Below are 144,179 nucleotides of genomic sequence, written 5' to 3' on the forward strand. Positions count from 1 at the left end.
CATCCTGGTCACAGTTTCAAGTGTTCACACAGGTCAAAGTAGTGGCAGGAAAAGAGTCCATTTCCCTAGGTTTCCAATTTTTAGCAAATGAAAGCCTCCCAGAAGATTTTCTCCCAAGTCCCTTTTCTAGAACTGAGCCTAGTCCCAGATGCTGCTTGAGTCATTCACCTGAAGGGAAATTGGAACCATGTGATTGATATGGACCAATTAATATGTGTGGCATGTTTTTTTAAAATTAAACTTAGTTCTAGGTATTTTGCTTTTGTTTCCATAAATAGTGTATTTCTCTGTTCATATCTGCCAGCATTTTGTTTTATATGAAGGTACTGATTTTTGTGCATTTTTATATCCTACTATATCTTACTGAATTGACTAATTTTCATATTGGCTTTCTGACATAATTCTGTTGGGTTTTACATGTTTGCAATGATGCCTGAAAATAGTAAACATTTTACTGCTTCCTTTCAGTTAGTTCACTTCTAATTTCTTTCACCTGATTTCAGTGCCTCATACCTTCATAAGGATGTTAAATAGGGTGGCCATTCTTGTTTCATTTCCTCACTCCGCTGAAGGTCTGAACTATTCCTCATTAGATATATCATACAATGAGGAAGAATCCTATGTCTACTTTGTTGAGAATTGTAAGTCAAAAATGCATGCTGAAATTTATGAAATGCCTTTTGAGCATCTCTGAAGAATGAGCATAGACCATCCCTCTTTAGACATATTATGATGAGTTATTTTAATAAACTTCCTAATAGTCATCCTTACATTTTCTATATAAACCCCTGCTTGGGCATCATATGTTACTCAATGTTCTGTTGAACTTTGGTTACCAATATATCACTTACAATTTATGTTCAATATTATAAATTAAATTGATCTCTATTTTCCTTTTTTGTGTGTGTAATGATCAGCTTCTGGTACAAATTTTTATTCAATTCATAAAAATAATTTGGAAGATAGATGTCCTTTTAATACTCTGGAACTGTTTGAACAGCATAGGAATTCTCTTTTCTTTAAAACTGATAAACTTCCTTTTTAAAACAAATTGTACTTGATGCCCCTTTTCAGGTGACAGTATCTCTATTTTTCTTTAACGAAATTTTTCTATTTAGAGTTGCTAATAATTTGTAGTAAGTTTTGATAAGTTATGTTTTTCAAGAAAAGTATTTAAAGATAGTCTCTTAGAGATCAGCATATTGGTCTCTAATGATTTTATCTTTGCTGTCTTTGTAACTACAGCTTCTTTCTTTTTCTTTCTTCCTCCCTTTCTTTTTTTTTTTTCTTTCTTTCTTTCTCTCTTTCTTTCTTTCTTGGCCGTGTTAGGTCTTCATTGCTGCACGTGGGCTTTCTCTAGTTGTGGTGAGTGGGGGCTACTCTTTGTTGCAGTACTTGGGCTTCTCACTGTGGTGGCTTCTCTTGTTGCAGAACACAGGCTCTAGGCTCATGGGCTTCAGTAGTTGTGGCACACAGGCTTAGTTGCTCTGCAGCATGTGGGATCCTCCCAGACCAGGGATTGAATCCACGTTCCCTGCATTGGCAGGTGGATTATTAACCACTGTGCCACCAGGGAAATCCCTCCTTTATTATTCTTAATTTTGTATTTGTATTTTATTTTTCACAAATTACAATATTGGTTAATATTTTTTAGGTGTATTTATTTGCTGTTTCTTTACTCTTGCATTTATTAGTTTTACTGTTTTCTTTTTCCTAATTATTTTTTTCCCTTTTTCATTATTTAGCCTTTCTGCTTCCACTGATCCACTTTTTTTTTCCCCTAGCCTTATAGCAGGATGCTAACTTTATAGCAACAGTCCTTACACTGCACAGTTTTGATATAAATGAATTTCAGTTACCACAGTTTACTTAAATAACACCGATTGCCCCAAAACACAGTTCAAATGTCATTGATGGTGAATCAATGTATGAACTACAAACTTCACTGCTGGCTCCTTAGTTCACAAGTGACTGCACAAGTAACACACACATACTGTGATCAGTGACCTAATCATGTCACTTATTTTAAAATTTGTTGGCAACTGGTCACGGCACATGTTATTCAGTTTATTCACAAACAGAAAGCATGTAGTTACCTCCTTGTCTTCCAGTGATAAATTTACATGATAAAAATCAATAGTCAAAAGAGGGATTTGGCCAACAAAATGAAAGTACAGCAAAACAAGAAAAAGTAATAGCCCTGGAAGTGGAATTTGAATCAAACATAAATGGAAGAATTGAAGTAATAGTTGACTAAGGGAATGTTGACACTGTCGTTATGGAAAGACTATGCAACCAGAGGAACTTAGTGAAGGCCAACTTAAATAAACATAGAAAATGGTTGTGATGAAAAGGACAAAGAAGTTCCAAAGAAAGAGACATTGGCAAAACACTTCATATTAAACAAATTCTCAGAGATATTTCATGGCATTAAAAATGCAAGGGATAAAATGTTGGAAGCTAATCCAAACTTAGAAAGAAACATGACAATTCACCAAAGCATAAGAAGGACACTCACTCTGTATCAAAAGTTACATGATAAGAAGGCAAGCACCATTCAACTACTCTTGATAAGTTTTTAAAAAAGAAAGGACACTTTAATACTCGTTTTAATATTTAAAATTACAACGTCCTTAACATTGTTTTCACTTGCCTTTATATTTATGATAGATGGTAAGTTTTTAATGTTTTGATATAAAATTTTAAAGATCATGGAACAATCATGATTTTTCCCATTGATTATTAAGACTGCTTTGCCTAGTCACTTTTAAGAGTTCATGCTACCTGAAGGATTGCCTGCAGTTATACTTTCTAACTTATTAATGTAAGCTTTTAAATCTATCATTTTTCCTTTGAGCCATGCTTCACTTTATTCCCACAAGTTCTGTAAACATTCTGAATTTTCATTAATATGAGAGAGATGTTGGGAAAAGCAGATTTCTTCATTTCCTATTAGAAACCTGGAAATTATTGTTATTGAAAGGCAAAACAGCCGGTCAAACTCTCCTTCCATCAAAGATGCAGACCAAATGCAGACCAAGGACCCAGCTTTACGGAACTTGGTGGAACAAACACAGGAGGTTGGGATGGGTTTGTGACCTCCAAAGACTTTAATAATATCAAAAAAAAAAAAAAAAAAAAAAAGAGTAAAACTTTAGTCCAAGACAATTCATGTGAAAGCAGAGAAAATGGTTTGTTTTGTTTTTTTCAGGTTGTGAAAACGTTTAAGAAAGGTGCTGTCTTTCCACCCACATCTCAATCCCTGAGTCATAAAGGACTGGCAAGGCAGAATTTTCTGAGAAAAGGGCCATGGCAAGTTTAAGACTCTGCTTTAAATTATAATAAAGTTTGGTTTGGGAACTGGGGAAAGCAAATCCTTTAGGTGCTACCCTCCCTAAACACCATCTAGCTGTTAACTTCATCCTCAAGTCATTGCAATGATTACTCATTGAGATTTGCCATGGAAGCAAAGGAGATATTTGCTGTCTCTCCCTGATTCTACGCTGTGGTTTTGTTGTGCCACAGAATAGAGAACATAAGGGATGCCAATAAGATGAGGGCTGGAAAAAGGGCAGAGCAACTAGGCCTGTTTAGAAACCCAGATGCAGTAATTTCCCGAAAGCCACCATAATGCTTCTGAATTCAGAAAAGGAGAAAGAGGGCCAGTGCAGCTCTGGAAAAAGAAACTTTCTATTTTCATCTCACATGGGTCCCTGAGGTCTACAGGGCAAGGGAAACCCTCCAGGGAGCAGGGCCAGAGGGAGCTAGACAACATCAAGCCCTTACTGCATTGTTCCAGCAGGTGGACACTGCTAGCTCTTCAGTGCAGGACTAGTCATAGACAAGTGGCTGTGTTTTTGTTGTTTCTCCTTATTTTGTTTTCTAAAAAGGTTGTAAAAAATTGTTCCCTTTTCTTCACTCTTTAAACAGTCACTGATAGAGAGAGAGAGAGAGGGAAAGAGAGGAGGTCCTTACCCTCGTTTCCTTTCCAGTTTAGTGAGGCAGACATATACACACAAGGTCATTTCAGTCGATTATGAATAACAGAGATAATCAGGCGCCTAAGGCAGATTTTGTATTGTCTGTAATTTACTCTAAAATACTTCTATGCAGATAGTGTGATGTAAATTTCACGTGCGTCAATGTTAAGCTATCTGTTTGTTAATATGTGAAGTGTAGTAAGTTGAGTCATGTCCTGCAAAAGAATACGTCCAGGTCTTAACCCCTGGCACCTGTGAATGTAACCCTTGTTTGGGAATAAGGTGTAGCTAAAAATCTTGAGGTGAGATCATTCTGGATTTAGGGTATCCTTATAAGAGAAGGGAGAGGGGCAAAGTAGAGGACCATATGAAAACTGAGGCAGGCAGAGATTTGAGTGATGCAGCTACAAGCCAAGGAACATAAAAGATAGCAAGCTGCCACCAGAAGTCAGCTAAGAGACATAGGATAGATTCTCCTTCAGTGCCTCCACAAGGAATCAACCCTACTGACACTGTAATTTTGGACTTCTTGGCATCCAAAATCAGTGAAAGAATATATTCTGTTTTTGGTAACTTATTGCAGCAGCCCTAGGAAACTAATAAGTGGACTTTCCTAATGAGGAATTCACTCTCCAGAAGAGGTTAGTCATCATTTGACCCACTACAAGTTCTTTACCTCTTCATCTCCATTCACACTAGAGGGTTGATAATTAGCGGAAGTAATGTGAGAAATTGTTTCACTGATAAAAACAATAATGATCAAGATATGTGTTTCTAGCAGACACACATACATGAATTGAGTGGGATACCCTAGCAACCCCATTATCCTGTGGCTGGAGAATTGGCATCCGTGTTAAAGGAATCAGTCTAGCAGCTAAGGAAGATTCAGTTATCTGATCGCAACTGGATTATCAGTGGAATTCTGCCATCTGATTTTTATTTCATCTGTCTACTTTATATGTAAGGTGTTGCTGGAATCCTTAAACAGGGGTTCTTAGCTTTTATTGTATTATGGATTTCTTTGAAAGTCTAGTTGATCCTATATACATCTTAAAATAAACTTGTAAATACATACAATAAAATATGAATCTTAATAAAACAATGGCAGATTGAAGTTTTTAAAATATTGTTTGATATAGTAATATTTGTGCTTCTTTGTGCTTCAAATAGCAAGATCAAAATTATAATATTCTTAGGTTGGGCTGAACATAAACAATATTTTAAGATATCTATAACCATGGTTAAGTGCTAGGACTATAGCTACAGTATTCATCGCAACCAAGTCACCAGCATAACTAATATGACTGGTCTATTTGCTATATTGAGAACTGAAAGAAAAGCTAATCTTCAGTTAATGGTTAGTGACAATATTTTCCTTATCTAAGATTACTTTGTCAATTGGATGGAGAGTGGATTTTAGAAAGAAAATACTAGGAGCAGTGAGTCTAGTTAGGGACAGTAACCTAGGTGAGAGATGAGAGGGGCTTGGACAAAAATGGTGGCAGTGGAGATGACAAAAGTAGTCAGATAATAATAAAATATTTAGGAAACTAAATCTCCATATGTTGTCCAAAGATTGAAACGGAGGTTGAACAGAGGTACTATCAAGGAAAAAAATACCACATTTCTGGCTTGGACAACCTATAACCATGGGGCCACACTGGAGTTTGAAAAACAGGTCTGTCAGGATAGATTGGAAACACTTTGGAGAGAATTTTTTTGAGGTGGTTGACCACCATCAGAGTGGTGATATTAAGTAAGCGGTTACTGGTGTGCAGTTCCTGGAGAGCCCTGGACTGCAGATATAATTTGTGAGTCATCTGCTGTAGGTATTCACAGAAAGGGTATTTAGGTTGCCTAGAGAAAGAGTTTAGTGTTACAGTGTCCAATATGGTGACCACTAGCCAGATGTGGTTACTGAACACTTGAAATGTTGCATGAGACATGCTGTAAGTATAAAATACACATTGGATTTCAGTCCTAATTTTTAAAAATGTAAATTATTATAATTTAACCTCTTACAAATTGATATTTTAGATAAACTGGACTAAACTATATATTTGATTAAAATTAATTTCACTTTTTTTTAATGTTATGTGGCTACTGAAATGTTTAACGTGACATGTGATCAATATTTGTGGCTTGCATTGTATTTCTCTCAGACAGCTTTGAAATTAAAAACTTATGATCTGCTGGAATACTCTTAAGAGAATGAAAAAACACACCACAGGCTGGGACAAAATATTTTCACATCATGCATCTGAAAAAAGGACTTGTGTCCAAAGATATATAAAAAAGAATGCTTGGGAACTAAACAATAAGAAAATAACCCAATTGAAGAATGGGCAAAATATCTAGACAGACTTCACCAAAAAATTTTACAGGTGGCAAGTAAGCATATCAAAAGATGCTCAATATCATGTTATTAGGGAAATGCAAATTAAAACAATGAGGTACTTAACATTGATTAGAATGGCTAAAATCCAAAATATTGTACAACATTACCAAATGCTGAGGAGGGTATGGAGCAACAGGAACACTCATTCATTGCTGGAAGGAATGTAGAATGGCACAGACACTTTGGAAGATAGTTTGACAGTTTTTTATAAGGCTAAATATTCTGAACATATGACCCAGCAACTGTGCTCCTGGTAATACTTACAAAACTGATTTGAAAGCTTATGTCCACACAAAAACCTGCATATAACTATTTTTAACAACTTCACTCATAATGGTTAAAAAGTGTAAGCAACTAAGATCCCTTCATTAGATGAATGGACAAACTGGTTTATACATACAATGGAATACTGGTCAGCCATTAAAAGCAACGAACTGTTAATTCACACAACAAAATGGGTGAAGCTAAATACACGCTGTTAAGAGAAAGAATCAGCCTGGAAAACCTTCATGCTTTTCAAGTCAAGAGTTGACAAGGATTTGGGAACTATACAGACATTTGCTGTTTCACAAGATCTTATGAGGGCAACTGGGACCCCTGATTGGAGATGATGCCTCTCCTCCCAGACAATGTAGCACATATGCCACATCTGTTAACTCTTTGGATGATTCCCAGTTAAGATATTCAGAGGTCCTTGTACAGGCTGTTTCTGTGCACAGAAATGTGGGGTCCTTTTTTTCTATGGAGTTTCAGTACACAAATTCTACCAAATGATACTAAAGCATTTTTTAACTGTAAGGAAGACACATGAGCACTAAACCTTTTTATTTTTTTTATTGAACAATTTATGGTACAAAAACAACTATTTAAATGAAGGAGTTTTGAAATGACATTTAAATAATTTTTTTAAAAGCTCTTTATTGGAATATAATTGCTTTACACTTTTGTAGCAGCTTTTCAGGTACACCAAAGTGAATCAGCTGTATTTATACATATATCCCCATATGCCCTCCCTCCCGCGACTCCCTCCCACCCTCCCTGTCCTGGCCCTCTAAGGCATCACCCATCATCAAGTAGATCTCCCTCTGTTATACAGCAACTTACCACTAGCTATCTATTTTACAGTTGGTAGTGTATCTATGTCTATGCTACTCTCCCACTTCGTCCCAGCTTCCCCTTCGCCCCCCGCCCCCCCAACCCCATGTCCTCCAGTCCATTCTCTGCATCTGCATCCTTATTCTTGCCCTGTCACTGGGTTCATCAGTACCATTTTTTTTTTTTTTTAGATTCCGTATATTTGAGTTAGCATACAGTATTTATTTTTCTCTTTCTGACTTACTTTATTCTGTATGACAGACTCTAGGTCTATCCACCTCACTGCATATAGCTCCATTTCATCCCTTTTTATGGCTGAGTAATATTCCATTGTATATATGTGCCACATCTTTATCCATTCATCTGTTGATGGGCATTTAGGTTGCTTCCATGTCCTGGCTATTGTAAACACTGCTGCAATGAACAGTATGTAAATCTTGTTTTAAAAGGGAAGAATGAAAAATATCAGTTAACAAATTGAGGATTTCAGATAAACCACAGGTTGGTGGGAAGTAGTAACAATTTGATCTTTTTAATGTCATCAATTTCAATGTCATTTATCATTTTTTAATGCATGACTGCTAATAAAAATCCAGACGATCGTGACATAGTAAATCTTGCACTCAAAGTCCCCTAACTTGATAAACACCCTATGACCCAATTTGGAACATCTTAATATTATAGTCCAGTAATAGAGGACACAAACACCAATTTTTGGATTCTCTCATGAAACAAAACACGTGATTCTATTATAACTAGAAAGAAAAAGTCATACCAGAAAAAAGTAATTCAGTTAACATTACTCGTTTGCCTGTCGATTGTGGTTAGCCAAACTGTTTGACTCCAGATGAATTACTTGATATGGCAAGCCCTCCATCCTCCAATGTCGACCTGTTCTGAAACAGCCCAGTTTAGAGACCCCCAATAATGCACAGGTGACATCACCAGACCAAGGAACCCCGGGACTCGAATCTCAGCAGCTGCAGAGCATCTAACCTGATTCATACTAATTTTACACATCACAGAAAACACAAAGAAGCAAAACAGCACTAATGCTCTCCTGTAATGTTGCCTACGATCTTACTCTTTACACAGCTTCAGGCCCCTGTCACCTGACACAAATGCTTAAGAGGTCTGAGGCTTATCTTAAAACCATTAATAGCTGCCTACGACTGGCAAGTTACCTGCGTGTTTCTCACCCTTACTAAAAAGAAAGCAAAGTGCACTTGAAAAACAGTTACTAAACAGTAACGCCTCACTCTAATGATAAAGCCTGCCCCCGTACACTGACCAACCAAGCAAAAAGCGTACAGCCCTTTAAAAAATTAAACGGCTCTTAAAAGAGCCTTGACGTTTGCAAAAGTTATCCGAGAGCTAAAACTTTTATACTTGGAGCTGGTGTACTTGGTGACAGCCTTAGTGCCCTCGGACACGGCGTGCTTGGCCAGCTCCGCCAGCAGCAGCAGGCGCACGGTGGTCTGGATCTTTCTGGCAGTGAGAGTCGAGCACTTGTTGTAATGCGCCGAGAGCGACCCCTCGCCCGCAATGCGCTCGAAGATATCAGTAACAAAACAACTCATAACGCTCATTCTTTTCGAGGAAATACCGGTATCTGGATGAACTTGCTTCAGCACCTCGTAGATATAAACAGAATAGCTCTCTTCACGACATCGTTTGTGCTTTCTCCCCTCTTTCTTCTGGATTTTAATCCCAACTTCCTTGAAGTCTTTTCTTCGAAACGGTAGTGCCTTTTGAAGTCAGCTCTGGTATTGTTACTGAGCAGTCCCAATGACAACTAAACAACTAGCACTTAACCCAACTGAACCTTGGTATTTATAGGTGCAGCGCTCAGATGACTTGTTGGGCAGCTCACAGCTGATTGGATAATGGGTAGTGGCGTGTATGTAAATGAGGTGGTTCCAGTACGACTTTCTGATTGGAGAGTATGAGCCAATCAAATAGCAAAGTACAACCAACCGTGAGATTATAAATAGACCCTGTGGCTATCCTAACGGTTTTTTTTTCCCGTTATGATACGTCTACATTTTTATAGTTGTGTCTGGACGTGGGAAGCACAGTGGCAAGGCACGTGCTAAGGCCAAATCCCGTTTGTCCAGAGCAGGCCTGCAGTTCCCTGTGGGCAGAGTCCACCACCTGCTCCAAAAAGGCAACCATGCAGAACGCACTGAGGCCGGTGTAACTGGCGGTGCTGGAGTACCTGACGGCCGAGATCCTGGAGCCGGTCGGCCCGCGACAAGCCGTGACAACAAGAAAAGACGCATCATCCCGCGCCTCCTGCAATTAGCCATCCGTAATGATGAGGAGCTTAATACGCTGTTGGGAGGTGTGACCATCCGGTAGGGCAGCGTCCTGCCCAGCATCCAGGCGGTGCTGCTACTCAAGAAGACCAAGAGCCACCACCACAAGGTCCAGTGCAAGTAACAGCTCACAAATTGTAAAACCAAGGGAGTGACCTAAACGTTTGAAGGAGAGGGAAAAGCCCCAAACTGACACCCAAAGGCTCTTTTCAGAGCCATTCACAATTTCTGAGAAAGAGCTTAGGTTTAACAAAAAGATTACAAAGCAGTGACTGATACACTAGCCAACAGAAAAGAACTGCCCACAACTCCTAACACTAACAGGACTCTGGACTCTGAAAAGAATCTAGTTCTGGTGACTGAGACCACTGAAACAGTTAACTTTAATGTATAACAATTTTGGCAACAAAACTTGTGATCTTGGGTGTCAATTTCTTTTTACACTTCAGAGTAGATAAAGCAAGCTTCCTAGCAGACTCCTGGCCGGGTGGAGGATTGGGGGGTGGGTGGAGATGCCATTCTCCTTGGGGAAAGGAGCAAACTTAGGACTGTTGAGACAACACAATTCCTAAGAAAAAGAATTAAGACATAATCTTATTTTAGTGAGGATACAGTTAGACTAAATGAACGGATTAGAAGCGAAAATAGACTTATGAACTTGCAGCTTTTGGCTTAAGCCTTATGTTTGGAGAGAATGCCTACAGAATGTCAGCCAAGCAGTTAGCAAATCAGCATGTATCACGACTGCTTGTTTGTTCTCTTAAGTGCTTTCTAGCAAGGGATTTCCAAGAGTTCTTGGATGGTTCTGTATCCTGAAATCTGTAACCACAGACATATTAAGCCAAAAGATAAGACATAAATATCTGACAGCTAATTATGTGAAAAACAGCAAATAGGTTGATTCCTTAGTGTGTAGGATAGATCTCAAACATGACTAGTACCATTTTGATGGTAGAATACTAGTATCAATATTAGAGTCAGTAATGTGATGAGGCAGCTTTCTATCACCAATTATTTAGGAATAGTAGGCACTGAATTCAACCAGATATAACCACTGAAAATGAAGCAAAATATTTTGTTGATCCTTTAGCACTGCATGAGTAAACACCCACAAAGACAAACTGACAAACAGGAAAGCAGCCAAATACAAAATTCTTATAGGAAAATGAAAGCATCAAAAATTTCCAAACACAACACAAATCAAAAATCTACATGTTTATAACTAAAAAATTCCTTAAACATTTGCAAAGTTAAAAATTATTTGAACACAGTTTTGTCTATAAAAGTATACCCAAGCTTATACATAGAATTGAAGTGTTTTAAAATTACAAGAACATAGTTTTAAAAAGCCTATGTTAACACATTTTAAAATACTGATGAAATGTTTAAGAGTTTCTGAAACAATATAAATTGCTTAAATTGAATCTAGAAAGCAGTGAGGACTAAGATAAATGGGAAAAAAAAGTCATCAATGAACTACCATCCTCAAAGATCAGGCTTCCAAGAGTGTATCCTCTTAGACATTTAAGGAAAAAATAAATCTATGGCTAAGGAAATGGTTCCAGATTATTAAAAACAAGTCTCATTTATATTTTTGAAGAAATACGATAAAATCTAATGAAGAAAGCATGCTACTAAGTGCAGTGCTGCCGGGATCAACTCGGCGACTCGAGGTGAGTGACGGGTGCCGCAAGCTTGAGAAGACACAGGCACAGACTGAAGAGAAAGATGGGACCGGGGGGCTCAAGACCTCTAGGATCAAGAGCCCTGCTGACTCATCCCAGGTTGCTTTTATTGAATTCGTGGGCTAACATTCTCAGGTTACACTCATAAACAATCAAAGGCCTCACATGACTGAGGCAATTATCTTTGTTTACTTCCTGGGTCCGAGTTGAGCAGGTGTGGATTTGAGCTGGGGGTGGAGAGCAAAACAGCCCTGGGGGCAGGAGACCTCTCTCAGATATTAGGGGTCTGTGCCCCACCCGTGTTGGCCCCTCTGCGACTGTGCCTGTCTTAGGTTGTTCCTCCCTTGAGGAATCTTACCCGTCTCTGGCTAACCAGTCATCCTCCAGGGCCAAACACAGTGATATAAGGAAGGTTCTATGCACCACCCCTGTTGGCCCCTCTGCCGCTGTGCCTGTCTTAGGTTGTTCCTCCTCTGAGGAATCTTACCCGTCTTTGGCTAACCAGCCATCCCTCAGGGCCAAACAGGGTGATATTAGTCTCCACGCCCCGCACCCTCAGCTCCTCCACTGCTCAAGCAGGACATTCTGAATCCCATCGCTCGGCCCGCATACTTTAACATTTTCAATGTTTCAAAAAGGTTCCAGAATGTCTTCCCACACAGTGCAATATAAGTTTTATATAATCCACAAATCTCCATTAAATGAGAATAACCAACTTTGGCAGCCCATTAAAAATTATCAATGACAAATGGGGATCTAAGAATGTGAGGTTGTTTCAATGTCTAGTAAGAGCAAACAATTCACTTTATAAAGTTAAAGGGAAAAATAAAGTCATATTAAACTCAGGAGATGCTTAACATTTGCTAGTATGATAAGTTGGATAATTTTTGTTTCTTAGGGGAATACTAGTAGTTACTGTTAGCAGACTTTTTCTTATCACTATATTTTAATATTATTCTGGACTACGTTAGACAAATCATTTAGAGATATTAAAAGGATTCTGCTGAACCAGAAGAAGGAAAACGAGATGCAAGTAACACCTGCAGGGTAATGCTTCACAATTAACTGGGAAATAATTATACTGGAAATCAACAGTTCTCTTCAGAGCCATCTTTCAAAGAAGGAGCTGTGACCAAGTTCCAAAAAAAACACAGCATTTCAATAAGTCATTTATATTCAATGCAATATTAATTATAGCTACCTCAAAATGCTTGTGTGGAAATTAGAACATTCTTTAACACCATACACAAAAATAAACTCAAAATGGATTAAAGACTTAAATGTAGGGCCAGGTACTATAATACTCTTAGAGGAAAACATACACAGAACACTTTGACATAAATAGCAGCAATATCTTTTTCAATCCATCTCCTAGGGTAATGGAAATAAAAACAAAAATAAACAAATGGAACCTAATTAAACTCAAAAGCTTTTGCACAGCAAAGGAAACTGTAAATAAAACAAAAAGATAACCCACAGAATGGGAGAAAATATTTGCAAACAATGATACCAACAGGGATTAAGCTACAAAATTTACACACAGCTCAATATTAAAAAATAACAAACAACCCAATCAAAAAATGCACAGAAGACCTAAATAGGCATTTCTCCAAAGAAGACATACAGATGGCCAAGAGCAAAAGATGCTCAACATGGTGATGCAAAGCAAAATTACAAGATATCACCTTACACCAGTCAGAATGGCCATCATCAAAAGGTCTACAATTAATGTTGGAGAGAGTGTGGAGAAAAGGGAACCCTCCTACTCTGCTGGTGGGAATGTAAACTGGCATAGCCACTATGGAGAACAGTATGGAGATTCCTTAAAAAACCAAAAATATGATCCAGCAATCCCACTCCTGGGCATATACCTGAAGAAAACCATGGTTCGAAAGGATACATGCACCCCAGTATTCACTGCAGCACTCTTCACAATAGCCAAGACAGGGAAGCAGCCTAAATGTCTATCAACAGATGAATGCATAAAGAAGATGTGGTACATATACACAATGGAATATTACTCAGCCATTAAAAAGAATGAAATGATGCCAAGCTTTCTACCCAGTAGAAATAAAAGTGACACCCTCTTGTCTTTTTATCTTGAATTTTACTTACATAGTCCAACTCAATTCATCAGTGTGTTAGTCAACCAATAATACATGACCACTATATACTAGTGGCATCCAAATATCATGATGCTGGAAATAAAAGCTAAGCTTGCTGCATTCACTGAAATATAACAATGATATTGGATCACAGATAGTTTCCCCTTTAAAAAAACCTGGCAGCAAAATTTAGGATTCCCCAAATGAATCTTGTTACCACAGAGAAATACTGATATAAATCCTATGTGATATAACATTTTATTCCTAATACCTTTCTTCTGATTCTCCTTAATCCCAACCATTCAGATTCTGCTTGGATTCTAGTTAGTATCTGTGCTCATTCTGGGTAATCCAGGATCTCAGATCATCTCAAGGGCCCCAGTAGGGCCTAAATCCAAAAACAAGTGTTCTTACAAGAGACAGAGGGAAAAAAAAAAAGAGAGAGAGAGGAGAAGACACACAGAAGAGAAAATTGCATGGAAGACAAAGGCGGAGATTGAAGAGATGCAGCTACAATTCAAGGAACACAAAAGATTCCTAGAAGCCACCAGAAACTAGGAGGGAAGCATGGGACAAACTCTCTCTCAGAGCATCCAGAAGGAACAAACTCTGCCAGCACCCAATTTTGGACTTCATCCGGCCAATACTGTATGAAAACAAATATCTGTTGTTTTAAACCACCCAGTTTGTACAAATTTGTTATGGTGACCATAAGAAATACACTCTGTTAAGAGGATGAAAAGACAAGTAACAGGTTCAGAGAAAATAGCTGCAAAATACATTTTTGATAAAGGGCTAATATCTAGAATATATAATGAACTTCTAAAATTCAACAGCTAAAAAATATCAATCAACTTAGAAAATGGACAAAAATCATGAAGGCACATTTTACCAAAAAGGATACACAGACAGCAAATAAGCACATGAAAAGGTGTTCAATACCATATTATCATTAGGGAATTGCAAATTAAAACCACAATGAGATACCACTATTATCTCACGCCTATTAGAATGACCAAAATCCAAAACACAAATGCTAAGCAGGAGATGAAGCAACAAGGAACACCCATTCATTGCTGTTTGTAATGCAAAATGTTATGGCCACTTTGGAAGACACAATTTCTTACAACAGTAAGCACCTGCTATTTGATACGGCAATCATCCTCTTAGGTATTTATCCAAATGAGTTTATATATACATTCACACACACACACACACAAAATGTTTATAGAAGCTTTATTCACAATTGACAAAAATTAGAAACAACCAAGATGTTGTTCAATAGGTGAATGGATAAATAAACTGTTACATCCATACAATGGAGTATTATTCAGTGATAAAAAGAAAGAAACTATCGAGCCACAAAAAGGCACGGAAGAATGTTAAATGCATACTGCTAACTGAAAGAAGCCAGTCTGAAAAGACTACATACTATGAGTCCAGCTAATGGCATCATGGAAGAGGTAAAACAATAGAGAGAGTAAAAAGGTCAGTGGCTGCCAGGGTTTGGTGGTGGGAGGGGGCAGGGATGAACAAGTGGAGCACACAGGATTTTTAGGGCAGGGAAACCAGTCTGTATGATACTATAAGATAGATACACGACATTATGCATTTATCAAAACCCAAAGAATTGTACAACACAAAGAGTGAATCCTAGCATGAACTATGAACTTTAATTAATAATAAGATATCAATAATTGGTCATTAATTGTAACAAATCTACCAGAGTAATATAGAAGGAGAGGAGGTATATGAGAAATCTCTGTACTTTCTGCCCAATTTTTCTGCTTTAAACATAAAACTGCTTTAAAAAATAAAGTCTATTAAGAAAAAAAAGCCAACCCCCAAAGACTACCTACTATAAATTCAATTTATGTAACATTCTTGAAATGACATATATTAGTGGCCCAAGAATTGAGGAGGGGGTAGCAGAGAAGTATCTGTGGCTATAAAAAGGCAACATGAGGGATCCTTGTGGTGATGGAAATATTCTATATCCTAATTATATCAATGCCAATATGTTGGTTGTGATATTGTACTAAGTTTTGCAAGATGTTACCTTTGGGGGAAAATGAGTAAAGGGTACATGGTATCTCTCTGTATTATTTCTTACAACTGCATGTGAACCTATAATGATCTCAAAATAAAAATGTTTAATTAAAAAAATCTGTAGAATGCAGTTAAAGCCATGCTTAGAGGGAAATTTAGCACTAAATGTTTATATCAGAGAAGGTAAAAGTTCTCAAATCATTAATCTAAGTTTCAGTGTTAAGACATGGAAAAAGAAGAACAAAATAAGTTCAATTAAGTATAAAGAAAATAAAAATAACAGGAGAACTCAGTGGGATTACAACAGAAAAACAGAAAAATCATTGAAACAAAAATGTCTTAAAAAGAGCAATACAATTGAAAGAGCTGTATTAAGATTGATAATAAAAAAGAGAGAAGACACAAATTACCAATCTCAAAAATAGGTGATAAAATAACAGACTATTAAAATGATAATAAGGGAATACTACAAGCAATACTACAATAAACTAGCAGAATTTGTCCAAGATAAATTATAGAAATGGAACATACTTATATCTTAAAGAAACTGAAATAGTAATTAAAACCCTTCAGCAAATGAAACCTCCAGATGCAGATGGTTTCACTGAAGAATTCTATCAAATGTTTAAAGAAGAAATAACACTGATTTCCCACAATCTCTTTCAGAAAATAAAAGATAAAACACTTCCAAACTCATTTTACGAGTCCAAAATTAATCTAATACTAAAATCAGACAAAAACAGTAGAAATAAAAAAAAACTACAGACCAATATTCCTTATGAACATTGATACAATATTAGCAAATCAAGTCTAGCAATGTAGATCAAAGAATGGAAGACTGGTTCAATATTCAAAATCAATCAATGTAACCCACCATATTAAACAGTATAAACAAGAAAAACGACATGATCACATCAACGAATGCAGAAAAAACATTTGACAAAATTCATTACCCTTATCTGATTAAAAGCTCTCAACAGACTAGAACTTTCTGTGCCTAATGAAGGACATCGACAGATATCCTACACGTAACATCATACTAATGAAGAGAGACTCAATGCTTCCCCATAAAGCCAGGAACAAGGCAAAGATATCTATTTTCAGCATTAAATTTAACTTCACACTGAAGTCCTCCATTGTACAATCAGGCAAGAAGAAGAAATTAAAGGCATATGTATCTGAAAGGAGGAAATAAAATCCCTTCTGTTTGAAGATGACCTGATGGTCTCTGTAGAAGAAAACAAGGAATCTACAAACAAACCAAAACAAAACACCCCCCAAACCTCCTAAAACTAATAGCTACCAGGTAAAGAAATAGAATATCTAAAATAATTTTGAAAAAGAAGGATAAAGTGGGAGGAATCACTCTCCCCAATTTCAAGATTAATTGTGTATTACAGTAGTCAAGACTGTATAATAATGGGAAGGGGACAGATAAATGTATCAGTGGATCAAAACAGAGAACCTACAAATTGTCCCACACAAGTATGGCCAATTGATTTTTGACAAAGATGAAAAAGAAATGTAATTGAGGAAGAACAGTTTTTTCAACAAATGATGATGGAGCAATAGGCAAAAATAAGAACCTCCACCTAAGGTTCAAACCATTTACAAAAGGTAACTCAAAATGGATGGTAGGTTTAAATGTAAAATATAAAACTATGAACCTTTTAGAAAAAAAAGATATAAAAATATTTGCGATCTAGATAGGCAAAAATGAAACCAAAATGATCCAGAAAAGAAAAAAAATTGGTAAATCTCATCAAAAGTAGAAACTTTTGTGAAAGTCCCTGTGAAAAAGAAAAAAAAAAGCTATAGACATAAAGGAAATATATGCAAACCATATACATATGACAAAAGGCTTATCTTTAGAGTATATAAAGAGCTTTCCAAGCTCAATAGTTAAAAAAATAGAACAAAAACGACCCAAACCCAAATTATCCTATTAAAAAATGGGCAAAAGGCACAAAGAGACATTACATGGAAGAGAACATACAGCTGGCAAACTCTCCACATTCTCATCTCTCATACATTGCTAGTGAGAAAATAAAATCGTGCAATCACTTTGGAAAGTATTTCGGTAGTTTCTTAAAAAACTAAACATATGCTTACCATGTGATTCAGCACTTTCACTACTGATCATCCATCCCAGGGAAATGAAAATTTACGTTGACAAAAAAAAAAAACCTGTGTGAATGTTCACAGCAGGATTTTGTTTATTTGGTTTTGATTTGTTTATTTTGTAGTGGTCAAAGCTTGGGAAAAACCGAAAATGTCCTTTAATAGGTGAATGTTAAATATACTGTTGTTTATCCATACCATGGAATACTATTCAACGATAAAAAGGAACGAGCTACTGACACATGCAACAACTTGAATGGCGCTCTGCGGAATTACGCTGAGTGAAAATATAGTCAATCTCAAAAGATCATACTGAACGATTTCATTTATATAACATTCCAAAATAAAATCATAGAGTATAAATTAGCACTCACTTCCAGCTGGTGTCCTAGACGGTCAGTAAACAGGAAACATTCCTTTGACGAAAGAACTTCAAACGGCTCTGAATAAAGCCTTTGGCTTCTAGCAAAACAGCCCAATAGCCTTGCAGTCCTCTGGGCAGTACTAGAGGCACAGGATTCTACAACTTCCGGTGTTCACCACACTCGTGACCTCACTATCACAGCCGGACTTTGAAGCAAACTTGCTTTAGGATCTCAGCAAACACAACTCAACATTTACAGCCCTTGCTTCTCAATCGCCTTTCTTAGAGACTCAGAAAAATCCCTGGGAGAATCAGTCACTGGAATCGACTTGCCCAGTAAGAAAGACTGATGACTTACATGGACGCTGTGGGAGGGAATTATTTATAGTCCACGTATTCAAATAAAGTTTTGCAACAACCAGGTATGATTGGAGGAACGATTATAGTAGAATATATGTAAAAGTAGAACGGCCAATTTGACTGTCTGATTGGATAAATGCCTGCCTGACATCAGCCAATCAGAACACTAACCAAACCCTATACCCTAGTTAAGTAGCTAAAATAGCCCCGGTTACTTCCCTCAGTTGTGAGTTAACTCTTGTTTTTCTGCTTTCTCTAGTTTGAAGGTGGGGAGCAGGTAGGCAAAGGTCTATTGTGTCTTCTCCCTGGCTGACAAATTAGCGAATCTGTTGGGAGCGATGGTGAGTGCACGGGCTGGCAAACAACATGGCAGCTGCAAGTCAGGCATCATCCTGCCTGACTCTGCGCAGCTATCGCTGAGGGCGGGCGTTCAGTCCTTTATTGAGGAGAATCGAGGACCACCATCACAGAGGCAAGTGTAAGGGAAGTCTCCAGTTAGCAAAGCCCAGTGAGTAATACGCATTTCTGGGGAAAGGAAACAAACAACAAACTAAACACTACAGGCTACTCACACAATTTCCGAGAAACAGCTGTGGCCAGATTCCAAAGAACAATATATAATCTTTCAGTAAATCAGTCGAGTTAAATTTTTTATCTTGACACCCTCCTTGTAAATTCTGTTTGTAACAACTCTGTAAAAATTAGTTTTCCTTGAAATTGATTGTCATTAGAATTAGAATTTTAATCCTGTCCTATCCAAACCTTTACCATTTCTTAAAAATCATGTTCTGGGTGCTCACTAAATTGATTTAAAGGCAGGGTACGACACTGCAGTTTGAAAAATGCTGGGATAATTACACGGGCTTATTGCCGATAGAACTTCTCTTCTGGGCCACAGTGGTTGGCGCAAAAGTGGGGAAGTGGCCTCAGCTGAACCAATGAAAGAGCTTTCTGAGATTTTCAAGTTTGAACATAATTTTTCGGTCTTTTATGAGGGTGTGAATGAGACTAGAGACTGGAGGGGCTGAGGAAGTTCCTCCTGCCTCTTGGAAAAGATTGAAAAGAGTGAAGGGGAACAGTAAAAATGAGTTTGGAAGTTTGGGGTGAGGAACGGAAAGATACATTTATATCCAGTCTCAGCAGGTGTGCTTCCAAACGCTCTTAAAATGTGAGGTATCCCAGTCTACTTAGCACTAATGATCCCCCTCCACTTTTGTCTCTCTCTTTTTAAAATGCTGTTTCAGTTTGACTTCTGTTACTTTCAAGAGACTGTGTCTGACAAATCCAAGCCCAAACTAACTCAACACAATTAAAATTCCACATTTACTAGAATATTGGACAAATAAGTGCATTCCACCCTTATTTCTGCCCTTTTTCTGTAGCAACTATGCTGATATCTTTGCCTTTAATATTTATCTTTCATTGAAAGGGAAGTGAAAATCAGAGTGAGAGAGAGAGGAGCCTGATGGCGTTGAACCCACTCAAAAGCTTTCAAGTAAATGGTTGAAGTGGAAAGTAATCAAGTAGAGTCTGAAGGGATGCCTGACATTCCTAGAGAGAACAGTGGGTATTAGAAAAAGGAGAAAAAAAGAAAGAAAACAAACTCCTCTCGCTTTTCTTTCGAAGCTAAGATTAGAATTCCAAGGCGGTTGAACTAAAAGAAGGAAAATTTAAGGGAAACTATTTTATTTTCTAATAGGTGGAGAGTAAGAGGACAGACCTGATAGCCAGAGTCAAGGGCAGGAATCCTGATTCCATCCCATACAAGCAAGTTACTTAACCTCTCTGTGACATAAGGATTGTGACAGTATTTTGTAGATTTGCTGTGAGCTTTAAAAGTATAAATGCATGCAACGTGCTTCAAACATTGACTAACACATAGCAAGTGTTGTATGAGTGTTCTCATAAGGAGCACCGGAAAGGGAGCAAATGGGAGCCCAGGAATCAGATAGTAAAGGGCACATTCTATTTGTTGGCAACAGGCTAACAGAACTTTCTTGAAGAAAATCCAAGAGAACCAGTGAAAAGCAAGATAATTCAGTAAAGTGGCAAGATAGGAAACTAAGACAAAAGTCAATAGCATTAATTATAAACTATAACAGTTTAGAAGATATAAAAAAGGAAAAAAATCAAATTTTCAAAAGAAGCAAAATATGTGAAATGTCTAAGAGTAAGCTTAATACGAAATGCAAATCCTATATAAGGGAAACTTTAAATATTCCTAAAAGAATCAAAAGGAGATTTAAATAGACAAGAAGGCATCCTATACTTGTGGACAGGATGATATAACATCCTAAAGATGTCAAATTCAGCATAATCCTATTTATTTAACAAAATGAAAAGAAAGTTCACAGTGGAGAAAAAGGCAAATGACTTACATACATGAAAAGATATTCATTTATAATCAAAATAAAGGGTAAATCAAAACTACACTGGAATATCAGTTCTTGCCTATCAGTCAAAAATCCTACAACCCACCCAGCTGACAATGCTAAGGAGAAATGGGCACACGTGTACACTGCTGGTGGGAGTACAAAATGATATAATACATGCGGTGGGAAACTTTAGTAATATCTAACAAAGTAACATATGCCTTAACCTTGGACCCAGGAATTCCACTTCTAAGAATCTATTCTGAAAGTGTTATTCTATATATATGAATTAACAAAAATGTACAAAGTTGTTCGGGTAGCATTATTTGTAATATTTTACAAAATGGAAATAATGTTAATGTCCATCCATAGGGGAAGGTTGAATAATCTCCAGGACAGACTCACACTGGAGCCCCTGGGGAGCCGTGAAAATGAATGTGAATCATCTTCAGGTGCTGGGAGAGAAGGAGCTCCATGATATATTGTGAGGTGAAGAAAGAAACGCAGAAGAAAATGCATATTGAGTGCGACTTTCGGGTAAAGGACAAAAATTTTGAACCATGTTCATATTTCACAGGTTCAAGAAATAAAATTACATCAAAAGGAAAATAAGCACACTCTGAAAACAGACTGCCATGAATGAAGCTGACTGTGTATCATATTGGTGACATGAACACACAAAGAATGGGTTATTTCCAGTGACTTCTGGACACAGTTCTCTGACGATACATTCTTATTGGGATGTCTCCTATTTCTGTCAGAAATTAAAAGTAATAATAAAATAAATTTAAAAAGTTTTAAATCCCAGGCTTTTTAAACTAATCCCAGGTTTTGTAAACGAACAGAAAAATGAAGCAACTTCTGTGGCGTTCTATGAGCTAGCATTACTTTAAAACCAAACCTAGACAAAGATAGCACAGGAAAAGTCAAAGCTAATCTCAGGTATTCGAGTAGATGCAAAAGTCCTAAACAGAATAATATAAAATCCAAGCAAGGAGTTTATTAAGAAAAAATACCTTGTGAAGCTAGATGGTTGAACCTTGGAGTACCAGTACTTAAGGACTTAAAATTTCTTCCACCCACTCATTAAACAAGGGCTACAGAGCATGCACATGTGAATGATAACTGCTCTTGGCCCTGGGGAATTGGTGAAAAACCAGACAATGTTTCAAGAGCTTATGGATGTGGAAATAAATAAATGAACCAGATAATTTTAGAAAAATCATAAGTGCTTAAAATAAAACTACTGCTATAGTAGATAATACGTACAAAGTGTATGAGAACTACTGGGCTGAGGATCTGGTTCAAACAGGAAAAAAATGTGAGAGAGGTTTTCTAAGGAGAAGGTTTATGTGAGCCAGACCTGGAAGAAGGAGTCATTAAATGCCATATAGAAGAAAGGGCAAGACCCATTGAAGAGCATCATCAAAGGCACTGACATGTGGCCAGAATGGCCTCTTTGAGTAATAAAGAGTCCAATATGACTAGAGAACACAGGCACGAAGTGGGAAGATTTGACTGGATGGCAGCTTGGGGGTGGTTGACACAGACTTTTGTGTGGGATGCTAAAGAGATTGGAACTGCTAATCAAAAGGGTAAGTGTTCAAAGCTTCTGAGTATGAAAGTGAAGTGGGGAGGTGTGTGAGTTATTGAGGGACTGTTGGCACCAAAGTGGATGGATTGTAATGGGGAGATAGGGGAGTATCAGGAAACACACCTGAGTTGGCTTGAGCTGGATACTTGAGATTCTCTTAAGCATTGAACTCTGTCCCTAATTCCTACAAGGTGTCACTCGTGGAGCCAGTGTTGAAATGGATTAGGCTCCAGAGAGAGCAAACCTGCTTGCAAGGGTCAACCATTAAATTTGGGGGAATTTTGCAAGCTGCTTGTTATTAAAACAACATTATTAAAAATTAAATCATATAAAACTACAATTAAAAAAAGTAAATTTAGAACAGGTAAATATACACATCACTTTCTAATTATTTGCCAGTGTTTACTATTAACTATGCTCTTGAAGTTATTTTCGTCACTTCTATCTGAATGACAGAAATGCCATTTAATGGCTAGCTATTGTGCTTCTCTTCCCAGTTCTGGTCTCAGAGATTCGCTAATAGCTGGAAATCAGCCTGGTGGGATTTTTTACACCGTGGAAACCAACAAGTGCTATAAGGCAGAACTTTACTTCTTGTTTTGTTGATTATCTAGATTTAAGATTTTGTTGATTATCTAGATTTAAGAACATCTTGGAGAAAATGTGGATTAAACTTAAAAGTGTGATATATCTGTAGCTGTTACACTGTGAATAGCCAAATATTAAGGAAATACTTCCTCAGTATTCAGAAATTATAATATTATCTGATTCAGCAAAGGAGTTGCTCATGTCATTGACATCTGAGCAATGTTCTGACAGTTTTTTCTTACTTGTTGAAACTAAAAAAAAAAAGAAAAGAAGCAACATTTATGTCAGGACTATATTCATTGGTCAGTGTGAGTGACTTCTGTGGTGAGATGGATAGTAATGAAGCAGTTCTTTGCAGTCTGGTTTTATGACACTATTGTTGGCAATAAAATTATAAAAGTAGATAGTAGATTTTGTAAGAAATAGCAATCCTTTTGAAATTATAGGTCTAATCTGAAAATCAGGATACATTTTAGCTTAAAATTTATTTCTAAAACTGTATAAAAATAGTTAACAATTTTTCTTACATTAACCCTTGAGCAGTATCAAGAGCTTTATTAACGTGTGTGTGTGTGTGTGTATATATATGTTTTGTGTATTTGTTTTTCTCTTAGAGCCAGTTATTAAACATTTACCAGCACATCACTATCTATAACCCTCACTCCATACATTTGAGAGAGGCCCCTACAAGAAACAAATGTGCACAGGACAATGAGAGGCAAAGGAATACTTTTAACATTCACTTGTTCTTTGGCTTCAAATCCTGACTTGTTTCCTGAGGGGAGGGAGGCTAGATCATGGGGAGAACTCTTTTTTCCTGCACTAAAGAAAATAGGGAGGAAATAAAACTTGCTCATTATTCCCATTCGAAAGTTGAAAGCTTCTTCTCACGCTCCCAATCCTCCTGTCTCAGACTTATAGAATAACGATCATCAAAATAACAAAAACAGATGATCTGGCCTCTTTCCAGAAAATCTGGTAAAGTACTAAGGGCCAAAACCCATAGGCACTATGGAGGCATTAGTTTGTCTCTCTTGAGCTCCTCCTCTATTTGAAAAATTGCCTCTGCCATATTCCATCCAGTTTACAAATCCTCAGAGGCTTTCTAGAAACAGTGCCATTGCACGAGACTGCTTCAGAAGTGGTAAAAGACATGCATGGGAATAAATTCACATGTTTAACTTAAAGACAGAGAAGATCACTCATGAGAAGATTTTGCAACCTTAATAATTAGAATTAACTGTCAATTACCTGGTGAGCTTGAATGTTTACCACATCTGCAAATAATAAATTCAACAAAAAAATAAATCATGTCTTATCCAATGAACTCTGTGATTCAGAGCCACAAGCATATAAACAAGAAAAACATAGTTAATTACAGCTATTATTTTGGAAACTTAGTTGCTCTGAAAATACTTTGGTTTCTGATGATCCTTAATTAGCTTATCTGCAGCTGGAGTCCTTGACCGACTGCCTCATAGTGTTCCTCCCCAGAATCCAAGGATGATTCAATACTGGGACATTCATAAAGGTGATTCACCAGATTAGTAAATCAATACTGATAAAGCATTATATCCATAACAATGGTTACTAAAAATGCATTTGAAAATACTTGCTATAGTTACTTTACAGTTAAAAAGTTTTGGTAAACTGAAGATAATGGGATAAATTCTAAAAATTTTTGAATGGATACATCCCCAAAGAAAACCCAACATCGAATGTCCAGTAGTGAAATGATAGTTTTACTGTCATTAGAGACAGGAACCTTCCCCTCAAAGTCCCTATCATCACCATATGTCTTATTGTGAAATATTAGACAAAGATAGTAAGCACAGAATTTAACCATGGTCAACTCTATGCCAATTTCATACTTTGGATGACTTCATTGCAGACCTGGTGTGGTGGCCAGCTTCTAAGATGGCACTCCATTACCCCTACCTCCTGATATTGGTGCCTTCATGCAGCCCCTTCCTACATTGTACAAGGGTTAATCTACCGGACTCAGAAGATACAATACAGCAGAAGTTAGAGTATGTCACTAGGAGATTAGGTTATAATAGATAATGCAGTTTCTTTCAGTCACAAAGTAGAAAAGAGACTCAAGGGAGTAGTTGCTTGATTCCCAGCAATAGACTGCCAATAAAAAGAGATACTTTATCAGAACTTTTCTTTTAAAAATTCACAGTACCCTTGGGGCTTCCTAGGTGGTGCAGTGGTTAAGAATCCGCCTGCCAATGCAGAGGTCACGGGTTCGATCCCAGCTTCAGGAAGATCCCACATGCCGCAGAGCAACTAAGCCTGTGTGCCAAAAAAAAATCACAGTACCCTAAAAAGAATCTTTGATTTGAATGACAGGGGACTGCCAAAGCTATTCACCAAGAAGATCACCGACAGAGGAACCCTTAATGCCCGTGGCTGCAGAGAGGATGCAGGTATGGAAGTAGATCTGCCTACCTGCAGGAGGTGCTAAGATAGAGCAGCCGACCCAGCAGGATCTGGCAGCAGCAGATTTGAGTCTTGGTGAGGGCGTTCATGGAGCTATTTAGGGCATTGGAGTAAAATACAATTGCTTACGCATTGTACCAGTCTTCGAAAAAGAAGAATAAATACATAGTTCATAGTGGATGGGTGGCTAAATCTTATTTTAGGGCTTATATTTCAATGATGTAAGGAGCTAGGCTCAAATACCAATGGGATTAGAAGCAGCAGCAGAAGGTGTGTAAACTTGCAGCTTTCAGCTCAACAGTCAGATGAGAGAGTATGCCCACAGGATGTTGGCAGGTAGCACCACACCTCCAAGGCTGTGTAAATTCTTCACACTTCTTCTAGTTAGGAATATCCTCCTAAGAAACTTAGGATATATTAATATCAGGACATCTATAATATGGGATTTATAATACCAAGCCAAAAGATTCTAAAAACTGTTAAATGCCTTCTTTCCAATTCACCAGCAGTATGGAGAACCTAGAGCTGGTCCTCATCCTCATTGTATTCATTTTTCTTCTCCATAAAAATTAATTTTGCTTTGGCCTATGCCTCTTGAGACAGTGGACAAGTGAATTATATGAACATTTTGCTCTGGGTAAATTTTAGAATATAACAGCTTGGTCTTGTAATTTTGATATATTGGTCGTCAGTTTTCAAGTTTGAGAGAATCTTATATTTAAATGGTTTTAAATTTATGTACATAAAATCTACTTTCTTCCATTGAGAGAGCAAATGTAAAAGATTCATGATTTGAAGAGAAGCCTAACTATGGAAAAAGCAAAGCCCTACAGCAAAGCCCATCACTAAGAACTGTAGTAAAATCACAGGTAACTGCAGCGTGATCATGATTTATCACACTAGTTCCTAAAACTAAAGTGCAGGTAAAGTCAGATTTATAGAACACATGCCACGTAACTGATAATGAAATTGTCTTTTTTGCTTTTTTAAAAGAATCCATTTTATTAAAAACTTGAAATCCTTTTTACTTAAAATAAATATAATTTACTTATGTCTGTGACAATCTCATTTGAGAGGGAGGTGGCAAGGGAGTTGAGTAGTAGGGGCGTGACTGATATATTATTACTCCTCCTCAAAAAAAAAAAAAAAAAAAAAACCCAGCAGGCACAAAGACTTCTCAATTCTTCTGTTAGAACTAATATTTTATACAAATGTATTTTTATAGATTTTATGTTTGTTTTACTTCAACAAATTGTTTCTAAAAGTATTTGCTCATTTTTTCACACCAGTGCTACAGTTCCTCAGAATACCCTTCTCAGCTTTACAAGTCATTTTATCATCTTAAGTTGTACATAAATAAACCATTTCTTTACTTCATTGCCTTCCAATACAATTTCCTGAAGCCCATTATTCAGTGAAGGGATGCTATATTTCTTTAATACCAGTCATTTTAATATTGACTTGATAGCAGGTAGTCTATTTTTTTTTTCCAGCAAACAAAACTGTATATATACAGATAACATACAAAATTTACATAGAAATTTTAAATAGATCGCTAAAATTATATATAACCTGAAAATGTTATTATCAATAATATCCCCTTCCCAACCCTGTCATTCATTTTTTATGTAATTTTATTATCTTTTTCAACTATTTATTGCTAAATTTTTCAAATATAAATTTGAAAGAATAGTATGATGAACACCCACATTGACACATTATGGCATTCTACTTCAATTTCAGTATGCCTCTTCTAAGAGAGGATATTCTCAGTATCATTCTCATTATCTAGAAAAATTAACAATTCCCTAACACCCAGTCTATTTTCAAATTTCCCCAATTTTCTGAAAATTTTTTACAGCTGGTTTTAGTTTTTGTTTTCAAATTAAATGTAATATTTATGCTGTTGGGGCCCAGGGCAGGCTGCCCCAAAATATGCCTCAATGGCATATTATTTTTTTTTAATTGAGGTATAGTTGATTTACAATATTGTATTAGTTTCAGGTATACAACATAGTCATTCAGTATTTTTATAGATTATACTCCATTTAAAGTTATCATAAAATATTGGCTATATTCCCTATGCTGTACAAATATCCTTGTAGCTTATTTATTTTAAACATAGTAGTTTGTATCTATTAATCCTCTAAAGCTCCTCCCCCCCCTTCCTTCTCCTCACTGGTAACCACTCGTTTGTTCTCTATATCTGTGGGTCTATTTCTTTTTTACATGAAAAGATGCTCAACATCACTCCTTATCAGGGAAATGCAAATCAAAACCACAATGAGATATCACCTCACACCTGTCAGAATGGCTGTCATCAAAAAGACCACAAATTACAAATGATGTGGAGAAAAGGGACCCTTAGTATACTGTTGGCGGGAATGTAAAATTGGTACAACCACTATGGAAAACAGCGTGTGCATTATTTTGAATTAAAATTACTTGAGAAACAGCTAGTGGGAAGAAAAATGATTAAAAAACCCACTCTGATCCCGTACTTTCCCCCTGAAACAGGAAAATAAATCTTTCATGTGAAGATACCCTGTACCAGGAGGGTAGAATATATCACCAGAGTTAGGGAATTCAAGGCTAAGAAAGCTGTATAAACAAATTTTGTTACTTCATTAGTCAGCTACCCCAAGCACAAGCCCCTTTGTTTTGTTAAATCTTCACAAATAACTGTTTCTTTGTCTAAAAATGATATACAAACAGCCTGCTTTGATCACTTGGGGGTTCTGTTTCTATGAGACCTCCAATGAGTAAGAATTAAAGTGGTGCTTTTTTCTCCTGTTAATCTGTCTTGTGTCAATTTAATTATTAGACCAGCCAGAAGAACTTGAGAGGCGTAGGGGGAAATTTTCTCTTCCCTGACAGTGCTAAAAACAAACAAAAAAAAAACCCAAATCCCCAAAAAACTATGTTAAATTCAAAATTTGCTAAAAGGCCAAAAGTAAAACTTATTTTACATTTAAAAAGTGCTTAGTAGAACAAGATTAATAGGATTCTTAACATATGGACCAAGTATATCTCATCCTAAAGCCCAATATCATGTTTGATGGTAAAATATCATTATCATTCCCCAGAGAGTCAGGAATGTGACAAGAAATCTTTTGTGCCACCATCATTATTTGATGATGTTTTGTGATATATTCAGGAATATTAGTCAAGGAATTTTCCAAGAAGTTGATTTATTGCATCGAGTGTAGAGAAACATCTAAAGAAAGAAATGAAAACAGACATCCAAATACATTACTGTACTGTACATTACTGAAAAAAAAGCTTTTTAACTATCAGGCTATGAGGTAAAACAATGTAATTCATATACCTACTAATTATCACACACAATCAAAAGCTACAGACAAACAACAAAAATGTGCAGTGATGTTGTGAAGAAAAGTCTAGAGCTTTCTAAAAGGATTAACATAAGATTAGAAGTAATGACATAATTTGATAGCTAAGAACAATCAAACTTATGATAGTCAATTTTTCCTTGAAGTAATAAGCACATGTGCCCTACCTGTGTGTGTGTGTGTGTGTGTGTGTGTGTGTGTGTGTGTGTGTGTGTGTGTGTGAGCTGCAGGTTTCTTTTTCTCAAAAAGAGGGAAGGAAATTCTGGGAAATATAGAGAGAAAATTTAATCCCAGAGAAATTACACAAAAATACACTTCATTTCTATTTACGTACAAAATATAAGAGTATGATGAAATATAATGAAAACAACATGCTCAGAATTATTCAGAGTGACCTATTTCCTATGTTAAATAGTAGAAGTCAACTCTGGGAGAACATTAAATAGCACACAAGGACATAGTGTGATCCCAATGGTTCAATATTCAGTAAATATACAAAAAGATAAGTCTACAGTTGTGCCACTAGATCCAATCAGGAGAGAGAAACCACACAGTTATTTTGAAAAGGGAAACTTGAGTATAAAGAATGAATTCAGGGAACTGGAGTAAGGACTTGGGACTGGCTAATAAGCAGTAAAAATAACTAAATAGTAGAGGACTAGCAGAGATGAGGGACAGTTACTACCTGTAGGGCCAAAGGGGAGCACCAAGGACTGAGATCCAGACCTTTGGGAGAGGGCATGTGTGTACTCACTGGAGGGCAGAGGAGTGCTGTGGTTTTGTGTTACTTGGTGGAAATCCAACCTCAGCAACAGGTGAAGGCAGCTGAAGAGATAAGGTTTGCTGAGAGGAAGGGCATGTAAGGAAAGGAGACTGCATCGGATCAGAGTTCTGGGTATACCAACATTAGAGGTTAAGGGAAAGTTGGTGATTCAGCAAAAAGGATTCAGAAAGAGCAACCAATAGGGCATGAGAAAAATCATACCTGAGTGGCACGTGATAATCAAGGGAAACAAGAAGGAGTGAGTGATGAAAGCTGTCAAGTATTGACAGATAAGGCCTGAGAAGTGACCACTGGATTGGCTGGTATGGAGGTCGGCAATGGCTTTGCCAAGTGCTGTCTTGTTTTGCTAGTGGGCTTAAAAGAGAATATAACTTTATATGGAGAATAATCTATAAAAATATCGAATTACTATGTTGTATACCTGAAATTAATATAATATTGTAAGTCAACTGTAGTTCAATTGAGAGAGAGAGAGAGAGAAAGGGAGAGAGAGATTGAGAAATTGGAGGTGAGGAAATAGACAAACATGCCTGAGTCTTATGAAATGTTTTCCTACAAAAGGGAGCAGAATTACAGGGTAATTAACTTTCACAGAAAACTCAGTTGCCTTTGTGCAAATAGGTATAATCAGAAAATCACAAAAATCATTCAAGTTCATCAAAATGTATTGTCTGCACTCTGTGGAGAGCCCAATTCTATTAAACAGGAGGATGATGGAGACAGAACCAGAAAAGGGACAAGATATACCCCATCCCCATGAAGATTATACTAACCCTGAGAGACCTCATAAGGTAGCAGTGTTTAAACAAGGAGCATGGGCTGCCAGGTTCCTACAGGAAGAGGAATCAATTCTGAATGGGAGATCGGGGAAGATGGCATTGGCCTCATCTGGGCTTGAAGCATGAGGAAGATTTAATGAGCTTGATCTACTTGTCAGTGAAACAATGAAAGCACAGTTAAAAATTAAACCACTAAGCCAATAAATGTCTCCTCTTTCGTAACATACATGCTAAAGGTTTTGGGTAATCATTTATCTCCTGGAGACTAAGAAATTTAGAGAAGTTTAGAGAAATTTATTTGAATGGAATGAGGATCCTGCACTCCACCTCTCTCAGGTTAGCCTTCAATCTTTTGCTCTTTAATATTCTGCTTTTGAGATGATGGGATTGGGTTTTTCCCATAGAGAGCAGCTTAATTTGCTGTTTTGGGGTAGAGATTGTGAGGGTGGGAAAGAGACTTCTTCTTTCCTGAGATAATTCTGAAAAGTGAGAGAGGATGTCATCTTTCCCTAAAAGAAATCAGAGCCCCAGAACTCCAGGGAATAAAACTCTGGGAATAAAATTATCCAAAAGATGCCTACAGAGACCTGGAGGCAAACCAATTTTAAATTATACTTTTCAGGGTTAATATCACCCGTTTATTGGCATTAGACTAGATGACCTACAGCTTAAGTTTCCTAAACTGGGCTTGTTTTTGTGGGGTGCATTAATTAAAACAAAAATTGATCACATCTGTGGTGAAATAATAAGTGTAAATTCTGGCAGAGGGAGATTTTCGTTGGGGCTAAAAGATCAAATAATCAAAACAGACTAGACCTTTGCAATTAATTTATGTAGGAGGAAAAGTAAAACAAAATGAAATCCCACATGGCTTTGGGAAGTAGGTAAAGAGTGAAGAGTTTGCGGCAGAGAACTTTTATTTGGGGTCTATGAATAAGAGTCACAAACTCTTCTTATATGGAGGAAATGCTCAGTGCTGAGACCAGACGGAGAGAACATTTGAGTTATTAGTAGCTCTGCACGGTACCTTAAGGACAAGTCTTATTCTACAGTGAACTAATCAATGGCAGAAGAGCAGGATATACTTAATGCAAAGGTAATAGACACAGAAATAGTCTTGGCCAGAGAAACTGACAGGAAATTGATATAAGAATGATTGGCTCATTTTCTTTGCCGGTTCTTCTTCATTTACCTGGTCTCTAAATAAATAGATAAGGCTGATGACTTTCAAATTTATATTTCTACCTGGGCCCTCTGTCCCAAGCTACCAACTCACAGACACAATGCCTACTTGGCAATCTTCCCTTCTGGGTGTAACAGGCATCTCAAACCCAACATGTCCAAAATTAAACTCTTGTTTTTCTTCTGGAAACCTGTTCCCCTCTTGCTCATTTCCCCATCTCCATTGAGCACACTACCATTCACTCATTTGCTCAAGCCATAAATCTAGAAGTCTCCAAAAATCGCCCTTCCCCCTTTTCTCATCCCCTTTTCCACCTCATTAGCAATTCTTCTTGACTCTAGCTCCAAAACAGATTCTCAGTCTGGTCTTTTGCACCACGACAGCCTAGCCCAGACACCTTCAACCCTTGAATAGGTGGCTAAGACAGACTCTTATCGAGCCTCTTGGTTCCTAGTCTTGTTCCTTGTAGACCATGCACCCCACATCAGCCAAGGCAAATCCAATCCCCTTTCCCACCCCTTAGGACCCTACATGGTGTGTCCCCGACCACCACTTTGATCTCATCTCCCACCATTAACCTCCTTACTCACTCTGCACTGGCCACGTAGGACAGACTTGCTGGTTCCTTTGTCTAGAATGCTCTTGCTCAGGGCTGCCTCCTTATCATTCCCATTTCAGCTCAGATATAACTTTATCACACAACCAGGTAAAGTAGTTAGATTTGGCAAAGTAGTTGTCCCCGTCTCAAGATGCTAGTTACTAAGTTGTTGTCACTGCTACTGTCATTTTCTTCATAGCAAATGTCATTCTTACTTCTTTCTTTTCATTTTGTCCTCCTCCTGGAGACTTTGCTGGAGTTAACAAGGCAGTGGAAGTTGGGACAAAGCTGATAAATGGTACGGGATGCAGGTGTGGACAATATGCTGGCATTATTGCTGGTTGCCAGAAAAACTAGCAAGTGCTTCTGTAATAATTGTAGAGGGGAAATTTGATAAGAACTAAGTCCTTCAGTCATAACTGCAAGAGAAAGAGCTAACAAATACATGGAATGTTCTACAAATAAGTAGAACATTCCACTTATTGGTTCAACAGATATTTACTGAATCAATGAATGAACTAGTGGTCAGTGAACTCAGGCGCTGGTACACTAGAAGAGTCGTTATAGGTACAACCCTTGGGGACAAATGTTACTCTCAAAGCTACGTCTTCAATTCTGTGACTGCTATAAACCTGTCAAAATAATTGCCCTAAGGTGTAGACAGTCATGATAAGCAAATTACTTTTATAGCAGGATATTCAGTCCCTTCCTGTGACAGGTTTCTTCTCAGTTACCAGGGCCACTCTATTTCGCCAATGAGCAATAATTTGGATTTCAATTCAACTTTCAGTTTGTTTCTGAATTTCAGTGCGGACTGGAGGGCTCCTTGGTCTCTAGCATCTGTGCTTCTGAATGATGAGGCAATTGTTCTATTAGTTAACCACTACCAACTGTAGCTGTGACATGCACAGACATTATGCAATGTTTCCACTTACATTTAAAAACAATATCATCAAAGAATCAGATACATACTTGCTTTTATATTAATAAAGGTAGTACTCCACAGAGAGAAATTAGAAATTGTACTTTACCAGCAACTCCTGCCCTGCCCTCACTTCCCTTTACATGTGCTCGGCTCCATAACTCTTCTGATCAGTTTCAGAGAGTGACAAGTCCATTGGTTATTTTCAGCCTCCAAATAATCTCCTGTTATAATGAATAGCTCCATTCTGATGAAAAGCATAAAACTCCAAATTTTATCTAAAAGTAGAATTCTCCCCATCTCCAGCTTGGGTCTGTTCGGGGAGGAGGTGGTGGATGATTTGCTTTAGCTTCTTATTCTCTTTCTCCATCAGCTCCTCCCCTCGCCCCTCTTGCTAGCTGAGGCTTCTGATCCTTCTAGGGCTGCTGGTTAGGGAGATTCAGGGTGGTCAGTAAGAGACAGGAAGTGAGGGTTTTGACTGGGACTCGTGATCTGGCATTGGGGCTCTCTGGGCTTGGGTGGATGTTCAGTGCTGATCTTCTGGAGAGTTCCCCACTGGGGCCACCCATCGGTCTCTCCCATGCTACAGGTGATGTGTGTCCACTGCTCAGCCCTTACTGCTCCTCCCTCAGCTGTTGAGCATCCTGCAGTTCACCCCACCTTTTTTGGGGTCATGTGGCCTCTCAAGGCAGTTTTCTTGGGCAGGATTTTAAAAGGCTGTAAACTGGACCTCTCCTGAGTGATCCATATCTGGTTCAGAAGGACCTGCAGGTCTCTGTCCAGGCATCTTTGCACCTGCTGCTGTGGGAGGTCTCACGACCTCTCAGGGTGCGGTGGGCCCCTTCTCTGCTCTCCAGCCTCAGGCCAAGAGTCACTGGCCCATGGGTTTAGATTCTGAGAGCTGTGTCACTCATCAGTCCCCTTCTCTTACACACACACACACAATATGCACACACACAATCTCCAGGGGACATAGTCAAGCTCTGGACGACCCCCTTGCAGGCAGCAGCTATTGTTTGACCTGAAGTGAGGGGCGGCACCCACCTTCCCTCTTTCATGAAGCCAGGATGAATAAGGGACGGAGTGTACCAGCCACTTCCTCTAAAGAAACCCTGTCAGCTTCTTCATCCCTTGAAGTGGGCTCAGCAGCCTCCTTCTTCGCAAGTCTCTCCCATCACTTTGGGATGAAGGCAATATGGATTGTTTTCCTCTCAGAATAGGATACGTCCAGTCAAATTGGAGTCGAAAGAGTGCTATTTAAACATCCATTTACACTTACACACGTTATCACACATGTACACTAGTGCATACAATTTCTGAAGGTGTCAGGATGAAAGAGTCTACACGTTGTGACCCCAGTTTTTGTGACTTTTTGTTGTTGCAGTTTTAAATGTATTTTTAAATCACAGTAACATTCACAAGTACATTATTTTTGTAACACATTTAAACACCATACATAGAATTAAATCCTCCCCCCGTGGCCATCCCTCCCCAAGGGAATGGTCCTCTGCATTCCCTTATATACACATGACCAGTGTGACCAGGTCCATGCATCTTAATTTTAAAACCAGAGCTCAGGACAATGTAGATGAGAGCTGTCACTGTCTCAGTGTTGCAATTTTTTTTTAATAATTTTATTTATTATTTTTGGGGGGGTACACCAAGTGCAATTTTTTAATATAATTTTCTATTCACTTATAAATACATAAATTACATAATAGAATATTATGCATATGTTATGTTTTACTAATTATCTTATACTTGCTATTGTACAACTTACTTTTTTCACCTAATATGTCTTTTAAATCTTTAGATGTTTTTTCATAGACATCCAATTAATTCTTTTTGACTGCTGTATAGTATTCTAAAATTTACATGTACTTTACTTATTTAAATATTAATGATCATTCTTTGTTCCTGATTTTTTACTTTTACAAAAATTGCTACAAGGAGTGTCTTGGGACATACTCTTTGTGCAGACACTGTGAAGCAGCAATATCAGGTGGAAGGAATGTAGTTTGACCACCATAAACAATAGCTTATTACTCACTTTTGCCTAGACTTGGAGGTAGAAGTCTTTTAAATATTTATGAAAGTTCAAGGGTAAGAAATAGTATGATATTGTTCTTCTGATATCCATGGCCTTCCTTTATAGTAAGGCAGAGTGCATTCTCCCCTGTTTGTTCTTCATCTATATTTATTTATTGTTCTGATAGTTACCTGCCCTTTACCCATTTTCCTATATTTTGTCTTTTTTTATTATCTTGAAGAAATAAAAAAAAAACAAAAACACTGATCCCTTATCTGATACCATACTGAAATTGATTTCTCCCCTTCTGTCGATGACCTTTAATGGCAGCTATTATTATAAATAAGGCTTGTGCTTTTTGTATCCTGCAGTATCCTTATGATATATCTAGGTGTAAATTTCATTTCATTTCTTTAGCTTGAGACTCACTGTGATTCCTGAATTTGAGAAGTCTTGTGTCATCTATTCTGAAAGAGTCCTAGTCATTATTTCTTAAAGTATTGCCAGTCCTCAATTCTCTGTATTTTCTCCTCCTAGAAGTCTTATTCAACATACGTTAGACCTTTTCACTCCATTTTCCAGGTCTCTTAACTTTGCTGTCATACTTCATTATCTCACTCAGCCTTATTTGATATAATTTACTTAGCTCTACCTTCTATTTCACTAATTCTTTCATTAGCTATGTCTAGTTACCTAGTTTCCAATTTCAATGCCTAAATTTGTCTTTTGTATTTCAAGCAGTATCTTTCTTAAATCTGCCTGTTCTTTTTGGTGTCTTCTTATGTTTTAGAGTTTTTTATTTCTTCAGTTATTTTAACCATGCTTTTATAATGTGTCTATCAGTGCATTCTGTTTTTTTGGAAGTTCTCAGCAGTTTAATCCTGCTACATGTTGAGTCTGAGGACTTGCTTTGGCTGATCACTTCTTTCAGTGTTTATAATTTCGGATCTTGAAGTCCTATTAAGTGGAGCTTCAGCTTCAGTGGTTTTGTGTGATCTGTGTTGAGCATATCACCCTAGGCCCAGTTTTTACTTCAGTTCTAAGATGAGGAAGAGTTCTCAGATAACGAAGACAGTGTGAATTCCAGCCTCCAACTCCACATAACATAGATATGAATTTTTATAATTTTCAGAAGAGGCTCAGGACAATGTAGATGAGAGTTTTCACTGCCTCACTTGTTGCAAGAGGCAGAGCCTCTAACTCAGTTTTGAACCCCTTTGAGGCTTCTGGCTCTATGTTAAGCTCTCTGTTATAACTGCCTTCTTGGCATGAGTCTAAGGCTTTATCCTTCATTCCCACGGGGACCTGGGTTGCAAGCCCCTGCATCACTGAAATTGATGCCTCATCCCCAGGCCCAAGATCTTTGATGAGTAAGCTCATACCTATAACTTTTCATTACATCCGTGGGGATATCTCTTACTATCTTTGGATCTATGTATTTAAAAAGATGTTTGCTAGATTTTATGTAGTATATCTAGATTTTATTTAGTAGGTCCAGTTTTTCAGGTAATTTAATCCATTGGAATCTTCCACATGAAATTCCAAAGAGGATTGTCAGGTTTTAACATCCAGTTGATACTGATATCAGTTGAGAGACATGGGAACACAGAACTGGAAAGAATATTACCATCGGTTAAGGCAGGGGTCCCCAACCCCTGGGGTCTAATGCCTGATGATCTGAGGTGGAACTGATACAATAATAATAGAAATAAAGTGTACAATAAATGTCATGTGCTTGAATCATTCTGAAAGCATCCGCCCCTCCCCTCCAGTTCTTGGAAAAGCTGTCTTCCACGAAAACGGTCCCTGGTGCCAAAAAGGTTGGGGACCACTGCGTTAAGGCAATCCAGACCAGATCCCTCATTTTAGAGAAGAGATGTGACATTCCCAAGGCCACACATTTGGATAGTGATAGAATCTTGACAACAAATCAGGTCTCCTGAACCCTAATCTAGCACTTTTCCCACCAAACATTTTCTCCTAATTCTTAGAAGAATTGGGGCTATTCCATGTATAATATCGTACACCTCTCTCTGTATTTGCTTTTTCATTCTTTTATTTCAGTAGGTAAACACCAGTGTCCGGGAGAAGAGAACCAAAATGTCTACTATGGTTGAAGCCGAAGCCACAGTGGGAGGTATTGTCAATGATGGTACTTTAAACACGGCTCAAGTGCAAACCTCCAAAAAAGGTAAAATCGTGTACTGGGGTGTGGATAAAGCTGGGATCTATATCACTTTTTGGTGATATACAGCATCTTCTTGCTACTACCAATTGTGAAGAATTATATAGCTATAAAGCATTTTTACTGAGAATTACTTCATTTCTTGCAAAAAACCCTGAAGGCATGTAGGACAGGTAGGTATCAAGATATTAGATAAAGAAAAAAATTCAGGGCAGATGCTAAGTAGAAAATATGGAAACCAATCTTGGCTTTTCGGATTCTAAGTCCAGGGAGCATCCCATTCAATCTTTCTGCTCATATTAGATCCAGACCTGCCTCAAGGAGAACAGGCTTTTTCTTTACACTATATCACAGAAGTCACATTTCCTCCTCCTTCTCAGTTATGTTACAACTTAGTGCCTTTCAGTAATATGTCAGAAGGGAAATGGTTGAACACCTTCTTTTATTCTGAACTTAATGACATAACTATTTTATTCATTAATTCTCTTAAGGATATAGGCTTTTCATAAGACAATGCCTTTAAAAAGTAAAACATTAACCAAGATGGGATGCTTTGCAAGACTCAACATTTTAGCCAGTATGTCTGCTGGGAAGTGAACATGCCTTAAGAAAAAGAGGATTCTCATAATCTTATCCATCAAAGAAGAAATCAGGAGACATGCATTCTAATACTCACCCTACAATAAACTACCATTTGGCATGGAATGAATACTGTTCCATTGCCTCAGCTACCTCATCTGTAAAGTAGAAGAGTTTGTATCTCTAAGATCCCATCCATTTCTAAATATTTAGATGCCTGCTGGACTATATACCACTGGATAAATTCTCCTATCCTAACTTTTTCTCTCTAACAATCAGTAATACAGAGAACTTATAAACACTTTCCATGGCACAATATAGCATATTGGGTAAGAACACAGATTAAGATGCCAGACTGCCTGTGTTTGCAATCCTGATTTTGTAATTTATGAGCTGTGTGACCTTAGGCAAGTTACTTAAGCTTTCTGTGTCTCAGTTTCTTTATTAGTAAGAATGAGATGATGACAATAGTATTTATCTCACAGGATTTCCATGAGGATTAAATTAGTTATGATATGTGAACCATTTAGAACAATGCCTGGCACATAATAAGCACTACATAAACTACATAGACTTAGCTATCATTATCACCTCTCACACAGTTTCCCCCCACAGCCCACTTTTCAGCAGTCATTGAAACTCTCCGTGATAATTTGTCTAAAAGTGGGACTCAATATGGTGGTTCTAGTTTTTTCCATAGTCTTCTAGGGCATCCACCCCACCATGCTGCTTAGTCCCCAGGTGACCAACCCTTGACCCTATCCTGTTATCACAAATGGCATTATGCCAATAATATTAACATTTTTTTTGGCTAAATCTCATCCTACCTGATAACGCAGAACCTCAACTACTCCTCAAAGTCCCACCTGATTATTTTGTTGAGTTTCCAAGTATTTCCCATAAGTGCTTATGAATAAACCTTGCTGGCTGCTTCATCAGTTAGTGTCCAACATCAATTTTCCTCTCATCTCTCTCTCTCTAGCCCATACTTGTGGGGCATGGCTGGGTGCTCTGTACCACACCCTCAGGACCCTGCTGGGGCTTTCTCCCAGTACTGGACCTCCGAAGACTACTGATATCTTTACTGGGCATGACTGTACTTCTAAGACACTCACAGAGTCAAATCCAGGTGTTCCATGGCATGGGGGAATGCCCCTCCCCCATTATATGTCACATCTGGCCACACGGCCACAGAATAGAGTTGCTTATGTTCCTGTATCCCTAGAGACTCTGAGTGAAAAAAGCTGGACCTTCAGGTTCTGCCAGGAGGTCAGTGGTTCCTCTCTAACAGGCTCAGTTAAGGGTTCATGGGGCAGGGTGGGGACAGACATTATCTTGACTTTCCTATCCCTTTTCTCCCAGAGGCCCATGACCTTCTGTCTGGGTTCAATCAGATGAATGCAAGTCTCTCCAGATACTTTCAGAAAAAACAAGGTTTAATATAGGGGATGGAAACAGTCCACAGACTTTACGATGCTGGGGAAATGAAAGTCAAGTTAGTCACTTTCAGGAAATCCTGAAGTGTAGGATGGATTGGGGCACTGCTAGCAATCCTTTGCAGCACATAGTGAGTGATTTTCAGGAGGAGTCACACAAGTCACAGGCAAAAACCCCATGTCTACCACCACTGACCCTCATACCCCTGCCCGTAGCGGCCTCTGCGGCACAGCGGCTTCTCGTTGTGGCCAGCCTTCCAAACCTTGCCTGAGTGCCCACACTATTGGAACCCTGCTTCCGTGTAGGTTGAGGATTATCGCTTCTAGGTATTTGTTCATCTATTACTGTGAAGACCTTAAAAGGGCAGGGATGGCAGTGAGAATTAATGAACAATATTAGGCACCACTTCCTTGCTCCCTACCAAAGGCCACACAGAGGTAAATATACCCCAGCCTATGTTAAGAATGTCACCTAAAGATGAGTCTGTAATAATATTCCTTTCTGAAAGTCACAGAAACCAATAAAACATGCACAACACTTGAGAAAGTATCTCTATTTAGGTTAAAACTTGGGAATTATTCCTATCACACACTACAAACTCTAAGGCTCATTGAGAGATTTAATACAATTTGGATGCACTGAGAGGATGCCAAGAGCAGACAAAACTCTCATCCTTGGAGCGTGGCCCAGTGTTCCAGGAAGAAAGGGGAGGGCACTGTGAAACCCCAGCTCATGCTCCCCAGTTTAGAGCGGCAGTGTCTCAAGGCTGGTGGACCACAGGCAAAGTGATGCCACCACAGGCAACGTGAGGTCTACAGTGCTAAGATATGGTGGGCGAAGCGTCTCTGTGTCCACATCTTGATGTTTCCTCCTTGACAGCTCACCAGTCTTTCTAAAGATCTGCAGCTTAGCATCTTGGGCCCAGTGCAGCAGAGCAGAGGAAAACATACATGACTGCAGAAATTAACTTAGAAATTTGGGTGGCTTTTCCTGGAAGAATAGCTAGTTTCCCTTGAATTGGTGAAGGAGTTCCAAGATGCCATCCTCCCACAGGCTGCCTCTTGCTCACACACATACACTCTGTTATCAGCACATGACAACAGGACTCCAACCAGCCAAGGTGGCCCACAGAAGGGTTACAACACATGGGAACAAAGTCACACATGATTGGCTTGTAGAGTTCAAGACTGGGGGTGTGGGTAAGAACCACAAGGGACCCACGTAAATACTTCAGCGCAAAAAAAAAAAAAAAAAAAAAAAGAAACAGGAAACAAATACATTATATAAGAGAGATCCAAACTATACTACAAGGCCATAGTGATCAAGACAGTATGGTACTGGCACAAAAACAGAAAGGAAGATCAATGGAATAGAATAGAGAACTCAGAGGTAAGCCCAAACACATATGGGCACCTTATCTTTGACAAAGCAGGCAAGAATATACAATGGAAAGAAGACAGCCTCTTCAATAAGTGGTGCTGGGAAAACTGGACAGCTACATGTAAAAGAATGAAATTAGAACACTTCCTAACACCGAAGACAAAAATAAACTCAAAATGGATTAAAGACCTACATGTAAGGCCAGACACTATAAAACTGCTAGAGGAAAACATAGAACACTCTATGACATCCATCAAAGCAAGATCCTTTTTGACCCACCTCCTAGAATCATGGAAATAAAATCAAGAATAATCAAATGGGACCTCATGAAACTTAAAAGCTTTTGCACAGCGAAAGAAACCATAAACAAGACTAGAAGGCAACCCTCAGAATGGGAAAAAATAGTTGCCTACGAAACAATGGACAAAGGATTAACCTCCAAAATATACAAGCAGCTCATGAAGCTTAATACCAAAAAAGCAAATAACCCAATCCACAAATGGGCAGAAGACCTAAATAGACATTTCTCCAAAGAAGACATACAGATGGCCAACAAACACATGAAAAGATGCTCAACATCACTAATCGTCAGAGAAATGCAAGTCAAAGCCACAATGAGGTATCACCTCACACTGATCAGAATGGCCATCATCACAAAATCTGGAAACAACAAATGTTGGAGTGGGTGTGGAGAAAAGGGAACTCTCCTGCACTGTTGGTGGGACTGTAAGTTGGTACAGCCACTAGGGAAAACAGTTTGGAGGTTCCTTAAAAAACTAAAAATGGAACTACCATATGATCCAGTAATCCCACTTCTGGGCATATACCCAAAGAAAACCATAATCCGAAAAGAAACATGTACCATAATGTTTATTGCAGCACTATTTACAATAGCCAGGACATGGAAGCAACCTAAATGCCCATCAACAAATGAATGGATAAAGAAGATGTGGCATATATATACAATGGAATACTACTCAGCTATAAAAAGGAACGAGATGGAGCTATATGTCATGAGGTGGATAGACCTAGAGTCTGTCATACAGAGTGAAGTAAGTCAGAAAGAGAAAGACAAATATTGTATGCTAACTCATATATACGGAATCTAAAAATGGTACTGATGAACTCAGTGACAAGACAAGAAAAAGGATGCAGATGCAGAGAATGGACTGGGGAACTCGAGGTTTGGGGGGGCGGGGGGTGAAGGGAAAGCTGAGACGAAGTGAGAGAGTAGCATAGACATATATATACTACCAACTGTAAAATAGATAGCCAGTGGGAAATTGCTGTATAACAAAGGGAGTTCAACTCGAGGATGGATGATGCCTTAGATGAGTGGGACGGGAAGGGTGGGGGGGAGTCGAGGGAGGGAGGGAATACGGGGATATGTGTATAAAAACAGCTGATTGAACTTGGTGTACCCCCCAAAAAATAAACAGTAAAAAAAAAAAAAAAAAAGAGAGATCATTGCATAATGAGGGCACACCTATCAGGCACTGTTCTAAGCACTTTATATGGATTAAGTCATTGAATCCTCACAATAATCCTTCCAGGAAGGTGCTGCCAGCATCATCTCCATTTTTCAGGAGCAAGAACTCAAGCATAGAGGAATTCAGTGACTCATTTAAGTCATCCAGGCACAAACAGGTGTCATCTGGATTCAAACCAGAATGGTCTGATTATCAACCATTATATTACAGTTGCTGTGCTTATTTTATCTGGGGAAATTGAAGAGTATTTTCATTTTGAATTTCTCCCAGTTCTCAAGAATAATTTTAATAAAAGCTTAGAGTGTATGAAGTAAATCAACAGGAAAATATGAAAGAAGATGAGAAAGGAAACTAAAGAGGAAAAAAATGTCACTTCAGAATTAAAACGGAATTAGTAGTAGCAAGGAAAGAAATTATTACTATAGAAAATCAAATCAGCGATGTAGAGCTAAGGCTTAAATAAGTCATGGAAAAGGCAGAGGGGGAGTAAGGCAGTGGACCAAAAGATAGTGGGTGTGAAGGGAAGAAAACAAAGACTGTACAAAAATAAATAAAAGCAACTTAATTAAGCATCCAGTTTACTGAGTTTACAACTTCAAGAAAAGTATGTGGAAAAACAAAGTAGACAACTTAAGTGTAGAAAAAATGTAAACTTGAAAATTATGAAGGGAATTGAAATGGAAAATATATATGAGCTGATTCCTTAATAAAGAAGATTCCATTCACAGCAAAAAAACACACAATTCACTATTCAGATTGATCAGACAAAGGGATTAAATACAAGCAATCATGGGGGAAAGGGAGAAGGAAGCATTTAAAACATATAAAGTGCTAATTATGGGGGGGGCAGTACAGGATTTTCTATGAAACTGTAATTTATAAGTTTGAGTTAAGAAAAATTGTACACGTCAAAAAAAAAAAAAACATGTAATAAGGTGAGAAAGTTGTCCAAAAGTTATCCCTTTTGAGAAAATAAATTGTGTCCTGGTAGATTCACTAGAAAAATTCTATGAGATTTTTAAGGAGCAGAAAATGCTTATGTTTCCTATGCAGAAGAAATGCAAATAACTTATGTGGATACCCACCTTAAGAAGGTGAAATATAGCTTCTCACTCCTTAAGTGTGCACTGAGCATGTGACTTCTTTCAGAGAACAGCATGGGAAGGAAGGAAAAAAGAATAACTTCACAGTTAAGGAACCTAGCAAATACTACCGCAAGCCAGGTGATCAAGGTTAATAGCAGCAGTGATAGATCATGTTGACAGCATGTATCCTTGATATGATGTGATGAGAATGGCAGTTTATCTCTATGATCATCCTCTCAAAAACACATTACCTCAGTCTAATCATGAGAAAAACATCAGACAAATCCCAGTTGAAGGACATTCAACAAAATATCTGACTGATACTCTTCAAAATTGTCAGTCATCAAAAACAAGGAAAGTCTGAGAAATTGTCACAACCAAAAGGATCCCAAGGAGATGTGATGATTAAATATACAACAGTAGCCTGAGTGGTATTCTGGAACAGGAAAAATTATATTGGGTGAACATTAAGAAGTCTGAATGGTGAATTGGCTTTAGCTAATAACAATACATTAATGTAGGTTCATTAATTGTGATAAATGTGCCATACTAAATAAGATGTTAATAATAGGGGGAGTTGGGTGTGAGGTCCACAGGAACTCAATAATCCTGTAAGTCTAAAACTGTCCTAAAACAAAAAATGTATTAAGAAAAAAGAAAGTGACTAGGTACCCAACATTCTTCAAATCTCAGATTGAGATAGCTTAAAATTTCCTTTCTTTACAAAGCTAGTGTGGCAAAAAAAAAAAAAAAAAAAAAATCACACACACATATTCACCAGCTACAAACTAAGTTCAATTATATATATATGCTAATGTAAAATTCTAGCTAAAATATTAGCAAAATAAATCATGTTTTCATTAAAACAGCCTATTAAGAAGAGATCATTCCAAGAATATAAGGCTAGTTGAATATTATTAATAATAACTATAATTAACTTTTATAAACTTATTCAGATCTCATCATAGCACCTTGAGGCTCTATTATTAGCCCCATTTTACTGGTGAAGTACTGAAGCCACAGAGAATTTAGTCACTTTGCCCAAGAACACACAGCTGTAAAGAGAGCACATCCAGGAGTCTGGTTCTATGATTAAAACACATTTGATCAAACTTATTATATTCCTACAAAAATAAAAAATAAAAATAGGATAGCTTAATATAATAAAAGTACAGTTTTACCAACACCTAACAACATACCTAATGATGTACAGTGGGAAGCGTTCCTTGTAGATTCAGATACGGCAGGAGTGCCCACTCTCACCATTCCTATTTACCATCGTTTAGAAACTGCCAGTGAATAAAATTACCCAAGAGAATAAAGTAAATGTTACAAACAGCAAAAACAATCACTTATTTTTCCCATTATTTGTACATACGTGTGTATGTGTTTGGTTTTCTTGTCTAAACCCAACAGGGAAAAACAAGAGAAAATGATAGGGAAAAGGACTCACGGAACCAAAAAAAGTATTTAAAAAAAAGTTGTGTGTGACTTAACTGAAGATAATCATAAAATTCCACCTTGGGACAGAGAAAAAGAGTTGAATACTTGGGAAGCCATCCCTGTTCTTGGCTGAGAGAAGGCAATACTATAAATATGGCAATCCTTCTTAATTTAATCCACCATATCAATATGATATTGATCAAAATTCTAGGGTAAATTTTGTGGATGGGGGAGGGGAGTCTCACTAAATGCTTCCAGAGTTAAGCCAAAGGCAGGGATCCGTTGATTCCTGGAACTTGACAAGAGTATTGCTACACCGCAGGGAACAGTGCTGGCCACTCCAACTGTGTTTGCTGCCTTGCAGGAGCCAGGAAATGGGACACCCATGTGCCTTGAGGACAGTGATCACACATTTTACTTCTGGGATTTCTCTCCACAGAAAATCAATCAGTCCTGCCAGCTGCTGTGAAATGAATGCATCTGGACTCAACCCCAGGGATAACTCCAAAATTCCAAAGGATCACTGGCAAATTTTGTGCAAGCCTAGATTATAGTATCAAGATGATGTTTAAATACTTCTATAGTCTAACCTAACCTACATTTCAAATCTCGTCTCCTCCCAGCCCCCAAACATATTAATCTGCCATGTTCCCAGTTATATATGGTACTGAAAGCCATCCCAACTGCCCAAGCTGGGTACTTGGGGATCATTTCCAACAACTTCTCTCTCAAACTATCCATATCCAATCATTCACAGCTTCCAGTGAGTTCTTTCTTTAAATCCACTTCCTTCCATTCTCTCTCTCATCAGCTCATCCCAAGACCCTGACTAGAAAAGTCTTTCTTAAGGCTTGTTCTGGCCAATTCCGTACATTCCTTAAATGGTTTTGAGGGAGTCATCCACCTCCTGCACTCCCAGGGGTACAGGTGTTCACCAGACACCTACCGAGTGTGACTGTTTTCTCTGTATTTCTGCTTCACAGACAGACTACAATCCTCTCCCACTTCTATACTTAGGAAGGGTTGGAGAAAAGCACCCTGACTGTAAGACTTTCTGAACCCTCTTGTCTCAGGCTTTTGTTCAGTCCGACATGGGTTGGCCCTTATCGTGCATCTCTGCAATTTTTCGATTTCCACCCAACAAATGAACATGAGCATTGCCATGCCAGCTATGGTGAGCAACACAGCTCTGCCCAGCCCAGCCAATGCCTCCACAGAGAGGCCACCCACTGACTCCCAGCACAACTGGAATGAAACTCTGAGTGAATTTAAGGCAATGGTAAGTTTAATGAGACTCTGGATCCTTTCTTCAACTCAAATGTTTGGACCTAAAGAGTTATATATAGTAAGTCCCCTACAAATGAACAAGTTCCATTCTAAGAGCATGTTTGTAAGTCCAATTTGTTCCTAAGTCCAACAAAGTTAACCTAGGTACCCAACTAACACAATTGGCTATTGTGTTTGTACTGTACTTTATAAACCTAGTACTGTACTGTAATAGGTTTATAATACTTTTCACACAGATAATACATAAAAAACAAAATAAGAAAATGTTTTTAATCTTACAGTACAGTACCTTGAAAAGAGCAGTAGTGCAGTACAATAGCTGGCATACAGGGGCTGACATCGAGTGAACAGGCAAGAAGAGTTACTGACTGGAGGAGGGAGAGGAGGTGGGAGGTGGTAGAACTGAAGGATTGTCAGTAATGGGAGATGGAGGGCAGGCTGCAGTTTCACTCACACCTGACATAGATGGCACAGGTTCTGGTTCCTTGCTGGATTCAATTCTATCTACCCTCTTGAAAAAATGATCCAGTGATGTCTGGGTAGTAGCTCTTTTTTTCTCATCATAGAGCACACGGTAGCACTGGACTGCATTCTGAATAGCTGCTGCAACCTTCCTGTACAATTCTATGTTCAGGTCCTGTGCCTCAAAAACTAACAGTGCCTCCTTAAATAAAGAAAATCCCTTTGCCACTTCCTGCACCATAAATCTCTTCGGTTCTTCAGTTACTTCTTCTTCCTCTTGTTTCTCTTCGTCCTTTCTCTGGGCCTCCAATCCCATCAGGTCTTCATTAGTTAGCTCCTTGTGTTGCACAGCAAGGAGTACAGTGAAGTCGTCCTCTTGCACATTTAGCTCCAGCTTCTTGCTCAGGGTCACTAAGTTGCTGAAGACCTCTTTGTACTCCTCATCCACCTTCTCAAATCCACCAAAATTGTGAACAAACTGTGGGCAAAAGTTCTTCCAAACCCCATTCATGATGATGGCCATAACCTCATGCCAAGCAATGTTTTTTATGGCCTTGTAAATGTTATTGTCCTTCCAAAATTTTCGCAAGGTTGTCACTCATCTTTACTGCTTAATGAAAAGTGTGACATAAATAATATTTTTTGAAAGTCGCTATAACTTCCTGGTCCATAGGTTGGATGAGTGACTAGTATTCAGTGGCAGATGCACTACTTTGACACTGGAATGAAAGTCACCCATAAATGGGGAGTGGCCCGGAGCACTGTCGAGCAGCAAAAGAATGTTGAATGGGATGTCCTAATCCAAGCAATGTTTCTCTACTGTGGGATAAAGTGGTGGAAAAACCAGTCCTGGAAAATGGCCTGTGTTACCCAGGCTTTGGGGTTACTCTTCCACACAACAGGAATAGAGCCCTTGGCTATGTTTTTAAGGGCTCCTGGGTTCTCTCAATGATAAACTAAGAGAGGCTTCAGCTTCATATTGCCAGAAGCACTAGCACCAAACAACAGTTAGCCTATCCTTTGCTGCTTTATAGCCTGGCATCAACTTTTCCTCCCTACTGAGGTAACTTCACTGTGACATCCTTTTCCAGTACAGTCCCATCTCATCCACATTAAAAACCTGCTCTGGTAAATATGTGCCTTCATCAATAATTTCTGGAAGCATTTCAGGAAATTTCCGGGCAGCTACCATATCTGCACTTGCTGCCTCTCCAGTTACTTTTACGTTGTGAAGTTTGGCTCTAGCCTCGAAACAATGAAACCAGCCATGTCTGGCATTAGAAGATGTGCCTTCATTCTTCATCATGTTTCTTCTTCAAGTCTTCATGAAGGCTTTTTGCTTTCTCTTGACTCAGCATTTAGCTGAGTGAGACTCCATGCTGATGCTGCTCCTGCATCCACACACACAAGTTTATCCACCTCCTCCATCACTTTTCCATGCTTCTTAATATTATCGTTGATATCGTCGGCACAGCAAACTTCACACATTCCATGATCTTGTCCTTGTTCTTTAGAATCATGCTGATGGTTGAAAGATTCATGTTATAAGAATGAGCGATGTTTACCTTCTTTTCACCTTACTCCACTCTCTCAATTATTTTCAATTTTGTTTCCACTGTTACCACTTGGTGCTTCTTAGCATCACCACTGCTTTTGCGCTTGCTTCCAGACATCCTGGGCTTGAAATAAAGATACTATACTATTGTATTCTATACACTACTGTACAGTAAAGTACGCAAAAGCAGACCCACTTGTAGAGGATGCACGCATGTGACAATGTACGCCAGACACATGAACTAACTTACATAATTGGACATGCGAACGCACTTCGCACCTTTGAAAGTTCACAACTTGAAGGTTCATATGTAGGGGACTTACTGTATTGAGCATCTACTATGTTAAAGGAACTATATTACACAAGAACATAATATGTATCTGAGACTTTATCCTGACTTAGTGTCTATAAGTGTAACTAGGGACTAAATTTAGAACGAAGGAAATAGATTTTTACCATTTAGTGAATGTAAATTCTTCCCCTACAATGAGGAAAATCATCACAAAATAAGTTTCACAGATTTGTCTACTTTCTCTTTCTTTGTTTGCATATTTTTTGTATTACCTTGCCTATGATGCTTTCTTCTTTATAGGTTTTCTTTCTTTACAGGCTCTCATATTTTAATTGGTCAGTTAATTGTGTAGCTGGGGAAACTGTGTAAGGGGAAAGAGTATATTGGGCATATATTTAGGTTTTCTTGTTAAAACTAGTAGATTGCAGGAAATGGAGAGAGGTAAAAGGAACGAGAACTGCCAGTATTTTCTTGTATCTCAAGTCCTCACGATAAAAACTGTCAACTCTCTAGCCAAAGGTAAACAGTGAGTTTCTCTTTGTCATCTAGGCTGCTATGTATAACTGGAGTCCTGAAATCCAGGGAATCATCCTCAGCTCAGTCAACTATGGCTCTTTCTTGGCTCCAATCCCCAGTAGCTATCTGGCTGAAATGTTTGGAACCAAGTACTTGTCTGGTGCTGGTATGTTTATTACCTCAGTCCTGACCCTCTTCACTCCACTAGCAGCTGATACTGGAGTGATTTTTCTCATTGCCCTACGGATCATCCAAGGCATAATCCAGGTACCAAGATGTTTTCTAAATACAAATAGAATATAGATTCCAAAATGACCTCTGATAGCCAAGAATCAACTTTTTTTCAGGTTATGTTATTAACAGGTCAGTATTCAATCTGGCCCAGATGGGCTCCACCACTGGAAAGGAGTCATCTCATTGCCATTGCTGCATCAGGTAATTGAGACTCTGCTGCTTTATGTGCACTGTCCAGGAGTACTCTGCCATGGCCTATCAACAGAAGCCAAACCTTACACCCTAACTACTCTGTCTTCTTACTCTAAAGCACTACCCTATAATATCTTTCTTGATCATAACTAAATGCTTCCTGAGCACCAAACATTCTTACAAAGGCTTTTAATTTCCTTTTAGCCTCAGAACAATCTTGCAACTCAGTAATATATAATTACTTCCATTTCACACATAAGGGAATTTGAGACACAAAGAGACTAATATTTTGTCCAAAATCACACAGCTACTGAGGGTAGGAGCAGAATCTGAATGTGGGTAGCCGGGGTTACAACTTAGCTTTGTGATCAAGTCAATCTGTAGGAAGCATACAGAATCCCAAGCCTGACTTTCTCACCCAGAACATCCTCACATCTTCTGTTTAGGATCAGTGCTAGGCTCCTTCATCATCCTCCTTGTTGGTGGTCAGCTCTGCCAGACTGTAGGATGGCCTTATGTCTTCTATATTTTTGGTGAGTTTGTGTTTTTCAAATCTCAGAATCTTTTTTTTATGACAGAGACTGCTGGGCATGATTTCTGCAATGCAAGTCATTTATGGTTAACCAAACCCAAGTAGATACAGATATTTATATAACTAAAGTTGATAATGTTCAGAACTAATCATGTCATGAATCTTGGAAATGATATTTAAATTTCAATATCCTGAGTGTACAGCTTGAATAACCGGATGACTTTAAAGGTATCGTAACATTCCTTCCTGCTTCTAAATTGAACCCACAAGAGATCTCAGAGGGAGTTCTTTCATATGATGCTGAAAAGGTAATCTTGGTGGGATTATATTTTTAGTTATGCTATTTATTTAATACATTCTTTTAAATTTCTCCTATTGTTACTACAACCAGAAAATTGTGGTAATGTGACCTAATCATAGGTAAAATACTGATTGGAGTAGAGAATCAACCAGTAGAGGCTGCAGGACAGAGCAGATCATGTGAGGCTCAGGATTGGACATAATATACAAAGAGATGCTGTGGAAGTTTCCAAAGATCAGAGTGTTCCAGAGGCAATATACTACTGCTTCACAATTTTGCTTTTACCCAGCCCTGGGTGGGATCTTCCCAGATGCGTTCAGCTAACATTTGTGTTTTTTTAATTTCTGAAACATTCTCTGGAATCCCATCTACAAACTGCCTGGTTTCAGTGGGACCAGTAAGTCCCACTGGTGTTTTCATTAGGAGATAATACTCTTAGATCCAGGATTCTTATGACATCAAGCCAATACATCTGCTAGAAAAAAAAAAGTGTATGAAGATTGATTACTGTAGCATATCAACCTTCAAAGGCTCCGTCATAGAAACTTCAAAAGGACAGGTTACAAAAGTTTCAAGGAATGAAAGAGGCTTACTGAGTTCCTGATTTTGAGAAAACGTAAGCAATGTATGCAAAATAAGAACTCAAAATATTTGTTGAATCAGTGTTAACATCCTCCATCCTCAATGTGCAACAGTGCTAATTTTCATATCTCTCACTCCACAGTTGCTTTTAAGTTCCCTGATGACAAAATTGTATCTTTGTATTCTTATATTCTCAAAATCTAGCAAAACACCTGGGGTATGGTGGCTGCTCTATGTTTGTGAAGGACTGTATAAACAACAAGCTAACAAGTGAAGAGAACTCAAGACTTTCTTAAGATTCTAAAATAGGAATTTTAAGATGAATCATATTTCCACTCAATACTAATAATGTTGAGTTGTCCCACATTGTAATAATGTATATATCAGAGAAAATTTCTTTGCTGAGGATTAATTTCATTCCATATCCAGAAATTATCTGGGCAATCAGCTGTACATATGTACTGCTGCTAACCATTAAGTGTTAGAAATAGATAAGAAAAGATTTAATGCAGACATAAACTTTGCAGAAGCATGACTAGCAGGAGGGATGCTGACTGGTACTTCAACAGTGAGGGCATTTTCAAGCACATGAGGCAAACACACTACTAACTTAATCACGATGTACAGCCTTATTATTGGTGCATTTCAAAAGCTCCCCAAACTCAGTGATTTTAAACAACAAGTATTTACTCTCTTAGTTTAGTGGGATAGCTAGGCAGCTCTGCTGTCTCTCATCTGCCTTGGACAATGGTTGAGCTGGAGCATGTTCTTCCTATGTCAGTGGCTAACACTTGAGAGGACAAGTGAAAAAACGCAGTGCTTCTTAAAGCCTAGGCTCTGAACTGCCCCATGCCGTTGGCAAAAGCAAGTTACATGTCCAAGACCAAAGTCAAGTGGAAGTACCCTCCACCTATGATAGGGCTATGCAAGGGATAGATGCAGGAAGGAGTGGAGTATGGGGGCCATTTCGTTAACCATAGGAATCATCTCAGGGCAGAATCAAACTGATAGAACTCCAATCTTGTGCTAAGTAGATCCTATTTATTTATTTATTTTTAGGCGGAATTGGTTGTGTCTGTTCTTTCCTCTGGTTTGCTCTCATTTATGATGATCCCATGAATCATCCGTTTATCAGCACTAGTGAGAAGGAATACATCGTCTGTTCACTGGCTCAAGAGGTGCATTGGGGAACTCCTCTGCCATTTTTAAAAATTTTTTTAATTAGTTATCTATTTTATACATATTAGTGTATATATGTCAACCTCAATCTCCCAATTCATCCCATCTCCATCCCAGCTTCCCCCCTTGATGTCCATACGTTTGTTCTCTACATCTGTGTCTCTATTTCTGCCTTGCAAACTGGTTCATCTGTACCATTTTTCTAGATTCCACATATCTGCCATTTCCCTATGTCTGTCGGGATGTCTCAGTGTTCAGTAGAGCAAAGCTCTGGTCTTCCAGATGGAGGGGATATTGATGTATACTTTCTTCCAGGATTCTCCACCAGGCTGGACTCCTCCCATTAAGGCTATGATCAAATCTCTACCACTTTGGAGCATTCTCATCTTTCATTTCAGTGATTCCTGGCTTTACTTTGTTATGATGTCATACTTACCAACATATATCAGCTCTGTACTTCAAGCTAACATCAGAGATGTAAGTACAGAGAAGACTCATTCTCTTCTTCTGTTGCTTCATATATAATCCTTTCTCTCTTCTGCAGTCATGGGCTTAGGCCAAGGATCTTCACGTAGGAAATGCAACCTGATTCACTTGAATTCTGATTCAACTCAATATGTCCTACTGCTTATTGGGGGCAGAGTGGTATGGCTCTAGGTCAACTTGCCATTCATAGAATATCATATTTTTTAAGGGATTTATGTAGAAATTTTATGTTCAACCCAATTAACATTTGCAAGCGACATTCTGCTGGCAGCATAAATAATAAAGCATTAATGAAACGAAGTCTGCCTTCAAGAAAGCTTTGACAGAGAAGCATAAACAACATATGCTGAAAATAAGACATTAATAGGACATAAATCCCAAATAGGATTTATACCAAAAACTTGTGGATAATGTCTTTTTAGAAAAACATTTTATTCAAGTATAACCTATATAAAGAAAAGTGCACATATATATACAGCTCTCTGACTTTTCATAAAAGGAACGAACAGATGCTCATTTTGTGAAAGGCTGAGAGGAGCCTGTCAATTCCTGCCAGATGAATGTCTCAAAATTGGTGAAGAGTGTATCATCTGCTACCTTGTTAGTGATAGTTCACTAGGTCATTGAATTAGTGTTTCATTCTTGTCCTTTGTACTCAAAAAGCAGTTCTCTCCTGTTGACTGGGCTCATCTGGTGAAAACATGCTAAGTGGTCAACAGCAAACTGATGTTCTTAGCAGAGGTCAGAGTCTGAGAAGCATGCATGTAAGCAGGCTGGAGGTACTGATATCAGAAGGCCAAGGATAGAGTAGCTATGGGTCTTCCCAAAGAAGTGGGGGTGGGCAGCAGCAGGCAATGAAACCAAAATCCTAGGCCAGGAAATCAGGGAACAGCAGGTCTGGATAAGCAGGATGCCAGTGCTGAAAGTTAGACACCCTGAGGCCATTTGTTGGAAGTGACTGGTCCCTGGAGTGAGGTAGGGTAGGCTCTTTACCCTCAGAGGCCAAGGCTGAGAAAGAGGAGGGTGAGGGAATGATTAAAAGGACAAGTCGAGAACAGACAGTGGAGTTTTCCCAGCTTGAGAAGTCAAGAGATCTGGACTGCCATTGTTCTCAGGGTATTTTTCTCAGTAACTTACATAACCTTGATGACCTTGGTTTACTCATCTGTAAAATAAACATCTTGGACCAGTTGACAGTGAGATGCTTTTCATTGTTTGGATTACATACAACAAAGGATGGTCTCCTTTCCTTGCATTTTCTTTAATAGCATTTTAATTTTGGAGTTGAATTGATAATAACAGGGATCAACATTTAAATATATATAAAAAAGTAAAGAGTGAAAAATCTTACTCTCTGTCCCTAATCTGCCCTGTTTTCTCAGCCTTTATTATGTTATGTTCCAATTTTGATGGGAGTTTTTTTTTTTTTTTTTTTTTTATCATGAATGGATGTTAAGTTTTGTCAGATGTTTTTTCTGGATCTATTCAGATGATTATGTGATTTTTATCCTTTCTTTTGTTAATATGAGTTCTCACATTGATTGACTTGTGAATATTGAACCATCCTTGCATTCCTGGAATAAATGTCACTTGATCATTGGGTATGATCCTTTTTATACATTATCAAATTTGGTTTGCTAATATTTTGTTGAGGATATTTGCTTCTATATTCTTCAGAGATATTGGCCTATAATTTTCTTTTTTTGTAGTGTCTTTGTATACTGCTTTTGGTATAGGGTAATGGTGGCCTCATAGAATGAATTTGGGAGTATTCCCCCCTCTTCCATTTTATTGAATAGTTTGAGAAAAATAAGTCTGAGCTCTTTATACATTTGGTAGAAACCCCTCTGTGGAGCCATCTGGTCTTGGACTTTTGTTATTGGGAGTTTTTTTTTTTTTTTTAATTACAAATTCAATTTCACTCCTAGTGATTGGTCTGTGCAGATTGTCCATTCCTCTTTCAGTCATGTATGTTTCTAGAACTTTATCTATTTCTTCTAGGTTATCCAAATTGTTAGCATATAACTGTTCATAGTATTCTCTTATGAGTTTTTTTTGTATCTCTGTGGTATTGGGTGGTATTTTTCCTCTTGCATTTCTTATTTTATTTGGGTCCTCTCTCTTTTCTTCTTGATGACCTTGGCTAAAGGTTTATCAAAGTTTGTTGATCCTTTCAAAAAACTAAGTCTTGGTTTCACTGATCTTCTCTATAGCTATTTATTCATTTATTTTTGCTCTATATTTTATTTCCTCTCTGATTTTTATTATTTCCTTCCTTCTGCTGACTTCGGGCTATTTTTGTTCTCTTTCAAATATCAGATTTTGAGATATTTCTTGTTTCTCGAGGAAGGCCTCTATTGCCATAAACTTTGCTCTTAAACTGTTTATGCTACATCCCATAGCTTTTGGAGTATTGTGTTTCTATTGCCATTTGTCTTAAGGTATTTTCTAATTTCCTCTTTGATTTCTTAATTGACCCATTGTTTTTTTCTTTAAGTAGCATGTTCTTTAATCTCCACATGTTTGTGTTTTTCCCATTTTTCTTCCTGTAATTGACTTCTAGTTTCATACCATTGTGGTTGGAAAAAATGCTAGATATAATTTCTATCCTCTTACATTTGTTGAAACTTGTTTTGTAGCCTGGCATGTGATCCATTCTGGAGAACATTCCATGTGCACTTGAAAAGAATGTGTATTCTGCTGTTTTTTGATGGAGTATCCTGTAAGTCCAACTGATCTATTGTGTTATTTAAGACCATTGTTTCCTTGTTGATTTTCTGTCTGAATTATCTGTCCATTGGTGTAACTGAGGTATTAAAGTCTTCTAGTATTACTGTATTATTGTCAATTTCTCCCTTTATGTTTGTTAATATTTGCTTTATATATTTAGGTGCTCTTATATTAGGTCCATATATGTTAGAGAGTGTTATATCTTCTTATATTAATCCCTTTATCATTATATAATACCCTTTTCTTTCTGTTATAAACTTTGTTTTAAAGTCCATTTTGTCTGGTATGAGTATTGCTACCCCCACTTTTTTGTCATTTCCATTTGCATGAAATACCTTTTTTCATCCCCTCTCCTTCAATCTGTATGTGTCATTAGCTCTGAAGTGAGTCTTTGTAGGCAGCATACAGGTCGGTCTTGTTTTTTAATCCAATTAGCCACCCTATGTCTTTTGATTTGAGCATTTATTCCATTGACATTTAAAGTGATTATTGGTAGGTATGTATTTATTGCCATTTTGTTACTTGCTTCCTCATTGTTTTTGTAGTTCTTTTCTGTTTATTTTTTAGCTTATTCTTTTGTGGTTTAATGATTTTTTTAGTGGTATCCTTGTGTTCCTTTCTCTCATGTTTTTTTATATCTATTGTAGGTGTCTAATTTGTGCTTACTATGAGGTTCATAGCTTGGTATGGGTTGCGGTGTGGGCTGTGGTAGTCCTGGCACCAGTCAGAGTCCTGGACAGCTCCTGCTCTGCTGCCTTCATAGGCGCCAGCAATGTTCAGATGCTGTGCTAAGTCCAACCTACCTCTTTCCCTCACAACTGCGTACTCCTCTCTGCCAAGGCAGCCCTCTCCCCATGTGTAGCTGCACTGGGAGCAAGAGAAGCTGGAGCAGGTGCTCTGCTCAGGCTGGGCTGTGTGTTAGGCAGTGGTAGGAAACCAGCCACTATCCCTGTCAGTTTCAATATGCTTCTTCTGCCTTTTTTCAGGAGTAAGCAAGTGTGTGCATGCTTTTCATGAGCAGAGTCTAGGTTTTTTACAGTCCTGCTATCAGTCCCACAGTTTTTCAAATCAGCTAAGGGGACTTGTCCTCCTGGTGTCAAGGGCATAGCACTCAGTATGTGGTTCTCACCACTCACTCCCCAGGGAGGATCTCTGAGCCTGTGTAATTCCCCCTCTTCTTCTGTGTTACCCTCCCAGGGGTGCAGGTCCTGATCTGAGTGCTTCTTTCCCTTCCTACCCACTTCTGTATGGAACTTTCTTACAGCCTTGGTTGTATTAGAGTCTTTCTGTCAGTCTCCAGTTTGTTTTCAGTGAGAATTGCTTCACATGGAGGTGTATTTTTGATGGTTCATGGGGGGAGGTGAGCTCCGTGTCCTCCTACTCCACCATCTTGATCTCCCTCCTCTATAAAATTTTACATTTATTGTCAAATTGCCCTCCATTGGGCATTGATAATATTTGGAAGTGCCTGATTTCCCCCAGCATCACCACAGATCATGTCAAAAAACTGTTGCACTTTTGCCAGTTTGATAAGATGGTATCTCACAGTAGTTTTACTATTATGACGTTGGGTACCTTTTAATATGTTTAGGAACCACTTATTTTTCTTTTTCTGTAAATTGTCCATTCATATCCTTTGGCTATTTTTCTACTGGCTTTTGTTCTTTTTAATATCTACGAGTTTCCACATAATCCTTATATATGAAGATAGCATTAATCCATATTTTTTAACTGAAATATATGCATGTTTTTCCTCAGGCACTAAAATTATATTGGCTCATTCCAGTGACTGAAAATCCTATTAAAGGTGATGTGTATATATAAGAAAAGCTATAGATGTAGACAGTCCACCCAGGGATCAATCTGTGTCATGGTGGGTGTAGTGAAGCATGCACCTCACCTCAACTCTGGTTCTCAGAGTGGGATGCTTTCAGCCCTGCCGTTGGTTTCTATCTGTATCTGCATTGTCCCTGGAGGTCTATTGGCAGATTTTCTCCTCTCCAGAAAAATCCTCAGACTCAATACCATCAGGAAACTCTTCACTGCCATAGGTAAGAACTAAGGTGAATACAGGGGTGGATGTGGGATGCTCAGGCCAGCATCCTATTCACTCTGTTTGTTCTCCTGTCCCAGGGGTTCTCTTGCCATGTGTGTTCTTCACGTCCCTTTTCTGGGTCAGATCCAGCTTCAGTGCCACCGTGGCCCTCTTGATACTGTTTGCTGCTGCCAAAAGCCTCACCCAATCAGGAGCCTTTGTTAACTTCATGGATATTGCTCCTCGGTAGGGACACCTGTGCTTGATCATCCCTAAACCTGCTCTGACACATGGGTAAAATGTGACACATGCAACAGGTCACAGGAAATTTCAGCACGAGCCCTACATCAGAATAATTCCTGGAAGGGCCCCAAGCTAGCCAACCACTATGAAGTTAGTTTTTTCAGATGAAAACAGGAGTCGTCAGTGGCCACACTCACCGTTCAACTGCGGGAGACTCACACCAATCTCTTTCTGTTGGGGAATGCAGCAGTTACACAGGGCTGGATCACTGAAAGGACTCGTAAACTTCAGAGGGTATGATCATGTAAGGCTTTAATAAAGGTAGAGGAAGCAGGACAGCGGAGAAACATTCACCTCTGATACAGGTAAATATCAGAGATGACTGAGACTTCCAAGTGTAGCTCCCAGGGACCATCCATGGACCATTCACAGTCAACAGGACACACTTCATCTTCAGATAGTAAACCACCAAATTACATGGGAGATACCTTGGTCTCAGGGAAGCCAATGTCTTATCCAGTGAGAGGTCTTTTATACCTAAAAACAAGGCTGAAAGATCAGGCTCCATAGCAGAAGCCAAGAGAATATGTAAACCAGCTGCCAACCATCAACCTGTACATTTTGTATAAGGAATGTTGACAAGTTAGTGCAGGTTACCCCTTGAAAATCCCACATCCTGGCACTGGATTATACTCATCGCTAGTCAGAATATTTCATTCAGGTTTGACTAAGAGTCAGCACAACTCCAGGAATCCTCAGCGATAAGCTCAAATTTGCAACAGATCAGCTGAGATTAACCCTTTGCTTACACAGGAATATTGTTTTCTCACACCTTCTCTCTCCCAGGTACAGCGTCTTACTCAGGGGACTATCACAAATCTTTTGTTATATAGCGGGAGCCATCTCTCCCACAGTTTCCGGATTTTTCATCAGTCAGGTAAGGTCAAATGTTCTGACGATTAGGATATTCATAAGAGTCACCTCAAAGGGCCATCCAGCCTCTCATTCTCATGCCAGGCTCAGCTTGTGCAGAGAAATCACCACATGTTCAGGGTATGGAGTGAAGGAGAATGCTCCATTGTATGAGTTTATGCTTTATGAGTTCTTAGAATGAGTGTCTCACGCTAATCATCACATTTTCTAGCAATAACCATGGCATTTCTTGTAAAGCATAGAATGGCCAACCATTCTGATTGGCCGGGTTTGAGTGGTTTCCTGGGATGTGGGACTTTCAATGCTAAAACCTTGAAAGTTCCAGGCAATCCAGAAAGACTTGGTCACCCTATGTAGGAACCCAACAAATATTTATAGAACAAACGGGCAAGATGTTGAGTGGATGAGTGGATGACAGCGTGAAGGAGCAATCTGCACCTTACATGTCTGTTCATCAGTGGCTAGCACAGAAATTCCTCTGCCCAGTATTGCTTACATAGTGTGTTTACATTCATACAGACTTCCATCCTGGGAGACGCATTTAAAGTTGTCAGAATAAACAAATTCATCTGATGACAATTTCATAAGACTCGGACTGATATAGACTTTATGTGAAGAAACACGTATATGGCATTCACATGACTATCATTCTTTAAGTTTCCTTTGGTTTCCACTAGTAAGCCAGGAAAATGAATGGAGAATAACAAAGAAAGGGTATTCTTTTTGACATCAGGTCCTTTCTCTTTTTGAATCGTCAGTTCTCTTCCAGCCACAAACACACTGTCAGAAAATGTCTGTTTAAAACAGAAATTCTCAAACTGCCTTGTTTCCCTTGTTACTCACTCACTCACTCACTCATTCATCTCTTCATTCCTTCGACAAGTACGCAATGAACGTTAGCATGTACCATGCACTAAGTGAATAAAACAAACAAGAGTCCCTGCCCTTGTGAAGTTGATATTGTAGGAAAGAATCTGATAGAAAACTAATGAACTAAACAAAAACATGGTACATTGAATGGTGGTAAGTGCTAAGAGGAGAGTAAAGCAGGAGAGGAGAATAGGGCACATAAGGGTGGGATTTCAGTTTTAAGTAGGGTGGCCAAGGAAGGGCGCATTGAAAAAGTCACTTTAAGTAAGGATGGGAAGCAAGCACATGGGCGAGACAAATGACTGCCTGAGGGGAGGAACACTCCAGCAGAGGGGAAGGCCAGGGCACCAGAAATGTACCTGCATATTCTAGGAATAACTAGGAACATATAATACAGGGCAGAGTTGGGGGTGGGGGCAGTAGGACGTGGTGTCAGAGCCTTTCTGAACCAGGAGGGACAAGAACTAGGAGACTGTTAATAACTTGTAGTTTCCTGCCCCCAGGATTCAGAGTTTGGTTGGAGAAATGTCTTCTTGCTTTCAGCTGCTGTGAACATAGCAGGCCTGGTTTTCTACCTCATCTTTGGCCGAGCAGAGGTGCAGGACTGGGCTAAAAGCAGACAATCACCCACTTCTGAGCAAACTGAGTGACGCCTTAGACGCCGGCAGGCCCTTAGCTGTTCACCATTTGCTCTCATGGACGTTCCCCTTTCATGCCTGCTTGACTGATTAGCCTTTCAACTTGAATTGACTTTATTTCCAGTATCTTCTCAGAGACCTTGGCTATGTTATACTGAAAGTTCTGCCTGGAGATTTTACAGGGGATGGGGAGGGGAAGGTCAGTTATTTAACTCTGAGCTCTCTGAAAGCATAGGTGTGTTTGAATTTCTATGTGTTCTCCACTCTTTCCACTGTTATTGTGACATAAAAAATACATATTATATTTGGTCTCTACCCCCAGTTTCTGGCATGGAGCTCCTAAAACTCTTGTAATTTCCTGAGTGATAGGGATGATAGGAGCATCTTTTATTATAATATTTGCTCTTAGTTCCTGGCTTCTGATAGAAGAGCTTCTAAAACCCTTGGTATCTTTGGAGTGATGAAGCTGTCTTTTTAGAATACTAATGAGATGACCTGGGGCTGGGGGCTAGATAGCTTCAGGATGGGGGCTGGTTGCCAAAAAGACCAAGGCTTGATTAGAAGGTTGGAACCTTCAGCTGTACCATCCCATGTCCGGGGAAGGGAGAAGAGCTGGAGATTTAGTTATTCATCAGTGGCCAGTGAATTAATCAATTATGCCTATACAATAAAAACACTGTAAAAACCCTAAACAGTGGGGTTCTGAGAACTTCTGGGTTGGTGAACACATGGAGGTTCTGGGAGAGTGGTACACCCAGAGAAGGCATGGAAGCCCTGCACCCCTTCCCACAGAGCTTGCCTTACGCATCTTTTCTACTTGACTATTCCTGAATTGCATCCTTTAATATATAAACCATTAATAGTAGGTAAACAATTTTCTTGAGTTCTGTGAGTCTAGCAAACTAATATATCTGAAGAGGGACTGTGGGAACCCCTAGTTTTGAAACTTAAGCAAACAGAAGTGTGGGTACCTTGGGCACCCACTACTTTGATTGGTGTCTGGGTAGTTGCAGTCAGAATTGAATTAAATTGTAGGACACCCAGTTGGTGTCTACAGAGAACTGGAGAACTGCTTGGTGTGGAAATCCCACACATTTGGTGTCGGAAGTGCTGTGAGTAGACAAATTTCCTTTAGTTATTCTGGTAAAAGCATCAGCGGCCGGAGGACAATTTCTCACCAAAACAAACCAGAAGAAGCCAGAACCATGGGAGTAAAACTGAGAATCACAATAGGAATTCTATCCAAATATCTAGAAGATGAATCCTGAGAGCTATCATCAAAAGAAAACCACAAACAATGGAAGCCACAGTGTATACAATCCAAAGTCCTGGGCCAGGAAGACAGAACAGGCGAAGTCACTCTCACATAAAGTGAGGAAGGATACAGGGCCATTCTGAGACTTGGCATGGACAGGATGCCCAGATGAAAAATGCCAAGGAGGAATGGACAATAAAGAGTGAACCCATTGTTAACAAGAGGAAGAAACGTGCCTGCAACTAATAGGGGTGGGGTAGTAGACTTCAACTATTTCAGACAACTTGCCTTCTGTGGACACTAGCTTTGGAATCAGAACCTCCTCTGTAATACTGTGGTGCTGGGACACTCTCCATTGTCAGCTCTTTTACAGCTACCTTCTTTCTGGCCATCTTGACCTCTGCCTCACATCTGGCTTGCAGGCCCATGCAGATTCTTTGCATCTCGGTGAACATACTGTCCAGTTTCTCCGCTATCCTTTCAAACATTTGTTCATGCTGCCACTCCTAGCTCAGATGCCCTTCCTCTTCTCCTCATTTGGAATCCTATCTGCCTTCGGTGGGTCTCATTCAATATTCACCTTGTTAACATGTCTTCCAAAAGTGCATATAATTCCTATGCTGGCTTGACCCCATTCCAAATGTCTGGAGAGTGTGTATGGTGTATCTGCTTTCATTAATCCCCCATATTGGCAGCACGGCCACTAAGTAAATATTAATGAACATACAGGGCTTGGCAGAGACCAAAGCCAGACATAGCTTCAGGGAGTTCAACATCTCAGGAGGGTGGATGACTTTGAATCAAAGTACTACACAAATGAATATGTAATGACTGTGTAATGAAATTATGAGAAGTATACCAGGCTATGAGTGTGAATGATAAGGGCATATGCACGTGTCTGAGGGTGAGGAAGAGCCTCCATGACAAAGCTTCAGTGAAGCTGGGATCTACAGAACAATAGTTAAGTGATACAGGAGGTGGATGGAGAGAACGTTCTCATAATATAGTACAGAATAAGCAAAGGTTTGGTGGCAGGAGGGAGCAGGGAAGGCCCACTGAGTGGTTTTATTTTATCTTGCCTCCTACTTGGAAGGGGTAAGAGAAAGGTCTAAAGTGTTCATCACCTAGTGGCAGGGCAAGAATAAAGACGCAGACATAGTGGAGGAAGGGGAAGCTGGGACAGAGTGACAGAGTAGCATTGACATATATATACTACCAAAGGTAAAATGGATGGCTAGTGGGAAGCTGCTGCATAGCACAGAGAGATCAACTCAATGCTTGGTGATGACCTAGAGGGGTGGGATAGGGAGGGTGGGAGGCAGGCTCAAGAGGGAGGGGATATGGGGATATATGTATAAATATAGCTGATTCACTTTGTTGTATAGCAGAAACTAACACGACATTGTAAAGCAATTAAACTCCAATAAAGATCTAGAAAAAATAATTAAAAAAAATAAAATGTTCATCAGACAAGAGGACCACAATTTGGCCAGACACCCTGCAGGTAGCCAGGCAGGGTGATCACCTCTCACAGAGTAACTCCAATCCCTCACATTGTTCCTCAACTGCTTCATTTAAGATGGTTCCCTCTACCTATTCTGATTGTAAACTCCTAAGGTTCAGAAAGCCAGACATACATTATTTTGTAATATCTTTAACACAGAACAGCATCTTGTACACAGTAAGTGCTAATAAATCGATGGTGCATGGGTGTGTGAGCATGTGTATAAATGCTTGTTGAATCACTGTACAAATCAACTATGAAATGGCTTTGGGGTGGTGTGGGAAACCAGTTAGGGAAGAAATGGTGGGGAGGAAAAAGGACCCTATTTTGATCCAATTTTTCTTTAATTCCCTTTGTATTACAGAACATAGAATCACCTACACCCATGGACTCCTTTCCTTATCTCATGTGATATTAAGATATTGAGAGACTGGGTCTGCTCCATTCCATAGCAGTGGCACAGCCAACCTCAGATTCTTATCAGTGAGGCTAAGGTGTTTGCCGTCAGGGCACAGAGTCTCTTGCTTATTTCTGAGCCAACCATGTGTGCCTTTATTCACCTCTTTTCCTTCTCTGGGTCCTTTTGTTTCTTCCTAATCTGTCACTTTTAGTTGCTTCTGAAGACAAGTGATTCCTCCCTGGGCCTGACTTATAGTCCTAGCCCCAAATGGGCTGTCCTTAAAGTACAGCAATCTCAGATTGTCCACTGGCCCACACACCGAGGACGTGGAGGAGTGAGAGTTGCAAATTATGGAAAGACTCTTTCACAAAGTCTTAGAATAAAATTTTATCTTCTCATGCTTGTTTCTAGTTTATTTAACAATCATTTATAAGGCAACTAATGCAGAGTGGAAGACAAATAAACCTGAATTTAAAGTTCAGACGTGTTACATGTCACAAACAATACATGGACAAAAGAGATGCCCACAGGATGTATGTGGTGGCAGGGGATGGCAGTAGGGACTGGCCGCCTAGGAATCTCCATGCCATCTTCTTCCTTGGGCTGGTGACTGCCCTTCAGTCCCAGCTCATGGGGTGGTCCCTCTTCCCCTCAATAAGGAGTTCAGTCCCAGGCTCTTCTAGTGCTCTGTTTTACATTAAGTTTTGTAGAGAAAGAATAAAGTGCTCACAAATGTCACGGGTGAGTCCTGATACCCAGTGGATATAAGAAAACTTTAAAACAGTTCAAAGGAGTAGTCTGGCTTAGTATATTTTTTCAAGTTGTTTTCTTTGTCCGAGTTATGTTATCCAAGGCATTTGTTATACTTCTCTCCTCTTGACATCAAAATGGTGGGATTTTATCCTCCTTCCTCTTCCCTACTCTCAAAAGTCTCTGTGTAAGAGGTCTGAACAATTCTAACAACTTTCTAGGTCCAGGCACATGGTATGAAACCATCCACCATTTGCTCTATACCTATGCTGTATCCTGAAAACAAAAACACTGCACACTCATGGGGCTTGGGACTTGGATAGTTTGATACTGCTGCTCTTCCTAATAAAAATACATTTTATCCACAGCATTCACAAGACACACTTCTTGTACTTGATCAAATTTTCTATTAGGAGCCCAGCTGATTTCTCTGTGGAAATTGACAAGCTGATTCCAAAATTAATACAGAATTGCAAAGGACCCAGAATAGCCAAAACAGTCTTGAAAAAGAAAAACAAACTTGGAGGACTCACACTTCAAAGCTCTCTACAAAGCAACAGTAATCATGACACAGTTGTACTAGCATAAGGATAGATATATAGACCAGTGGAATAGAATTAAGGGTCCAGAAATAAACCAATGTCTCTATGGTCAACTGATTTTTGACAAGGATACCAAGACCATTCAATGGGGAAAGAATAGTCTTTTAAACAAATTGTCCTGGGACAACTTGATAGCTACATTCTAAAGAGTGAATTTGGACCCTTACCTCACACCATTTATAAAAATTAACTCAAAATAGATCAAATATGTAAATGTAAGAGTTAATAAAATTCTTAGAGGAGAATATAGGGGTAAATCTTCATAACCTGAATTGGCAATGATTTCTTAGATATAACACCAAAACCATAAGCAGCAAAAGAAAAAATAGGTAAAGTAGACTTCATAAATATTAAAACCTTTTGTGTGGCAAGGGACACTATCAAGATAGTGAAAAGACAACCTCAGAATAGGAGAAATTATTTGCAAATCTCATGTCTGATAAAGGTCTAGTATCCAGAATATATAAACTCAACAACAAAAAGACAACTCAATTAAAAAATGGGCAAAAGACTTGAATAAACATTTTTTTTCAAAGAAGTTATAAAAATGACCTATATGCAATGAAAAGATGCTCACCATCATTAATCATTAGGGAAATGCAAATCAAAACCACTTCAAACTCAATGAGATAGTTATAATAAAAAAACAGAACAGGAAACAACAAATGCAAGGATTCATAGAATTGGAACCCTCATACATTGCTGGTAGAAATGTAAAATGGTACTGCTGCTATGGAAAACAGGTGGCAAAGGCAAGCATGACAGCACACCATGAACGAAATGCTGAGAGCTCTGTGTAATGTACTTCCTGATTCATTTAGTTGCTAAAGCCAAAATCTAGGTCCCATCTTGATTCTTCTCTCACCTGCACAGTTCATAAGCTCACTGCCATGTCTGCCCAGCTGTACCTCCAGAGTCTGCATCTAACTGCTTTTCACCATTTTTTCTGCCTCCATCCTAGTCCACACCACGAGCATCTTTGACATGAACTTCTGAAACAGCCTCAACCTGATTTCCCTGCCTCTACTCTTGTTTCCCTAGAGATCTTTTTCTAGAAGGTAGTCAGAGGATCTCTATAAAGCAATAATCAGGCAAGTCACCCCCTCCTCAAAAGCATGTAATCGATTCAATTTTAAACAGAATTAAATTCAAACCAAGCTCTTACCATGATCTGCAAGCACTGCAGGATCTGGCCCTTAACTAGCTCCAGATCTCATTTCCTGTCACACACTAGATTCCAGCCACAATGCCCTGTGTTCTCCCTCTTAGGCAGACTCAGTTCATTCCCATCTCTGGGTCCTTCCCTTGGTTATTTTTGATGCTTGGAGCATTCTTTCCCCTGATTGTCATGAGGCTCTCCTTCTCATCACTGAAGTCTCAACACAAATGCCACCGCCTGTATCTGCAGCTAAAGCAGCTCTCCTGGACACTATCTATCATGTTACCCTCTTTCATGTTCTTTATGGGCTATTAATTAGTACCTAGAATTGTCTTAGCTTTTAAAACATAGATATCATTCATCTTTTCTCCCTATACACCCCGCACACACACCCACTACACACAACAAAACATAAAGCTCTTTTATGGATAGAAGTCCTGAACATATAGCTCATTTCTCAGCACTTATAAAAATACTTTAAAAATATCTTTTATCTGGTTGAATATTAGAAAGCAGGGGTTCTTAATCTGGGATCTGTGAACTTTATAGAAAAAAATTACGTCTTTATATCCCCAACCTCTGGCTGAAATTTAACATTTCTATCTATTATGAATGTAGACAACGAACCACAGTAATCTTAGCAGTGCTGATGCCTGACACCATATCGCAGATATCTTCTTATGTCATTACAGTTATTACCAATATCTCAAAATACACTGTTTTGCTCAACACTATTTTGCAATTACAGTAGTTCTATTAGACCTGTAGCTAGTTCTCATTATTTAATGAATTAGTAAAGGAGTATACATACGATCATACACATGCTTTTTAAATATCTTGATAACTATTTCAACATAATCATTCTCCTTTGGAGTTCTGGGCATTATCTTCTGAATTGAAATCCATCACCAAAAAGTTGAGAAGCCTTTCTCTAATGGAACTTCCACATGCAGAATGTAGTTCCTTTACACAACTATTATATCTGGAAACCACTGTAATAAATTCAAAGAAGCAAAATCAGAAAATTACAAAAACTAGAGAACTACATCATGCCAGAAACAACAAGGACTATTTGCTAAATTCAAAACGATGAGGACCAAATTAAAAAGCGACATTGGGAATCAACTAGCAGATGCCTACTAGACTCAAAAGTTTGGTGCATTCCTCTGGAAGTAAGAGAGGGTAATGCTCAGGGCCAGGGCCTGCTAGATCCTTCCACCAGGAGGAAGTGCATCTGGGAATCAGGTGGACCCTTGCAATTCTGGCATCCCAGGCCCTTCGGCAATGGCTTCTGGGCTGGGAGAAACATGTGGCTGTGACTCAGCCCTTTCTTATTTTCCCCCAGTTTCTTAAATCAAGATGGGAAGTTGGGATTGATCAACTTTGCAACAATGTGTCAGTTTGACTAATTGGGAAAAATACCTCTGATTCTGCAAACACAATGCTGGTGCTGACAGCCCTGAAGATGCAGATGACTGAAGAAACAACCATCAGCACTTCCAAACAAAAAGCAAGGCTAAGGAAAATGTCTCCGGAACTACCCCATTACCGGGGCTGGCGTTCCCTGAGCTGTCATCTTGCCTAGGGTCTGAAAAGCGGATTTAAACTCCCAGCTCTCCAGCTGCAGCCTGATAGGAAGATGGAAACTGTGACCAGGTAAACAGGAGAACTGAGGAGATTCTACCCACACCATGTTTGGGGAATTACAAGCTCAGAGAGAATTGGTCTTAGCCAGAGAAAAGTAGTATATGTTAGATATTTTGGAAGTGAAAAGAAGGCAGAAAAAGAATGTGGCATGGTAATAGAAAATGAACACATTTTCAAAGAAGATTTAATTAGTGTGTAAGCACAACACAAACTTACAATATTCTATAAACCTTCCAAATTACCAGAGGCAAGCAAAGGGGCAGGAGGAGAAGGAGGACCTTTTTTAAGGGAATATAAAATAAAATGACAGAAAATGAAGTATATTTGTTATTATAATGAATGCAATTGGATTAAGCTCAGCTAACACAGGAGACAGCTCTCAGAGTGGGTGAAATTATTGAACCCAACTATATACCATTTGTAAGAAACACATACTAAATGAAATGACTCAGAAAGGTGGAATTTAAAGGCTATGAAAAAGTATTCCTTGGGAATCTAAAACAAGCACATACACACAAAGTTTGAGGTTGCAATATGAATATCAGAAAGTCAAGAGTAAAAATCATAAAATGGAAAAGGCTGATAACTTTACAAAATCAAAATTAAATTTTCAATTAAGATATACTTGTCAGGAACTTCCCTGGTGGCATAGTGGTTAAGAATCCACCTGTCATTCCAGGGGTCAGGGGTTCAAGCCCTGGTCTGGAAAGATCCCACGTGCCGCGGAGCAACTAAGCCCGTGTGCCACAACTACTGAGCCTGTGCTCTAGAGCCCACGTGCCACAACTATTGAAGCCTACATGCCTAGAGCCTGTGCTCCACAACAAGAGAAGCCACCGCAATGAGAAGCCTGTGCACTGCAATGAAGAGTAGCCCCCACTTGCTGCAACTAGAGAAAGCCCTCCTGCAGCAACGAAGACCCAATGCAGCCAAAAACATTAAAAAAAAAAAAAAGATATACTTGTCAAAATCTTTTTGAAATTGTAATATAACATCAGAATATTCAATAATGACTGCTCGGACAAACAGAAATGAATAGAAATAACAATAATGCAAAACTTTAGTATAACTTTTAGTATTTAATAGGTCAAATATATAGAAACGAGTAAGATTTATAGGGTCTGAATAAAGTAGTGTGATTGCTTCCATAGCTGTGCCCAACTCTGTACCTTGGAAATAGAAGATAAACGTTTGCTAATGCCTGTGGAATATTTCCTAGTGCTGTTATGTGCTTATTCATAATAATGGCCTCAGTAATTTCTATATTAAAATATTTATATGAGCTCCCATATTTTTCAATTGCTAGTTATATTCCATTCACTTACAAAATTTATTAACTGTGACTCCATGGATAGACATGTTTAATTCCAGATCCAAATTTTTGCCATTTCTAATCAGCAGTCTTGGGCATAAATGCATCTTGGTGGATTTTTGTGTGTGCACCATTGTGGAAATTCTTGGTGCAATACTGAGTCAAGTTAATTTCTGATTGATAATATCAGATTTCCCTCCAACCATCATTTGGATCATTTCTTTCAATAAATTTGCTAACTATCAGTAGTTATTGCTGTTTAACATGGAAAAATTATTTCGGTGTTAATAGGTTATCAGGAAACTTAATGCATGCATTTATTGTTTATGTAGCTTTCCAGTCAACCCACTTACATTTTCTAGGTAAACAATCATATCATCAACTCATAATGGTAATTTTACCCTTTTCCTATGTGGATTCCTTTTCTTTCCATTTCTCTCAACTCCTCTCTCTTAAGTGAAAACCTTGGCGACCAGCCAAGATGTGAGAGTAGAAAAATCCTGAGCTTACCTCCTCTCATGAGCATATCAAAATCACTACTTGCAGAGCAATCATCTATGAAAAAGATTGAAACCTACCAGAAAAAGATCTACAACTAAAGGCAGAAAGAAGAACCACAGAGAGATGGGTAGGAGGGGCAGACTCACGATATAATCAAGCCTCATATCCTCAGGTGGGCGATCCACAAATTGGAGAATAATTGCAGTGCAGAGGTTTCCCAAAGGGAGTTCTGAACCTCACATTGGGCTCCTACACCAGGAAGATGAACCCTGCAGCATTTGGCTTTGAAGGTCTGTGGGGCTTAATTTCAGGAGTCCCAATAGATTTCAGGAAATAGAGACTTTATTCTTAAAAGATGCACACAAAATCTCACAAACACCAGGACCCAGGGCAAAAGCAGTAATTTGATTTGAGCCTGGGCTAGACTTACCTGCTGGTCTTAGAGAGTCTCCTGAAGACGTGGGGGTGACTGCGGCTCACCCTGGGGACACAATATTGGTGGCATACATATTTGGGGGCTACTGGTGCTGGCGGGTGCCACTGTGCGGGATCCTCCCTCTGACTCATTAGCACCAAGACCTGGCCCCACCCAACAGTCTGGAATGCTGTGATGCCTAAGGCCACACAACTAACTGGGTGGGGACACAACCATTCCCATCAGCAGATAAGCTGCCTAAAGACTTCCTAAGTCCACAGGTGCCTCTAGACATGCATCTATACATGGCCCTGCCCACCAGCAGACCAAGACCCAGCTCCGCCCACCAGTTAGCAAGCACTGACCCTGCCCTCCAGGAAGCCCATATTAGCTTCTTGACCAGCCTCACCCACTAAGGGGCAGACACCGGATGCAAGAAAACCACAATCCCATAGCCTGTGCACTATGCAGCCCACTTATAGCAGGCCAGACTCTACCCTGGGACCAGCTGGGTCTTGGCCCTGCCCACTAGCAGGACAACACAAGCTTTGGGACACCAAGAAACCCATAGGCAACTGTGTCAGGAACCGGCACCCCCTCCACCAGCAATCTGACACCAGCTCTGGGATCCCTGGGCCCTGCAGCCAGACTCCAGGACATGGCTCTGCGCACCAGAAATCCAGAACTAACCCTAGGACCTGGCTTTACCCACCAATGGTGGGGGCAATAGCACTAGAGTCTTCTGGACCCTGACTCCACCCACCAGTGAACCAGCACTAGCCACAGGGCACCCTGGGGTTCTGCAGTCAGCTGCCTTGTGGCCAGGCCCCACTAGCCAGCATCCAACAGCATCCACAGAAGGCAAGACCTGGCAACCAACCAAGCCTACCAGACCACCCACATAGTCAGCCCACCACAAAAGAAAGACCCACACAGCCCTCTTAGGGGGAATCCCTAAAGCTTATAGCTTGGGTGACAAGAGAGGAGTGTGCTGCAAGGATGCACAGGAGCCTCCTACAGAAGGCCACTTCTCCAAGATCAAGAAACGTAACTAACCTACCAGAGACATAAAAATACCAAGAGCAACTCAGACAAATTGAGGTGGCAGAGGAATATGTCCCAGATGAAGGAACAAAATAAATCCCCAGAAGAACTAAGTGAAATGGAGATAAGCAGTCTACCTGAGAAAGAGTTCAGAGTAATGATCATAGAGATGATGAAAGACCTTGGGAAGAGAATGGATGCACAGAATGAGAAATTAGAAGTTTTCGACAAAGAGTTGGAAAATAAAAAGAACAACCAAACAGAGATGAAGAATAACTGAAATGAAAAATTCACTAGAAGGAATCAATAGCAGGCTAAATGATACAGAGGAACAGATCAATGAGCTGGAGGACAGAGTAGTGGAAATCACTGCCGTTGAGCAGAAAAAATGAAAAAAGAATGGAAAGAAATGAGGACAGTTTAAGTGAAAACCTCACTGTTTATTGCCCAGATAAAATGCCAACCTATGTGCTGACCTACCAAGTCTGTGTCCATAAACGCTACTTTCTCTTGGCTACCATGGGTAAACTCTGGGTTTGTATCCAAGGCCAACCGCTGCACTGTGCTTGGATTTCATCCCCTCTGGACTTTTTTTTTTAACCAGGAATCATACACACCATTTTTTAATATGTACATAATTTGTGTAACCAAAGTTTACCTGAGTGCAAATACTTTCTTTGCCTATAAAATTGTTGTTAGCGGTAGCAGTAGCACTTTCTGGCCAAGAAAGAGAGATCTCTCCAGACTACTAAAGCCTGGTGCATCACTCCCCTTCTTTCTCTGTGGATGTATACATCTGCATAGTGGTCTGTGCTGCTTCAGCAGCTTCTCTCTCTGTCTCTTTCTCTCTGTCATGATGGTTTCTTCGGGGGAAGGAAGAGGGGACCTGGGTGAAGACCTGGGATGATTTGGAGTGGATGAAGCCATTAGGCTGTGCTGTGCAGAAGCACAGTGTTCAAGAAGAGCTCTACTGCAAGTGCCCACCAGGGCACATCTGTGTCTTCTGTGCCATGTTCTCTAAGTTCCCTATGGACAGGGCCTCAGCTGCTGCTTCAGCCTGGGTCTCGGATAGTATGTATGAGTCCTGGTAATTCAAGAAGTTGAATTCTGCATGTGCGATTTTTCTCCAACACTGTGAAACCTCACTATTGGATTATACCATCAGCTTATATACCATTACATCTAATCCTAAAACAACAAACATATAAAAACTCCCTGCTGTACCATGCCATTTCTCTGTTCTCCTTTATAGGGCCGCCTATTCGTGCTGTCTCCATTTCCTCAGCCACAGCAATCAGAAGAGAAAAAGAAATAAAAGGTATCCAAATTGGAAGGGAAGAGGTAAAACTGTCATCATTTGCAGATGACATGATATTCTATATAGAGAACCCTAAAGTCTCTACCCAGTGAACACACTGTTAATCATAACCTAGGACATGAAAAACATACTATCACCAGGATCCCAGCAGTTTTCCACATGGTCTATCCAAATCACAACCTCTCCTTCCCCTTAAAAGTAATGACTATCCTGACATTTAGTGTAATATCTTCTATGCATGTCTTTGTAGATTTATTACCCACATATATATCACTATAGACATTAATTTTGCCAGTTTTAAAAAATTTTTATATGTCTTTTAAGTCTTTTTGAGTTGAGACTCCCCCTCCATTCTTTTTTCCTTATAATTCATTTGTTAAAGACAATTATAAGACAGTTTGGATTTGCTGATAATACCCTCAGGATTTAGTTCAACGTATTCTCTATTCTCTGTATTTATTACAAAACTGTAGCTGTATCCAGAGGCTTGATCACATTCAGTTTAATTTTTTCAGCAAGAACTTGGTGATGGTGTGTCGTTTCACCAGGATGTACACAATGTCTCAATGTCTCTCTTTGTGGTAACAGTCACTGATGCTCAACCCTAGATCCCTTAATACACTGGGGTTTGCAAAATGGGGATATTCTACATCTATCAATTCTTGTATGTGTATTAGTTGAACTAATTCTACAAAGAGACATTTCTCCTGCTGTATATTTACCACTAACAGAGTTTAGAGAAAAAAGGCAAAATATCAGATTCTCCTTTGAACTTTAACGGACCCTTTGTCTCCATCATTCATTTGAAAACCATTCAAGTTAGGATCACCTTTAAAGTACCTCTTGCCAAACCTTATATTAATAAATTCTCAGACCTTATATAATTTGACCCTTTGATAGCATTTGCAGCAGGTACTCATTCCCACCTTTTTCACTTTCCTTCTGAGACACAACATTCTCCAACTATTCTTCTTACTTCACTGAAGGCCCTTCTCAGTTTCCCTTGCATTCATCCCCCTCTCTTCCTCACTTTTAAATGTTAGAGAGGCCCCAGGCTCCCCAGTTTATATCTCTAGCCCCAATCTCTCTCAAGAATTCGAAAGCAGTACACACTCTGGGCTGCATGCCAGCTCATTAGGATGTCAAAAAGCTTCAGACTTTACGTAGTCCCCTTTTCTCCCCCAGACCTGCACCCCTTATTTTTTCTCATTTCAGTCAGCAATACCACAGTTTGCTCACGGGCCATATTTAGCTCCTCTCTCTCCTACAGCCCCAGTTTTAAAATCTCCCCTTAATTGGATCACTTCTTACCTTCAGAGATATGTGGTTTGTCTTTCTTTAGCCCAGTCTTGAACTTCTGCTTTAGCAAATATAAGGTAGAAGATTAGGCTTATCACATTAATGGCTATCATCAGGAAGAAGATTTTAAACCAGGGAGATTCTTCATCCTGAGGAATAAAGGGCAAAAAATTCTAAATTATTGTTGTGTTTTGTAACATTTAAAATGTAATATTAAAATTAATAAAAAGCTTGGTAAATGTGGTTACAACAACAAAAATTAATATAGGCTCAATGCAGGTCACTTAAACATGGCACAACATTCATAAGGAACAAAAAAAGTCATAATTTCACTCTACAAACATAGTCACTATTTGTCTTTTTATGTTTTATGTCTATGTATATATAATTTTTCATGCATAAAAAGGAAATTTATGTATATAGTGCTAAAGCCAAGAATACCTATGGTTTTTTCATTTAGAAATATCTCATAAACATGTTTGCATATCAGGAAATAACAATTACTGACTAGTAATCCAGTTTAGATTTATAAAATTTATAAAAGCATCCCTTATTTCTTTAAAGTTGTTTTTCACTTTAAAAAAAAAAAAAATTTATTTTTATTGGCTGCGTTGGGTCTTCGTTGCTGTGCATGGACTTTCTGTAGTTGTGGAGAGCAGGGGCTATTCTTTGCTGCCGTGCATAGGCTTCTCATTGTGGTGGCTTCTCTTGCTGCAGAGCACGGGCTCTAGGCGCACAGGCTTCAGTAGCTGCAGAGTGTGGGCTCATTAGTTGTGGCTTGCAGGTTCTAAAGCGCAGACTCAGTAGTTGTGGCATGTGGGCTTAGTTGCTCTGTGGCGTGTGGGATTTTCCCGGACCAGGGATCAAACCCGTATTCCCTGCATTGGCAGGCAGATTCTTAACCACTGTGCTACCAGGGAAGCCCCTGTTTTTCACTTTTTGTTGCTATAAATTTGAATGTATTGATGGTTACTTACATACACAGCAATGCTTTTGAATAAGATTTATCAAATACCCTTTCCTTATTTATAAAAATGGTTGACAAATTTTCTCTTTCAGCCTATTAATAGGATCAGTTTCATTAATAGATTTTATTAATAGAGCCACTTTCACGTTCATAGAAAAGAGCCTAATTAATCATGGTGTCATATATATTTTAATATGCTCGTGGATTCTATGCACCAGCAAATTTCTTTTTGGTATCTATATTCAAAGATAACATTAAATTTCAGTTCTGTTTCAGATTTGTTTTACCACTTTGTCCTCTACTTTTTCATCCGTTGAGGTTAAATTTTATGTAGTTAAATGTAAAATGTATTGTGATTGAGTTTTAGTTTCTGGTGCCATGCTTTTGAAGTATGTACTGCCTAAAGTTTAAGTAATTATTAACTCCTATTTTACTTTAATATCGTTATTGTTTCCTTTCTTCATTTACATTTTTTAATCATCCAGAATTAACTTGGGGGTAAATATGAGAACAGAGTGTATTTTTCAAATGGCTTCACCACTAAGTTTTTAAAAAATCAATCCATTCCTTCCGGTTTGAAATGAAACTTTATTATGCAGAATACATTTTTTTTCAGAACTTGACCAAATCATCATGTTTCATTTAAAATATAATTGAGTGGACATTGAAAAAAATAAAACAACATGTTTCCTGCCATACTAGACAAAAAATATATTTGATTATAGTGTTTTCTGTAATTAAAACATGCCAAATTTGACAGGTAACAGGCAAACAGAAAGTGAAGAAAAAAAAGATGTGATTAGAAATTTATTGATAAATAATAAAGCTTGTGATAATTTTAAGTTAATAGAATTTATTGTGGTTTGGGGTTGAAGTCCAACCTAGAAACTTGATGTGCCTCGCCCTTCTAATATTTTCACTGATATTGCTCAATAAGTGTGCAGTTTTCTTCATATGGACTTTGTACAATTTTCAAAATACCCATAGGTATTTTGCAATATTGGTTGATACTGTGCTTCAGATTTTTCCACAGTATGCTATTTGATTTCTGCACCCATCCCACCCCCCAGGAAGACAATCACATTCTCTTTACATAATATACTTTTCCTCTGCACTTACACTGTATATATCTATAATTTCGTTTTCTTCACAACTGTGTTTTTGCTAGCATTTTCAGTATGCTAAATAATAGGACAGCAAACACTTTTTATTTTTCCTGATTTAAAAGTATATGAGAATAAAAATACTAATAGCTGTTATGCATGGAACACATAAACATCTGATACTCACATGTATGATCTGATTTGGTAATTACCTTAATCCCATGAGGTTTCTGTCATTTTAGCAATTTACAGCTGAAGACACTGAGACTTAGATTAAGAAATGTTTCCAGGTCACATATCTTTTAAGTAGCTAAGGCTTGAATAAGATAGTTTTGCTGGAGAAATATATACTGTAAACTTCTAAGTAACTGATTCTCATTGTTTCTAGCATTTTTTGCTTTAAAAACCCCCTTTTTTCGGGACAATATAATAATATCATCTTCCTTTGGTTAATGTTTACTTCATTTTTCATGCTATCCTTACAAATTTCAGTGTTTCTATGGCTTTATTTTAGGTATGAATAGCTTTTGTTTTTAATCTAGTCTTACAAACTTTGTCCTTTAATTGCAGAGTTTAGTCTATCTATATTTATTGTGATCTTTGGTATATTTGGATTTATTTTCACCATCTCTCTTTGTGCTTTCAGTTTGTTTTTCTACCTATATTCCAACCCTCCAACCCCCATACCATTTCTTACCTTCTTTCATGTTGAGGGGGTTTTGCTTCCTTTTTTTTTTTTATTCCATGGTTCCCCTCTTTCCTGGTTTGAAAGTTCCATACTTTATGTCTTGAAATTTTAACCCACATATCAAAAAAAAATTTAATACTAATCTTTATATTTTAAAAATTAGAGGTCCAGGAGAAGGGGAAACAGGGCGTTCCTGTTCGATGGGTACAGAGCTTCAATCATGCAAGAAGACAAAGTTCTAAAGATCTATTATACAACAATGTGCATATAGTTAACAATAGTAACTACACAATATTGTAATGTCCACTTAAAAATTAAGAGGATAAATTTATGTTACGTGGTTCTTACTTTAACACACATACACACACACACAATTTAAAAAAGAGAGCTGGAGAAGAATCCTGTAGTCTATGAATAAATACTGGTGTATCTTAATTTACCTGCTTATTTTGTTGGCTTTACATTGACAACTTCTGGTCTATATTGCTTTTTCTCTTGTTTTTTGCCTTCTTTTAAAGAAAGTTTTTTATTTCATTTTTCTATTACTTTGAAATTTATATACATTTTTCTTTATTTTAAAAATTATTACCCTAGAAATTACAACATGTATCCTTGGCGCACCAAACTCTATTAATACTTTTATCCTCTGGCAAGACAACATGAAGTCTCTGGGATAATTTATTCCGTTTATCCTCTCCTGACTAATGTACTTTTGTTATTGTCTACTTCACTCATTCTATATACGTAATTTTTTAAAACACCACAAGGCACTTTTATTGTTTTGTACGATAAAACAAATAATAAGTGGATTTGCTCACACCACTTTTATTGTTCTTCATTCCTTTTTGTATCTCCAACTTTCTTATGCTTAAAAACATTCTTTAAATGCCCATTAGTGAATTGAACTCCTTCAGTTTTTGTTTGCTTGAATTATCTCCACCAAAAAAAAAATACCTTCACTGAGTTTACACATTTAAATTGGCAGTTATTTTCATTTCCTATACTGAAGATATCATTCTACTGTCTTCTGGGCTTCCTTTTTTGTGGATGAAGAGTCAGAGATCAGTATAATTGTTTTTCATTTGAAGGCAAACTTTCTTATATCTCTTGCTGCTTGTATAACTTTCTTTCTGTCTTTGCTCTTCCATTATTTCTCTATGAGGTGTTCAACTGTAGATTTCTTTTTGCTTATCCTACTTGTCATTATTGAGATTCTTAAAGATGTGAATTACTATTTCTGAAAAACTAGAAAACAATAATTTTCTCTTCAAATTTAACTTCTGCCCTATTCTGTTTTCTGAAACTCCAGTTAAATGTATGTTTGGCCTTCTCACTGAGTCCAAATATTTTGTATTTTCTATAATTTTTTTCTTAGTGTGATTCATTCTGGATAGATCCTCCTGACCAGTCAAGTTAGAGTAGGTTATACTACAGTAACTAATGACACCCCTCACCAAATCTTAGTGGCTTTTAATGGTAGAAATTTGGTTTTTGTTGAAACTGAAAGTCCATAGCAAGGTGGCCAGAGGTTATGTTGCACACCTCTTCATTCCTGGATCCTGGCCAATGGAGTTTCAGTTGCCATTCTGATTGTTGCCAGTTGCTGTGTCGGAGCGAGAGAGTGGCTTCTCTTCAGAATGAACGCATATCACTTTCTCTCATGTGTCACTGGCTAAAATAAGTTATATAAATATAGCTAACTTCAAGGAAGTGGGGAAATGTCCAAGAAGAGAACCAGAAAAATTATTGTAGCTGCAGTAATTACTTTCCAGCTTGCCTTCTGGTCCACAAACATTGGAGTCACTCACCTTCCTCTATGCTGAACAAACTAACCAAGAAAGACCACTCCAAAGCACCCCAGCCCCAGTCCCTACCTTCAGCTGCTTCAGAGCCTGACTGAAGCACATTCAAACATTCATCAGGATGTAGCTCTCAAAATATCTGCATAGAAGGGTGTCAGCATTACTAAGGATCAATGGCTGCTGTTTGTCTCCCAATTCTCCTTTTCTGAAAGGAAGTATTCATTGCAGCTACTGGGTTGCTGTGCTACCATTGTATATAGCATCATGGAGCATGTAACCCCTGATATAGAGGGACAGTATGCATTATCTCCCAGTAAAGGGGTGACACATTCCGCACTTTGAACTTTTTTTTCCACTTTGAACTTGATGCCATAACTAGGTGGGACTTGGGGTGTAAAATTGTTGTACGCGTACGTTTATATACTATTTTTCAGCCTTTTAAATTGTCTTTATTAAGAGAATTAGTTCAAATTACTCACTCTCCCATTAATGGAAGCAGAAGCCAGAACAACTAATTGACATATAACAAGAAAGAAATTGTATCATCTGTAAGTTTGGTGGGAATTGGCTTGATTCGACCAAGTTTAGTATGACAAAAACTCATAACTCACCTCTTACTGACATCTCCTCTGCAATTTTTTTTATGCATTACCTTCTTTTTCTATACAGTTAATATGAGAAAAATACCCACGTCTGGGTGTTCCTTACCTGACTAAGGATCATTCCAGTCACAGTGGAAGCAACTAGTCCTCCTGTTAGTCCAATTACATTTGTAAATCCTCTAAGAAATCCATAATATCTATACAAAAATAAATGACAATACACACATGTAAAGTAATACAGATGCTGCAGGAAAAATCTAATGAAATGAGATTTAAGAGAGATAACTATTGACCTCCTAAATTTCCCATTCCCACTATTCAAATTCCATTAAAATGTCTGAAAAACTATATGGATACAAGTAACTTTCTGGTTGCACTATAGAATCAGAAGTAGTAAAGAACACTACTTCAGCAGTAAAGAATATTAATATATTGAGAAAATGAGACCATATTATAGTGAAAGCCAGCAGAGTCAGGAAATCTATAAATAGAATTAAGAAATTCCAAAGGTGATGTGTGTTGGTAATAGGAACTGATTTGGGATTAATACAAAATTGAAGGCTCTGTTCACCGGGCCTGTTCTCACTGTCCTAGAATTACTGGTCCTAATGACTGCTCCCATTATTCAGGCAAGGAAACCAGAAACTTGTTTATAAGCAACTGTGATTGGCCAATCTTGAGTGCCAAAACCAACCTCAGCAGAAAGTGAGCTACAAAAGCAGGCAAGCCACAGACCATAATAGGTAAAGCGGGGGTCAAACCCATCAGCCATAAAGAACAAGGAAGTGCCTTTTGGAGAACAGAGTCTGTGTCTAATCAAGAAATTAGTTCACTCCAGGACAGGGAGTCAATGCCTTTCCTGCCCAACAGATTTCACCATTAATAGTTCTGTGCTTTCAATTCTTCTCTTTTACGAGAGTGAGGGCTTTGGGTTTGTTTCGTTCTGTCTTTTGTTTGTTTTATTTCCTTGGGTCTATTCCATTCTTACTCTGCCTTTACATGTTGAATATGGGAGGGAGTGTACAGTTTATAAGTTTATGTGTCCTTGGTCAGAGAAGCATCACATCTGGACCTAGAGTCCCTGGACTGTGGAGCTGTATGCAGTCACATGGTGGAAATTTGAGTTGTCTCTTTTTGGGGGGGAGCTGGAGAGTGTCTTTTAATGTGTGAAGAAGAACGTTTATGGTTATGAGCATCCACAAGTGCAGATTGGGGCAGAAACCATCGATTGTCTCCAGTATTCATTTTTCCTTTCATTTTAGTAATAGAACCCCTGGGTTTTCCGTGGGAATAGGGCCACTTATGCCTTTGGGAGCCCTTGTTACTGCCTTCATAAGCCCCTTCCACCACAAAAAATATTTAAAATTTTACTTTATGACTCTGTGTGTCTATGTGTTGAGGAACTTTTCAGATTTATTGGTATGAACTTGTTTATAATATTCTGTTATTTTCTTTATTATGTGCTAAGACATTACAATGGACCCTTTTTTATTGCTTATATTGATAATTTTCCCCTTTCTCTTGATCAATCTTACTTGTTTCATTAATTTTATTAATTTTCAAAGAAGCAACTTTTGATATTGTTGGCTTTACATATTTTTTTTGCCCTAATCGTCATAACTTCTTTCCTTCTACTTTCTTTGGGTTTAATTTGTTGCTTTTTTTCCCCCCACCCACTTGAGATACAAACATGATTATTGATATTAAGACTTGTCTTTCAATATATATGTTTAAAGCTATACATTTCTCTCTGGGCATGATTTTAAATGCATCCCACATGCTTTGATATGTCATATTTCATTGTAATTTAAAGTATTTTTTAATTTCAAATGTGATTTCTTCTTTGACCTAAACATTAATTTCAAAGCAATGGGAGTTATCTTTTGCTTTTGATAGCAACCTTAATTTCACTGTGATTACAGACGTATTCTGAATGATTTTAGTCATTTAAAATTAACTGCAGTTTGCTTTATGATCCAGCATATTGTTAATTTCAGAAAAATGTCCCATGGGCAGCTGAAAAGAATGTGAATTCTCTCCTTATTGAGTGCAGTGTTCTACATATGTCAATTAGGTCCACACTGTTCATTTTTATTGTTTTTGTTGTTTAATCATCCATATCCTTACTTTTTGTCTACCTCTTTTTTGATGTAAGGTATTGAAAGAAGTGTGTGAAAGTCTCTTCTGTCATTGTAAATTTGTTTTTGAGTTCACTCAATTCATGATGAGTATAAATTAAAGCTGTATGATGAGGTTCCAAAAGAAGTAGAATTCTGTTGTTTTTCTCTTTAACATTATGAAATATCACTCTTTATTGCTAGTAATGCTTCATGCATTAAAATCTATTTTATTTGATATTAACATAGTTATTCCTTTTTTAGAAGAGCTGCATTTCCTTTTTTATTGAGCTTGACAATCTTGCTACTTACTTGAAGTATTTCATCCATATTAATTTAATATAATTACTGATATATTTGTGACTCTTTATCTGCTCACCATTTATTTTCTATTTGACCTACCCTTTCTAATTGCACTTTTTTCTTTTAGATTCATCTATTTTATTTCCTTTTTCCCTCTATAACATTATTTCACTATTCTTTTCAGCACTGAAGATACAACATGTATTCTTTACTTAAGTTTATTATGAATTATACTTTTGCTATTTTCATTATGCCAGAATATGAGAATATTTTTAGATCTATGTACCTCCCTCCTGTTCTTTGCATTATTTTATCCTGTATTTTCATCCCTTAATGTATTTTTACTTCTATATGCATTTCAACTCATAAGATATTCTCTGTTGTTTTAAAGTTCAATAGTCTGTTAATTACACACATATTTACTCCCCCTATTGCTCCTCAGTCTGTCTTGTATTTTCAGGTTTCATCAGGGATAATTTCTTCTCGACTGAAAAATTCCTTTTAATATTTCTTTTAGTGAAGATCTGCTGATGACAATTTCTCTGTTTGCTTGTTTGTCTGAAAACATTTTTTTTCTTTGATTTTTGAAGAACATTTTCACTAGGCATAAAATTCTAGGTTGGCATTTATTTTTCAGCATTTTTTCATTTCATTATCTTCTGGTTTTTATAGTTTCTGTTGAAAAGTCAGATGTCAGGCTCATTCTTGCTACTTGAAAGTAGCATGACTTTTCTCTCTAGTTTGTTTTAAGATTTTTTTCTTTATCTTTGACTTTCAGCCTTCTTATTATATATATTTGTGTGTATATATATGTATATATAAAATATATATTTTAATTTACATTTTATATATGTATATGTATATATATATTTAATTTACATTTTATTATGATTTAAATATGAAGAGCTTTGTGCATGTGTGGTTTACTGTCTTTTATTACTTTTGAGCTATTTGGGGCTGTTTTCTGTTAAAATACTGCTTATGTCACATTTTATCTGTTTTTTCTTTCTGTGATTTAAGTACAGATTGGTTAGCCTTTTCACTTAATTCCACATTTCTGCTATTTGCTTTATTTCCTACTTTTTTCTTTGTATGTTTCAATTTAGATTTTGTTAATGATATGTTTTCTAGTTTACCAATCTGTCTTCTCTTGTGGCTAATTTGTTATTAAACCTATCTATGAAGATGTTAATTTCAGACATTTTATTTTTCAGTTATAGAACTTCCACTTGATTGTTTTTATAGATTCCAATGCTGGTCAAATTATTTATCTTTTCATCTATTTTCTTCAGCTTTCCCCCTGGTTTCTTGGGTATATTATCATAGATATTTCCAAGTTCTTCTTGCCTGATAACTTTAATATCTGTGTCAGTTGTAGGACTATTTTTAATGGCATTTTATGGTTGTTGATGAAATGGCCCTGTCACTTGGCATGCCTAATAATTTTTATTTAATGCTGGACATTAAATAAAGAAGCTATAGGCTTTAGACTATATTATATTTTGCCAGAAAAGATTTACTCTTTTCTCTAATAGTTAGATAGATTTGGAGGGGAGGAAATTTATCATTTTAACTTAAACAGGCAATGAACTGAGATGAGGCTAGCTTTCAATTTTTATAAGACTCAGTATACCTCTGGTACCTCCCCACTCCTTGAGTATAGTCCTCCTGGTGTTAAATAGAGCTTGGTATATTCAGCTGGGTCCCTCCAGGCCCTGGTAGATTTTGTCTCCTTAGCATAGATGGTATGGGAAATTCTGGCATGTTTCTTATTGATTTTTAGCTTAGATTGTTTTGTTTTGTTTTGTTTTGTTTTGCCCCTTGCCCTATTGAACCTCAGAATTCAAAAATCATCTCAAGGAGAGAAACTGAATTTGTGTTTAAGTTCCCTTAATTTCCAATTTTGTCACTCTAGCTCTGTGCACCTGACAAATGCTTGGCTAATTTCTCTGTCCAGAGCAGCAGGTTTCTACCAGGGCCAAAGCTGGATTATCAGCCTTTTGCCAATTTCCAGAATTGGCAAATAGCCCCAAGGGAAAATGGTGGGGATTGTCAGCTCACTTCTCAGAGGTGCTAGCCTCTGATGTCTTTGGTCTCATTGGCTTCTGCTGCTGTCTGATGCCTTTTAGTGAATACTCATGGTATTTTATCTAGACTTTTCCAGTTTTTCTCAGCTGGAATGTCAGTCATACACAAGCTGCTCAATCCTACATGGAGGTTTAACAGTTTTCTCAAATTTTACTTTATGGTTGTAAAATGTTAGATGCATAGAAATATCTTCTAGTGGATTAAAATAATTATAAAGTGCTCTTTATATCTAGTAATGTACCTTGCCTTAAAGTCTGCATTGTCTGATCTATTTTCCTTTTAATCTATTACATTTTGTTTTTGCTTTTATTTCAATCCAGATTAACTTAAAATTTGGAAGAATTAGTTCTTTTATATGTCATGTTTTTCTGACACATTTGACTTAAAATGATCATCATTCTATTTTTTCCCTTCTATGCTCTCTTCCTTTTTAACTTTACTCTTGATTTCTTTTTCACTAATTTTTTTAAAATATCATTCCCTTTACACTTTTATTATACCTCAGTAGTTACCTTAGAGATTAAACATGTATCCTTGACTTATTATGCTCTAGTATAAATTAATATTTAAAAAATTCCCATTAATGAAAGCACCTTAGGACCTCTAAATTCACTTATACCCTCTTATCCTTTGTGCTATTTATTGTTGTGCATTTTAACTTACACATATTTTATACCCTATAGGGTATTATAGTTTTTGTTTTGTGAATTTAGTAATTATTGGATTTACTCTAATATTTTTATTCTCTGTCTCTTTTCATTTGTTTCTATACCTCTATGCTTCATCTGTGATTCTTTCACTTCTGCCTGAAGAACTCCCATTTAATAAGTCTTTCAGGGGAGGTCTGTTGCTGATGAATTCTCAGTTTGCCTGAAAAATGTTTTTATATTACCTTAATTCCTAAAGGAAATTTTTGCTGGACGTAGACTTCTAGGTTAACTATATATATATATATTTAACATGTTAGGAACTGGCTTCTAGCTTTCATAGTTTCTGTTGCGAAGGTGGCTGTTAATATTACTATTTCTCCTTTGAAAGTAATGTGCATTTTGCATACAGCTGTTTTTCTCTTTTTTAGCAGTTTTGCAATAACAAGTCTAGGTGTGGATTTCTTTGTATTTATCCTATTATATATTCAGTAACTATAACACTTTTAATGACTTTGCTCTCTTTTCAGATTCAGAAGTCTTTAGCATGCTGTGGCAGTGGGAAAGGATTTAACCTATTTTTATGGAAAGAGGTGCTTTCATTCCATAATTAGAGATATAAACAAAATCCCCAGTGTCAAAGTCCTGAGTGCCATGACAATTCCTCTGAAAATCATTACACATCCACAGTATAGAGCAGTTCCCTGATCTGAGAGTAGAAAGGTGAGAGCTTTTTATGCACCATTCCTCATGCCACCCAAACCCCAAACAGTATGTATTTGATACAGGGAATGAAAACCTTGAGACTGTTTTAATGCAGGACAATTTCCTGGACAGCAATTAGCTCTAAGATTGCTTATTCTTTAGCTGCAATAACCCATGGCAAAAGCATTTTGAAAGTGTAAATAACCACTGAAGTTGACTTTCAATTTAACTGATTTTATATTTTGGTGTAACAATTTATTTTTTTAATTTTATTTATCTTTTGTAATAATGATTTAGTAGAAATTAAATAAGATTCAGATATCTGAACTATAGTCTAACATGGAGGGAAATTCAAGGGTGCATGACCCATCCGTCAGTCAAAAATAATTAAAAGCAATTAAAAAAAATTTTGGAGCCTCCCTTTAAGAATGTCAAGGGGATGACAGTGCCTTCTTAATGCATCACATAGTATCTTTAGAATCCTCTGTGCTTTTCTACTCTTGCTACCCATCAAAGAGATGCTCACTACATTCCCAGGTCTTTGTCTTACTCAATTTCATTTCCCAAACAATATTCTCACAGAACCACATCTATGTCTCCTCTTTTTCCTTCCAGACCTTCTTTCTTGCCACCTTCATTCTGTTTAAACAAATGTAACTGCTTGACCTCTTCCTCAGTTCTAGCAAAGACCAAATTCCCCTACAAGGACAATTTAGTAATTTATCCTCTAAGGGAACTCCTTTTTTTTTTTTTTTTAAAGCTCCTTATTGGAATAGAATTGCTTTACACTGTTGTGCCAGTTTTTGCTGTACAACAAAGTGAATCAGCTGTATTTATACATATATCCCATATCCCCTCCCTCCCGTAACTCCTTCACACCCTCCCTATCCCAGCACTCTAAGTCATCGCCCATCATCGAGTTGTTCTCTCTGTGTTATGCAGCAGCTTCTCACTAGCCATCTATTTTACATTTGGTAGTGTATATATGTCAATGCTACTCTCTCTTTTTAACAGGCAAGGGAGGTATATGATTAGGAACATTAGGAATAAGTTTCATCTCTAACCAGTTAATTAAAAAGTTTAAGCATTATAAATCAATATGTTTGTGACATAATGCACATATGCCCTAAATATTGAGGATGAACTAGCTTAAGAGACTAAGAATGTTTCCAAATTGTATATCAGTATATCTTCTCTGACCCTACAAAATTACCTGGCTAACATGGAATTTGGGCCCATTGGAATGATGCAACTCAGGTTAAGTTCTGTGTTATCTAAGCCACTGCTGGTTGAGATATTTCCCATCCTACTGACCAGGCACTGGTAAATAACACTAGTGAGGCATTGACTACATCTAGACAGCTCTGGAGGCAGACAGATCTAGGTATGAACCCTCTCTCTATTTTTTATTACTAATCATGTGACTTCACATACACTCATTTCCCTGGTCTTTTGTTATCTTACCCACACTATGCGGACAATATTATCTCACACTGGGGCATGACAGTCACATAAAAAATACTCAACAGATGGTAGCTATTTATAATTTCCTTTATCTATTTGTATATACATTCTTAATTTACCCGTTTTTCAGAGGGCACATGGCTCAGTTGACATTGTGCATTCTATATCAAATAATCCTTTTATTAATATAATTTCAAGTAATCTTTAGATAATTCCAAGTAATCAGAATACTTGCAGGCATTTTTAAGGAGGGTCTCAGAACTGAATAAATCAAATGGATACATATCTTCATTACTCTGGCCTTCACCTAGTGTAGATCTGATTGGCAAAATTCTTTACAGAATTGTGACAAAGTAAATGAATCTTGGTAGATTTTTGCCTCTCTACCCCAGGCCTCTGCTTTACAAAACTTCAGAGAATTCTGTTCATATTGGATCTGTGTTCTCCAGAGAGTGCTAGCCCCGTAAAGTACAATGTGAATAGTGTCCCCTGGAGTTGTGCAAATGACAGAACTGCTTCCATTAGTCACACTTATTATATCTAAAAAAAGGCATAACGTAGTAAAAAGAGGAAATGTTTTTTACCAAAGAGATCTGGATTAAAATCCTAGGTAATATCCAAGCCAGTGGTGAGATCTTAGGCTGACAATTAAGTATCTGAACCTCAGTTTCCTTAGTTACAAAATAAATATTACTAACTGATGGCTTTTCATGAGGAGTAATAATATATAAACATGCATATAATAACAATTTTAATGGACTAGCTAACCCTTATATATGTTTGCTATGCTCCAGGCACTATTCTATGTAATTGACTATATTAACTTGTTTAATCCTCTTATGAGGATAACTTTATGAGGTAACCATTTTCTTATTACTCCCATTTTAGAGGTGAGAAACAGGTGTTGAGAAAGTAAGTGATTTGCTTGAGGAAAATGGTATTGAAACCCCATAGTCTGACTCTGGAATCTGTGCTCCTGCTCATTGGACTATACTTCTTCATACACATATGATAGCTGCATACATTTGCATATATCATTAGGTACATAAATATTACTTAAGTTATATGTCTGACCTATATAGATGCTTCTTCAGAACTTTTGGCCTACTTACCACCAATTCCAAAATAGTTGAAATCTTAAAACATCCTTGAGAACTTGGATACAAGAAAGAAAGAGATTTTTAAAACCCTACCTGGGAGCGATATCCAAGATATTTATTAATATTCCACCCATATTAAAGCTTCCTGTTGCATTAGTAAGTATCAGGAAAATCATAGTGCCATAGAAGCTGTAATTCAGGTAAAGCAGGCACAGGCTGAAGAGGGCAGGCAGGAGAAATCCTGGGGAGTGATTCAGACAACACAGTCAGGTGCATCCCAAAGATGGGGGTGAAATACCCCTAAATGTGTGAATGTCCTGGCTGTTTCTTACCTAGCAAGGTGCAGAGTTTCCGGATGGCGAGTAAGCTGAGAATATTCCTGGACAGGAGGACGTCTGCCATATGACCTGCTAGGACAGCAAAAATCCAGGCAAACAAATGGGGGAGAGAAGACAGCAGCCCATTCTGAGGAGGGAATGTTATTGTGAGTGAGTATGAGAAACAGAACAATCCCTACACTGAAATTCAGTATCTAAAATTTGTCTTGTCATATAGGAAACCATCAACACACAACCCCAGAGTTACTTCTGGGGACAACACTATCAAAGAGAAAGAGAAAAATAGTTTTGAGGTCAGACAGTCATCACAGTCTGCCTAGTTTTCTATGGTTAGTATCATGGGACCTGAAAGCCCTAGATGGTAGAGAGAACTATGTTGGGAATGGGAAATGCTGTCCCTGGGGAAAATGAGAGAGCTAATAATGGTAACAATTGAAAACACATATATGGTACTTATTCTGGACCAGCTGTTGTTAATCTTTGCAACAAACCCATGATCTCATAGAAGGTAAGACTGAATCTTAGAGAATTTAAATAACCTCACTGTTATGCTGGTCCCTAGGCTGGGTTACTGGAAATTCATTATAGAATGTCTCAAATTGGCAAGCCCAAACTCCATTTCTAAAGGAGTCTTTTCTGGTTATTATGACAGTAAACAAAAGAAGGTTTCAGGCATCAGTGATTCTCCAAGTCAGACAAGTGATGAGAGTGCCAGTCCTTTTGGAGCAAGTCGTGAGTCATAGGCCACAAGCCAGGATTCTTTGCCCTTTCCCAGGCGAGAGGATTGGTATGAGCTGGAAAGAGTGGTAGAACCTGGCCAATTGACTTTCAGGAAAGGATCCCAGTCCCTGTAGGGAACAATGGTGTTGAGCCTTAAGGAATACACAAGGGTAATTATACAGGAAATGGGAGATAGGGAATCTGTGGGAACGTAAGTGTGTATTGTTGTGGGAGTGCCAGACATCATGTCTACACCTTTTGTTCTGGGCAACGTTGACCTAATAATTGGAAACAGTGAAGTCTCCAGGTAAAGAACATCAGCTAAGCAGTATATGGGTGGGCAAGAGCTAGGACTAGAGTCATGGGAAAAAAAGAAATGGGTGCAAAGTCCTTCATAAAGTGAAAAACAGAAGATGTACTCACCTCTTTTACACCAACATGAAACATGGAGTCGATCAACATTGGTATATACAGACTCAGGAGGCTATTTGTCCAGAAAAAGGCAAAGTTACTGAGGGAAATGACCCAGAGTGGAAGACACTTAAGCATAGCCTTGATAGGCAGAGATGGTGTACGTGAGCTGACCTAGAAAGGAACCCATTAATCATTAGCACATTAGGACAAGCTGGGACACATTTCATTTGGCACACAATCTGGGAGATACCACAGTGGAGCATGTGTGTTCTACCTGCTGGATGAGGGTGGACATGATGTATTCCTTCTCACTGATGCTTATACATGGGTGGTCCTTTGGGTCCTCATAAAACAGAATGAACCAAAGAAGACTTAAGGCACAGCCAACAGCACCTATCAGAGTAGGACAAGTTAGAACTGGAATTGCTTCTGTCTCTAGTGAGTTTCTTTTCCAAATTGGCGTTTTTCATTATTGGCCTGAGAGCTTAGACCTTCTCTTTCTTTTTTGGAACTTTGCAGCAAGGCTCACATTTCTTTATAGTTTTCTCCGTGTCCACAGCTGCCTCTCTGACAGAATGAATTTTACAGAAATGGTGGTAAATCCTCTGGCCTCTCCTGATCTCCTAGCCTCTGTATCTCTCCATGCAGGACAGCTGGGCCTCCCTGTTCTTAAGCCATCATATCTACAGATTCCTAATGTGTTCTACTGTGAGAGTATGGCATAGCTGAGCCCATACAGGGCTTGACAATCACCAGTTTTGAGAGTTAGGCCTTATCCATGCTCCTAAGATGCAGCCCAGGCCTTAGGAAATGTCCACATCCCATAAGAGTTTGCCAAATTATTTGTTGTTTTTGAGTTTTTATACTAATGATCTGATCATAAGGAATCCTCTTTCAGGACAGGGAGTATGTAGTGCTTAGTAGTCAGGCTTCCAGAAATGCATTCATTCATTTGACAAATATTGGTTAAATACCCATGATGTACCACACACCATTCTAGGTCCTGGGAATACAGCAGTGAATAAAACAGGCAAATGCCCTACCTTCATAGAGTTTACTTTCTAGCAGATGGGAAAGAGATAATGAAAAGTAATTAAATAAAAGGTAGTAAATGTCAGTGACAAGAGCCATGGAGGAGAGTTATGGGGGGAGGAAGTAAGGAACAACATGTTCAGGGAAGGCTAGGACATGGATGTGGGCACAGACACTCCAGGCAGAGGGAGAAATAAGTGCCAAAGCCCAGAGTTATGAGGCCAGTATCACTGGGCAGGGAGCAAGGTGAGGGTGGAAACGGGTGAGGATGAGAGGGAATGAGATCAGACCATGTGGAAACCTGTAGCTATTATAAGATCTCAGACTTTTACAATGCACTTTAAGACAACATTAAAAGAATACTTTGACAATATACCATTTCCACTTCATTCTGTGAACTGAGAGCCCAAACCCAAGGCAAAATATAAGTGGAGAGAAATTAGAACCTGATAAATACCCATGCAATACATATATGTCTCTATATTACTGTAGTCAACCCTCAGAAAATTCATTTGATGCTATTGGCTTTTTTTCAAAATGAGAAAACTGATGCTCAGAAAGATCTACTTACTTACCCAGGAACACATGGTAAGTAAGTGGTAACTGACACTTAAGCATGGATTATATTATCTAGGGAGGGAAAATAGCCCTAGAGGAGGAGGCTGGAGGAAAACTTTGAAGAAAGACAACAGTTAATGGCAAGTAGTAGAGGAGAAGTCTGCAAAAGAGACTGAAAGGGAACAGCTAGAAGGATGAAATCCAATGCCGGGAGAGCAGGGTCAGAGAGACTGAGATGAGAAGGAAATGTCTGATCACTGAGGTTCAATGCATGGAGTCAGAGGCAAAGGCACCAGCGAAAGAATGGTATGTTGGATATGATTGAGAATTCAGGTCAAATGTGGACTGAAGAACTTTCACTTGATTTTTGGGCATGGAGGCTTGGCCAGCATTTTGGAGGCATATAAGGAGCTCAGAAGTCATCATTCCCATCCTTACAACAAGGAAAATGTTGAACAAACTAAAAATCAACAACTCTTCTTTGATCCATCAGAGAATTGAGGGCAAACCACTGCCCCCCAAACCAATGCCCTTCTATCTCTAGAGAGACAGTTAGGCAGATACAGAGAATTACAGCTTCCCAGAACAGAAGCCGAGAAAGAGAAAACTTCATTAGAACAGGTCAGTACTAGGGTAGGAAAACCTAGCAACTGATGGCTTGCTGTAGGTTTAGTGTGGACAAGTTTGAGAGATGAAAAGTCCAGGGTCAGAACAAAAACATGACCACCCAAAACCTATGGGATGCAGAAAAAGCAGTTCTAAAAGCGAAGTTCATTGCAATATAATCCTACCTCAAGAAACAAGAAAAACCTCAAATAAACAGCCTAAACCTACATCTAAAGCAATTAGATAAAGAACAAAAAAAATCCCTAATCAGAAATAAGTGAAAAAGAAATGAAGGAAACAATAGCAAAGATCAATAAAACTAAAAGCTGGTTCTTTGAGAAACAAAATTGATAAGCCATTAGCCAGACTCATCAGGAAAAAAATGGAGAAGACTCAAATTAACAGAATCAGAAATGAAAAAGGAGAAGTAACAACTGACACTGCAGAAATACAAAGGATCATGAGAGACCACTACAAATAATTATATGCCAATAAAACAGACAACCTGGAAAAAGTGGACAAATTCTTAGAAAAGTACAAAGTTCCAAGACTGAACCAGGAAGAAATAGAAAATATGAGCAGACCAATCACAAGCACTGAAATTGAAACTGTGATTAAAAACCTTCCAAAAAACAAAAGCCCAGGGCCAGATGGCTTCACAGGCAAATTCTACCAAACATTTAGAGAAGAGTTTACACCTATCCTTCTCAAACTCTTCCAAAATATAGCAGAGGGAGGAACACGGCCAAACTCATTGTACGAGGCCACCATCACCCTGATACCAAAACCAGACAAAGATGTCACAAAAAAAGAAAATTACAGGCCAATATCATTGATGAACATAGATGCAAAAATTCTCAACAAAATACTAGCAAACAGAATCCAAGAGCACATTAAAAGGATCATACACCGTGATCAAGTGGGATTTATCCCAGGAATGCAAAGATTCTACAATATATGCAAATCAATCAATGTGATATACCATATTAACAAATTGAAGGATAAAAACCATATGACAATCTTAATAGATGCAGAAAAACCTTTCAACAAAATTCAACACCCTTTTATGATAAAAACTGTCCAGAAAGTGAGCATGGAGGGAACTTACCTCAACATAATAAAGGCCATATATGACAAACCCACAGCCAATATCATCTTCAATGGTGAAAAACTGAAAGTATTTCCTCTGAGATCAGGAACAAGACAAGGGTGCCCACTCTCACCACTATTATTCAACATAGTTTTGGAAGTCTTAGCCATAGCAATCAGAGAAGAAAAAGAAATAAAAGGAATCCAAATTGGAAAAGAAGTAAAAATGTCACTGTTTACAGATGACATGATACTATATGTAGAAAACCCTAAAGATGCTACCAGAAAACTACTAGAGTTAATCACAGAATTTGGTAAAATTGCAGGATACAAAATTAATGCACAGATATCTCTTGCATTCCTATACACCAACAATGAAAAATCAGAAGGAGAAATTAAGGAAACCCTCCCATTTACCATTGCAACAAAAGGAATAAAATAGGAATAAAATACCTAAGGAGGCAAAAGACCTGTATGCAGAAAACTATAAAACACTGGTGAAAGAAATCAAAGGCTACACAAACAGATGGAGAGATATACCATATTCTTGGATTGGATGAATCAACTTTGTGAAAATGACTATACTACCCCCCCAAAATCTACAGATTCAATGCAATCCCTATCAAATTACCAGTGGCATTTTTCACAGAATGAGAACAAAAAATTATACAACTGATATGAAAACACAAAAGACCCCAAATAGCCAAAGCAATCTTGAGAAGAAAAAATGGAGCTGGAGGGATCAGGCTCCCTGACTTCAGACTATACTACAAAGCTACAGTAATCAAGGCAACTTGGTACTGGCACAAAAACAGAAATATAGATCAATGGAACAGGATAGAAAGCCCAGAGATAAACCCACATACATATGGTCACCTTATCTTTGACAAAGGAGGCAAGAATATACAATGGAGAAAAGACAGCCTTTTCAATCAGTGGTCCGGGGAAACTGGACAGCTACTTGTAAAAGAATGAATTTAGAACATTCCCTAACACCATACACAAAAATAAACTCAAGATGGATCAAAGATCTAAATATAAGGCCTGACACTATAAAATTCTTAGATAAAAACATAGGCAGAACACTCTATGACATAAATGACAGCAAGATCTTTTTTGACCCACCTCCTAGAGTAGAGGAAACAAAAACAAAAATAAACAAATGGGACCTAATGAAACTTAAAAGTTTTTGCACAGCAAAGAAAACCATAAATGTGACAAAAAGACAACCCTTGGAGTGGGAGAAAATATTTGCCAATGAAGCAACTGACAAAGCATTAATATCCAGAATATATAAGCAGCTCACGCAGCTCAATCTCAAAAAAACCAAAAACTCCATCCAAAAATGGGTGGAAGACCTAAACAGATATTTCTCCAAAGAAGACATACAGATGGCCAACAAACACATGAAAAGATGCTAAACATCACTAATCATTAGAGAAATGCAAGTCAAAACCACAATGCAAATCAAATTTCATACCAGTCAGAATGGCCATCATCAAAAAATCTAGAAACAATAAATGCTGGAGAGGCTGTGGAGAAAAGGGAACCCTCCTGCACTGCTGGTGGGACTGTAAAGTGATACAGCTACTATGGAGAACAGTATGGAGTTTCCTCAAAAAACTAAAAATAGAACTACCATATGACCCAGCAATCCCACTACTGGGCACATACCTGGAGAAAACCATAATTCAAAAGGATACATGTACCACAATGTTCACTGCAGCATTATTTACAATAGCCAGGACATGAAAGCAACCTAAATGTCCTTTGACAGATTAATGGATAAGGAAGATGTGGCACATATATACAATGGAATATTATTCACCAATAAAAAGGAATGAAATTGAGTTATTTGTAGTGAGGTGGATGGACCTAGAGTCTGTCGTACAGAGTGAAGTAAGTCAGAAAGAGAAAAACAAATAGCATATGTGAACATATATATATGGAATCAAAAAATGGTACTGATGAACTCAGTGGCAGAGGAAGAATAAAGATGCAGATATAGAGAACAGACTTGAGGACATGGGGAGCAGAGGAAGGAGAAGCTGGGACAAAGTGAAAGAGTAGTATTGACATTTATACACTACTAAATGTAAAATAGATTGCTAGTAGGAAGCAATTGCATAACACAGGGAGATCAAGTCAATGACTGGTGATGACCTAGAGGGGTGGGATTGGGAGGGTGGGAGGGAGGCGATATGGGATATATGTATAAACACAGCTGATTTGCTTTGTTGTACAGTGGAAACTGGCACAACAGTGTAAAACTATTATACTCCAATAAAGATCAAAAGAAAAAAAAAAAAAAGCCCAGGGGCAGGGGGCCCAGTCTTAAGCTGACCCCTCACAGTTTTGTGTTTTATCTCCAGAAGACCTAGCAGTTTCTCACAGTGAATATAAGAGAAAAATCCCTTCATCCTTTCAGGAGAGGAAGGGAAAAGTAGCCATTGTGAATTACGTCTAGAGCACTGTGTTCTTAAAAAAAAACTTCTTGAAGGGAAATTATTTTGCCAGAGCCTAGCCAACTTAATGGAAGGGAAATATCCAACTTCAGTCCTTTCTTCCTATCTCACTTAAGGGGGTAAAAAAACTGAGAAGGACTTGTGAAAGTCAAGCTCAGAGGCATAGGCTCACTAAAACACTGACACCTAATCGAAGGACAGTGGAACACTGTCTCCCCATATAAACACCTTACCACCATGTCAGAAGGGTCCTGCATGTTAGTGGGAATCCAAGTAGAAGAACTGTACATCACAGACCTTATTTAGGAAGTCTCTAGAAAAACTCAAAGACAACAGGAAAGACAAAAACAAAGACACCAGAGGAAACTGTAGCCTCTGAAACTTATAACTATAGCACACAGTAAGCACAGCCTAACCCCAGTCAGAAAAACATAAAACCTCACACTAAAGCACTATTTATCTCAGTTCCTTTTACCCATCACATCTTGTAGAGCTTTCAACAAGAAAAACATGAGGCACACTAAAAACAAAACAAAACAGCAACAACAAAAAAACCCCAGAGATTGAAGAGACAGAGCAAGCATCAAAACCAGACTCAGATATAGCAGAGGTGTTGGAATTATCAGATCAAGAATTTAAAGTATGGGAATTCCCTGGCGTCCAGTGGTTAGGAATCCGTGTTTTCACCGCAAGGGGCACAGCTTCCATCCCTGGTCAGGGAACTAAGACCTCACATGCCACACAGTGCAGCCAAAAAACAGAACAAAACAAAACAAAGTAAACAAAAATAGAATTTAAAACATGATTAAAATACTTATGGAAGAAGTGGACAACATACAAGAGTAAGTAGTAATGTAAGCAGGGAGATGGAAACTCTAATAAAGAATCAAAAGAAAATGCTAGAAGTCAAAAATACTGTAACAGAAATGAAGAATGCCTTTAGTGAACTCATTAAGAGACTAGAGACAGTTGAGGAAAAATCATTGTTTCAAGAAATGTCCATAGAAATTTCCAAAACTGAATTGCAAATAGAGTAAAAGAATTGAAAAGGACAGAATATCCAAGAATTGTGGGACAATTACAATGGTGTAATATATGTGTAATGGGAATATTAGAAGGAGAAGTAAGAGAAAGAAGGAACAGAAGAAATATTTGAAGCAATAATTACTGAGAATTTCCCGAAAGTAATGATAGACACCAAACCACAGACAGAGGAAGCTCAGGAACACAAAAAAGATGAATATCAAAAAAAAAAAAAAATTTACACATAGGCATATCATATTCAAACTGCACAAAATCAAAGAGAGAGAATTTTTTGAAAAAATCTAGAGAAAAGAAAATGACGTGGGGAGTCGGGTTTAAATTTAGAATTCTTAGATCCCACTGGTCACAGATCCCTGGTCACTGATCTGGGACTTGGCCTCTTCTGTTCCCACCCAGATCCATTCCCACACCACTAGGGGTTTTGAATGGCTCTGTGTAGGAATTCTTGCCTTTCCCATCACACTCCATCTACATTCTCTGCAAAGAGTTTTGCCTGCCATGCCCTTGGCCCAGCCTCAATTCAATGAATGTGAGGAGGAGTCCTGCCAGGTCTGAAAAATCCTTGGTTGTATATGAGCAAAAAATTCTGGGAGTGATGATTAGAAGGAGGGTCACAGGCTCTGATGAAGCTACAATCTTGATGCCACAGACTTCTACCCTATGAAGAAGGCTTGGCTGGAGGGGGGCCAGAATGGGCTCACTGCAGTGTGGAATCCTGGCTGGGCTTCAGAGCAGCTCTGGCTCTGATGGAAGCCATAAGTGATCTTGGCAAGGGCTCAAGGGCTCTCTTGATAGTAGAATGGGTCAGACACTAGTCAGATGTAAGTTGAGAATAGAGTGGGTGGCTAGGAAATGGGGGCAGTGGGTATAGATAGGTTGTTCAATAATTTTGACTCTTAAAAGGGAGGTAACTTGAAGGAGACGGCAGGGAAAGGGAGCCATTTTAGAGAGTTGAGGAGAGTAGAGAAGTTTTGAGAAGTTTGAAATAGTATTTGTGGAGAGAACCATAGCAGGACAGTCAGGCCCTTTTAAGTGCAAATGTGAGTGTGTGGTTCAATTTGCTCCTTTTGGTAATTTTCCCCAGCGATTATCAGCTGCTTAAAAGCAGGTATTATTTTGTTCTTTAAAATAGTATTGATTTAGATTTAACTTTATCGAGAAGAGCATTCAAATGGAACCCCCCAAAATCTTGGTTTTAGTTTGCCTCTGCCACTAACTTGGGCAAGTCATTTCACATCTATGGTCATCGTATGACTCATTGTAAGAGCTGTGGAGGCAGACACCTAAATCCCTATACTGCTGCCATCTAAGTGATGGCACTCTTCCTCTATTCTAACTGATAAGAGAAAGCAGATGCGGCAATTCATGGTAAAGCTGTTGTCATAGTATAGAGCATAGTCCCTTTCTTTGAGCTTCATAGAGCCACCCATGAGAATTGCAAATGAAATATGTTGCTGTACACATGTATATGATGTTGAAATAGGAATACAACATGAATATTGGAGCTCATCCAACTTTTGATCAGCAATGTTGGGCAGTGTTAATTATTGAAAAGTTTTTCTTACATGGAACTGAAACTTCACCTCCCTGTTATTCCTGTGTATTACTTTTAGTTTTGTAATGTAGAGCAGGTATGCATTTCTATTCTATGAGATCTTACAAGGTACGCTCGCTCAAGTTTTCATTTCACCAGGTTAGACAGTTCCAAGCCTTCCAGCGCTTTCCTGACATAGGTTTTATATATCATCACTATACTAACCATTACTTACTGCTGATGACTAATGCAGAGATGAAGAGCAATGAAATTGTGAGGATGGAAGACATACCTCTGCCATTTGCTCCCTATGGGTATTGGGGGTTCCCTGTTTGTCCCTCTGGATCCATTCTCCACCCTTCTTTACCATTCTTTGGCCACAGATGGCTGACTTGAATATCAACCAGCCTCCCATGTCCTCTGCTTTCCAGATAGATTTAGGCAGCAAAAAGCTTGAGCAGAAGATGAGAGGGAGAGAGTTGAATGAGATTAGGGTGTCTCATTCCCTAGTTATCACCTCCCATAGCAGAGCCTCAATTTATATGCCCTTTTATGAAAAGTCATGGGTCCTCTCAAGGAAGCCATCTCTACAGGACTCTCTCCTAGTAGGTTCCCATTATCTACTCCCTGGTTTACCCTTTTGGACCTGGGGATGGTATTAGTTTCCATTTGCTAGCACCTGATTACTGCTCTATTCCTGTGATTCTGCCACATCTTTATTTACCATTTTAATGAATCACTTTGTAATAGATCCTTCTGAATTAAGCCTCTGTAATTTTCCTTACCTATCAAATGAGCACAATAGCACTCATCCACAGTCCCTTATCCACAAATCTGAAACCAAGATTTGAAAGCCAAAAGTGATTTTTCTAAACTATTTAGAAACTCCAATCCTTTATAGTTTTTCATTTATTCCAATTTGTGAGAATTTCATGTTTCACTTCAGAAATTAATGTGTTTGATTATGAGGTGATGCTCTAAATCTTGCTTGGGATGTTAAGTATAAATAGTATACTCATATTATCTTTGATCTATTCTGATCATCCTTTTCCCCAAGAGTTTCATGTAAGGGATATGCATAGAACTGTGAAATTATGTATAATAATGCATGTATAGTTCTGAGCATGATGTCTTGCTTATAATAAAAAATTCATGAATGTTGACTGCTCTTTTTCCTTCAATGGGATTTGTGATTTTTAATATTGCTAATTCATATAAATTATTACATTCCATTTTTATTTTTGTTTTAAATAATTCTGAATAATGACTGGGATTTTTATAGAAAGAGACTCACCAAAAATATAAAAGACCATGGGCCATCCCAGGAAGTCACAGATGAATCCAGTTATAAGCAGGACAATACAGGGTCCTAGCAGAAGTCCTAATCAGAAGGCACAAAGAACAGTCCTAATGAATGCAGGCATTTGGAAGTAGAGATAATGCAGTCTCATGGTAGCAGTGAACAATTTCTAGTGAAATATTTGTATTAACAAAACACCAAACAGGAGAAAATAATAAAATATTTGCTTTTCTCTCTTTTTTCTGTTGTTTGAGATAAGGAAGCTTCTTCTCCATCCCAGATAATTTCCACATCTTTAAAGTGAGGATAGTTTCCAAAGCCCTTGATAGTTCAAAATACACATGTTCCTTATGGCTCTAGGGAAGAACATGCTTCAGTGAGATGACAATGGGATTAAATATTCTAGGCCCTAAGTCATTACCTGATAAACTCAGAGAGTTAAGCCGCACATGTTCCAAGGGAGGAGCCCACTTGATCCATACTACTTGCTGAGATGTTAATGTTATCCCCTGAAAAAATAATGATTAGAACATTTGCTCTCTGACACTTTCTGTGAATTTAAACTTTTGGTTCAGTTTTTGTACTTTCTTAATACCTGGAACAGCCCCTGGATTACTCGGCATAAGATGACCAACACTTCTCCAAATTCAGCTGCGGGTGGAATGAGCAAAGTAAATAGAGAACTGAAGAATAATGAAGAGCCAACCAATTTCTTTAAGGAGTATATTCCAGATAAATATCCAGCAGGAACCTGGCTGGTGAGTACACCATAGAAAATGGAACTTAACATGATCCCCTGGATTTCAGTGCTCCAGTTATACACAGGGTTCTGAAAGGAAAAAGGAGACACATCTAGTCACTTGGCAGATGATTTTCTGTGATGTTCAGGAATATGGGAAAACTGGTCTTCTAGCTTACTCTGTGAAAAATAGCTGCCCTCTGCCTAATATCCTCTATTGTGTTTATTCCTAATAACATCATTTTCTGTGTGTAATTACATTTATCGTTGGTATCCTTGACTATAATGAAAAGTCTTTGCAGTCAAGGGCATCATCTGTACCACCCGTACCTGTCACAGCATAGACATTTAATACTTTTAAAAATAAAATTAGATATAATTGGCATATTATTTTCAGCTGTACAACATAATGATTTGATATTTGTATATACTGATAAATGATCACCATATATAGTTATAGTTGTGATGAAAACTTTTAAGATCTACTCTCTTAGCACTTTTCAACTATACAATACAGTATTATTAACTATAGTCACCATGCTATATGCTACACCCTCATAACTTATTTTATAGCTGGAAGTTTGCACTTTTTAACTCCCTTTATCCATTTTGCCCAACAATGCCCTCCTCTCACCCCTTGCTACTGGCAACCACCAGCTTTTACCCAGGAGCTCAGTTTTGTTTGTTTAGATTTCACATATAAATGAGATCATATAGTATTTGTTTTTCTTTGTCTGATTTATTTCACTTAGCATAATACCCTCAAGGTCCATTCATGATGTTGCAAATGGCAGGATTTGGTACTTTTTATGACCGAATGATACTCCATTGTATGTATACACCACATTTGCATTATCCATTCATCCATTGATGGACCTTAGGCTGTTGTAAATAATGCTGCAATGAACATGGGGGTGTAGATATTTTTTCAAGTTAGTGTTTTTATTTTCTTTGGATAAATACCCAGAAGTAGAATTGCTGGATCATATGGTAATTTTAATTTTTGAAGAATTTTCATACTGTTTTCCATAGTGACTGCACTAATTTACATCACACCACCAGTGCACTAGGGTTCCCTTCTCTCCACATCTTAGCCAACACTTGATATTTCTTGTCTTTTTGATAATATCCATTCTGACAGGCATGAGGTGATATCTTGTGTGTTTGATTTGCATTTTCCTGTTGATGTTGGGCACCTTCTCATGTGCCTGTTGACAATTTGTATGTCTTCTTTGGAAAAATGTCTATTGAGATCCTCTGCCTATTTTTTAATTGGATTTTTTTTTGCTATAGAGTTGTATGAGTTCATATATTTTGGATGTTAATCCCTTATCAGATATGATTTGCAAATATTTTCTCCCATTCAGTAAGTTGACTTTTTTATTTTGCTGATGGTTTCCTTTGCTGTGCAGAAACTTTTTAGTTTGAGGTAGTCTCACTTGTTTTGCTTTTGTTGCCATTGATTTTGATGTAAAATCCAAAAAATCATAGCCAAGACTAATAATATCAATGAGCTTTTCACCTGTTTTCTGCTAGTTTTACGTTTTTAGGTCTTAATGTTCCAATGTTGGATTCATTTTGAGTTAATTTTTGTGTGCATTATAAGATAGTGGCTCAGTTTTCCCAAAACCATATATTGAAAAGATTGTCTTTTCATAACTGTATATTCTTGCCTCCTTTGTCATACATTAATTGCTCACATAAGTATGGGTTTATTTCTGGGCTATCTACACTGCTTCATTGATTGACATGTCTGTGTTTATGCCAATACTATACTTTTTTGATTACTATAGCTTTAGAATGTAGTTTGAAATCAGGGAGCTTGATGCCTCTAGCTTTGTTTTTCTTTCTCACTGTTGCTTTGCCTCTTCTGGGCCTTTTGTAGTTCCATAAAAATGATAGTATTGTTTGTTCTATGTCTGTGAAAAATGCAATTGGAATTTTGATGAGGATTATATCCAATCTGTAGACATTTTAACAGTACAAATTCTTTCAATTCATGAGCACAAAATATCTTTCCATTTACTGTGTCTTCTTCAGTTTCTTTCATCAGTGTCAGATAGTTTTCAGTGCATAGGTGTTTCACCTTCTTGGTTAAATTTATTCCTGTATATTTTATTCTTTTTGATGCAATTGTAAATGGAATTGTTTCCTTAATTTTGTTTCTGCTAGTTTGTTAATAGTGTATAGAAATGCAACAGATTTTTGTATATTGACTTTGTATCTTACAGCTTTACTGAATTCATTTATTATTTCTCAAAGTTTCCTTAGCGGAGTCTTTAGGGTTTTCTATATATAATACTATGTCATCTGCAGATAGTGACAATTTTACTTCTTCCTTTTCAGTTCGGATGCCTTTTTATTTCTTGCCTCATTGCTCTGGTGAGGACTTCCAATACTATGTTGAATAAAAGTGGTGGGAGTGGGCATCACTGTTTTATTCCTGATATTAGAGGAAAAGATTTAGATTCTCATCATTGAGTATGATGTTATCTGTGGTCTTGTTATACATGGCCTTTATTATGTTGAGGTACATTCTCTCTATATTCACTTGTTTAGAATTTTGGATATAAATTTTGTCAAACCCTGATGGCCACCAGAGCCAGGTGATCAAGGAGGCAGCTGCTAAAAAGAAAAAAAAAATGGGGCACCAGAATAAGAGGCCAGGTGAATGTAAAAGTTCCCTTTGGGAGATACTGGCTCTCCGGAGCACAGAAAAGAGAGAACACAAGGATGGCATCTGCTGGCCTCCATCCCCAAAGAGAACTCCAGCAGTCCCTAGATGTAGGTTAAATTAGATGCCCACTCCTGAGGCCAACAGCTTATGGTAAGCAAATAAGCCTCTTTCATAGAACATCTTTGTGCTTTTCAAATGGCTACTTCTATGCTGTGCCCTGGGGTAGGTGAGTCCATGGCGAGCCCTTTAAGAACCATTTCTCAGTTCGCTATACCCTTGCAGGACTTGTGTATGTGAGCCCTGTTGGCTTTCATAGCTAGACATTTGGGTGGAGTATCTCTCAGGCACAGGTCTTAAAAGTTGGGATGCCCAATGTGGGTTCAAACTCTTCACTCCTCAGGGCTGCCTTGCTTGGTCACCTTGCCAGGGGTGAGGTTTACAGTGAGATTGTGTCTCAGCATTTCCCTTTAGTTGTGGGCTTTTTCTTGTTCACCTGATGTGTAGGAGTTATTTGCTTTCAGTTTTTTCCAGAGGAAATTTTTCCATATGTAGTTGTATATTTGGTGTGTCTGCAGGAGGAGGTGAGTCCAGGACTTTTCTACCCCTCCATCTTCAACATCTCTAATACCTGTTTCTTGGATGTTGCTAAAAACATATAAACTCTTCTGTAGAGTACGGTGTAGTACTACATTTACTGCAATCATTAATTTCCTCTTGCCCGTTCTCATCCTCTAATTTCTCTATTCAGTTAACCTCATTCACAAAACAACATTCCCCACCCCACCCCCACCTCACACTGATCCCAGAGAGAAAAGTAGCAATAGAGAGAATTTCAGATCATGAAGAGAAGTTCTCAGGCTGAAACATGGAAACAATTGAATGGGATAGTGAAGGAAAAAGTTCATTTCTCTTCTTTTGCTTGGCTCTGATGTGGCATGTTTTGTTGTCTGTCTCGGGAGTGGATTCCTCTGTCAATTCTTAGGCTGGGGGTCTTGCATAATTTTGTTGCATTGTTGAAGTTGATATAAGAAATTCTGAACATTGAACTTATACTTTGGACTACGAGGAGGCTGCACTATTTTTGGACTCATTCAACAGGGAGAGAAACCTTAATTTTAGTAGATGAGAACAAGATAAAGCCTCTTTGGTAATGTCTAAGATAGTCTGCTTCTCTAAACTTTCTCTGCACTTGCATAATTAGTTTTTATGTTAAGAAATGAAGAATTTTGTTAAATAATGAATGTTCTGAATGGAATTTTTGGTTGACTATGAAATAATGAAATAGGTAGGAGTCTATGTGTTTATTCTCTCATCACTGTTATCTTGTGCCCTTCATCCTCTTTTTTTTCTCCCTTTCTCAAATCCCTGTCATCCTATAGCTGTGGCCTCTGGATAGTGATGTCTCTCTCTGATGGAAAGGACTTTCATGAGAGATCTGGTAGGAGTACAACTCTGAGAATACTGAATAATAATAGTGAGGGGCATCCATAGAGTAGTCAAGGGGGCATGGAAGCTCCAGATATTTTCAGTTGGTGGGGAGATACTCAGAGGATAGAACAAGGCACTCTGCCATGTTTTTCTAAATCACAGGAATTGCACAAAGGAAATCAATATTCACCCTTACCTATATCAGGTGGTCCAGCTCTGTGCAAATTATTCAGAATATTGGATTGTTTTTCTAATGGCATAAAGCCATCACTCTTCATAGCAGGATGTAAAAGGAGAAGAAGAAAAGCCCACCATAGCTGAATTAAAACCACTGAACTCAGACAGAAACTCTCCACACCAGAAGGATAAAACCTAAGTTGCATTATCTAGTTGTCATTAAACAAAGTACTCCATACACAAATGTTTAAATTACCCTATATAAATCTTAGGAATAAATATATATACATCTGTATGAGCCATATAAATGAATAACAAGTAGATAATATCCCAGTAGGTAAAATAGACTAAGGATATTAATAGATAATTTGAGAGAAAAATGGAAATGATCAGTAAATATAGGCCACAGAAATATAAAAATGCGCACATTCATTAGTAATAAAAAATTTAAAGTTATGGTAGAGTTTCTATTTTATCCCTCATTTATATGTCACGCTTTTTCTCATCTTCCTTTTCTTTTCCATACTCAGTGTCCCTAACAGTGCTCTCTTTGGTTCCTATTCTTTTTTGTTTTCCTTGTTATTTTGTCTTTTCTTAAACATTCTGTACCGTTTTATCATAATCCTTTTCTGAGTTCTGCTGATTTCTTTTTCCCTTTTTTTTTTCTTTTCATTCATCTGCTGTCTGAGCACAGACTGCTGTCACCTGGCCATCTCTGCTTTGAGCTCCTGGATGTGCTGCACTGTAGTGTTCCTTCCATAGCTAGAGTGCTTTCCTAGTTTTTAGGTTAATTTGTAATTTCAAGTTACAATTTAGATCTGCTTTAGGAAAATAATATTCTGGTGAGTTTTCATATTTGAGAATAATTGTGTGCTCTATTTCTTCATCTAGTACTCTTGTAGAGCAGCAAACTGAATTCCTATCCTGTGACTCATATTTGAAGAAGATCAATCCTCTTGGGTTATAGCAGCAGGTTCCCGGGGCGGGGCGGGGGGCGGGGGGTGTGAATGTGCCAAAGAAATGTTCCAAGCTCCACAGCTTGAGCTGCCTCTTCTTTTGCTACAGTGAAGGAAATAAAATACAGCCTTTGTGAGTAGCCATTTCTCTAAAAAATGGGGTTCTCAACATTTAAACCAAGGCAATGGAATACTACAAATACTTAAGAATTTAAAAAAATTTTGAATAAAATATTTTGATAGATTTTTGAGGTATAATCGACACAATAAGCTGTATACTTAATCTTTGTCATAAAGTATACAACTAGCTAAATTTTTAAATGTGTACATTTGTGAAACCATCACCACAGTCAAGATGATGAACGTACTATTCACCTTTAAAAGTTTCCTTACTCCTTTTGTAATTCCTCCCTTCTTTTACTCCCCCACCACTGATCTGCTTAGTCATCACTTTCTAGAAGTTTTATATATATAAATGGAGTCATACGGTATGTACTATTTCTTTTTGTCTAGCTTGGTAGAGAGCATAATTAGATTGCCATTCATGTTGTCCTGTTCATCCCTTGTTGGTACTAAGTAGTACTCCATTTTATGGATGGACCATAGTTTGTGCATTCATTCACTTATTGATGAACATGTTGATTGTTTCCTGTTTTTGGCTATTACAAATAAAGCTGTTATGAGAATTTATACATACGTCTCTGTATGAACATATGCTTTCATTTCTCTTTAGTAGCAGTGGAATGGCTGGATCATATGGTAGCTGTATGCTTAACTAAAGTGGTTGTACCATTGTGAATTATCACCAGCAGCATAGAAGACTTCCAGTTTCGCCACATTCTTACCAACACTTGATATGTCCAACCTTTATAATTTTGACCATTTGAATTGCTGTGTAGTCATATGCTTTTGTGGATTTAATTTATTTATCCCTAATGACTAATGATGTGGAGCATATTTTCATGTATTTGCCATCCATGTATTTTCTTTGGTGAACTGTTTATTCACATCTTTTCCCCATTTTTGTACCAGGTTGTTGGTTTCATTTTTATTGAGTTTTGATAAACTTCCTTTACTAGGTATGATTTTCAAAAATTTACTACTGTCTCTGGTTTATCTTTTCAGTCTTTTAACAGTGTTTGCTGAATTTTGATGAAGTCCAATTTTATGTTTACTCTTTTGTGGGTTATGAAAAAAAATCAGTAGTTCATATGTGTGTGAGTATTTCTGGACTCTCTGTTCGATTTCAATGATTATTTTTCTGTCTTTATACTAATAACACACTGTCTTGATTATTGTAGCTTTATAACAAGTCCTAAAATCAGGTAGGTCGTGTTGTACCTATAACTATTAATTTTTTGCCAAACAAGAGACAATTCAGTGGAGAAAGAAGCCTTTTCAACAAATGATGCTAGAACAGTTGTATATCCTTATGTATAAAAGGATCTTAAACATAACATATACAAAAATTGAAAAAATGAATCATATATTTAAATGTAAAAACTGAAATTATAAAACTTCTAGAAGAAAACATAACAGTTTTGTTTTTTTTTTTTACCTTGGGCTATGAAAAGATTTATCAGATATAAAACAAAAAGAAGCCTTGGTAAAACCAACAGAAGTTCTTTATGCAGAAAGAAAATTATATAGCTCAGAAACATGGATCCGCGTTTAAAAAAGAAGAGCATCAAGAAAGACTAAATAAAGGTGTAAATTATTTTATTTTGAATTGATGTAAAAGGTACCTACTTGTTTAAAGCAATAATGTAATTCTGTATTAGGTATTTATAGCATATGGATAAATGAAATGAATAGCAGCAGTGTCACAAAAGATGGGAGAGAGGAATTAAGAATACTCTGTTATAAAGTACCTACACTACATATGAAGCAGTAAAGTGTTATTTGAAGGTAGATTTATATTTTTAAAAAATGTATATTGTAAACCCTAGGGCAACTATTAAAACAGGTTTTTTTTTTTTTAAGTGCAAATGATACATCAAGAGAAGAAATAAAATTGAATCATATAAAATGCTCAATTATACCAAGATAAGGCAAAAAAAAAAAGAGTGGAAAAAAGAGAGGTAACAAAGAACAGATGTAACAAATAGAAAACAGTTACCAATTTTATATGTCTTTTCTCCTTTTAGTTCTAGAAGTTTTAGCTTCTGCATTTTGCTGCTCTGTTAGAGACATACACGTTTAGGATTGTTGTTAGAGACATACATGGTTAGAATTATTATGTCTTCTTGGAGAATTGACCCCTTTATCACTAGGCAGTTCTTCTCTTTATCTCTGATAATCTTCCATGCTATAAATTCTGCTCTGTCTGAAATGAATATAGCTCTCAGTTTTTCTTTGCCTGAAAATGTCTTTATTGTCTTTGACTTTTGAGGTCATTTCATTGGATAGGGAATTCTAGTTTGGAAGGTTTTTTTTTTTTTCTTTCAATACTTTAAAGATTTCATTTCTCTCTTCATGTTTGAATGATGTCTGAATAAGAAGTCTTCTGTAATTTTTATCCTTGTTCCTCCATAGGTGTTTTTCTCTTCTAGCATCATTCAAGATGTTCTCTTTGTCTTAGTTTTCTGTAATTTAAATATGCATGTCTGGGCGATTGTTCTTATTGTTGATTATTTTTCTTTTTAGTATTTATCCTGTTTGGTGTTCTCTGAGCTTCTTGGATTTGTAGTTTGGTATCTGCCATTAATTTCAAAAAGTTCTTAGCCATTAATTTTTCAAATATTTCTTCTTCCCATTTTTTTCATCTCTTCCTGGTATTCTAGTCATGCATATGTTACACTTTTGGTATTGTCCACAGTTCTGAGATGTTCTGTTTAGTTTTTTTTTTTTTTAATTCTCTTTCATTTCAGTTTGGGACATTCCTATTGACCTATATTCAAGTTCATTGATTATTTGCTCAGCTGTGTTGAGACTACTTATGAGCCCATCAAGGCATTCTTTATACCTGTTACATTTGCCATGATTTCTACTATTTCTTTTTTTATTCTAATAATATCCATCTCTTTACTAAAATTACCTATCTGGTAATTTCTGCTGCCATTTTTTCTCATTAGAGCCCAAGACATACTAATTATAGTTATTTTAAATTCCCTCTCTAGGAACTCCTACATATGTGTCAAATCTGAGCCTGGTTCTGATGCTTACGTTAAAAAAATCAGGGTGCAGAACATTGCATATAGAGTGTTATTTTTAATGTAAATAGGGGTGAAAATAAGAAAATACTTTCTAATTGCCTGTGTATTCATAAAGGGACATAGGAAGAGTATAGTGAAAAAATATTTTTTCCCACCTATTTCCATTTTTTTCCTGTACTACATCTTCTGACAGGTATCAGCTCATTATCTTCTATCGATGAAATTAATGAAATGTAAATATACTGTATGTTAAAAACTTAAATAAGAAAGAAAAAGTGTCTTGAGTTCTACTTCTCATTTAAGATACTTTCATTTTTTTTCTCTTGTCCAAACTTCTCTTGCCCTTTGCAAATACTGAGACATACTTTAGTCATGGGACAAGTGTATTTAGGTTACTACTGGCAAGGTAGATCAAGACTTGAGCTTCTTTTTCCAATAATTACTGTCATATCAATTATGATAACATTCAACCTCTACACAAGTTAGTTAGCAAGTCAGGATTTTACATTTATGATTGTGTATAATATTTTTGATATACCTTTATGTTATCCTGGAGCTGCTTTGTGGAGGTGTTGGACAAACCATGTGGCTCCGTGCTGTTCACCATGGCTATCATTGTGAGGCTCATACACACACGCTGTGACATTGTTATAACATTGCAGAGGAGCAGTAAGATAGCAATTATATAACGAATGGAACAAAAATTTGGAACTGGAATGTAGAACAGAAAGTATCTATTGTTAACAGAACTGAGGTAAAAACATATTTTAACTTTAGGAAGCACAACTCAGAAATTTGGACCCATATATATTAATTTAAAATTTTATTGTATTAACTGGCTTTTGAGAAGTTATAATACAATAGGAAGATGTGGGACTGATCTTATAATTTCATACCCCTTAAAATATAATCCCTACTAGAATGTCCCAGAAAACTGAGCCAGTCCTCGAAGCACTTTGGCTCATGTCTATTTTAAAGGGACCATTTACAAATACCTTGAGTTACTCTTGGAATAAGTCCCCTCAGTAACAAAAAAGACCTTCCCTCAAGTAAAGTGCTTCAATCTCAAAACTTATGACTAGTCTGGTTGAGAAACTCACACATGCACAATGCAGAGAAAAATTGCATTTAAAAAAGTGTAATGTATTTGAAGTAGTTTCAAGCTAGAGTAATCAGTGTAGTGTTGGTGTAAGGCCAAATTCATCAATAGGAGAAAGTAGGGAGTCCAGAAAGAGGAATACGTATGATCATATGCTTTTGAATAAATGCACTAATGTAATTCAATGGAGGAAAGTGCAGTCTTTTCAACAAATGGCACTTTCTCAAGAGAAATAAAAATGTCTACAAAAGGCTTGTACCAAAATGTTTATAGCAGCTTTATTCAAAAGAGCTGGATGTTTGGAATGGATGAACATACTGTAGTGTATTAATACAATGGATATTACTCAAAAATACAAGGGAAGGAAACACATACAGTCAACAATCTGGATGAATCTCAACAAAAATATGCTCGGCTGAAGAAGCTAGACACCAAAGAGTGCATACTATTTTTGTGCATACTATTTCTAAGAATTTCAAAAATAGGCAAAATTAATTCATGTGGCTAGATATTAAAATAGCAATTCCCTCTTGGTGACGAGGGCAAAAGGACATGATGGGACTTTAACATAACGTTCTATGAATCTTGTTTGTAAGTTTATATATTTTTCAAAACACATCTAAATATACACCTAAGATCCATATTTTATTTTATGTAATTATACCTCAATAAATATTAAAATATTCAATAATGGTGTTGGGAAAACTGGACAGACACATGCAAAAGAATTAAACTCGACTATTATCTTACACCATATACAAAAATTAACTCAAAATGGATTAAAGACTTGAACTTAAGATATGAAACCATAAAACTTCAAGAAGGTAAGTTCCTTGACATAGGTCTTGGTGATGATTTTTTGAACATGACACTAAAAGCAAAAGCAACGAAAGCAAAAATAAAGGGCAGTATATCAAACTAAAAGTCTTCTGCACAGCAAAGGAAATTATCAATGAAATGAAAGGACAACTTACTGAATAGGTGAAGATAGTTGCAAGTCATATATCTGATAAGGAGTTAGTATGCAAAATATAACAAGAACTCATACAATTCAACAACAAAAAACCAAAAAAAAAAAAAAATCCGATTAAGAAATGGGCAGAAGAACTGAATAGACATTTTTCAAAAGACAACGTGTATATGGTCAAGAGGTACCTGAAAAGATGTTCAACTTCACTGTTAGGGAAATGCAAATCAAAAGTATAATGGGATAGCATCTTACACTCATTAAAATGGTTGTTATCAAAAAGGCAAGAAATAAGTGTTGACACGGATGTGGAGAAAAGGAACTTGTATAGTGTTGGTATGTAAATTGGTGCAGCCACTCTGGAAAACAGTATGGCAGTTCCTTAAAAAAATAAACTGTATGATCCAGCAATTCCATTTCTGGGTATTTATTCAAAGAAAATGAAAACACTAACTTGAAAAGGCATCTGTACCCCCATGTACATTGCAGCATTATTTACAATAGCCAAGATATGAAAACAACCTAAGTAACCATTGATGGATGAATAAAGAAAATATGATGCATATATGAGATAGAAGATTATTAAGCCATGATAAAGAAAACTTTTTAATTGAAGTATAGTTGATTTATAATATTTATTAGTTTCAGGTGTACATCACAGTCATTCAATATTTTAAAATTATACTCCATTTAAAGTTATTACAAAATGATGGCTATACTTCCTTGTCCTGCAATACATCCTTTTTGCTTATTTATTTTATACACGGTAGCTTGTATCTCTTAATCGCCTGTCCCTATCTTGCCCCTTCCCCTCTCCTCCCCTTCCCACTGGTAACCACTAGTTTGTTCTTCACATCTGTGATTCTGTTTCTGTTTTCTTATATTCATTAATTTGTTTTATTCCTTAGATTCCATATATGTGATAATATAGAATATTTGTCTTTCTCTGTGTGACTTATTTCACTAAGCATACCCTTTAGGTCCATCTCTGTTGTTACAAACGGCAGAATTTCATTTTTTAATGGATGAATAATATTCCATTGTACATATATACTACATCTTCTTTATCCATTCATCTGTTGATGAGCATATGGTTTCATATCTTGCAATGGTAAATAATGCTGCTATGAACATTGGGTATATGTATCTTTTTGAATTAGTGTTTTTGTTTAAAAAGAATAAAATCTTGCCATTTGGGATAACATGGATGGGCCTCAAGAGCATTAATGCTATGTTAAATATGTCAGACAGAGAAAGACAAATACCGTAAGATCTCTCTTATATGTGGAATCTTTAAAAAAAAAAAATCAATCTCACATATACAGAGAACAGATTAGTGGTTGCCAGTGGGGGAGGGGTACAAGAAATGGGTTAAGAAGGTAGAAAGAAAGAAAGAGCGAGAGCAAGCAAGGGAGGGAGGGAGGGGAGAAAGAAAAAAGTCTGTAGGAAATTATGTGGCTTAATGTCTAAGTAATAAATACACTTCAGAAAAGGTTTGTGCCAATTAGATTTCTACAAATAAAATTATATCTTAAATTAAGTAGAATTTTTTATTGTGGGTTGGACTCATTATAACTCAAATAACTGTTACAGCATGTGTGGTAGGCAGAATGATAACCCCCACATACACACCAAAAAAATTTGTGTAGAGAGAGAAACTATAATCACATATAAGATTGGCATAGATCCAAAAGCACATTTGTTGGCAAGCCTGAAAGAAAAGAGGTGGGAACCTACATTGTTACAACCCAATGGAGGATAATTTGATGTTTCTTTAGTTATATTTTTAAATTGTCTGTTGTTGGTGTAAAGAAACAAATTTGATTTTTAAATATTGATGTTATATCCAGCTAGCTAGCCAAAAATTAATATTGCTTCTAAAAATTCATCTGCTAATTTGGGGAGGTTTCCTATGCAGAGAGTATGCAAATAAGGATGATTTTATTTCTTCTTTTCCTATCCTCCTGTCTTTAATTTCATGGTCTCATTGGATCAGAACCATCAGTGTATTGTTGATTGCATCACGCATCCTTGGTTTTATGCTATTGTTCCTGATTTACACAGAGTGATTCTAATGTTTCTGCATTTTGAATAATGTTTGCTGAAGGTTCTGCTGTAGATATGCTTCATGCTTTATGAAGTGTATTTGTTTTCTATTGCTGTACAAAAAAAATTCACAAACTTAATGGCTTACGACAACACCCATTTATTAGCTCACAGTTCTGTAGGTCAGAAGCCTTAGCATGATGTGGTTGGGTTTTCCACTTCTGGTCTCAAAGGCTAAAATCAAGGGATCAGCCAAGATGAGCTCTCAGCTGGAGGTTCTAAGGAAGGATCTATTTCCAAGCTCATTCAGGCTATTGAAAGAATTCAGTTTTCTGTGGTTGTAGTACTAAAGTTGCCATTTCCCTGCTGGCTGTCAGCTAAGAGCTGCTCTCAGTTTTAAGAGGCTGTGCATGTTACTTGTCACATGGCCCCATCCATCCCCAAAGCCAACAAGGAAGAATCTCCCTTATGTTGAATCCTTCTCACGCTTTGAATCTCTCTAGCTGCTCTCTGACCTCTAGATCCAGATTTAAAGAGCTCATGTGATTAGATCAGTCCTACCTGGATAATTTCCCTATTTTAAGACCAGCTAATTAGGGACCATGATTAGATCTGCAAAATTCCTTCAAGCAGCACCTAGCTTAGTGTTTGCTTAGATAACTGGAGGAAGCTGTATGCACACCAGGGGCCAGAATCTTGCGGGCAGTCTTAGAATTCTACCTACTACAGCTCACTCTCTGGTCACCCATGTTCATCCCATATGCAAGACATATTCACCCCATCCCAAGGTTCCCAAAGGTCTCATCTCATTACAGTATCAACTTAATTTCAAAGCCTCATCAAAATATCATTAGCTCAAATTTCCAAAATCTCATCATCTAAATAATCTAAAACAGGTGTGGATGAGGCTTCTAAAAGTAATTCACCCTGGGCACAATATCTGGGCACAATATGTGAAACTAAAGAGGTAAGTTATATGCACCCAATGCTCCCACTGCATGATGGTGGGGTAGGCACAGGATAACTGATACAGACATTCCAGTTCCAAAAGGGGAAAAATGGAGAATAAAAAGGAGTCATGATCAATAAGGGTTTTGAAGTCAGCTAGACAAATGTTGGATTTTTCTCCAGGCCTGGGGATAATCCTTGCTAATGGCTCTGCCCTCTGCACTTTGATTCCACGCAAGAGTGCAAAGGGGCCATCATAAAGAGTTCTGTCCATCACATATTCATAGTTACCTAGTAGTCTTCATTGGGAATGAATGTTAATTTCATAAAGATATTTTTCTATATGTATTGAGATGATCGTACAGGTTTTCTCTTTAATTTGTGTTGAATGACAATTATCTACTTTCTAATATAAAACTATTCTTTCATTGCTAGGATAAACTGGACTTAGTTTTCATGACTTTTAAAAATGTTTTTATAAATTCTTAAATTTGTTTTGCTAATATTTTATTAGGATTTTTGTATCTTTTTAAAGTTCTGTTAATTTTGCTTTATATATTTGAGGCTATTTTATTTAGTTACATAAGTATTTTTTCAGTAATCCCACTGAATTGAATTTTACATCATTATGCATTTTTGAAGAATTGTTTGAAGCAGTAAAGGATTTTAAACAAATTAGATACATCAGCAATTAGTTAAATAAATTATAATATATTCATACCAAATTCATATGCAACTCTAAAAAATGATGAGGAAGCTCTTTATGTACAAATGTGGGATACTATTTAGAGACATCATTTAGTGAAAAAAGAAACATTAGTGCCTGAAAAATTAGTTTTCTGGACGGATCTCCCTTTGTAAACAGATAAGAATATTAGCTAAAATATATTTAAAATAACATTTTATTAAAAGTGTGGATGATCTGGCAGGAAAGATGAGATATTCAGGCCAAAGGTTATGTGAAGACAGAGTCCTCAAGGCATAAACTGATTATTGAAGCCAGATTTTGCCCTGAAGACATTTGATCTCAGGGCTTGTTTTTTTGGTTTTGTTTTGTTTTCTTTTACCTCCCAGGGAATGGGGACAACAGGAGTCAGTTACTGAAGCCCTGGCAGTGGGAAGGTCTAGTAAGAGATCCTTTCAGGAAATGTTTACATGCCAAAGACTTACTGAGTCAGTGAAGGGTAAATACACTGCCTCCCAACCTTTCCAGGGAGACAGACAAAAATTTTTGCCCTGTTTGAACCTTGCAACTAAGCAGAAGGAAGAAAAGAATGCCTCAGAAATTCAATCATTACCTAGTCCTCCCTTTGACTTTAAACTCACTGGCCTTGGGTCATCTGAAAAACACCTCAAACCACACATGTACACACACACACACACACTGAGATGACTTGCTCCAAAGCTTTCTAAACAATCTCATCCTTTTTAAAAGCCTCAAAAGCAAAAGGGAAGTAAATAGACCCGGAAAGCTGAAGGAAACAGTGGGAGAATCCCTAGAGGAGGAAAAAAAAAAAGCCTCTAGAGGGTAAAGGGGACGCAATCTTCACCGTGTGTAGAGGAATGCTTGCTGCGGACAGTTAGGGGTGCCCTTTTGAGTTTTTTCATTTTTTTCCCCTCTATACTGCTCCAGAAAGAACATCGATTACTTCTAAATAAGTCTTGAATTAAAAACAAAATAACAGGAGAGTGGAAAAGAATATAAAAAAAGAATGTATATATGTGTATAACTAAGTCACTTTGCTGCACAGCAGAAATTAAAACATTGTAAATTAACCATACTTCAATTAAAAAAAAATAGAGAATAAAAAAATCTAAAAATCAAAAAAAGAAAAAGAAAAAGAAATCACAGGGGTGTTTAAAGTGCTCGGGACTGAGTACAGTAAGATACTGCATATCAAACTCATGGAAAGTTACAGCAAAATGTACACACCCAAACGTATTTATCAGAAAAGAAAAGAGAACTCAAAGACTTGGAAAATGAACAAAGGGACACATCCAAAGAACCTAAAAGGGCGGAAATGTTAAGCATACAGGCAGAAATCAATTATATATATATTGTTTATATCTTTATATAAATCTTTACATCTTATCTCTGTTTATATCTTTTATATGTTCATGTATAAATTTGAATGTAGATCAAAGGCACAATATAAAAATATCAAAATAATGTCAAAGTTGATACAAGAAGAAATATAAAATTTAATAGCCCACTAACATATATATAAATTGAACACACATGCAATCTGTTGCCTACCCTCTCTTCTAGGATTTTGTCCCGCATGACATGGCTATAACTCTAATCTGATAGCAATAATTCCTTATGGTTTTTCCCCTCCCCTGCTCAAAATAAACAGTCTAAACAAATATTCTGTAAATATCCAACTATAGATATCCAAGTTTGCAGTGACTCAAGAACATTCATCTGACTTCACTTCCATCCGTGGATCTGTCTCTTCCTCCTTAAGATAGAACCAAAATAGTGCACCTCTTCCTGATATTCTCCACCAAATGACAAACTGACAAGTGCATAAGAATCAAAATAACAAAGTGTGAAAAAGCTAGGTACATGGATTCTTTTATTTAGGGTTTTTCTAATGGAAAACCGTAGCAGGACTCTTTTTTTTTTTTTTTTCACCCCCTTTCCTGAATATTTCTAAGACCCTTTACATACTTTTATGGACAAAATCCTCTCACATGGCATCTATGGTGTCATATTTGAGAAGGAGAAATAGGTATGTGACGGAATAGAGAATAATTTCTACCTTTCCTAGGAGCGACCTGGTTATCCATTTGCATAAGAGTGTTCTGGTTGCTTCTCTTCTTGCTGGTTTGTTCTCTGTCCTCTGCAAGTGCAAAACACACTGATGTCAGCATAACACAGGGAGAAACTGACCAAAATCCACCTAGCTCTCCTCTCTGATTTAAAACATTAATCCAAGGGAAACTTGCTGCGTCATACCAGTACCCTTTCAACTCCATCGCGCTCTTGCTTTGACATTTCACTTTTATGATATATTTGATTACTAAATATTCAACCTGAAAACTATAGAAAACAAACAAAAGATCCTGCCAAACCATAATTCTATATCCAGTGAAGATATTCCTCAAAAGTGAAAGAGAAATAAAAACTATCAGACAAACAAAACCTGAGAGAATTTATTGCCAGGAAACCTACCTTGCAGGGAATATGAAAGGAAGTTTTTCAGACAGAAGGAGATTGCTAAAGGTCAGAAACTTGGATGTATGAAAAGAAAGGAAGGATGTCAGAAAAGGAATTAAAGGTAAAAGAAACTCTTTTACTTTTCTTTTATCTTCATAGAGCTAAAAGATCTCCTTTTTAATTATTCTCCACACCCTTCCCACTACTCTGGACAAAGCAGCCCCTGCTGCCAGGTCTGCATTTGTTGGTGGGAAACTCAGCGAAGTGGGTGAGTCAAATAGTTTTGATCGTATCAGCATATATGATAACAGATGCGGGAAAGACACTTAAAATTCCCAAGATTGGATTTGCAAAGTATTTTTAAACAAGCAGTTTGTCAACCACCATTATTACACATTGGAACATCTTCTGGGGCTGCTGTTTATTTCAGTACACACACTACCACCACATACATCACAAACACCCTTATGCATACTCTCCACCACATACACACCACACCACTCACAGATACACAAGCACCATACACCACACGATACACACTTCTCTTTTCTTGTCTATCCACATAACTGTCCACCTCACACTCATCCCTAGGAATTTTTTTTTTTAACTTGTGAAAAACCTGTGAAAATAGATATTTTCCCCCCAAACTTCCCCAGATTGCTAAATACCTTTGATAAGAACTTTAACAAAGGAGTCCTCCTTATTAATCATTCTGGAGAATCAGTTAATTGTAAATTTCATTTAAAGAATAGCATATAAGCATATAGTCACTAACCTGATTTAGGACAGAAAAGCAATTCCTTCTTCCCCTGTGAAGATTTTCCTCTCAACTTTAAAAAAAAAATATTGACTTTCTGGATTTGTTAATTTCAGCCACTTAAATCCTTCAACACATCCTTTGATCTTCCTAGGTCAAAGTTAAAAACTTAATTTTTAACTTCACTTACATTCTTGCCTTGAATCTTCAGGGGAGGAGTGCAAGTCTTAAAATCATCCAATGGACTAGAACCTCCTAGAAATCTGACAGTAATTTCATGACTGTGATAGACAGACGCTCCCAGCCTCTTTCCCTACCAGGAGGTAGAACCTGCCTGCCCCATAAGTGTTTCCAGAATATTTCTGTTGAGGATGGCTCTGTGGGTACAGTACTATTTCGACAGGTATGCATTGGCTTTCTAAGTGCATTATAAATGTCCTATTGGCTTTTTCCCCCTTCTTCCCTCCCTACCTTCTTTCCATCTTTCCTTCTTCCCTCCTTTCCTTCTGGCTCTCTTCTCTTTCCTCTTCCCTTCCTCCCTCCCACCCCATTCCATCCCTCCTCCCCACCTCCTCCTCATCTCTTCTAAAGGTTGCATCTGTTTGATATTCAAGCTACTCAAAAAGAGGTACATTTTATTGAGGTGTGTCCTCTGAAGAGTATGAATTCCCTCGTGGCTTCTCCTGCAATGACTGCAAGTTCTCCTGGTTGGGTCTCCTATCTAGAGCAGTACTTTGGAGCATTTTACCTTGGAACTCTTGGAAGGTAACCTCCTGAGCAGATAGGGACATCTAAGCCCTTAAACCAAAATTTTTGCACTATAGTTTCTGATGTACTTAAGCATTTAAAATTTTTTATTATGCTTTTAAAGTGCCTAATAAATGTTTGGCACATGGAAGATGCTCTATAAATTAAACAAGTTATTTTCTCTCTAAAGAAATGTTGAAACAGAAGTAGAATCACAGATGTAGAAAACAAACTTATGGTTACCGGGGGTAAGCGGGGGAGGGATAAATTGGAAGACTGGGACTGACATATACACACTACTATATATAAAATAGATACCTAACAAGGACCTACTGTATAGCACAGGGAACTCTACTCAGTACTCTGTAATGGCCTATATGAGAAAAGAATCTGAAAAAAGAGTGGATATATGTATAAATGATTCACTTTACTGTATACCTGAAACTAACACAACATTGTAAATCAACTATACTCCAATAAAAATTAAAAAAAAAATATCGAAAACTTTAACCCATTTGCCCAAGAGACATTGATGACTCATCATAGTCAGCTGGATTTTTTTTTTTTTTTTCTTTTTCTGAAGTCTTGGTTCTGCTGATTTTCATCTGGCTATTCCAGATGTTCCTATTGTTTGTCCTGTTTGACATGAAGGCTGGCAATTTCTGACATTTTCTGGGAAAGGGGCCCTTTTATTGATTGAAAGTCCCAGGTCAGCAGTTGTTTAACGTCCATGTTTTAAGCAAACAATGTTCCCATCTGGTGTCAGTATCTGCAATTCTAGGGACTGATTACCTGGGAGGGAACCATCATTCTGTTTGCTGGCCCTAAAGCTTTACACTACTCTGTCATACCCTTTGAAATTACTTCTGGATTCTACATCTGGATTCTTTGTTTTCCTTATTAAGTTTTTAAGTTTAATATTTTATTATGGAAAGTTTCAAACCTATAAAAAAAAGTAGGACTTCCTAGTTGGTGCAGTGGTTAGGAATCCGCCTGCCAATGCAGGGGACACAGGTTCGAGCCCTGCTCTGGGAAGATTCCGCATGCCACAGAGCAACTAAGCCCATGTGCCACAACTATTGGGCCTGTGCTCTAGAGCTGGTGAGCCACAACTATTGAGCCTGTGAGCCACAATTATTGAAGCCCACGCACCTAGGGCCCATGCTCCACAACAAGAGAAGCCACTACAATGAGGAGCCACAGAGCAACTACAGAAAGCCCGTGTGCAGCAACGAAGACCCAACACAGCCAAAAAATTAAATAAATAAATAAATTTATATATGTATAAAAAAGTAGACCAGTCTAATATAACCATGTACCCATTAACCAGTTTCCACAATTTTCAATATTTGGCCATTCGAGTTTCCTTATACCCAATGGTTGTTTTCTGTAATATATCATGTCATTTCTCCTGCAAAAAGTACACCATGACTATATAATTCATTTGGACTTTTAAAAACATAACATGCCATCAGCACATCTAATAAACAGTAACTCCTTAATATCATCTAATATCCAGTCATTAAAATTTTCCTAATTGCTTTAAAGTTATCCACTTATGCTTGATTTATTTAAATGAGGATCCAAACAAGATCCACATGTGACACTTAATTGGTATAGCTTTCTTTGCTGTTATTTAAAACAACAATAATACAACAAAAGAGTCATTTGCAGAATGACTGTCATAATTGATTTGGCTAATTGCTTCGTGTGTCATTCGCTATATTTCTTTATCCACTTACATCCTGGGAACTGCTAGGTATATGTAGAGACTTGGTTAGATTCAGGGCAAGAATACTTTGTAGGAGTACTGGACTCCTACAAAGCAGGAGGTTGTCTCACTTTTAGTGAAGTTAGTGTAGTTAGATTGATCAGTGGGTTCAGATATCCTCAGCTTGACTTATCCACTAATAAAGTATTTATCAACCTTTTACCTGTGGCTTTTAGCAGTTGTTAATGTCACCTAGACCTGCTCATTCATTAGTAGCTGCAAAATGTTGATTTTGTAATCCTATCATGCCCTCTTCACTTATGAGCTGAAATTTTCTACAAGTAGGAAATTTACCTAATCAAATATTTGGTTACCCTGAAATACAGATTTAATAGGAAAATCAGCATAAATTCAAAATTTCAGAATAATAATTCAGTGCCTTAGTAAAGATGACGAAGTAAAATTATGACCTCATGGAATTTATTGGATGTGTTTCAATCCATCACAGTCCTTACTCTATTATCATGCTCAAATTGTCTCTTCTTTGGCCAGCAGGAGTCCTATCAAGCTGCTTCCTATGTCATTATGACATGACCCTAGTGATCTTGGATAGCTTCCTTGTTTTCTAGCACAAAATATATTCTGGGTCCTTCTAGTTTCTGTTCCCAGACCTGACTTTAAGGAAGGCTGGTTCCTTTCAGAAGGAAGTGACATTTAGAGATCACACACTGGGTACTGGGGTGCTCCTTGCATCTAGGCCTTTTCAGTGGAAGAACTTGGAAAAAGTTTTTTTTTGGAAAAAAAATCAAATTCTAATATTTCCTATTCAAACTGAATATAAGTGATTTTTTTTAAAGTTCATTAATTTTATACTCTTGCATTTTCCCCTTATGTTGAACATCTCAGTTCTTAACTACTTTTCTTGCTTTATTATAATATACCCATATTAACATCAAAATAACACTAATGTTATTACCAGAATAAATTTGTTGCCTATCCTAGAAGCAGACTTTGAGATTAAGATTCCTATAAAAGTGATTTAATAGGTAGTATTTTCAGAAAAACAATAAAAATAGCAGGGAAGTAGGAAAGTGGGCAGAAGAAGAAAGGAGAGCAAACAAGGATGTGGTAATAAGCTAAATCTGGATGAAGGTAATTTTGGGTTAATTCTGCAAGGGAGCAGTGGGCACAGCCTAGGCCATACCTCAGAGTTTTCCTAACCAAAGCTAAAGAAGTTGGAGTATTTCTATGCCAGCATCCATTAATCACTGGCTAAGGGCTGCCTTCGGGAGGTCCTGAGTCCCCAGGCACTTCTATCTTTCATTGAGTACAAGTCAGGTAGGTTCCAGCAGCCCAAGGACAGCCCTCGAACCAAGTGATGGGTGTGTTGGCTGTTGCCAGTAAAAGCAGATGGGGAGTTTATGTGCACTAAAATATAAAGGACCCCAGGAGATATGGGCAGAGCACTGACAACTTCTGCTACCCTTCACACTGTTCAGTTCCATTCCCTCTTCACATTAAGTTCATAGCACTGATTCTTCAGGAAGTAAAGAGACTAATGAAACATTTACACCCCCACTGTTGTAATCAGTCTCCAGGACTTAACTGATATTCATGACCTTTCTTTATCCACCCATTACAAGTCTCCTCTCTTGGCCAGCACTTTTGCTGCTTTGGGTTGCCTGCAGAGTAGGGTGACCCAATAATTCATCTCTGGAGGTTTGATGCCACAACCTTGTCTGATGTAGGTGCTGTGATTATCTATTCATAGTTAAAATGGACATGGTATTCCCTGAGCTCTGGACATACTTGTCCCTGTCCCTAATATGTAGTAGCAACCAACCATCTCATAATGATCAGGGTTAAATACTCCTGCCAGTATGGCGACTCCTTTCTTTCACTGGTCTACCAGCAAGAGGATCCCAGCATGATAAGTCAACACTCACAGTTTTAGGCTTATTGTAACCCTTACTAAGCCCAATCCTGGAAGCATTCCTCTGTTCTGGGAACTAGGACTTCCATACATCCTGAAGATAAAGTTGTTCTATTAAAGATATGCCATCTGGCACAACATATAGAGTCAAGACTACCATTGGGTTAAATCTATGGTAATCATCTTCTGTTACAATCCATTTCTGCTGGGGCCACAAAATAGTGAGTTGAATGGGAATATAATAGAGGCCATCATCCTAGCATCCTGTAAATCTTTTAAAATGGCATTACTTGCTGCCATTCCATCTGGCAGGCAATATTGCTTTTGCGTTACTAATTTTTCAGGAGTGAACCATTTTAGGTGTCCCATTTAGGCTCATATAACATTAAGTCCTGAGTCAGAGCATTGTGTCCCCATTTTGACAGTCTCCCTAATCCAGCCTTACATTCTGCCCCAAAACCCTGGTCCTATATTCCAGGCACACTCTCCTAATCTGACACTTGGTGAAAAATCCCTTCCTTCCCTTAATGGGACCAGCACTATGCCAGTTAGGACATACTAAGACCTGACCTAGTTATTTGTCTGGTATTAGGTTTATTATTTGTCAGATATTAGAGGAAAGTAGAACAGAACTTGACCAAACAAGTTTTTTTCTTGCAAGACATCTGTATCAACTGTGCTTTCTACATGGTCTTCATGGAGGCTGTTATCTGCCAGCACCAGGTATGGCCACTCCTGCAAGATAAGTTTCAAGTTTACCCAAAACTTGACTTTAGTATAAGATACTTTGTGTGCCTTTAAACCCAGTCTTCTCTGTGTTTCTGCTAGTCTGACAATCAAATCCTGAGTCTGATCTTCAGAACAGGTCTCTGACTCTTGGAGATCCTGATGTCTTTAAATGCTGCCAGGGAGGTTCTCTGATTTTCATATCATGCTCTGATGCAGTTCTCCTGCTTGAGTCCCTCAGTGGTACGGACCAACAAACAGCCAACTTTGGAGTTGTTATAATTGTATTTTCCCCATATCTCTCAACACTACAAGTATTAACCAAGCCAGTGCATGCCCTTTTACTGGTATCCCATTTCCCACCCCAAAGATCCACAGGAGAGGGTCTTAGTAATCACACTGCTACAGTAGGCCAGTGTTATTACCACTGCTCTAACATCAAGTGGTCCTTGTGCCATCTGGTTTGTGAGTGATTCAACTCCCAAAAGTCTATCCTGAGAGTCTGCATCCTAGGTTCCCTTGCAGAAACAACTGTCTTAGAACAAATTCTTGAGAACCGGATCCTAAAATGAGGATTCTTGTGAAAATGATCTGTTAGGACACATTCCCAGGAAAAAGTGGCAGAGAAGAGAAGATCTAAAAGGGGTATCAAGTAAGGTCCAGATCATTTCTTTGGGAGTTTAGGAGACAGTGTAGGTTTTGCCTCAGAGGTGTCCCAAGTAGGAGCAAGAGAGCTGGAGTGTTTGTATCTGAGGTGATGAAATTATTGGCCTCCTGTTCCCAGGAGGATATAAATTCCCAGGCATGTTCATGCTGGCAGGCAAAACAGTCTCCTATAACCCGAGGGCAGCTCTCCGATAAGGCAAGTAGGTGCCAGGTGTTGGGAATGAAAGCTCACCGCAAATTGGTATGCAGTTCTGGTAAAGGGAACTGAGAATGTGTACTGCAGTTACTAATTGAGGAGTTCTTATTTTTGATGGGAAAGAACCTTTACATTGATTTTTGTTTTTTAAGCACACATACAGCTAAGGTAGAGATTGTCTTAGGATGAACGTAAGCTGTTTTTACTGGTAATGTTCAGTAAAATCCGGATATGCCTGGTTTGAGAAATCCAATGGGTAGTTCTCACCAGGAACCTCTTCATAAGTGACAAAAGACCCCCTGGGAATGAGGAAAATTGGAAAAAAAGAAACCTTACCCAAAGAGTTGATGGAGGCAGGCACACAATTTCAATATTGCTGATTCAGTGATAATGGTATAGTAAGTGAAGAGAAGCAATTACTGGGAGAGTAAAACTGAGGGTGGTTCAGCCCCTCAGACTTTGAGGAAAGAGGGGTCTGAGGGGTCTGCAGGTAAAAACTAAAAGAGAAATTTTAGCAAAACTTAAAGACATAGAGGACAAGGTAGTTCTGCTTGGAAACTCATGTAATGAAGTGCAAAGGGACATTTGGAAGACACTGGTTGGCCTGCACCCCACAGGCCTGCAAGCTCTGTACTTGCTCATCCCCGAGACTGAAGACAGAGTCTGGAGTCAGCGACAGAGACATCAATAGCATGGGGGGGGGGGGTGCATCTTACATGTTTGCAGCAAGGTCCTGGAGTGACACCTTGGGGAGCAGAAGGCAGGCAGGACATGACAGCCGTCTTCGCTGCGGTGTTGGAGGGGAGGCTCCCATTTACAAGCAGAATGACATCAGGTTGGCTCATCAGTTATGAGGGAAACCAGCAGTGGGGGCACTTCCCTCACAGCCCCTCAAATTAACAACCATCATGAGGGCAGATGTTTCCCTTTAATAAACTAACAGGTGGAGTCACTCTGGCCTAAGGGGCAGGGGGACAGCATGCTCATGTGGGGAATTGATGTCAGGTTGGCTCATCAGTTACCAGGAAAACCAGCAAAGGGGCACGTCCCTCATGGTCCTTTGATAAGTTATTACTATGGAGGTGTTCTGACCAAAAGTTAGAATGATTCATTAGCTGGGATGGGGCAAGTATGTAGGAAGGTCAGTCTTGTGAGTAGGCTGTAGGTGAGGCAGGCAATGGCTGGTCAGGGGATGTACAGAGAGCAAGAGAACAGCCATCCTGAGCAGGCTGACCATACACTCCACCCCATCCACCCTGCACGGCCCTTACAATCTTGCCCCCTATCCACCTTCTGTGTTGTCCCTGGGGTCAGGTATGTAGAGGTGAACTGCAACCAAATACCACAAATGCAATACAGACAACAGCAGCTAAAGAGTATCAGGAGTCCAAGAGGTGGGCAAACTTGAGTCAGGAGCTTGTTGGGTCAATTTTTCATGGAAGGTCCAGAGGAGAACCACAATGGCATCTCCCTGTAGACCCAGCAATCAAACTCATTTCACAGTGAGGCCACTGTTGTTGCCCAGTCTGTGAATGCAATCCTGCTGCTCAGACGTGGGATGAAATGCAAGTTGTTTAACAGACACAATACAGGGGAAATCATGACCATTAAGCAAATACAAGCAATAACAGGATTCTGAGATAACACCACCCTTGCCTGTGGTTTCTGTCCCAGGCTGCAGTCCCCATAGCCAGTGCCAAATGCTGGAGAGGCCGTAAAACAACAGACCCCCAGGTTAGTATAATGGTGACCTTCTCCAGGAGGGGGCCCGGTTTAGTTACCTTAGTCCTCTTAAGCGGGGCCGGGTAGAAGACAGGTGAAACCTCTAAGTCCCTTACTAATCCTCTTCTCCACAAGGTAGCAAACCTGAACCACGGAGACTTACCTGCCAGTCCCAGGGCTATGTTATAATGTGTTCCCCTGGGGGTGGAGCCTGTGTTGACGGCAAAAGTGAGTTATCGTCCTGGCCAACAGTTGGCAATGGTCCTTCTGTGGTCAACAGTTGAACCCAGATGGCGTTGACTAGTTGCCTCTGGGTTACCATAGCGTTGGCACTGGGATGGTTGCTCCTGGGATATGTCCCATCTCAATTGGGGTTGTAAGGCAGGGAGATGCTGGTGTGTGTCATTCTTACGGCCCATTCCTGAACTTCATGGCCGACAAAGTGGATCCCTTGGTCACTACTGATGTCCATGGGGGTCCTTATGTCACACACAGCTGTTCTAGACCCCACACAGTGGCTTATTCACCAGCCACCTCTGTACAAATCAGATGAGCCATGAGCACAGGGCTGCGACTTTTAAACTAGAAAGAGACTCTGAGGTTCACAGGATATCGTCAATATTATGGAAGGAGAAAGATAACTTTCATGGTAGGCAGCTGCTGCAGGGCCCCAGATGCTAGTGGACGGCCTCCTCGGGGTCACCCCCGCAACTTTTCGTTCCTTATCCTTATTTCCCAATATTGTGGCAGTCACAAGTATCCTCGGCCTCCTGGCTGATTCACCAGTCTGCATCCTGCAGGCCTGCAAGCCTTGTACTTGCCCAGCCTGGAGATCGAAGAAATAGCCTGGAGACAGCACCAGAGACGTCAGTGGCTTATTGGAGAGGGGATCTTAAATGTCCGAAGGCACGTCCTGGAGCAACACCCCACTGTGTGCAGCAGCTGGGGAGCCGGACACGACAGCAATCTTCACTACAGAGGTGGTGGGCATGGAGAGGCTACCATTTATAGGGGGAATGACATCAGATTGGCTCATCAGTTACTAGGGAAACCAGCAGGTGGGGCACATCCCACACAGCCCCTCAGGTTAAAGACCATCATGAGGACAGCTGCTTCCCTTTACTGAACTAGCAGGTGAAGCCATTCTGGCCTAAGGGGCAGGGGGAAGGCAAGTTCCTGTGAGTAGGGTGTAGGTGAAGCAGGTGTAGGTCAAGCAGGGCATGTACAGAGAGCCAGAGATCAGCCATCTTTAGTGGCCTGACCATACACTAGTGCTTCAAGTCAATTCAACACATATTCATTATGTGCTTACTTTGAAGGCTCAAAGAAGCATGGCACAGCCTTGGAATGTCAGGGCCTTCAGCATTCAGTCATATCTATTTAGTACTCTCAGTGACAAGATTAAAAACCTGTCATTTGCATGGGCTGTTTCCAAGCTTCTGGTGGGAGGGAGGCAGGGTACTGGAAATGTGTTCACATAATCTTAGGTGTTTGAAAATTGTAACCAGTTTTAGCAACAATTGTGTAAGGCCACTATCCATCACCATTCTGTTGGAGTCCCCCTAGTGATGGATGATGAAGTAAAGGAGGGAATTGTTTAATATTGCTAAGGCAAAGCTTAAGTGGGAATATATTTAATTTGGGCTAAAAATTAGGATACATTTATGTGGCTTGGGTCCATAATGGGTAGAGTTAAATTACTGCTAGCTAACCTGGTACGGGAACAGCTTCCTGGGATATTTATTATATCATCCACAATGCCTACTCATGTATGTAATGAATTTACAAATAATGAAAAGGGGTGAATCAAATCAACATATGGGAAATGGTTTTAAATTTCTTGTTGGTTTGACACCAAATATTGACATTGTAATGATAATACAAAACTCATAATAATAAGTCCCTCATTGGGATTCTCAGAAATATTTAAACTTTATTGGAGGGTGAAGTCTTGGTAGGAGCAGGTTGTAGCTAGAGTCAGATCAGTGCAATCTTTTCTCCTGTAAGTGTGAATCATTTCCCCCTACTTCTGCTCCAGGTTTGTGTTGCCTGGGAAAATAAAAGTTTCACAATACATGTCATTGTTTTTTGAATATCACCTGTAAACTTCTGATCTTAATAAAGTAGCTCCGTAGTTTTACACTTAAAGGCTCACTCCTTGTATCATATAATCAATGCAAATTATGCCTATTTAAAAATTCACATTAAAACTACTATAAGAAAGATGTTGTACTAGAGGCTGTGTGTATGCCTGGTAATGAACTGTTTGCACACAGTCATGAGAAGGGTGATCAGAGTGTACAGGCTGAAGGCAAGGATACAGAATGCAAACAAAAATCCATCCTCAGTCAGACATCTCTGGCCATATATGTGCTCAAATGGGGAGGCCAGATGGCTGAATCCTTTATGGAGGACACTGGTCACTTCTGCCCAAATGACTCAAATTGAATAATTCAGAAATGATAAAAATGAGCACATATGAAGAGCAGAAGGGTAAGACTCCCTTGCCTTTGATTAGAACAACTCTAGGACCTAGTTTCTGAGAACAGACCTCCTCCATGAGGTTGAGTCAGAGCTTGATGGCTGACCTACCCTTATGTGATTATAAACTCTGATGGTGAAATAGCAACTAATGAAATGTGTATGCCAGAAGGGCCAGCTGGCTGATGGGACACTTAGTCCTGGGATGACACTTGAGCTAATGGGGACCAGCAGGTGTAACTTATAGCCCATAGTAAATGGCCTTCGATAGCAACCCAGCAGGATAAAATGATGACGTGCTCAGTGAAACATCAACAGTGTATTTGCAGAACACCAGAAATATCAGTCTTCATTAATATTTATATTAATTTATACAATGGGATTTTGGCTGCTGTAAAATTCTTGCCCCTAACACAAATAGCCATTTAACCTTCTGGCACTTCAATCTCTTCCCCGTGAGGAAATGGAAATAATTTCTTAATCCATAAGGTTGTGAAGATTTAATAAAATATTTTATATTAAATTTTTTAATTTTTTGATACCTAGTAGGTATTCCTGATCCAAGTAAAAGATACTTTTAGGAGCAGTTTAGTAAAGGTTTCAGGCAAACACTCTTTGAGTCGGACTGCCTGAGATTGAATCTCAGCTCTGCCGCTCACTGCTGTGACCCCAGACAAGTGACTTAACCATTCTGCAAGTCTTAGCAAATGTTCACCACTGTTATTGTTCAAGAAAAATCAGTTCCCTTTTCCTGAAAAATATTTCACTCAGAGAGGCTGCTGCAAATATTGGCTCGTTCTGGAGATCAGCACACACCCAATTGCGCCATTGTCCTCACACCTCCGGGTTCTCCTAGAGCCAAGGAAGAGGATGAACAGGTCTCCTGAAATAACAAATTCTACAACGGCTGTGCTGAAATAATGTCCTGTCAAATAATGAGCTGTCATATGCAACCAACACCCAATGTATTGACAAATGAATAAACCAGCACACAATATGTTCCCAAGTGGGCTTACTCCTTAATGCACGCTGTCATATGCACAAGGTAGGATGTGGGCTTTTTCACACACCACCAAGCAATTCTCCAGTTTTCAATGGACATTGACCACATGTCCTACAATTTAACTCCATTCTGACACTGTCTACTTGGAGATAGCATCAGATCCCACAGGTTAAGGGCTCAAACCCACAAGCCTGGCCCCACTTCAGATGCTCCTCATATATCTAGGCTGTTAACTGTGCTTCTGACAGATTTGCTGTAAATCAGAGGTTCCTACAATCCCCTCTTCTGGTTCAATTAATTTGCTGGAGTTGCTCACAGAACTCAGGAAACCAATTTACCTACTAGATTATCAGTTTATTACAAAGGATATTAATGGCTAGAGAAGAACAGCCAGATGAAGAGAGACATATGGTGAGGTCCAGAAGGGTCCTAAACACAAGAGCTTCTGTCCTCATCGGGTTTGGGGCCCAGCACATGGACATGCTCTGGTTCAACAACCTGAAAGCTCTCTGAGCCCTACCCCTTTGAGTTTTTAATGGAGGCTTCATTACATAAATATGATTGGTTAAAACACTGGCCATTGGCAATTGATTCAACTTCTAGCTCCTTTCCCCTCCTCAAAGATCATGGGGGTGGGACTGAAAAATTACACCCCTAATCCAGGGTTGGATTCCCCTGGCAGGCAGCTACCATCTTTTGGTGCATTCCAAAAGTAACCACACTAACATAACAAAACACACCTCTCCACTTAGGAAATTCCAAGGTTTTTAGGAGGTAGGAAGCTAGGAAGGGACAAAGACCAAATATAAAATTCTTATTATAAATCACAATATCAGGACTTCCTTGGTGGCACAGTGGTTAAGAATCCACCTGCCAATGCAGGGAAAATGGGTTTGATCCCTGATCGGGGAAGATCCCACATGCTGCAGAGCAACTAAGTCCGTGAGCCACAACTACTGAGCCTGTGTTTTAGGGCCCAAGAGCCACGACTACTGTGCCCTTGTGCTGCAACTACTGAAGCCCATGTGCCTAGAGCCTGTGCTCCGCAACAAGAGAAGCCACTGCAATGAGAAGCCCGTGCACTGCAGCAAAGACCCAACATGGCCAAAATAAATAAATAAATAAAATAGTATTTAAAAAAGAAAAAAGAAAAATGTCTTAAAAAATAAAAAAATCACAACATCACACAAGACAACACCCAGTGTATAGTCATCTAGACCTACAAACCCATCAGTAAGCTCCCACATGGACCTTTTAATACCCAGTATTGTCTCATATGGACTTACCAATTCTTGGTGTACTGATTCAGGCCTGTGCAACCCAATAAATTGTCATATTGACTCTTATACCAACCCACCACAACACTGGCATGTGGACGTGCATGAATAAACCGCCACGTGCAAAGATCAACCCTTCACTCACAAAGGCAGAGCTGCACCATAATCTCATTCAATGTCTTCCCTCTCTCAAAATCATCACTGTTGCACCTATTTTTTACCTCTTTTCCTTTATTGTCAAGCATACAGGTGTCCCTCCTCTATTTAGGAGGATTATAGTCAAAAAACAAAACAACAACTGGGTGGGGAAAACACTTTTGTATGTGTTTTGGATTTCAGAAAAGACAACAGAAATCACTTTAAAAAACTTGATTGCAATAGAAAGAGTCAAATTGCTGTCTTAAACTTTAGGAGCTTTCACTGTGTAGTCTGTAACTTAAAAAAAAAATACACCTAAAGGTAGAATCATTTTAATCAGCTGGTTCAATATTAAGTCATTTTTCATTTTCAAGGTAGACATTTCAATAATGCATTTAATAATCAAGATATTGCCACTGATACAAGCATATGAAGCCTTTAGGTTATACTGCCCAACAGAGAAAACTTACAGGTTTCATCAGCACCAGGTGATTTTTCTTTTTCTTTTGGGACATCAATATCATAGGGAACAAAAAGTGTTCATCAAAGAAAAACGTATCTACTTTGGAACTCAATGTATTTCAATAAGTATAGTCAGCAGGTATTTTACCGAGAAAAAAAATGGACTCCCTTACTTTTTTCCCCATTTTAATTGGGATATAATTGACATATAGCATTGTGCAAGTTTAAAGTGTACATTGTGTTGATTTGAAACACTTATATTGCAAAAAGATTACCACCATAGGGTTAGCTAATATCTCCATCATGTCACATAATTACCATTTCTTTTGGGGTTAAGAATTTTTAAGATTTACTGTTAGCAACATTCAATGGTATGATACAGTAGTATTAACTATAATCACTATGCTGTACGTTAGATCTCTGGAACTTATTTTTCTTATAACTGGAAGTTTGTACAGTTTGACCAACATCTCCCCTTTTCCTCTAACCCCCAGCCCCTGATAACCCCCATTCTAATCTCTGCCATTCTAAGCTCTGTTTCTATGAGTTTGGCTTTTTTAGATTTTCCATATAGTGATACGTATTTGTCTTTATCTGATTTATTTCACTTAGCATAACGCCTTCAAAATCCATCCATGTTGTGCAGAATGTTTTTCATTCTCATGGCTGAAATATATATATACATATAAAATATAATGTGTATTATATATATATATCTCACATTTTCTTTATCCATTCATCACTGATGGACACAGGTTGTTTCCATATTTTGACTATCGTGAATAATGCTGCAGTGAACACAGGAGTGCAGATATCTATCCCTTTGAGGTACTGTTTTCATTTCTTTTGGTTATATACTCAGAACTGGGATTGCTGGATCATGTGATAGTTCTATTTTTAATTTTCTGAGGAACTGCCATACTGTTTTCCATAGTGGCTGCATCAATTACCTTCCCATCAACATTGTACAAGGGGTCCCTTTTCTCCACATCCTCACCAACACTTGTTATCTCTTGTCTTTTTCATAATGGCCATTCTAATAGGTGTGAGATGATATCTCATCGTGGTTTTGATTTGCATTTCACTGATGATAAATGATGTTGAACACCTTTTCATTTAACTGTTGGCCACTTGTATGTCTTCTTTTGGAAAACGTCTATTCAGTTCTTCTGCCCATTTTTAAAATCAGATTTTGTTGTTGTTATTATTGAGTTGTATGAGTTATGTATGTATTTTCAATATTAACCTCTTATCAAATATATGATTTGCAAATATCTCTCCCATTAAGTAGGTTGCTTTTTCATTTGTTGATGGTTGCCTGGACTCCCTTTCTTAGAGAGGAAATTCATGTTTCTGATCTTATATTTTATTTCTATATGTTCAAGGTAAACTCCTCTATCTGCATCCTTATTATGTCTTCAAAGACCTTGCTCCATTTCTTTGCCCTGTTCTTTCATAACTTCACTCCCACTCCACTGTTTCTTCCTGAAAGCCTCCCCTGGGCCAGTCCCTTTCCCTCTTAGGTCATTCTTCCTTTTCCTCTATTCTCCTCTGGCTATATTCCCATCTTTTCCTCTTCCCAACTAAACTTTCTGAAATTATTTTTCCTACTTCCTCTGCTCTCTCATTCGCATTCACTCACCAACAAACTGCAAAGTGACCTGCATACCCATATCTTTGCTAAACGTGTCATGAAAAAGCCACCAGTGAACTTCTCATCACAAGATGACCATGTTCCTCCCCTGAGCACATCTAACTGAATTGCAGTGTACTTAACTGTTTATCTGCCATCTTTCTTAAAGGCCATGTTCATGCGTTTCCACGATAGTTGTGTCCTACCACTGTTCTTCACAAGCCTGACCCTTTTGGCTCTGTCATCTGTGGGCATTTCTTATTCTGCCCACTCCTTGAATGGTGGCATTCTGTCTTTGGCTTAGTATTTTTTCATTCACAGGCTCTTCCTGAGCACTAAACATTCAGGTCTTTAATACTGAACATCTGTACTTTTATATCTTTGTCTCCATCCCAGTCCTTTTCACAAGTTTCAGATTTATGGTCTGTCTTTTTGTTGGGCTTGCTGTTATACATTGAATTGTGTCTCCCAAAAAGATGCTGAAGTCCTAATCCCCAATAACAAATGTTACCTCATTTGGAAATAGGGTCTTTGCAGATGACCAAGTTAGGATGAAGTCATTAAGGTGGGCCCTAATCAAATATTACTGGTATCTTTATAAAACAGGGAAAATTTGACACAGAGACAGATATGTAGAGAGGGAAGATGAGACGAAGACACAGGGGGAAAGCTATCAGAATGCCTGAGGCTACCGGAAGAGAGGCATGGGATAGATTCTCCCTCACAAAACTCAGAAGGAACCAACTCTGCTCCCATTTTGACTTTGGACTTCTAGAATTGTGAGACAATAAATTACTATTGTTTAAGCCACAAGCTTGTGGTATTTTGTTATGGCAGCCCAGGAAACTAATACACACATCCACTTGTTTCTCCCACTATTACTATTAACCACATGTCCAAAGTCAACTCATTATCTTCTCTCTTAAAAGGACCCTTCCTGAATTCTCTGACTTAGTTATTCAAACCACTCTCTATCCAGTATCTCAGGCTAGAGGGTTAGAGGTCCAGGACTCCTAACTCCTCTCTTCTCCTGTATCCATCTAACCAAATGCCATGATCTTTCAATTCTATCTCCTAAACATTATTCATGTCTCTCTTCTTTCCATCCCTTTTCCAGCCCTAGTTCAGTCCTCACCATTTCTTTGTGGACCAGTAACTAGTCTTCCTCATTCTGGAACTGGGCCAGAGAGTCCTATTTAGAGAGAAAATCTGCCTATATCTGCCCATGTCACTATCGCTTGTAGCTCCCTAGCATGGCAAACAAGACCTTCATGTTCTGGTCACACCCACTTCCCTAACTTATCTTCTGCCCTTCCCTCACTGACCATCTAGAGAAGTGACTCCCTTTGGAATCCTTCTTTTTTTGTTGTTTTCATGCTTTTGCACAAGTTGGGTTCCAGTGTGGAAAATTTTACTGTGATACTCCTCATTTAACATTCAGCTCAGGAATTACTTGCAGAAAGAGATCTCCCCTGTGTTCTTCAGTTTAGGATTAGAACCCCTCATCTGGTCTCCTGTAATGAACTGCATGTCCTCCTGATATTGTACCAATGCATTTGCCATGTGTTATTACGTCTGTCTTCCGCATCTGAATGGAGAATACTAACTGTGTCTAATTTACTCTAGTGTTCCAAGGGCCTAGATTCTAGACCATGCAAAATCCCAGTAATTCTTGTTGCTTATTCAAATTTGGCCTATATCCTTGCCTTAATTTTTCACTCAGAATTAGCGTCTGTCACATCACTTCTATGTAAAATAATTTGATGGCTATAATCTCTATTCGACATGGTAAAGATCACCACGGGGAGCAACCTAGAACATAGTTCTTGGCCCCTCTGAACATTCTATGACCAACTGACACCTACAAATTATAATTTAAAGAAATACTGAACTATTTCATGTTTGGAGCTTTATATATGACTTAACTACTGAAATTAGTTGGCTCCTAGAAGAAGAAACATAGCAGATTCACACTGGGTAATTTGAGGACAGTGCTAAATGAGACAATTTACAGAGGACTGGGAAGGTAGGAAGGAAACCACAAGATAATTCTAGAGAATCCCAGAACTTGCAACATGGGAAGATTTGACAGGACATGGGAAGAGAGAAGTTACCAGAATGTGTGGAGAGGACTGTCTGCTAGAAGCTGTGAACTGTACAGGAAGGATCAGCCACCTGCAGTCCCCACGGGGAGGAACCTTACAGATTAATACTCCCTATCCTCACTCTCCTGCCTTCACTGAAAATCCAGCAGAAGCCAGTGGACAAGAAAACCACGCAGGATGCAAACCACTCAGATCAGTGTCCCAGGGCCCAAGCAGGATGGAGGAGAGTGGAGCATACAAAGGGAGGAACACATGGACAATCCAGCCCAACAAATATATAAATTAATATTCATTTTCACAAGTAGGAGGAATCATTGCCCTAGGGAGGTTATTGTCCTCGATTAAGAGTTTCAAAATGTTGTTTCCTGTTTAGAGCTCCAAAACTTGTGAATCTAGCCTGCTGCTTCCCCTACAGCAGCTCCTCTGAACCCATTGTTAATTCTATGAAGATGACAACTTTGTTCTTGGCTATCATTTTATTTGAATTTTCATTCATCTTATATTTGCCTCAAAAAGAAATCTGAGTAAAATAAAGAACTGATCTCAGATTTGAAAAGAGCTACAGCAAAGAAAATTTTTTCTGTTGTTATTTTCATCACTGAAGCCTTCTTGTTTATGAAATAAGGTGCCTAATGACTTTCCATCCAAGGTGGGGTAACTAAGAAAGAAAATGACATAGAATTAAAAATTTAATATTCCAACATAAAATAAAAATTTAAAAATTGTAAATCACCTATACTCCAATATAAAATAAAAATTAGAAAAAAATTTACATAGTGTGTCTCTGGCTATAACCATAGATGAAGTCATTTTTCTCTACCTTCATAAACGAGTGAGTTTCCTTTCTTTAGCCCAGTCTTGGACATCTGCTTTTCCAAATATAAAGTAGAAGATCTGTCCTGATGTGTTAATGGCAAACAACAAGGAGAAGGCATTCCTCCACTCAAATTCAAGGTCCTGAAGACACAAAAATTCAAGTAAATATTACCCCTTTCATCCCTTTTTCTATGAAACTCATATTAATAGTTTAGAAGACAATATTCACTAGTGGGTTTTCATGTAGAAATTCATTTCCTGAACACAGCTTAATAGTTTGGTGGAAAGAATTTCAAAATGGATTCAGAATGTTCTTCATAAAATGGACTTAGGGACCTTTAAATTAACCTCCAGAATTGCATTTGTCAGTATTTATCAAAGTGTCATACATTTTCTCTTTTGCACATATCATGACTATATACATACATATATATGCTAATAATATTTCTTCTTGCAATGCAAGAAAAATCTTGTAAGAAGATTGTGGGCTTTGGAGCTAGACAGGTCTAAGAAGAATTCTGATTCTACATCCTCTTAGTGGAAAGACATATTCTATCAGATTTTAATTATCAGGAAATGAGGATAATAATATTTCATTTTCATAACTGGTGTGCGAATCAATAATTAAATGAGATTACTGCATATGAAATACCTATGATAATATCTGCATGTATCAGACACTTAAGCATATTTGATTTTATTATCTCTTTGCTTTTGCATGATTATGCAAATGAAAATCTCAAAGTGCTGCAGGAAACACGGTAAGTTGCATATATGCATGGATTCATCATCTTCTCATGGGACATCTTTGTGGCTGTGTGATTTCAAAAACTGGATATTACCAGTGGATCACTAGTGAGTAGTGCTTTGGTTTCAGAATGAATAAAGATTGAGGTCATGAAACAAATTGTTCTGTATTTTTCTTTGCCAAGTTGATCTTCATGACAAAGTTACCCACAATTTGATTTTATTACCCAAAATATGAAAATATTTTTATGCTATTACCTTTATGAATGGATTTGGCAGAGCGTTTTAAGAATCCTTGACAAGAAAACTTTACTTGATTGAGAAGAAATCCACTGACAGTAGGTACAAGGATAGCAGATATCTGTGTAAACCCCCTTGAGGCTCCCATCAGAAAGCTGGAATGCCTGTGGGTGACAGGAATGTTCCAGGCTAGATCCACAGACGCTTGGCAGTATCCTTCAGCCCTGGTCAGCATATGAATCCATCATATAGCAATTATGTCAAAAAGGACTTGCCCTGTGTATGTTCAATAAGAGACACAGACAAATCAATAATACCCCTTCCCCCACACACCTGAAAAAATGGCCACACGCCATCAGTGCTCCTTGCCCATGATTTATGACTTCACAAAGTTTGGGGTTCCCCGAAGGCTGCAGGCTAAATCTTTTTCAGAAAGTATGAAAATGAGAGTGAAGATTACAGTCCTACCTTGGAGCAATATCTAAGGCATTGATATAGATCGCTGGCTGAGTAAACAGGCTTAGGCCACAGGAGAGCGTCAGAAGGCTCACTGCTGTGATATAGTTGGAGGCAACGTATGGCAGAACCATAAGGGATGCTGAAAAGGGGAGACTTCCTATGGAATGAGGAACAGACGAATTAAACAAGATACAACTTTGGCTATTGTACGCCTTGTGAATTTTCAGACCTTTTGGTCCTGCTCTTACCTAGAACTTTGGCAATTTTCCTCACTGTAACAAGCCTAAAATTTTTGGTCAGAAGGAAATCTGCCAGGTAACCTCTCAGGATAGCAATGATCCAGGCAAAAAAAAAAAAGGAAGTGCAGACAGGAACCCACTCTGAGGGGAAAAAATTGAGTAAACCATCATAATAAATGCTGTGAGACTACATCTTGTATTGATAAATCACTAATAATCATACTGACAACTCTGAAATCATACTTTCCTAAGAAAATCAGTAGCCTCTTCCATCATACCCTCAGAAAAGCTACTTACATGACTGTCAGATTATTTCTTGGTAACAAAAGATAAGTTTTTCTAGGTGGAATGATTTGTGAAGGCAGAGTAATTTGAGAGTCATGCAAACAGGAGAAATGGTTGGAGGAAAATATACTCACATCTCTGATATCAACGTTGAACACAGAGCTGATGTAAGTTGGTGTGTATACAACCATTGTGTCAAATAACCATTGATGGCCAAAACAACAAAAACACAAGGACCAGAGGGGTAGAGATCTGACCATAGCTTTGATGGGAAAAGGCTGCTTAGAAGAGCTGACCTGAAAACAAATTTACTGATCAGAAGAGTAAGATCTGAGACACTCTGTCACCCTGATAAATCCAGATGCTGACACAAGATCTCTGGAGAAGGCTGGAGTTTTTATGTGTACCTGTTGGGCTAAGGAGGATATGAGGTATTCTTTTTCTGTAATGTTTATCCATGGGTGAGTGAAGGGTTATCATAAATCAAAACAAACCAGAGAAGGCAGCAGACACAGCCAACACTTCCTGCAAGCAGAGGTAAAACTGGTAAAATTCTGTGTGAATTTCTTTTACATTGGGACATTTTTTGGTGTGGGTCCTGGGGAAAGCTCTTGCTCATAATATCTTTTTCCCATTTCTCAAAAAATTCACATGAATATCACAGCTTTCTAGAATCCATTCCTTTACATTTCTTGATTATTTGTGTGCATGAAAATCACAGACCCTAGGAATGGCACTAAACCTGATATCTCAACATTTTTAGTATTAGTAAAGGAAAACGATTTCCCTATTCACAACACTTCTGACACCAAATGTGTGGGGTTTTCACACTAAGAAATTCTCTCATTCTCTACAGACACCAACCTGGTGTCCTACAGTTTAGCTCAGTTCTGACACTAACTATCTGGCATTAGCACAGACCCTACAGAGTAAGGACTCAGTCACACAGACTGCCCCCTACTTCAGATACTAATTGCAAGTAGTGAGTCCTCAAGTTACCTACCCTTCTGTTCAACTTTGCTACAAATTCAGAGGTTCCCACAACTCCCTCTCAGTTTGATAATTTGCTGGAATAGCTTGCAAAAGTCAGGAAAATATTCATTTATGTTTATTGGTTTATTATAAAAACTATGATAAAGGATCAGATGAAGAGATATATAGGGTGAGGTCTGGAAGGGTCCTGAGTGCAGGAGCTTCTGATCCCGTGGAGTTGGGGATATGCTACCCTCCCAGCACGTGGATGTGTTCACCAGCCTGGAAGCTCTCAGAACCCCATAGTTTAGGGGTTTAGGGATTTTTATGGGGGCTCTGTCATGTAGGCGTAATTGATTATTAACACAATCTGATGCACCCTCTCCTCCTGGGAGGATGGAGGGTGGGGCTAAAAGTTCCAAGCTTTTAATTATGGCTTGGTCTTTCTGGTGGCCTCCATCCTGAAGCTATCCAGGAGGCTACTAAGAGTGACCTCATTAAACAAAAGATGCTCCTATAACTCAAGAAATTCCAAGAGATTTAGGAACTCTGCTTAGATGCTCCTGTCATTCCCACCACTCACAAAACTGCAAGAGCTTTAGGAGCTCTGTGTCAGGAACTGGTGGCAGGAACCATATCTATATATTTCTTATTATGTCACAATTTGCCATCCTAATAGGTGTGCAGAGGTAGCTCATTGTTTTTATTTGCATTTCCCTAATGACAAAGGATGTTGAGTTGATCACCTTTTCACATGCTTATTTTCCCTCTCCCTATCTTCTTTAGTGAGATGTCTTTGCCCATTTTTAAATTGGGTTTTTGTTTTGCTGTTGAGTTTTGAGAATTATTTACATACTCTGGATAAAAGTCCTTATTGTATATGTGTTTTGCAAGTATTTTCTCCCTGTCTCAACTTGTCTCTTTAAGATTCTAATAATGACTTTTGAAGAGCCAAAGTTTTTCATTCGAATGTTGGTACGCTTAATGTTATCACTGAGGTCTCTGAGACTGTCTTCTATTCTTTTTATTCTTTTTTCTTTTTCCTGCCCTGTGGCGTTTATTTCCCTCATTCTATCTTCCAACTCACTTATTCATTCTTCTGCCTCAGTCATTCTGCTGGTTATAGCATCTAGAGTATTTTTAATTTCAGTTATTTTGTTATCCATTGCTGTTTGTTTTTCTGAGTTCTTATGAACTGTTTCTTGTACTTTCTCTATTTTGTTATCGAGATTTTGTATCATTTTTACTATCATTACTCTAAATTCTTTTTCAGGCATTTTTCCTATTTCCTCCTCATTTATTTGGTCTTGTGGGTTTTTTTCCTGCTCCTTTGCCTGCATGGTGTTTCTTTGTTTCCTCATGGTTGTCCAGACTTTTGGGGTTGCTTGTCCTGGCGATAGAGGTGTTTATAGAAGACTGTCCAAGCTTCAGACTAATGTCCAAGTATTGGATTAAACGAATATTAAGTCTAGGAAACACATACATGTATAAGACACACAATTACTGAATCCATTAGGACATAAGGCTCTAGAAAGATCTGACAGAACCCCAGTGTGCTATCAGATATTCAAAGAGAAACCCAACTGAAATTGACAACTGAAACAGAACAAATCAGAGACAAAAGCAAAAGTGAACAAACAAACAAATAACACCTTACACATACAAACATTAATCCAGGGAGATTTTGTAAGCTAGAATCAAATATAGAAAAGAGCCAGAGTACCACCAGAGAGAATGGAGATTCTCAGAATGTAATTAGACAACTGTACTAAGAACTAAGATAAAGACAAAAACCTAATATTAAATACCAAGGCGGTGCGTCATCTGGAGAATAGAGCAAGGAGTCTGAGCAGACCGATAGTGTTGCTTATAAGTATGTTAAGATAAAATAAACTTAAAATGGCTGGAAGAAAGGGGAACAGAAGAGCGTAGTGTGGTTGGAAATATGCAAATAAAAAGAAAGGAATAGAAATGTATAAAAGATAGGGATGAAAGGAAAGTATGAGAGATATATTGTCCGTACTACCAAAAACTTAGCTAGATATAGAAGTATATAAAAAGGCAAAAAAAAAAAAAAGAATAAAAAGAATAAAAAATATCATTAAAAAATTATGTTATAAAACTCATAGATCCCTTAGGGCTAAGATCGTATTTAATAAAGAAAAAAAAAAAGAAAAAAAAAAAAAAGAGAGAGAGAGAAAAAGAAAAAAAAAAAAATCCAGAACTGATCCCAGAATGGACCAGTTCAATAGGAATTGATACTAATATTTCTGTTTCCTTAGAGTCTCAGCTGTAAGTGTCCTTCTCCTCGCCTTGGGTTTTTTTGCATTATACTGTGACCAGCAGAGGTTCCTTTATTGTTCGTCTGTAAACGTCGGTGTGTGGGGAGGGAGAGGGTACAATAGTGGTTCCTTCTCCTGGGAGTGAGTGAGCAGTGGTGCACTGTTGCTTCAGTCGGGCTTGGAGGTGCCTGTTGCAGAGGGACTCCGGTGGCTCAGGCGTAAACAGAAAGTCTTAGAGTTGGGCCTCTCTTGGGTTTTTGTTTGTTTGTTTTTTTCTCAGCAGCCTCCCTGCTGCTGGTGTTCCAAGGGGTTTTAATCTAGCCCCGCCCGAGTGCCTGAGGGTGCTTGTTATCCCTGAGCGCCTTAGGTGGCCCCGCAGGGCGTCTCTCCACTGCCTGTTGCAGAGGCGCCCAAAGAGAGAGAGAGGCTATGTGTCCAGCTCCTCCCCCCCCCCCCCCGCCCGTGAGCCTGCAGCCTCCAGCCGCGATCAGGGCCAGGCAGCTCTGAGGGACGGGCACTCCTTGCCGCGGACCTCTTCCCTCCTGTCCTCTCAGTCCCTCACCTTACTGGCAACAATGTTTCTCACCCTGAACCAGCTCTCCGGTTCCCACGCTCCTGCTCCCGGACCCTCTGTTTAGCTGTGGATCGACGTCTCGGTCCCGGGACGCTAAGCTGCGCTGCGGACCCTCCATGTGTTTCTCACTCCCTCCCATCTGCCACAGCTCCGCCGCTTCACCCTCTTTGAGCCCTCGTAGATGCCTCCCTACCGGTTATGTCGGGCTCCTTGCAGTCCTTTCTGGTGTCCGAGGCCGTCTGCTGGTGTTCAGCTGGTTCTCTGTGGGAATTATTGTGTCCTTTGGTGCATTCCCAATGCATCTGTGGAGAGGGATGCATTCCACGTCCCTCTACTTTGCCGCCATCTTTCTCCCCCCCAAAGTTTTTAATTTTGATGAAATCTAGTCTATCAATTTGTTATTTTATAGATCAAGCCTTTGGTGTCATAGCTAAGAAATCTTTGCCTAACTAAAGAACAAACATATTTTCTTCTAAAAGAATAATAATTTCAGATCTTACAAAGATTCATTTTGAGTTTTTGTATAGAGTGCAAGATATGGATCAAAATTCTTTTTTTTTTTTTTGAGCACCATCTGTTAAAAAAGCTATCCTCTCTCCATTGAATTGCTTTTGCATCTTTGTCAAGAATCAGTTTACCATTTATGTGTAAGTCTGTTTATGACCATTTCACTGATCTGTTTATCTGTCTTTATGCCAATACCACAATGTCTTGATGACTGTAATTATATAATATACCTTGACATCAGGCTGTGTTAGTCTTACAACTTTGTAATTAATTTCCAAAATTGGCTACTCTAGGATCTTTTATTTTCATGAGAATGTAGTTTTCAATGTGTTTCACATCTTTTGTCAGACTTAGCACTGTTACAAATGTTTTGATGCTATTGAAATTTCTAATTTGAATTTCTGATTCTTTCAACTTTTGTATGTCTAAAAATGTCCTTATGTTGCCTTTTTGTTTTGAAAAGTTTAAATTTTCCCTTGGATCTAGAATTCTATGTTAACAAATTTTTTCTTTTTTCTTGCAGTATTTGAAAGATATTATTCCATTGCCTTCTTGCTTTCATTGCTTCTGGTGGGAAAGCTGCAGTCATCATTATTTTCCTTCCTCTCTCTCTATTTTTTAACTTTGTCTGCTTTTATGATTTCATCTTTATTACTGGTTTTGAGTCATTTGATTATGATATAACTTGTTACAGGTTTCCTCATGTTTCCTGTGCTTGAGATTCATTGACGTTTTTGGAGCTGTGAGTTTATAGTTTTCAACAAATTTGGAAAAATTTCAGCCTTCATTTCTTCAAAGAGTTCTTTCTGTTCCCCCATCCCACTCCTCTCCTTTGGGCAGTACACACCTTACTTATGTTCTCATTTTATTATTATTATTTTTTCTCTGTGTAGGTCGTTCTGAATGGTTTCTATTGCTACTTTTAAGTTCATTAATCTTTACTTCTGTTGTATCATCTGTCATTAATTCAATCCTTATATTGTAGTTTTTATCTCTAGAAGTTTGATTTAGAGTCTTTTAAAATATATTTTGCATGTCTCAACTTTTGAACAAATAGAGTTATGTTATAATATAGTTATAATAGCTATTCTTGTGTGTTAATTCTAATATTTGTGTCAGTTCTGGGTTGGTATTGATTGGTTGGTTATTCTCCTTATTATGGATTGTATTTTCCTGCTTTTGTCCATGCCTGGTAACCTATGGTTTGAGCCAGACATGAATTATGTCTTGTTGGGTGCTGGATATTTTTGTATTCCTATAAATATTTTTGAGCTTTGTTTTGGGATACAGTTAAACAATATGGAAACACTGACCCTTTTAGGTCTGGCCATTATCATTTGTTAGAGGGATCTACTATAGTGTGTCCTCTAGAGATAATTATTTCTCATTATTGAGGAAAGACATTTATGAGTATTCTGCCCAATGACCCAAGAATTATACATTTTTTCAGCCTGTCTTGTAGAAACAGGCACTAACCCTGATTCTCTATAAGTACTGGACACTATTCTTTAATCTTTTCCAATGATTTTCCCCCCGGCCTCAGATGATGCCTTCAGACACATACCCTAATCAGGGCTCTGCTGAGTATCAAGGGGTACTCTGCAGATAACCAGGGTTTTCTCTGTGTGCAGTTGTCTCCTGTTAGGCACCCTTTCCCATGAGCTCTATCTGCCTTGCTCTCTTGGGGCTTTTAGCTCCATCTCCTCAACTCTGATTCTTCTGTCTCTCACAGACCACCACTCTGCACATCTGTCCCCTACGGCCTGCTGGGGCAGCACATTTTGCCCAATCACTTTGTGTTAATAATGCATCATGGTGGGTTAACAGCATCACAGGCAAGAGGACTTCTAAATTCTTTGATGGCATAGATTAATTCTTCCCTACTATTATATTAAGACATTTTTGTTTTACTAGCATCTTTCTGTCTTGATTCATTTCCTCCAGAAAAGTACACAGAGATAGATATTCAGAAGAACCTCCCTGAATATGAAAACCTGGGGAGACAGTAGCTTACCAAAGATATAGAAGACAAAAGGCCACCCAAGGGCTTGACTGATGATACCACCCAGGAGGGTGGCAATGCAGCTTCCTGCAAAAAGAGAATAAGCTGTGCGGCTCTGGACTGCCACCTGATAGATGCCTACAGAATGACAGATGACATGTTACAGAGCAGTATCACCATAAGGAGATGAGCACAGTAGACTATGTGAACTTCAGATTTATAACTGAGTTCATATGTTGTCCTGATGACCCATTTTTCTGGCAGTTCCCTAGTAACATTGCAGATGACAATCATGCTTCCTTTTATGCTGTTTTAATTTTTAATTACACAATTCATATAACATGCTATTGTAAAAGTAAATTACTGCAAAAAACCACAGTTCCCCCCACATGTCCCCCGTTCCACCCCCACTCTAATGTTAACCAACAGCTATGATTTATTATATGATGTATAATTGCATACCTTTCCTCTCTGCACACATACATAATGTATATCTATACATACATGCATCTCTCTATAAATGCATTTATGTAATATGTAGACAGAAAGCTAGACAGATTTGTCTATTAACGTGCTAATAACACTGTTTCAATTTCCATGGCTTTACAGAGTATTCTCATATATAGTGAGGCACATTTCCCTTTTACAACTTCTTCAAAACTAGACTATTAGTTTTTTTTCCAGATGAATATTAACATCAATGTGTCAACTTATATATATATATATATATATATATATATATATATATATATAAAACACTTATATATATATGAGTTATTATTAATTTTAAATAAGCAGGACCATAATGTAGCTATTGTCCTGAGACATTTATTTTTTATTTAACAATTGGTTGTCTTGTAAATATTTCCATGTCCCTGTAGACTCTACCCAGTTATTATTATTTCTCAACGTAAACTTAATTGTCACTTCTGAACTTAAACATAATTTATTTCTGTAGAGTAAAATATCAGAAGTGGACTTGCTAAATCAGAGTGTACATTTTTTATTTTTACAGATCCTGCTGAAGTATCCTGCTAAAAGGCTATACCAAATTAATCTGCCAACAAATATTGTTTTCCTCATCTCTTGACAACATTGGACACGCTCAAAGCTCCTACATATGGTTTTCCAAATATGAATGCAAACCAGTATATCATTTTTTCTTTTTATAGTGCAGTTGAATATTTTTTCCTATGTTTGTCCTTTTTATTTCTTCTGTCAACTATCTGTTCATAATCTTTTTGTTTGTTTCTCTCACTTGTTTAACTTTGCCTCAGTTTACAGAATCTGTATGTGTTGTGAATAATAACCTTCTGTCTGTCATTCTGGCTGCAATTCTATTCTCCCAATTTAAACTTTGTTTATGGTATGTTTTGTAATCTAGCAGTTGTAAGTTTTCATGGAGTCAGATCTGTAAGTTTCCTCTGTAATGACTTCTAGATTTACTCCTTTGCTTAAAAGGGCTTTCTCGATCCCACAGTTTAAAAAACAAAAATCACTTATGTTTTCCTTCTCATTTAGCCTTGCTCTTTACTGAAGCACCTTACCTGTGTTATCTCCTTAAGTACCAGTATCCAAATTTACAATTGAGGAACTAGAAACATGGAGAAGTTAATTAACTAGCCCAAGGTCACACAGCTAATAACAGGGAAAGGCAGCATTTGAAATGAGGCTGACTGACTCCAGGACACAAACTGAAGAAGATGGAAACTAGTACCTCTTTCTACCACTGAATCTGCCAGATCTGCATCTTTTTCTCTGAACTCTCTGGCTTTACTCCAGTTACAATGGGGGACAAGTTCCTGCATCAGTCCAAGATCAGGCCCCTTCTTGTTCCGTCTATCTGTTTGCACCTTATCTTAAATGTGTTAACTTACCCCATTTTCCTTCTTACATCTCACTCTGTGTTTTAAATTGGCTTTACAAACTGTGCAATTACAGCACCTATTTTGTTCTGTGAATGTATCTGTTCCATGGCCTCTGGCATAGAGGTCAGGCATAGTTTGGTAGTGTACCTGCGGCTACTATTGCATCAAGGCAATTTCCCCCATGATAGATGTTATTTGTTCAACATTGCTAATACTTATCCATGTTGTTGCATGCAGCTGTAGTTTCTTCATTTTCACTGCTGTATGATATAGGATCCTTAGATTGAAGGTGTGTGCGTGTGTGTGTGTTTTCATCACCTATGAAGCCTGCATTAAATATGAATTGCCAGGGGCTTCCTAGGTGGCGCAGTGGTTAAGAATCCGCCTGCCAATGCAGAGGACATGGGTTCGATCCCTGCTCCAGGAAGATCCCACATGCCATGGAGCAACTAAGCCCGTGTGCCAAAACAAACAAACAAATATGAGTTGCCAGTTCTGTTTGGTCTGCTCAGTCTTCTCCCCTAAGTTATTGAGCTCCTTAAGTGGTTACAAAGTTTCCTGTGTATAGAAGTGCCTTTGTGGGCCCCATTAGTGGA

General features: G+C 38.1%; 3 protein-coding genes and 2 pseudogenes across 8 annotated transcripts in view; 2 read left to right on the forward strand and 3 right to left on the reverse strand.

Annotated features, from left to right (window-relative positions):
• Nucleotides 1–8,798: 8,798 nt before the first annotated feature.
• On the reverse strand, nucleotides 8,799–9,243 carry LOC130830808 (histone H2B type 1-A-like; annotated as a pseudogene).
• A 116-nt stretch (nucleotides 9,244–9,359) lies between these two features.
• On the forward strand, nucleotides 9,360–9,915 carry LOC130830809 (histone H2A type 1-A-like; annotated as a pseudogene).
• A 27,282-nt stretch (nucleotides 9,916–37,197) lies between these two features.
• SLC17A4 (solute carrier family 17 member 4) lies at nucleotides 37,198–60,068 on the forward strand. 2 transcript variants are annotated; one of them, XM_057699605.1, is made up of 11 exons: nucleotides 37,198–37,313; nucleotides 45,795–46,000; nucleotides 48,867–49,100; nucleotides 49,181–49,268; nucleotides 49,706–49,792; nucleotides 51,734–51,852; nucleotides 52,169–52,330; nucleotides 56,988–57,120; nucleotides 57,203–57,350; nucleotides 58,194–58,284; nucleotides 59,654–60,068. In XM_057699605.1, the coding sequence occupies exons 1-11, from the start codon at nucleotides 37,223–37,225 to the stop codon at nucleotides 59,798–59,800; spliced, it is 1,506 nt and encodes a 501-aa protein (XP_057555588.1). In that variant the 5' UTR covers nucleotides 37,198–37,222; the 3' UTR covers nucleotides 59,801–60,068. The 2 variants fall into 2 exon arrangements, with proteins under 2 accessions (XP_057555588.1, XP_057555589.1); XM_057699606.1 differs by having other exon boundaries at nucleotides 59,694–59,776.
• On the reverse strand, nucleotides 57,372–115,853 carry SLC17A1 (solute carrier family 17 member 1). 5 transcript variants are annotated; one of them, XM_057699607.1, is made up of 13 exons: nucleotides 115,811–115,853; nucleotides 114,638–114,718; nucleotides 107,351–107,523; nucleotides 98,276–98,509; nucleotides 98,102–98,189; nucleotides 97,675–97,761; nucleotides 88,327–88,445; nucleotides 88,062–88,223; nucleotides 86,913–87,045; nucleotides 86,674–86,821; nucleotides 78,263–78,353; nucleotides 73,007–73,143; nucleotides 57,372–57,884 (listed from the first exon to the last, which is right to left on the reverse strand). In XM_057699607.1, the coding sequence occupies exons 2-12, from the start codon at nucleotides 114,669–114,671 to the stop codon at nucleotides 73,009–73,011; spliced, it is 1,404 nt and encodes a 467-aa protein (XP_057555590.1). In that variant the 5' UTR covers nucleotides 114,672–114,718; nucleotides 115,811–115,853; the 3' UTR covers nucleotides 57,372–57,884; nucleotides 73,007–73,008. The 5 variants fall into 5 exon arrangements, with proteins under 5 accessions (XP_057555590.1, XP_057555594.1, XP_057555592.1 ...); XM_057699611.1 differs by having other exon boundaries at nucleotides 57,372–57,896; XM_057699609.1 differs by having other exon boundaries at nucleotides 57,372–57,909.
• Nucleotides 115,854–133,061: 17,208 nt separating this feature from the next.
• SLC17A3 (solute carrier family 17 member 3) overlaps nucleotides 133,062–144,179 on the reverse strand; it is a 17,630-nt gene continuing 6,512 nt past the window's right edge. The window contains 10 exon segments of the mRNA XM_057700554.1: nucleotides 133,062–133,250; nucleotides 133,413–133,549; nucleotides 134,469–134,559; nucleotides 134,864–135,011; nucleotides 135,103–135,208; nucleotides 135,211–135,234; nucleotides 135,513–135,674; nucleotides 135,786–135,847; nucleotides 135,850–135,903; nucleotides 141,728–141,802. Of these exon segments, the coding sequence (XP_057556537.1) occupies nucleotides 133,415–133,549; nucleotides 134,469–134,559; nucleotides 134,864–135,011; nucleotides 135,103–135,208; nucleotides 135,211–135,234; nucleotides 135,513–135,674; nucleotides 135,786–135,847; nucleotides 135,850–135,903; nucleotides 141,728–141,802 (857 nt within the window). The 3' untranslated portion in view covers nucleotides 133,062–133,250; nucleotides 133,413–133,414.

This window comes from Hippopotamus amphibius, chromosome 11, assembly GCF_030028045.1.
Source record: "Hippopotamus amphibius kiboko isolate mHipAmp2 chromosome 11, mHipAmp2.hap2, whole genome shotgun sequence".
In the NCBI taxonomy this organism is placed as follows: domain Eukaryota; kingdom Metazoa; phylum Chordata; class Mammalia; order Artiodactyla; family Hippopotamidae; genus Hippopotamus; species Hippopotamus amphibius.

What these genes read in the sequence shown, in the direction of transcription:
- SLC17A4 (XM_057699605.1), top strand. Translation starts at nt 37,223, where the DNA reads ATGTCTACTATGGTTGAAGCCGAAGCCACAGTGGGAGGTATTGTCAAT. An exon ending in TTATGTCTTCTATATTTTTG is followed by an intron (nt 49,793 to 51,733) that starts GTGAGTTTGTGT and finishes ATTTATTTTTAG; the next exon opens with GCGGAATTGGTTGTGTCTGT. An exon ending in TCTGTTCACTGGCTCAAGAG is followed by an intron (nt 51,853 to 52,168) that starts GTGCATTGGGGA and finishes ACTTTCTTCCAG; the next exon opens with GATTCTCCACCAGGCTGGAC.
- SLC17A1 (XM_057699607.1), bottom strand. Translation starts at nt 114,671, where the DNA reads ATGCAAATGGATAACCAGGTCGCTCCTAGGAAAG. An exon ending in TAACTCTCTGAGTTTATCAG is followed by an intron (nt 97,762 to 98,101) that starts GTAATGACTTAG and finishes CCTTCTGATTAG; the next exon opens with GACTTCTGCTAGGACCCTGT. An exon ending in CTGGAATGATCCTTAGTCAG is followed by an intron (nt 73,144 to 78,262) that starts GTAAGGAACACC and finishes TTTATTCCTCAG; the next exon opens with GATGAAGAATCTCCCTGGTT.